The sequence below is a fragment of the Monodon monoceros genome, unplaced genomic scaffold, assembly GCF_005190385.1.
Source record: "Monodon monoceros isolate NGI ecotype Baffin Bay Population unplaced genomic scaffold, NGI_Narwhal_1 Super_Scaffold_6, whole genome shotgun sequence".
In the NCBI taxonomy this organism is placed as follows: Eukaryota; Metazoa; Chordata; class Mammalia; order Artiodactyla; family Monodontidae; genus Monodon; species Monodon monoceros.
This window is the reverse complement of record NW_021703783.1, coordinates 75,996,571-76,118,466: the sequence shown is the minus strand read 5'-3', so window position 1 is coordinate 76,118,466 and position 121,896 is coordinate 75,996,571. Positions and strand designations below refer to the sequence as shown.

At 45.1% G+C, this 121,896-nt stretch overlaps 1 protein-coding gene across 2 annotated transcripts; it reads right to left on the bottom strand.

Moving 5' to 3' along the window:
• Positions 1-229: 229 nt before the first annotated feature.
• On the bottom strand, positions 230-68,356 carry ELK3 (ETS transcription factor ELK3). Of its 2 annotated transcripts, XM_029205166.1 has the most exons (5): positions 68,061-68,356; positions 38,372-38,580; positions 17,495-18,277; positions 8,036-8,158; positions 230-2,342 (listed from the first exon to the last, which is right to left on the bottom strand). In XM_029205166.1, exons 2-5 carry the CDS (start codon positions 38,576-38,578, stop codon positions 2,244-2,246), a joined length of 1,212 nt encoding a protein of 403 aa, XP_029060999.1. In that variant the 5' UTR covers positions 38,579-38,580; positions 68,061-68,356; the 3' UTR covers positions 230-2,243. The 2 variants fall into 2 exon arrangements, with proteins under 2 accessions (XP_029060999.1, XP_029061000.1); XM_029205167.1 differs by lacking the exons at positions 230-2,342; positions 8,036-8,158 and having other exon boundaries at positions 16,802-18,277; positions 68,061-68,126.
• Positions 68,357-121,896: the final 53,540 nt, after the last annotated feature.

Sequence of the window (121,896 nt, the reverse complement as noted above, 5' to 3'; positions counted from 1 at the left end):
CCTCCATTTCTCTATTTGTGTTATAGTGAGTTTTTTGATCCATCAAAAATTATTGTATTTTTCCATTTCTAATAAGTGGAGCTAGAGTGTATGTTAATCATAGTATTTGGAGGAAGGGAGTACAAGAATCAGATTTACATTCAACATTTACATTTAAAATAATATTTTTGGTTGAGGTTTTTGCACATTGACTTAGTTTCTCTGTAAGAATCTTGAATTTGAGGTGTGCTCTTATCTGACAAAACAGGGTTTTTTTTTTTTTAATGCTCTTTTTTTGTTTTTTTCTACCTAGCATACAGTTTTGGACCAGTAGTTACCTATAGCCAGGCATGGGGAACTAGAACTGGGCTGAGCAGCAATCATTGTTCTACCTTTAATGAACTCTGTAGCCTTAGGCAACGCCCACTTCTCCTGTGCAGTTGTCCTTAACTGGAAATGGTGGTTGGATGCATTCTCAAAGGCCTCTTCTAACATTTTATGTTTGGTGAATACCAGTCCCCTGGACCAGCTCTTTTATTTTAAATGTACAGAATTATCCTTAGCCTATAAGGGAGTGACAGTAGTGTCTATTTGGAGATTTTTGGAACCAGGCCCATTATTTTATATTCAAAGATGCATATTGGAGTGTTTGGATTTTTTCCCCCAGATAAGGGCATATACATCCCCAAACACAGAGATGCTCAATTCCAATTGAAAATCTCACTTTGTAAGTGTCAAAACAAAATTTTAGACTTCCTGAAAATTCAAGAAATATTTGTTTTGGCAACCTTTATTTTTTACCCTTTCTCATAATCCCTGCCATTTAATGCCTCATTTGGGTCAATGAATTATTTAGCCACATTTCAAATTGGTTTCTGTTATAGTTAAGGATGATAATTAACTTAATCTTGAATTGGAAGCACTGGGCACTTTCCAGTTCTTTTATCTTACATTAGAACTTTACTACTTCATATACAGAGTGGCACTGTAGACTAGTGCCTGGTGATTTTTTGAAGGAACAGAAAATATGTTTCTATTATCACTGCTCTAAACTACACTGCACAGAAGAATTTACTGCTGAATATTCCAAATTGTTAAATAATCAGTTCAGTTCCACAATGATGAGGCTCCTGAAGAATTTTATATTTATCAGTTTTCCTTCATTCTCACCATAAACAGTAATACATAAAGCAGTGTATCCTACACCTCTCAATTTCCACAAGCAAGGCTATACCTATACACATGAAGACACCTGGTGTTACAAAATTGTTTCTTTGTTATTTGTATTTATAACCAGTCTGTGAACCTCTTCCAAAGCATAGGATTTTTAAATGTTAATTATAGTTTCTGGGGTTTAGAGAAACCCTAACATAATGATACAGTAAATGCATCAGAGAGGTATGATTCTCTATGGAAAACTGGGAGAACCAGGTTAATTTTTTTAAACAAGACTGTGCTAAACTAGGAAATATTCCAGGGGCATGTATAGAGTGAACTTTATAGCTTTCCATCTCAGGTTTTTGTTTGGAAGGAGTCTAAAAGATTGTAAACAGGAAGCTAGCCTTTCAACGTTCATTTCTCAAAAAATGCACTTTAGAATATTTTCTTTTATGAAAGTTTATTGTCTAAATATGGCTTTTTTCTTATAAAAACATTACTTGGACATTATATTCACTGAATTTCAGTTCAAAAGAGGTTCTAAGGCAATTCTCATACAGTTGAAAGCAAAAAAGAATATGAATCTGCTTTCATATTGCCTACTTGTGAAAAATAATGAAATTCCACTAGAGAGCTGTTTGATACTAATTTTTGTCTTTCAAACAATTTCTCTTAATACTAAAAAATATATAAATCATTTACATTAAACTAAATGCAAAGGAAGGCACAGCTGGTTATAGTGTATATAAGCACAGTTCAGCATATGCAGAATTAAAGAGGAAAAAAGCTTCACATCCTTATTAGTTACATTGAAAACCATTAAGAAAAGTTCTTCACTGTCAACAGTGTTCAACACTTAAGAGCTAAGAAGATATAAAAAACAAAAACATTAAAATTCACTTAATGCAAAACAGATTTTCATATATACTTGAATATAAAAAAGTTTTTAAAATGGTAACATAAATCTAGACCATCCATGTTATGAAAAGTGCAAACCAAATTAACAGACGGGTTTCACAACGTCCTTCTCACGACACAGGTAAACTAGCCCATGGGGACAAATTTGTTTCATCAGTTAATGAGTCTTTAATCGTGGCCAGATGTCATCAGGATTTCTGAGAGTTCGAAGAAAGCAGTACTGGAGAAGCAGCTCTGTCCAGACTGGGGATTGGCACTGGCATGTGGCCATTAAGCAGTGTAGGGAACTGTAGTGGACAAAAGATTTTTTAAAATAGTTATTGCAAATCCATCGGGACGACCTGCGTTCTTTACATTCCTACACAGACCACAGTGGATCAGTTCTCTCATCACCCCTGTGATTGATAGAGGTCAGTTGCCAATTATTTTACAGAATGTGTGATTGGAAGATGACAATGAAATCAAGGTTACATACAGCAAACAGAGGCTAAGGCTTAGAAAATGTCCCTAATTATTTTATGTGCCTAAGCTACTAGAAAAAAATATGTACTTTATATGTTGCTAAAGTATGTTCTAATACTATTTCTAAAAGATTCCAATCTATTCAGAATGATAATTTGCTTTAAATATTAAGAAAAATTAATTTTGAAAACCAGGAAACTGCCTCTTTGCATGTAAATCAGTAACTTCTCATACTGTATTTTGAAATTGGCTGTCAGTTTTCCAGAGTACTACAATGATGCTTCTCGGTAACTGTTAAAAATGAGGAAGGTTCTTATCTTTAAAGATATTATTTTCTAAATCTTTTAAGTACTATTTCTAATTAAAATGATAAACAATATCAAACTGAGTAGAGAGATCACCCATAAGTGCCAAAACTTAAGGACTAAAGTTAATTTCTGTCTTGTTGGTAACTAGGATGATAAATAGGACAAAGGTATATGATTTGATACTTTTCAGGTCTAAAATACAGCAGCTATACTCCCATTTAATTTTAACAAAATAATTAAAGACCTTTTAAAACTGTTGGAAACTAGGTTTTCATTGTCCAGGATGATATGTGTCACAATGCTCCTCTCCTGGGCTGTCTTCTAGTTTAATTCCTATTTAGTCTAGATAAGCTGAATGTTAAACTTCACTTCATCAGTAAGTATCAAACTACAGAGCCAGGCATGTGTTAGAAGTACAATATTTGTAGAACAAGTAAATATATTTTTGCAATTTTCAGGCTGTTTCAGTAATTGTTGTGTGTCTAGTCCCTTACAGTTTATCAGTGGTTGTCATTTCATTTGATATCTAGAGCCTATAAAAGTTCAGTTATCCCCATTTTATGGATAAAAAAACGGATTTTAGTTAAGTTCTGATTGGCTGAAGGTCATAGCTTAGAAGCAGTAAAGCCAAGTTTAAACTCTGACTGAAGGATACTGTGCTTTCTGTACCAAACTGCCCAACTTATTTTTGTCAGGGGTTGGGGGATGGTGCTCTTTAATTACTATTCCAGTTTCTTTAATGGTTATATTCAAGGTTTTTGTATCTTTCCTGACACTTGGAATTTTAATGTTACATAGAATTTTCTCCGTTTCAGCTGGGTTATCAAGTCTATTTGCATTTAGCTTATACTCTTTTTATTTAAGGCGTGCTCCTAACCACTATTCCCATTGATTAAGAGTGAACATTGGAAGAACAGATTTTGAATTTTCATTCTTTGAGTTTATTTACATCTTCTCTCAGTTTTTGTCCATCTTATTGGTATTTTCAAAAGTATCAGCTTTTGGTTTTGTTACTGATTTCTGTCCTGTGCTCTTTATTTCTATACACTCAGTTGTCATAGTTTCTTCTTGGTTAGCCTGGCTTTTCTGACATATTTCATAGTCCCCTTTATTGCCCCACCCCGCCAAATCATCCACACACAGTCCCTTTTCTTAAATTACAGCATTCCCCAACTTTTGTCCTCAGCCTTCCTTTCTCCTATACTGGACTCAACAAACATTTCCTGATGTCAGTTAGATATCCCCACCAATGCCTCTTCCCCACTCACTCTTACGTCAAGAAGAGTGGTGGTAAGGAGCTCAACCCTAAACATGAATCAGGGCTCTGCCACTTATTAACATGTGATCTTGGGTAAGTTGAGCAACATCTCTGGGCCTTAGTTATCTTTTCTTTTTCTCGTGAAATTGGTTATATTTTCAAATAGAACTACTGGGACTATTAAATTAAAAGCCATGAAAAATGTCTGGTATACAGCAGCCCTCAAAAAAATGGTAACTGTTGTTATCAGTAGCATTCCCAGTCTTCTAATCACTGAGTAATCCTTGCCTCTTCCTAATTTTCACTACCTACTTCTTACACTCAACTAAGTCATCCTCTCAATTTTACCTCTGGAATGTCTTCTAAATATACTACTGTTTTCAACTGTTCTTATCTAAAAGATGATTCTTCCCTCAGAATTTGGAATAGTATAAATTTCCTCATGTTTTCCTGCCCCTTACGCTTTCTCTTCTGTCCTTTCTCCACACTGTGATATCAGCGCTATCTTTCTAAAATAGAGATGTTATGCTATTTCCAGCTTAAAAAGCCTTCCATGGTTATCACTTAACAACTCCTTGGTAATACTATTCAAATCCCACAGCTGCTTTTCCAACCAGTCTCCTATCACCCAGTTCCTTCCAGAACAGACTATGTACTTTCATATCCAAATGATACAGATCTATTCATTTAGAATATACTTTGCCAAAATCCTGTCCCTTCTTCCTAGCTCAGGTGACACTTCTGCCTTGGAGCTTCTGTCCAGTCCCCAGCTGGAAAGAGCTACTCCTATTGGGTTCCTGTAGCACTTTGTTTACACATCTATTATTCACATATTGTATATCCCCACAGTCCCTGCCTCAGAGCATTGCAAATATTTGCTGGGTTAGATTTGTTGAATTAAAAATTACAGAAAACATTCTCAATTGAAAATTACCTTGTTTCAAGATATAGCTGTACCGACTAGGTGTATTCCAAATCTGATCAAAACCTGTTTCAGAAGTGGAACAGACATCCTAAAGACAAGCTTAAAATGCCAAACAGTCCAGTTGTAACCCATCTCTATTTATAAATCAAGGTTGTATATTTAGATTTAGCACAATGTCTTTGGCGTCTCTCTCTTCACTAAAACGTGTCTAGATTCCAAAGCATACCTCTTCTAGAAAGGGTAATATATCTTCACTCTCCTTCCCTTAAAATTTTCAGTATCTGCTCTCAATTACTATAGTAATATCAGGGGACCTTCTGTGCCAAAACCCCTCAGCTCTGTTAACTGTTACCCTAAGGATTCTGATCTTTTCTAATCATCATAGCAGGAAATCTGCCAGCCTCATTTAAAACTTACTATAGGCCAAGTCTAATTTGTTTCCTCCTCTAACACATTCACATAGCATATGTGATAGAGGCTTGCTATTTTTAAAGAAACTTATTTTCATTAGTTTAAAAAGGGGTACTGTTGATAGTAATCTGAATTCTGAAACCCATCATTTGAAATGTCTAATTATTAAAAATCAAATTATTCTTCTTCTTACCATGTTGTTTACCATTTTCAAAACTGCTAATTTCAGCTTTCACCAGCTCAATGCTCTTATCATAGGAAGAGTAATAATACTTTAAAAGGTACAAAATTGCTTTTCCTTAGTCTCATGGATCCCAATCCCAAAAAGAGGGCCCAAGGCCATGTGACCTGTCAGCCATCCAAACCTGGTTGCACTTTCCTTTTCAGGAATTGTTTTGCATGGTTCCAGGAGAAGAGGACAGGTCCAGTTTGTGAAATCAAAATTCTGAGCAGGTAGCCTTTAAATGCAGCATTTCTTCTGCAGAATTCTAAATGTCAATTAGGAACCACTGGTCCTCAGTGGTTCTCAAAGTGTGGTTCCTGGAGCAGCAGCATCACTAGGAACTTGAAAGAATGTTTTTATCAGGCCCCATCCTAGGCCTTCTGAATCAGAAACGGGGGGTGGGGCTCAGCAAACTGCATTTTAACACAGCTGATTCTGTTGCACGTTAACTTTGAGAACCACTGGTCTACAGTAGTGACTGAAGAGGAGGGATATGCCTCTCTCTCAATTCCCAGAGCTCCTGATACCTTACTAATGTGTAGAATCACTATGGACACGAACCACTGTTCCTGTTGGGAGTAACGGGCTGGAAAAGGTTTAGTGTCTAAGGCAAGAGATCTCAAAGAACTCCCAACCAGTAGTTCTCCATGGCTTCCTTCGGAGGTCACCAAGCCCTGCACCAGTCAGGTGGCAGAATTCCCAGTAAGGAGGGAAGTAAGAGTCCGTTCATTATTCACAAGTATCTAGGGAAGCCTAGAGAGGCCCTGTGTTAGGTTCTAGGATTAGAGTAGTATTACAGTCCCTACCGCCATGGAGCTGGCTGTAGGTATGCACCATACAACTACTTTCTGCTCTACTCGGGAGCTCTCTGCTGCTCCCATCTGGAGACTTCCAGGAAATAAGGTGTTAGTTCCCCCACCAAAAGGTTCCTAATCTAAAACTTGCCTAATACTGCACTTGCTCACTGGTTTTTGCTCACTATTTCTAGTTTTTGTTTCCTTGCCTGAGTTAAAATGGCTAAGAATCACCACATTGGCTGTGCATGACCATATCCTCAATTTCTTGTGATGAGAAGAAGGGCCAGGAAGAGAAACCTGATTACTCCAGGGATACAGTCACATCATGACACCCTACCTCAACCCTATTAGGAAACCAGAGAAGCAAGACAGTAATCAAAACCTCTTTAGCTCCACCCTTCTCCCAATGAGACCCTAAATACCAGCATGTACAGCACATGGCACAGAAGTAGACACTAAACTTGACAAGCAAAATGAACAGCTCAGAAAAGCACTGGAGGCCTGATCTTTTTAACACTTAACTTTCTTAGACATCTCTTGATGAATTCTGAGGCATCCATTCTTTAGTCAGCCAGTGACACTTACTGTGTGCCAAGAAATGTGCTAGATGCCAGGCGCACACCACAGCAAACAAGATGGCCTCTTGAGGGCCCACAGTTTAGTGGGGAGATTGCGAGATGAATACAAAGTGGCAAGCGCTAGATGCAACGAGAGCAAAAGAACCACAACTAACTTGGGGTAAGCCGTGTTGGGGGGCGGGGGCAGACGTGGGATGCAGGGTGAATGAGACAGACCAGGCTAGAATCAGGTCAAGAGGGGGTTTGTACTTTATCCAGTTTCGCTTCATCCTGTCCCTAGGATCCCTCCTATACTACATTCACATATTCAAACAGTGACATCTTGGTCAGTGAGTAATCTTTGGGTCTCCAAGAGGAAATACTGATTTCCACACAATAGCAAGTGATGCTACTGCAGGATTCTAGTGTGGGAATGACTAACGAATGTGCTTACCTAGTACAGGGAGTTTTACAAGATAAAACAGCGGAGGCTTAATGCATTTTTAACCAAATGACCTGGAAGCTTTTTTTTTTTTTTTTTTTTTTGGAACAAGAACTTGATTCTGATACATAGAATTATGCAGGTAACTTTTCTATTACAGTTTGGAGAAGCTGTTCACTATTTTTCAATTTATTTTGTGATGTCACTATGTTGACTAATAGATTAGTATTTATTTGTATATTTTTATTTGTATTTATTAGTATTAGTCTTTTATGAGATTTTATAAAATACAATTAAAAATTTTTTTTCCTTAATAAGTTTCCAGTTTTCATAGTCAGTGAAAATATCCAAAACACTTCAAGAACTAACTGTTCTATTTATGGGTATCTGACATGAGAACTCCACCTCAGTGAAAATACAGTGGAGTTCAGTGCCTCTGAAGACAGCCTTTTGCAGCCACGTGAACGTGAATTCCTTTTGGAAACTTAAACAGTGAGCTCTGCCCTACATTTAGTGAAAATATTACCTTGCAGGATTTACTGGGGAAACACATCCCTTAGAAATTCCACATTTAAAAGTTTGTTTCCAAATGCTCACCTGGAACAGCGTGTTTGGCCCTTGCAGCCGGGCAGGACTCAGTGGAGCAACTGGACTAAGGCTGCTCCAGAAATGTATGCTGGACAGCAGTGGGCTCGGGGTCAGAAGCAATCCATTTGGTGTCTGGGAAAGAAGCACACACACAGTTTTTGATACAGGTATCACCTGACTCCAGCTGTGGTCAGTAGTGTGGCCAGGGGCATTAGCCACAAACCAAGAAACAAGCTTCACCATTTTAGGAAAATCTGACAACTTTGTTATTTCTGCAGGGCTGTGCAGCTTAATTTATTTCAATGCTAACTGTATGAGCAATTTTATAAAGGAAGAAAGTATGGAAACGTTACCTTCCTTAAGCATTCTAGTAGAAAACTCAGTTCCTAGCAACTTTTGTCCAGGTGCTCTTCAATCTGCTCCTCCTCACGCATTAAACAAGATTTATTGTACAAGTAAATGGGATCCCATGAAAGGGCTTTATTTTTTCTTATCTATATTTTCTTATTTTTCTACAGTGGACATCCATTCCTTTGGCTACACACACACACACACATTTTTTAAAGGGCCTCCCAAGCTTCACTTTCCCTATCAACAGCCCTTTAATACTTCAGGATCTGCTGCTAAAATATCCTGTAGCAGCTTCATCAAAAGCTCTGAACTGGGTTTTCCAGATTTCACTCCGGATATGGGGTTCATGAGAATTCATCTCCCTGGCAATGGTTTGGAGGGGGGAAAAAAAAAATCCTTTCTTGTCAGATTGGGTATAAAGCCAGAACTCTGGGTTTCCTGGGAGAGTGCCAAGGATTGCATTTGCTTGCATACACGCAGCAGGAGTCCTGGCCTGCAAGCCAGCCAGAGTGCAGAAGAAACAACACCTACCGCCCCAGCTGGCAAGTCTGCATAGCTTTTATTCTCAGCGGAGCCAAGCGCCCTGGCTAGGGTGGTTTTGTACCTTTGCTGACTAGGAGGGGCCCCTCGGTGGTTTTGTGATGTCAGTAAGGTGCTCTGTGTAGGAAGAACGACAGCAAGGGCGCCAGCATTTCAGATTGCATCATGCTAGATGCTGAAGTGTTCTTTTTTCCTAGAATTGGCCTTAACAGCTTCGTTTATTATCCAGAACATTTAGCTTAAACCTAAGTTGAAAGGTCTGCTCTGTTCAGTGGAAAGGAGACAAACATCCAAAGGTTCTCAAACAAGCTGCTGAAAAGACTCAAATTATTTGAGTCTTTGGTTCTACAGCATTTCCTACATATTGAATGACCTATGAGGTTACTAGGATAAATACTTGTTTTGGATAAGTTTCCCATTTGTTCTAATTCAAGGCAATTTCACAAACCTGCCAGGCCATCTGGCCTAACGGTTCAGGCTTAGTGGCTCCGCATGGGCTCTGCCAGGGTTCCAATCTCAGAACCACTACTTACTAGCCAGGTAACCTTTCTATGCCTCAGTTTCCTAATCTGCAAGACAGGGAGAAAAATGCCTGCTTTTTTTACATTACAGGATTGTTAGGAAGAATAAATGATCTATGTAAAGCTCTTAATATGTGCCTGGAGCAAATGCTCAGTAAGTGTTCAGGACTGTTATCATTAGTAATTAATTAAAAGTGTACTTGATGAACTGTATTTCACCTATTCATGGGAGAAATCCTCAACTGTATATGGAAAAGTACTTAATGTTCTGAAACAGACAAACCAACCTAGTCAGCTGGTGCTTTAAGGTTCCTCTCAGTCATGTTAGGGTCAAGTCCACAGCTCAGGTGATCTGAGAACTAGTATTTGCATGTTACTCTGAAGCCAGGTCCCAACCACAGTAAGCCACATTAACATTTACTAAAACCAATGTGTTCAGGGCCTCCTAGTTTACCTACCAATGAAGTCTCACAGCTCTAAAGAGACAGTGAATCTGCTAAACTACAAAACATAGCTAGCTCCCTTTCTCTCATCCATGGCCATAAATATATATCCATTTCTTTTTAATCCTCTGAGCAACATATGAGGTGTAGAATATATTTTCATAGTCTAAGATTCATACCCATGTCTGAATTTGAGATGTTTTGCATATTTGTTTCTAAGGGATACAGGATATACTCAGAATACAGTAGCCTTCTGTTTCTCATGTTAAATACATTCGAAATGTCTTCCATAATACATGCAAATAAATACTGTAAAATGACTTCATTTACTCCTCTCCCTCCCATTGCTGTTCTGCCTGAAGATCCTGTGGCCGTAGAGAAAAAAACTGGTTGGTTGCTCTTTTAGGGAAAATTCCTATAAAGCCTGGCCTGGGTTATCTCTGGTATCATGTGAGCTTTCACAGCCTCTCTCCACAAGCACCTTGAGTCATGGAGAGTAAGCTGAGCCCGAGGTAGAGGCTAAAGAAAGAAGCCACCAGCAAAACGCACGCTTCCTCTTCCTTCACTGAAGAATGTCTTAGCAAATGAGCTCTTCTGAATGGCAGATAGGGACTTATTGATCCTGGCACCTGCCAGGGAAGGGGATGCCCTAGGGCCTAAAGGCAATGGGTGTTCATTTTCAAGGGGAAAGACTCCTCTCAGGACCTCGTTTCATCCTCCCCACTCAGTTCTTCTTACACATAATACTGAGTCTTCTAGAAAGCCCTCATATTTGAGCTAAACCTGGTGAGCGAACATTGTCCAGACACACCCCTCCTGAGTGCCCTCCTCCTGGATCATGCCCTCTGACCATCAAAATGCCCCCCACCTCCTCAAAGGAGATTCCTGATTTCCCCTCAACCAGACGGCACAAACTCACCACCTTCTTTGCAAATCCAGCGTTTATGACACATCCATTTCTATCAACAGGAGCACCATTTACCCACTCGACAAATACTGACCGATACACAGTATGTATCAGGCGCCAGAGGAACAATGGTAAAACAAGACACTATCCCTGTACTCACAGCCCTGTCTACGACCCCGCATCCAGTCACTGAGGCGCAAAATGCCTTCCCCTCACCCCCTGCCACACCCTCTGGGCATGGCCTGTAGACACTTCCTGGAACTGACTCTCCTGTTTACCCCCTCATTTCCAGTCTTGCTGCATCCAAGCCCCTATCAACTTAGGTGGCACTCATCAACTGCCACCTAAAGCAGCCCAGCTGCCTCTGATCTCTCCCTTCCAATCTGTTCTGAGCACTGCCACTGAATCAATCCCCGTAAGACAGTGTGTTTAGTTTCAGGGAAAAAAAGAGTACAACCTCCTTGGCCATAATTCTAGGTACCCCCATAGCCTAGTTTCATGTGAAAGCCCCCCCCGCCGCCCCCCGCGCATGCCCCCACCCCCAGCTTTGGTTGAAGTGTCCTGAGCACCACACAATTCCAACCTACTCGTTCTTCAGCACTCATTCCAGAACTGTCCTGACCACTCAGCCCATGGTCCCCTGGGCTAGAGCCGTTCCACAAGTGATCGCACCTGCTTCTGCAGTTATTAACCATCCCTTGACCATCCCCAGACTCTCTCCTTAGCCCTAACTGCAGCTGGGTGTTTCCTCCTGAATGTCCTTCAGGCTCCTCAAACTCAACACAGCCCAAACCTGACCTGTAACCTTTCCCCATGAGCTTCTTTCCTTCCGTGAAACTCATACTCAACTTCTGGCTCTCCCCTAGCACCTCCACACCCATCACCAAGTCCTGTTGGTGGCAGTCCCTGTGTCCCCCAGAACCATCGCTTTTCGCCTCATGCCACTGTCACAGCCTTAGGTCCTCATTGTCTTTCACCTGGAATTTTACAGTCATATCCTAACTGCTTCCAGCCTCTCCCCTCCCTAATCCACGTCATCAGGATGGTTTCTAAAACACAATTCTCAACTATGTCACTCAGGCTCCATCTTCCACCACTTCCTATACCTTTGGAATGTATCCTCCCCTCTTACTGAACTACTGTTCTGCCCTAATGCACAAGGCTATTTGCACATCTTTATGCTTTGGCTCAAGGTGTTCCTCTGCCTACAGTGCCCCGTTCACCCCATGTGCCAGATAAATTGCTGCTGATCCTTCAACACCCTGCCCAAGTGTGATCACCCCTTCCACGAACACCTTTTCAACACCCTTCCCCATCCCCAAGAAAGTTAATACCTTCTTCCTTAGTATTCCTTTTATACCTAAGAATTCCATTTGTACTGTGTCTGGGATACTATATTAACCAACTTAAGTTACGAGCTCCCTCCCAACTAACAGGGACTATCTAATTCACGTTTGCACCCCCCGGCTCCAAGCAAAGCCTGTGACACATGATAGGTGCTCAGTCTGGGTTTGTTGAACTACATGTTCTTTCCCCCTTCTGTTCCTAAGGTACTTCTCTGCACTGTGTATCTGGCTCTTGCCGCGTGCCATCTTGTGCGTGTGTATGCCTTGTCATGTCTAGGTCCTAAGGTCATAAAAATAGGCACTTGTACTTTTGGTGTCCTTCCTGTGATTTGCAAATAATGCTAAATAATTACTTGTTGATAGATTCTAACAGGAATTTTTGTTTCCCTTGACTTGCATCTTCAGCAGCTATTAATTTCCCATCAAAACAAGTCTAAATTCCTCAGTGAGTTCCCAGGGCCCTCTATAATTTCACACCATCCCACATTATATATTGCCCTTATTCTTTACCTACTGGACAGCGAGCTTGTAAGCTCATGAGAACAGGAACTGTGTCTGTCTTGCTCACCTCTGTATCTCCAGGTGCCTAGCCGATGGTTGGGCAGGTTGTAGCAACAAACATCTCTAATCTTAATCTCCCATGGATGCCAACAGAATCCATGACAGTGCCATTTTGTGGTTAAAAAAAATCCTCAAAAGGTGACAGTGAACCTCTGGAAACTCCTAGAGTTGTCTGAATTCAAATAAAAACATGGTTTTAAGAACTTCCAAAAAGAAGTAGAGTCACACACAAGTTTGTGTAGCACTGAATGTGCTGATCTGAAGGAAAAGAGGACAAAGAGGAGAATTCCCTATTGGTCCAGGGGAGCTACGGTAAGAGTTAGGGGGAAAAATAGAATAAGGGTAGAACTGGGGAGAAGTCGGCAGATCCACAAAGGATCTACAGAAAAGACGGGCCCCAGGGTGGAAAGAGGGAGGGCGACGATCACACTTTGTTCATCTTAGGCAATCTAGAGCTGGGAGAAGCAAGAACCTTCAGCTGGAGTGTCAAGTCACCCAAAAGTCTACCAATGACATCCTCCAGTGAACAGAGCCCCTAAAAGGACATCCTTCTTCTGTAGGGCCAGTATGGAGAAAGCTGCAGGCTGAGCTAGGGCAGTGTTACGGAGTGGGATGAAGGGAAAAAAAAAACAAACTTACTTCCTTTTGTGATCGTGGCGAAAGAGACAATAAGATGGAAACCACTCCGGAGCTGAGCCAGGGGGCAGTCTACCCACATGCTCCTCACCACACGTATCCATTTTACTCCCAATTCCCACCTTATGATCTGGGCTCAAGGTTGTCACATCCATCAGTAAATGCAGGAAGGTGGTTTTAGCATTTCAGTCCTCAGCAAGCTGTCTCTACTCAGTTAGTGTTAACCCAAAGCCGCTACTAATAAAACGGCCCGGGGCATGCATGCTCAGACTCTGATGTGAGTTCACACCCTGGTGCCCGCACGTATCTGAGTTCAACATCTTAGACATCACGTGTGAGATGAACAGAGGCCTTGGCATAAATGGAGGGACGTGCAATGAGCCAACCTCCGATTCTGAACTAACTTTACATTGGTAAGACAGGAGGAGGGAGAGACCTAACAGAAGAGGCAAATGGAAGGAAGAGGGACAGGTGACACCCAGATGCAGAAGATACAGAGAATCAGAAGTTCCAGCTGGCACCATCTGGGCTTCCATGGTGCCTGGCTGGAAACCAGGAGGGTTTCACATCCTGGCTCCTCCCCCCACCCCCATCTCAATTTCTGTAGCTCATGCCATCAGAGATAACATTCTTGTTTTTCTAGCAACAGCCCAATATGACCTCGGTGGCTGAGCTCCAACTACCTCACTCCTTGGTGCCAGCTGGCTTTTGTATTCTCATTTTCTCAGTTTCTCACAGTCCACGCTGGGGCTGCCTCGTGGTGATCATCGTGTCTGTCTACATTTGTAATCGTTTCTCAAAGACTCATGAGACTAATCTCAACTGCATTTTGTATGGGTGCCAGCAGATGTGCCACAAGTATTCTTGATGGGAGTGGTGGTTTTGATGTTGGGGGAGTGGCAGGATGCCGATGCTTTTTCATGCCCGTCATGCTGTAGCTTGAAATTTCAAATCTGAATTTGGGCCTACACGAGGTATGTGGTTTAATGAGGTCCTTCCTTGGAGGGCACTGTAACCACATGACCCTAAGCAGGCTGAGACATGCTTAATCCTACCCTTCCTCCTGCCATGCTTCTAGCTGAAACTAACTGGGAATTATTCTTGGAATAAATCAATAAAATATAAATCATTCTTGGAATAAATACAAGTTCTTGGGAACTTCATTTTCAGGGTATCAAATTATTACAGCACACGTTTATCTCTTTTAAAGCTAGCCACAAAGGAAATTGATAGGCGGTCCCCACAGGTAACCAAATGTTTCTGCGTACACGCTGCACACCTCTGTTTCTGCGACAGAAAGTGCTAAGGGAGGAGAGAAGCCAGTGAGCCGCGGAGTGAAGCGCCACTGCTGCCTGTGAGAGAAACGCCCCACGCTCCCTTGGGTAGAGGAACCCCCCAGAGTTGACCTGGGGGCCAACAGGAGTCCTTCGCTCCCGTCCCTGGGGGCGATTTCAGGGAGATGGGCTCACCCCTCAGTTTGAGGCCCAGTGGACTTCAGGAGAACTGCTGTGGGAGCTGATGCTATTTCTGACTGTGCACTGGAGGGAGAACCAGGGGCTGGTGGGTTAGTTTCTGGGGCACCTGAAACAGCTCCTGTTCTCTGAGAATCCAAATCCTACACTGACTCGAGGCCTCCCCGAAATCCTAAAAGACTCAAGGCTTGTCAAGTCGAGATAAAACCACTTGACTCTCCTGTCTGCTCTCAGAGAACCCACCTGGGGGAACACCCCATCCCTGAGTCCTGCCCTTCCTCTGCTCTCTCTGGTTTCTCCCTCCTGGCCTCACCTCTCCCTCCCTGTCAGCCACAGGCGCTCCAGGTGCAGAGCTGAGCCCACTAGAAGGTGAGGGGATCTCAAGTCCTGAGATTCCGCCATCTTCCCAAGGGCAGCCGTTGACTCCTTTAGCTCTGAATGGCTTCAGACACTACCTAGCCCCCAACGCCACCCCCTCACACCTGATCCAAGGCCCAGGCTGACACTTCCCCTCTCCTGTCCTAGTCCAGACCCTGCCCTGTGCCTCTCTCTCCCCTCGGGAAGCGCCCTCCCACATCTTGGACGTCATGGTGCTCGTTCACAGGTCGAGGCCCTGCCCTCACAGCCTGGGAGGACCAGCCAGTGCATCTCCCTAAGGCACAGGTCCTCTGTTAAACATCTGGCTTTCCCGTGCTTCCCCCTCCCTGCTGGCAGGCCATTCTCGTAGACGCTGTTTCCCAGTCCTGAGCTTTGCATCCATTCCTCCACATCCACCCTCTGTCCCTAACTCGTGTCACTGTCCCCCCCTCCCCTCGGCCCAGCCACACATCCTCAGTCCTGCTGCCCGGAGCCTCCCTAAATTCACTATGTCCAGGCCCATAACCACAGGGCTAGCCCGAGCCGCTTTCCTCCGACGCAACTACAGGACTGGCACGTGTTCAGAGACGGTGATACACAGAGAAAGCAGGGACCGAAATCAGAGTTGGCCTTGGCCTGGCTCTAGGCCTCTCTACACCTCACAGCTGGAAACACAGAGGAGGCCGGGGAGGAGATCCTCAGATTGCACCCCTTGACCCGCTTCTCTAGTTACTTCTCTGAGCGACATCGGAAGCCGCTGTGCCTGAGCCATTTACTCAGTGGTCCTTAGTCACTGGACAGTTTTGCTTGGTCAGGAAATGCCCCACGTAAGAGCACACACGCGAGCCCTTAGCCCTCCCCTCCGTGGCAGCCTGCCGTCACCACCAGCTCACAAGCTGAGCCGACACGAAATCCCTGGGCTACAATCATCTGGGAGAAGCCATGGAGAGGAAAATGCCCAAGAGCTGCTTTCAGTTGTCTGCAGACTCCACGGACGTCTCATGATCAGGGACAAGTGGGCATTTTCCCAGTGCACGTGCCGAGAGCATTTTACTTAAAGAGCATGGCTTCTGGAGCGGACTAACCGGGTTCAAGTTCACCTCTGTGGCCTATTAGCTGTGTGACCTTGGATGAGTTACTTTACCTCCGTGCCTCATTTACCTCTGTTGGGAAAATGGGACAATAATAGTATCTCCGTCACGGGCCTGTGATGAAAAATAACTGAGACGGTGTTTAGAACAGTACCTGGCACACATGAGCAGCTCAATTATGCTGCCACTAATGATGGTGACAGCAAGGACACCTACAGCGATGGGTACAGAGGCAGGGGACAGAGAGCTCCTACCCACCTCAAGCATGACCCCACCCTGGTGCCACAAAGTCACACGATACTAAAACCTGCCGGTTGTAGCCAGCTCTCTTCCCACGGCCATTATCCCCTTTAATCCTCATGACAATCCATTGCACAGATGTGGAAACTGGCTCAGAGAGCAAGTACCCGCAGTCACGTTTCAACCCAGCAGTGCAGCCAGGGACTGAATCCAGGTCTGTGAACCTCTGCCACTGAAACGCATCCAGTTTTCCATAGGAAGCAGAAGTAGGTTGACCAGTACCTGCTCTGCGTTTGCCCTGCAGCTGCCTGCTGGACAAGGGTGAGCATCTGGATACCGTATTTAGAGGAGAAGGCCGCCTTCACGTTGGAGTTAGTAGCACCGAAGACTTTTCCTGCTCCACGAGTTTGCTTTCCTCTCCCCTATGCTGTGGACCTGGGCTTTCTCAGACTAGCACTGTTTTTTACTGAAGCTTCTCTTTCTCACCGTTTGATGTGGCCCCTGCATTTCTTATTAGAGACTACAGGACAACCCAGCTCCCCACTGACGACTGCAATGGCCGTATTGGTTAGCATCTATTTTCTTATTAACAGAAAACAAACGGCTACTTATCAAGGGCCCCCCAGAGAAGATTCTCCCATAACATTTTCATAAAGCCCTTCTGAAACGTCACTGGCCTGCTCAGCTTTCCCTAGGAAATCACTGTTTGGATCTGCTTTGACGGCCAGTGTGCGTATTCCATCTTACGATCGCTTTAGGCCCCTAAAAGCTAGAAACCAATCAAGCATCCCACTGTAGCCAATACCCTAAGCCTTTCCTCTTGTGTATGCTCCCACCTGGGCATGGAAAAGTAATTTCCCTGCACAGTGACACGGTGACTTTGCCACAGGGACCCTCGGATTATCCTTTGAGGGGCAGAAGGAAGTTGCTTCGGTTGCTCTTTCCTCCCTTCCGCTAAGCCACTGAGTCTGGGGGCGGCCAGGATGACGGAGACGGCTCTTACCTGGGCGGTGAAGAAGGCTGGGGTGAGGGATCCCGAGGGAAGGGCCGGGCTGTTGAGGGCGATGGAGCCGATATCGGTGCCGGAGAGCACCAGCGGGGGCGCGGAGATTTCCAAGCCTTTGGGTTTTTTGGCCTTTGGGGGAAGAGATGGAGACCTGGTCTTGGAGCCCGATGACAGGTTCAAGGGCTCTAGGGAATCCGAGTCATGGCAGGCGGCCTCCAGGAAGAGGCTTCTGTGTTCGGAGGGGAGGGGCGAGTTCGGGGACAGGGACGGGGACCGAGAGGAGGAGGGTGAGGCAGACGAGATGCTGGCGGCGGCGTTTGGCAACATTAACGAGGAGATCTTGGCGGAAACGGACGAGGCCAGGAAGGCCTCCGACGTGGAGGGCAGGGACACCACGGGCCTGCTGATGTGCTTGTCGGTTTTGTTGGTCACAAACCTGATGACAGTCCTGACTTCTTCCACGGGAGGGCTGTCTTCCGGAGGCTCCTCCAGTTTCTCCGTCTTGATGGCCTTGAGGGACTCGGGTGGGTTCTGCAGGGAGTTGATGGTGAAGGACGAGTACAGGCCCGAGTGGATGTACTCGTTGCGGCTGGCGCTCTTGAGGGCGGACAGGCTGTGTCTGTGGGCCTCGCGGCTCTCGGGGGGCGCCTTGCACTCGCTGTCCTGCAGCAAAAGGCTCTCCCGGCTGATCTCCACCGCGTGAGGGTCCATTTTCAGTATCTCCGGGAAAGAGACGAATTTATACACAAACTTCTGCCCAATCACCTTCTTGATGATGTTCTGTGAACACAAAAGCAGACGTGGAAAAGATGAGTGCATCAGAGAAACTGGTAAGAGGCTCATTCTTGTGGGGGACCTTGCTGGCAGAAGCACTGAAAGTCCTGATGGCACATCTCAGCTAAGGTGTAATGGAAAGAGGACTAAAGCTGAGGGCAGAAGAATCTGATTTGCATTCCAGTTCTGCTAATTACAAATGGTGTGATCTTCGGCAAATGGGTGGTCACTTTTAGTTTCCTCATCTGTGAAGTGAGGATTATTATACCTAAGAACGTAGTAACAGTTGCCAATTATTAAGCACTTACTCTGTCGCTGGTATTGTTTATGCATTAGCTCATATAATCTGTACAGCGATCCTAAAAGAAAGGGATGATTCAACTCCCATTTTAGACCTTAGGAAAATAAGCTTAGAGCGTTTAAATAACCCACAGAGCCACATGGTAGGTAAGTGGTAGAGGCAGCATTTCCTTTACCATAATATAGTATTGTCTTACCTACCTCTGGGACTTGTGAGAATTCAATGAAATAATAATGGGAAAGCATTCTGTAAGCTGGAAAGCGTTATAGAAATGTAAGTTATTATCACCAAAACACCACAGTGTTTTCTTAAATCATGCAGCCATTTTTTTTCCTTTTTAATTCTCTGCCAAGAAAGCCGCTGGAGGAAAAAACAAAGCGTCTACTTGGATGTTCACGACATTCATACAGTATTTTCAGTTGCTGGTATCTACATCTGGCTCTTCAGTTTATGGCTCCCATCCTCAAACATTAGGATGTAAATGAAAACCAATAATCACTGCAAAAGTTTCCACCCCCCATTGGGAGAACGGACTTCATTTTAAAGGCTGTACTGTTCTTGAGATTTATTAAATCCGAACATTAGCAAAGTCTATCAAATGTTTGCCGGGCCCGAGGTACTCAAGGCAGACAAAGATGGTCTCCCTCAAGCACAGAGAGGTAGTGGCACCATCCTGTGGGAAGAGGACTTCCTTACAAACTGTTCCTTTTAAAACCTGGATATGGGGGCTTTCCTGGTGGCGCAGTGGTTGAGAGTCCGCCTGCCGATGCAGGGGACACGGGTTCGTGCCCCGGTCCGGGAAGATCCCACATGCCGCGGAGTGGCTTGGCCCGTGAGCCATGGCCACTGAGCTTGCGCATCTGGAGCCTATGCTCCGCAACGGGAGAGGCCACAACAGTGGGAGGCCCGCGTATCGCAAAAAAACCCCAAAAAACCTGGGTATGAATGAGGGTTAAAAAAAAAAAATCATTTGGGGGAGAAGAGCTTGAAAAGTAGCTGCTGTTGAGCATCTACTCTGTCCTGGGTGTTATGCACACGTGATCCCATTTGATCTCACATGAACCCACTTGTAGGCTGGAAGGTATCATCCTTATGACATAAGCTCAGAGATGGGAAGTGATGTGCCCAAGGGCCACAAGATCTACTAATTCTAAAGCCTAAGGTTTTTCCCATTTCCACACAAAGTTGGAGGGAGAGAATCAAAGAGCCCCCTTAGTAGAGACGACATTTTAAAATTAGTTCATCTCAAATTTTTAAAAATTGAGATACAATTGACATATAACATTAGTTTCAGGTGTACAGCATAATGATTGACATTTGTGTATACTGCAAAATGACCACCACAATAAGTCTGGTTCACATCCATCAACATACAGACACAAATTTTTTTTTCCCTTGTTATGAGAACTTTTAAGATCTACCCTCTTAGCAACTTTCAAATATATTAGAGGAAATTGAATTAAATTTTGATGTTCATCTTGTGATCATTTTGGTGTATAAATATATTATGCTTTTGCCTCCCCTCTTGTTACATTACAGCCTCTGCTAACTTGCCTTTGTCCTCCTTAAATGCATCCTCAAATCCCAGAAGTGAATTTATCCAGCAGTCGGGAGGGATGGGCATAATTACCAAGCCACTGAGATTTTCAAGGAAGAATTCTTCAGGGCAGGCATCTAAGGGAGGGACACACAAGGTCCCCAGGCAGCACCAGAAAACCCAATAACGCAAATCCTGGCGAAACTTTGCTCAGCACCAGCACACAGGAGGTTCAAACCTGAGTACGTGAGATTCAAAGCTGAACAGTTCCAGTGCATGGCATCCTGGCCTGCAATTTAAGCCACCAAATCCCATTTACTCCATCTGACCTCATTTTCACACTCGACACTAGCAAAACTGAAAACCACTTAAGAGAAACTTCAGAGAGATCTAGTAAACTTAAGAGTTCCACCTGGGCCTAACTGGCATCATCTCTGCACACCGGGCCTGGGTAGACAACGTGCCTGGGAGAAATCAGCTCCCAAAAGGAAAGGGTTAAATAAGGGTGTTACTGGTGCCACCTGACCCATAAAAAGAAAGCCTGCTTGCCTGGTGTGTTCCTCTGCTAAAATTCTAAGGTATTTTTGTTTCCCACTCATAATATTCTTCTCCCTGGAGGAAAACTTCATTTTATTCTCAGCCAGTTTGAACACTCATCTAAACCGGGTGAATCATTAAAGCCTAAATAATTACACAGAAGAAAAGAGAAACTGTATGGGCTGAATCCTTTCTTCTGCCAGGTCTTGGAAATTTTTTTTTTTTTTTTAACAGAACCAACCTTTAATTTTATTATGGGTATTCAGAACATAATGTCTGAGCAGGGATTACGTTCACAAGCAAACCAAGAAGTCATTTGGGACTGTGATAAAAATGATAAAAGTGGTTGGAAATTGAAAGGCAATCTCAAATAGAGAGCTGGGCCTCAATGTGTTAAAAAGAACATAAGGAACAACCCACACGACTATCAACTGAGAAATAAACAAAATAGGGGACAGTCATACGATAGAATGTCATCCAGCCATAGAAGGGAATGAAGGCGCTGGCACAGCTACAGCATGGACACACCTTGAATGTGCTCTGCTAAGTGAAAGGAACCAGACACAAAAGGCCACGTATTGTGTGATGGACTCTATTGATATACAATATCCAGAAGAGACAAATCTATAGAGACAGAAAGTGGATGAGTCGTCTCCTAGGGGATGACTAGGTGGGATGGGGGAATTGAGGGGTGACAGCTGAAAGGTAAGACCTTTGGGGGGGTGGTAGTGAAAATGCTCTAAAATTGATTGTGATGATGGAGGTACAACTCTATAAAGACACTCGAAGCACACTGACTTGTATGCCTTAAATGGGTGAATTAGCTGGTATGTGAATTATACTTCAGTAAAGCTTTTATTTAGACAGAGAACGCGAGGAATCCTTTTTCTCGGCTTTACTGAGATATAACTGACAGATAACATTGTGTAAGTTTGAGGTGTACAGTGTGATCTGATGCACGTATAGATCACAAAATAATTTAGTTACCACGATAAGGTTAGTTACCACATCCTTCACCCACGTAATTACTATTTTGTTGTTGTTGTGAGAAGATTTAAGGTCTACTCTCTCTGCAACTTTCATGTATATATTACAGTATTATTAACTCTAGCCACCACGCTGTACATTAGAGCCCCCAAATTTACTCATCTCACTGCTAGAAATTGGTACCCTATGACCAACATCTCCCTGGTTCCCCACCTCAGCCCCTGGTAACCATCAATCTACTCTGTGAGTTTCTGTGAGTTCAGCCTTTGTGGATTCCACATGAGTGAGATCATACAGTATTTGTCTTTCTCTGGCTGACTTATTTCACTTAGCATAATGCCCTCAAGGTCCATCCAGAACATAAGGAATTTTAAGAATTTTGGCAGGCTTAAAGGGAAGATGGTGGGAACTTCTGATGGCTGGATGGCAACTGACATAACATGCTAACCCCCACTCTGAACAGAAAACAGAAGACACTGCACAGGGCCCTGAACTCCGCTGACGCAGTAAGGGCCCTTCAGCAGCCTGAGGAGAGCTGCCTGGACACCAAGATAGTTTTTTTTTTAGGGAAAGGCTACACGGTGACAGGGATGGAGACAACTGAAGGAGAAACAAACAGCTTTTGGAAAGAGCCAGGGAGGATCTTGCTTCTCTAGAAACCAACAGGAAAGATGGATTAGATGTGGCTACCTGGACAATTTGAAACCTCTGCAAAGATGGAAGGCTGGGAAGGGCTGGGAGGAGCGGGGAGGGTGGGGTGCAGGAAGGAGGTCAGAGTGTGCAGGCCAGCGGTTTGGGAGCCCAACTCCACACCGGGAATATCTGCTCACATGAGGGGAGCCAGTGAGGAAAGCCCCCCACCAGGATGCCCAAGGCCAGAGATCTAGGTGGGTAGGTGGACCCAGAGGAGGTGTGTACCTGGCAGCTGAACTGACAGCCCCTTCGTACCCGACTTCCAGGGCAGACCCCAGGAGCGTATTGGGGGCATGTGTGTTTGAAGATCTCTCTGTAGCCTCCAAAGGGAGGTTTCCCTGCAAGAGTTTGGCCTATGAGGGGCTTGCTGAGAAAACGCACAATACAGGGGAATAACATCAGGTAGTATTTGCGGACTATTATCTATCAGGCTGTGTACTAAGAACTTGACCACCTTCAAGTCATTTAATCCTCTGAAAGATTGGAACTGTTATTATCCCCATTTTAGAGATGGGCAAACTGAGGCTCAGAGAGTATAGATCACCCCCAATCACGAGTGTGTACTTGGGCAGTCTGACTCCAGAGCACTTGGCCACAACGGAAGGTGACACAAGACTCGGGCTGACACAGCCCAGGGCACGAGAGCACTTGGGGATGGGCTCTTATTATGAAAAGTGACAAGGATATTTAGAAGAAGCCTGGTTTTTCCACCCCTTCCTCCCAGACTCACACATATTTGTTATTTACGGTTGCCTGGTAACCTGACAAACGCTGTCTGTGTCCATTTGGGCCGAGTTGACTCTCAAGCACGGTTTCAGGGCAACAGTTGCACACATCTTCCCTCCACATGTGGAGGACCAGCCTCTGTTCGTAATTTCCCATCAAATCCAGGGTGGACTTCTGACCCGGCATTCCGTGTGAGGTTACAGGCGGCAAGGACAGGACCAACTTCAGCGACGGGGGAAAGCAACATCCACCCAACGCACCCCAAGCGGCAGTTCCAGCAGAAGTGGAAGCTCGGGTCCCCAAACCACTCCCTCCATTACCACTGCCCAGTGGGTGTTTTAAGACTGCTGGAGCCTACAGGGCAAGCAGTCCATCTGGGGTAGGACTGTGGCCGCCTTGTGCAAAGGAACCCTTCCTGACGCACCAGCTACCTCTGGTCCCATAAGAGTCTCCCTAGGTTATTTCACCCTAACAAGACAGTGCCGAGAGAGTGGGTCCTGTTTCCACTTCCCTCAGTGTCGCCTGCTGCCCTGATGGGTTCCAGGCTTACACATAGGTGTGTCCATGGGTGTGTTTAAATATGTATACATTACACCTAACTCTGCCTTCTCCTCCCACAGAAGAAGAAGGAGCTTGTGTAAATAATCCCATACAGTGGAGAACTCAGACATATGTCTATTAAGTATTATGGTTTAAAAAAAATTACAGTGCAGGGTAATGAAGAGATGCTTGTGGAATTGAATTTACCATCTTAATTTTGATGTTATGAAGGATACCATTAAGTTCGCTCCATGTTTATTGAATGAATGACTCTCATTGTGGAGAGAACTGACTGAGGCAGGAAGCCAGAGGCTTCACCCCATGACAGACAATTTTCCACGGCTAATTCCCAGGCTGGTTAAAGCTCCATGTGATGCATCCAATACGTATACTTTCGCATCTGCTTTCTTGCTGGCATTTTTAAGTGGAAAACTCCCAGACAGACACTGGGGGCTAATGCAAACCTCCACAGGCTCACACCTTCTGTGAGAGCTTAATAAACTGTAATTCCACGTATCCCGGCAGATATCTGTTGCCTCTGTTGGCTCTGGCCTGGCACCCCAATTTTTTTTTTTTTTTTTTTTGCGGTACGCGGGCCTCTCACTGTTGTGGCCTCTCCCGTTGCGAAGCACAGGCTCCGGACGCGCAGGCTCAGCGGCCATGGCTCAAGGGCCCAGCCGCTCTGCGGCATGTGGGATCTTCCCGGACCGGGGCACGAACCCGTGTCCCCTGCATCGGCAGGCGGACTCTCAACCACTGCGCCACCAGGGAAGCCCGCACCCCAATTTTGATGTAAGGTCATGCTTGGGGCTTTCCTGTGCTCGGACTTCTTTCCCCAGCTCTCATTCCTTCCCGGTGCTGCCCTTCCCTCGGGGGCTGTTCCTGACCCCAGGAGGAGCCGGACCAGCTGTGGGTTCCCCATCAGTAGGGCTGCGGCTCCCTTCATCCTCCACCATTTCAGGGCTCCCAGAAACTGCAGGACCCCTGCCCCCACCACCCCCGATTTCACAACTTTCCTATCTTGTTCTCGAAACTGAGAGATGTCTGCGGCTCATGACAGACAGCCCATCCTTTTCTGAACCCAACACTGGCAGCAGGGCTGGGTACAGAGGACAGAGTGGTGGATCTTTCCATAAATTCCCACTTGACCTGGCCACCAGGGCTGCCACTGGGATGACAAGGAGCGGTTCCAGAGTCACGGCCTGAGGTCAAATGCCACCCCTGTCTCTTATCAGTCGTCTCCTCATCTATAAAATAAGGGGACCGACCTCCCACCCACCTTGCGGGATTGACTGTGTAATCCACGTAACGCTTAGCAGAATGCCTGCGACAGCCACACGTGACAGGCCCACAGTATACATCAGCTCTTAGCATTATTATTTTTACACTCCCATTGAAGCAAAACCGAAACAAAACGTAAGAACCACCCTCTATCAGCTGTAATGACAACTGAAGAGTCCGACTCGCATTAAGCCTCTTAGAAGGCTGTACTTATTCCCACGGGTCTGGGTGACCAGTTGGGTCGTCCGGCAGACAGAAACACACCTGGTTTACATATCTCGACCAAGGAGGGGAAACATGATGTTCTATTTAGTTGGGTTAAGACAAGAAGTAGACGCGAGGCTTCAGTCCGTCATGCCTCGTGTGGCCAGCACTTAACATCCACTGTGAAGAAAACCTCACACACGCCAATTGATTCAGGACTGGGGGGAAGAGAGGCCCTCCCGCAGAGAGCAGGAGACGCGAGCAACTGGGGAATCCAAGCGTCCCGCTCAGAATGCCCCAGCAGCTTCAGCCGAGATGCCGCACGTCCAGTCTGACAACTGGTGCAAACACTAACCAGACACCCCAGCCAGTCTCGTTGTTCTCTGATGCCTCTCAGAACAGGAAACGCACTGCCCAGGCTGGAGGGAGCAGCCCACATCCATGGCGTCTGCTGTGGCTGCGGCCCTCGGGGAGGGTGATGCAGGCAGCTGGCCCTGAGCGCCTGTCACCGAGATCCTGGGGCGGGGAAGTGGGAAGCATTTACTTGGGGGACTTTCGTCTGGCCGGGGTAGATAGCCTACATGAAAGGAACCCGTGGCCAGAAAGGGCAAGAGAAAGAAGCAAGCATTTGCGAGGGTCTGTCACATGGTGTACGTGCACTGCCTTGCAAGATGGGCACTGTGATCCCTTTTTTTTTTTTTTTTTAATTTTTTGGCTGCGTTGGGTGTTTGTTGCTGTGTACGGGTGGGGGCTACTCTTTGTTGCAGTGTGTGGGCTTCTCATTGTGGTGGCTTCTCTTTGTTGCAGAGCACAGGCTCTAGGCACAGGGGCTGCAGTAGTTGTGGCACGCGGGCTCTAGAGCACAGGCTCAGTCGGTAGTCGTGGCACACGGGCTTAGCTGCTCTGCAGCATGTGGGATCTTCCTGGACCAGGGCTCGAACCCACGTCCCCTGCATTGGCAGGCGGATTCTTAACCACTGCGCCACCAGGGAAGTCCCTGTGATCCCGTTTTTAAGATGAAAAAGTCGAGGCTCTTGGTTGGAAGTGGGGTTATACCCAATTTCCCAGCCCACAGGGGTGGGTTCAATATTGGGTGAGCCTTACGACAGAATTCCACAGAGGTCTTTTAGAGGACAATACATCATTAACATTTCCCCATGTCTTTAAATTAAAATTAGGGGGAAAAGCAGCATGCCTGGGATGCTTCCATTATTTTAATGAAATCATTTTTACATGTATCAAATAAAAGGAGAAAAATTAACCTTGAAAGGTGTATAATAAAATTTGACAGAGGTAGGATTACCACTGATTTGCAAATTTGTTTTTGCTTATCTGCATTTTCACAGTAAAAAAATTATGTCTCATATGTTCTGCTTGTCAAATTAAGAGAAGGAAAGCAGGCTCTAAAAAGCTTAGGCACCCAAGATCACGTAGCTTGTAGCTGGAGGAGCTGAAGTTGGAACCCAATTCTACCCGGAGCCAAGACCAAAGCCTTCTGTGTTCCACCACCACACCCTCTCCCAGAAGGCAGCTGAGTTGGCTGAGAGGCTGCTGCTTAAGCCAGGCTGCCAGGACCACGGGCTCTGCATTCCAGAGGAATCTCGGGGTAACTGCGGCGAGCCTGGGAAAACCAGCTCCACGCTCAGGAAGCTAGGGCACTTCTAGCTCCTCCTGAGGAAGGCCGGCCTTCCTGAGCTGTTCTTTAACCCCACTAGAGCTGCCTCTGCCCACCTGCAGGGCAGAGGAGGTGTCTGCTTTGATGGGACACCCTACTTGAGGCACCGGGGACCCAGCGGTCCCACCACAGCAGGATGGACATCAGAAGCCCACCTCTAAGTGGGTGACACCCAAGGGTGACAGGAAAATAACGGGAAGCTGATGTCCACATACAGGGCCTGGTTACGGCCCCCGCCGAGCAGCAGAAGGGCTTGGAGGGAGCATGGAGGGTGATGGGCAACCCCTCCCAGTATCCACAGGCCTGAGCAGAGCTGCTCACACAAAGAGACAGGCCCAGGGCCTTGACGGGCCAGAGGCGAAGTGCGACCAGCACTGGGATGAACGGACCCGGGTTTGAATCCCAGCTTCATTACTTCCTATGACCTTGAAAAGGTATTGAACTTCTGCAGGCTTCGGCTTGCTCACCTCAATTCAATGAGTTGGAAACACATTTAATATGAAATGTTGATATTCTCAAAGCAACATTTTTACATGAATTTAGGAAAATGAATTTTAAACAATCTTCAAAACACGATAAAGGATGGTGGTATCTTTGAAAAACATACAAACGAAGTTAAGAAGGGACAGGAGATGTATTAGTTGCTTTCCCCAAATTAGATATTTAGTTTATTCCTAAAAGGGAAATAAAAATATCTCCTAGGGCAGTTTTTTCTAAAACGCCAGCGTATGTCAGTGCCTCACTCAGAGAAGTCCTCAAAACACGAGCTCTCACCCAGTGGAATTTCACCTACAAGCAATGTTCTAATTGAATAGCATCCTCATTATATCACACTGTCTTCTCGTTTTATTCTGCCTTCAAGGAATCAAAATTCCTTATATGGGTACTTTGGTTTACAGTTACAGAAGGCTTATGCAGCATCTCATGTAAGCCTCACAACACTCTGAAACCCATTTCACAGATAAGGGATCCGGGGCTCCAAGCTGGGTTCACAACCTAGTAAGTAGCAAAGCTGAGCCTCCAGGCCCCCGGCTTCGCAGCCAACACCCTGTGTTCAGCTCCTTGTTTTGGGTTCCCGTCCAGACCATGATCTGACTCATTCTTTCCTGACACAGAACCTAACTGTCCTCTCTCCAAAGTCAGAACAAGGACTCACTGTAGGAGTCACGCTCCGAGTTCCTCCTCCATAACACGCAAACATTCTTTCAACAAACACTGAAGATGCGTTTGTGTGGAAAGCTCCTTGCTGGGCTCTGAGGAACAGCAAGGGAAGGGAATCTGGCCTCTGGCCTCATCCTCTAAGTGTCTGATGGCTGCCTGCATGGCAGTGGCAGGCCCTGCCTCTTCCCGTCCCTGCCTCTTCTCGTCCCTGCCACCTGAACCCGAGGGGACGCAGAGGTTGGCTGGCTGTACTGGGCTCTGCTAGGAATCTGCTGTGGGCAGGCTCGCCTCCCAACGGGGGGCCGTAGAGCAGCTATGAAAGGGCTCCTGCGACCCACCCATGAGTCTGAGCTCCCTCCCCCGGGGCAGTCCTTCTCCTCAGTCCTGAGTTGAATGGCACTCCCTCCACCCAAAATCCACACCCACCCTCAAATGAGACCTTATCTGGAAATAGGGTCTTTGCACATGTAATCGGCTAAGGATGTCAGGATGGAATCACCCTGGAGTTGGGGTGGGCACTAAATTAAATGACTGATGTCCCTACAAGAAAAGGAAAAATCCAGAGAGACACACGGGACGAAGGCCATGGGAAGACTGGGGCAGAGATTGGCAGGTGCAGCTATAGGTCAAGGAACCAAGGATTTCCGGGAGCCACCAGAAGATGGAAAAGGCAATGAAGGATGTTCCCCTAGAGCCTTCAGAGGGAGCACGGCCCTGCTGAAACCTCGATTTCAGACTTCTGGCCTTCAGATCTTTTAGAGAATAAATGTCTATTGTTTTGAGCCACCAACGTGCGTGCTAATTTGTTACGGCAGCCCTAGGAAACTCCTTCCTCTTTCTCAACGTCTCTGTCCATCGGGGCAGGGAGGCCTGGCCTTTCCTTTCCAGAGCTTGGCCCGCCTTCACGCCGCCACATTGCTGAGGGCACTGGGTCCAGCGCAGCCTGGGCCGTCCTGGGTCTAAAGCTGAAGCTTGGAGTGCGCACATTCGCACACACGCGCGGTCACACCCAGCCCCACTTCCAACTTCTAAGAATAACGTGCTGCCAATAAAGGGCTCCAACTCTGTCTCGGAATTGGCCGACTCCCGGGGGAGGTTTCCTTGTGGTTTGGGTTGAGATCTCTATTCTCTGGCACTGTAAAGCTGCAGGGCCAACTGTCCTTCCAAATTCTCTCCTAGCCTGGAGTGAAGGGCTCCTCTCCCTGCTGCCCAGGGGGCGCCCACCCCACCCGAGAGGCCCAGACTGCATGATGTTAAGGGCATTTTCCCACCCGCTCTGGGCCCGCGGCTGCTTCTCACTGGATGGAGAGTCTTGTCTCCCCCTGGCTCCCTTTCAACACTCAAGGGTATTTTTATTAAAGGCCTCTGGAATGTTAATAAAAATGTAAAACTGCTCCCCTACTTCCCCTGCGGGTGGGGCAGTTGCAGGGGGAGCAGTCGGGATGGGGCCAGATGGTGAAGGGATTTTGGAGCCTTTCCTGGAGGCTGCAGGGAGCTGGGCAGGTGCACAGGCGGAGGGGTGCCGTGCTCCAATCTGGCTCTCTTTAGGAAGTGTCATCTGGATGCAAAGGAAGTACAGGGTGTTCTGGGGCATCCAGAACTACCACCTCACGTTTTCAGTAGTTTTTCCCATTATCATCTCCAACAACAAACACTGGAAGCTGGACCCCTCTGCCTGCCTGCCCTGGGGCAGTAATCCGCAATATGAGGAATATGGGATTCAAGCCTGAGTTCCTGGCTCTGCAACTGTGTGACCCTCCAGCTTCGCAGTCCTGAGCGTGGGCCTTGGGGTCAAGACTCCGAGGCAGAAGCTCTGCTGCTCACCGGCCGCTTCATCTTGAACCTGTTAGTTAACCTCTCTGAGACTCAGTATCCCCACCTCTAAAATGGGCCCACTGCCAACAGAGACGACAGGCAGTTCACGTGTTAGGGAACGAGTCTCTAAATGTAAAAATATCTACCACAGGGCCTGGCTCAAGACAGATGCTCCGTACATGTGAGCTTCCCCTCCTTCTGTCACAAATTTGGGGTAGGAACTGAGATAAACTGTTGCTGGAGCCCAGGCAGGAGATGGAGAGGAGGCCACTCAGAGGAGCAGCTGGGCCTGGTGGGTGGATGGTGGGTGGCGGGCAGTATGCTGTGAACGTCAGGGATTTTGTCAGTTTGTCTACACAGCCACTAAATTTTCCTGCAGCTAGAAGCCCAGAAGCGGGAAGGTTCATGCTGGCAAACTGGTGTGGGCTTGGGTAACGGCCTGACGTAGGGGATTCAGCCGGGCTGCCAAGCACAGCAGCTTCATCAACACAGCGCTGAAGTTATTCCCAAGACTCTGGGTGTTTCTTAGCAACGGCCCTATTTGGGGGAACACTGAGTGCCACAAGGAAGCTGGCTTGGAAGCTTGTGCAAGACAGGCGACACCCCCAATCAACACGCAGGGTCCCCCCTGCAGCCTGGCTCCCTCATGCCAGCTGCTCTCTCCCGGGGCAATGTGGCCGGGCTGGAATCCCTCCACGAGGCCAGCAGCTACCCCACAGGTCTCCAGGCTGCATCCAGGACCAAAAGCTTGCAGAGAGGCCCTGATTAACCCCTCGGCCCCCAGGCAAAGCCCAGTTGCCATCTGTTGTACTCCAAACCATCCAAGCGGCTGACGGGACGTAAAAGAAAAAAAGACACCCAACCAAACACGCCAGGCCCTCGACACTCAGACCCAGGGCTGAGCACAGAGGGCGCCTCTGAGATATAAAAGACCCCCGAATGGAGTCCAGGATAGATGGGTCTCCTGTGGCATTTTGCAGCCAACCAAGGTGTTCTAGAAAGTTCCAGGATATAAATGCTCGCTGGACTTTTGTTCTTTCTCCACTCTGACAGACGATACATCATATTATCTTCACAAAATTTATTTGGGGGAATTAAAGAATTCTGCCAGGGCCAGTTGAGCTCAGATACGTATCATTAACACGAACATTTTCCTGTCGTGATTGCACACCCGATTTAAAATGAATTATCCAATTAAGTTAAGAAGGTGATGCGTTCCGCTTCCAGGAGTATGTTGCCAATGACTCTGTCCTGACTGTTCTCCCCTAAAACCCTTCCAATTAAGTAAAGACCTCTCGGCACATCGTGAGGATAAGCCGGGAGGTTGCTGTGGTGACAGGAGGATTTTTCATCGTATCACCATTTCAATCTCCTGATGAGAAGGGAGCTGGCAAAGCTTTCAGCCTCCCCCCTGGGATGAATGTTCACCGCCAACAACAACAAGGACAAAAGCTCTGTTGGACAGAAAAGGATGAAGGATTGTGTAAGCTTCCAGGTCTCCTTCGGCAGCAACACAGAGAGCCATGGCTTGGGCTCCCTTGAGCAGAAGTCAGTTGGCCGGTGTTCGCAAGAGGCAGACGCCACCATTTCCCTTCTCTCCCCCTCCCTCTCGGGCAGTTCTAGAGCGGGGCATGCAGGCCTGATGCTGAAGGTGTGACAGCACCAGCTCAGCCCGCAGAGAGCAATCGATTTCTGCTAACCAGCCAGAAAGATCAGGGCTGTGGGGTCGGACTGTGGTACCATCAATGTCATGAAGAGTAAGAGGAGACAAAGATCTGTATTTCTAAAATGCAAACCTGACCACGGCACTCTCGTGCCGCCTGTAGCGGCTTCTCCATTGCCCTTGACATCAAGTTCCAACTCTTTAGCACGATACTCTCCACCCTCATCCCCCGCTCACTCTTCCAACCTCATCCCTCCCTCATTCCCTAAATAAACACTCAAACTCTTTCACACCTCCTGGCCTTTGCACATGCTGTTCCCTTTCTCAGTAAATCCGTTCCCAACTTTTGGCAGCCTGGTAAATGCATTCTTATTCCTCAAGACCCGGGTCAGATGTCTTGACCTCTGGTAACTTTGTCTCTGCCTTTACTTCTTTCCCCGTCTCTCCTGGAAGATAGATGCTGGAATCATGGCCAAGCCAGCGCTTTACAAGATGTCGCTATTATAATTGGTTTGCACGGTTGTCTCCCCAGCCAGCTGCTAAGCCACTCACGGGGAGGTGGTATGTTTTCAAAGGAATGACTGAACCACAGAAGAATAGGCAGAGGTGAGAGAAAGGGGCCATGTCACCTGGAGATGGATGTACAGGAGTATCTCGGAGATACTGCAGGTTCGGTTCCAGATCACTGCAATAAAGCAACTACTGCAGTAAAGTGTGACACAAAGTTTTTGGTTCCACAGTACATATAAACGTTATGTTTACACTGTACTGTAGTCTATTGAGTGTGCAAGAGCATTAGATCTAAAAAAAGAGTACATATGTTAATTAAAAAACATTTTATTGATAAAAAAATGCTAACCACCATGTGAGCCTTCAGCAAGTCAACCTTTTTGAAATAGTAACATCGAAGATCACTGATCACAGTAACAGACAAAATACTAATGAAAAACTTTGAAATACTGTGAGAATTACAACTTGCTCCACACACAGTTGCCACAAACTTTCAATTTGTAAAAAATGCAGTATCTGCAAAGCGCAATAAAACAAGGTATGCCTGCATAATTAAAAACCACCCGGAAGTTGTTCAAGAAGAGTAAGTGCTGTGAATCCCAGCCGTTCCCCCATGCTCGTCACACTTGGGCCAATGGGTGTGGGCAGGCGTCAGCGCCAGTGATGGCTGTGCGCTGGGTACAGAGCCCTTTCTTCCCCACCCCAGGACAAGAGATTTAAAACCCGAGTCTGCCTGAGGTTATTAAGAGTTGTTAAGGTTTTTAATAAATAAAATCTCTGCAAGAGATCCTTATTATTACATCAGGCTGTAAAAGTACCTTCTGGAAGACTCAGTTTAAAACTAAGAAGAGAAGAAAGCTCTACCCCACGTGAGCCGCCAGAACTACTGTGAACCAATGCATCTCTGAAGGCTTACAGCAGGACTGAGGGAAACAAGCTGGCAGGGGGTGACGGTGAAATACCCAGGCACGAACTAAATGTTCCCTTTAGGTCTCTGTCAGCTCTGGTTTCTGCCCTTCATGGGCTCAGACACAGGTGTCCTCCCATTACCTGCATGTTTCCAAGCTGAACAGGGGCCTCCAGTCCATGTCTAAAGAATAAAATATGCTGCGTCCTGGTCTGGGCATCACTCCTTTCTTGGAGTTCAAGTTGGTTCTGCCCAGCCGCCTCTTCAAAGCTCTGAGAGGGGCAGCAGGTCGTTGGCAGTGCCTGGCTGCAAAACCCGACCTCCCCAGCCTTCCCTCACTCATGGGAAATTGGCAATCCACAGAAACGCAGGTGGGGTAAGGAGCCTCAGGGACCAACACCAGACCTTAGCCATTGCTAATCCAGGGTTGGAGCCATCGGAGTCGGTCGGCTTTTCTCCCGGTCTATGTCATGTATTTAAATTAATTTGCTGAGCAGGGAACCGCTGAATTTCTAGGCTCTGAAGCCCTCTAAGGCAGGACTCACCTGCTTTACTTTTGCGTCCACCCCAGGGCACCCAGCACAGCGCCTGTGGCCCACAGTGGGTACGCTGTGACGTGCCTGTCATAGAGTCTAATTTCACACCTGCGGTGAATCTAGCTGCTGTCCAGGTCACGGGGAGCAGTGTTCCTTTAGGATTCGTTGAATCCAAAGTCTCCCTTGGTGTGTAATTTTGAAAATCTAAATGTAAGTCCAGGAGTGTCAGAAATATATATACATTTTATGGGTTGAAGTGTGTTCCCCTAAAAGGTAGGGTGAAACCCTAGTCCCAGTACCTGTGAATGTGACCTCGCAGATGTAAGAGTTAAGATGAGGTCATGAGCGTGGACTGCTATTCAATAGACCTAGCGTCCTTTTAAGAGGGAAATTTGGACACAAAGACACACAGGGACCACCATGGGATGGCAGAGGCAGAGATCAGAGCTACAAGCCAACGAACACCAAGGATGGACGACGACCACCAAAGCTGGGAAGAGGCAAGGAAGGATTCCACCCAGAGTCTCAGAAGGAATGTGGCCCTGCGGACACCTTGGTTTCAACTTCCAGCCTCCAGAACTGTGAGGGAATAAACTTCTGTTGTTTTAAGCCTCCCACTTTGTGGTAATTTGTTACAGCAGCCCTAGATAATTAATACAGTACAATAACCCAGAGGCAGTAAGTTTTTGTTGTTTAACACCTATTTAGCGTCAGTTTTCATGATAGAAGTGATTTGAATTTGGGTGGCGGCCACTTCATTATGTTATCCGTTTGCTCATTCATTTGCTTCCAGTATTTACTGAGCCCCTAACGTGTTCCAGACCCTGTGCACAGTACCAGAGTGACGAAAGTGGCTAAGCCAGGAGCCCATGGTGAAGACGGCTTTGTAAGGATGACGGCCATAGACACGACGGTACCGCCAGGCAGGTAAGTCTTGCAAACGCGGATATCAGGATCGACCGGCATTTGCTACGTGTCCTTACCAGGTGCTGAGCGCCTCACGCACATGGTCACACGTGCTCCTCACACAATCCCACGGAGGAAGGTGCTATTCAGTGCCCACCCCCCATCGGGGATCTGAGACTCAGGGCAGGAGGCACAGCAGGACTTTACCCTGGACAGCACTGACTGCAAAGGGAGGTGTTTGATTCAGAGGGGCAGGAAGTGTCATTTAAACATGAAAGCATCTTTGAAAGTTGAATTTTCAAAACAGCCAAAATAGATATCATTAAAAAGCACCAAAAAGCACTCCCGAGTGCTCACAAGTGAGAAGAGCCATAACACCCAAGATCTGATGCCCCCTCCCTGTGTGTAGGATGCTGGCACAAAGGTCCTAACTTTCTTCTTGGTACCTGCCTGAATTTTTCAAATTAGCGATAAGGAAACTATCCTCTGTTATTACTCCGGCTAACACTTGCAGCACTTAACGTGTTTGGGCACTGTTCTCAGCCCTGACCACGTGTTAACTCAGCTAATCCCCATCGTAACCCTCTGACGTAGACTCTACTCTTATACCCGTTTTATAGAAAAGGAAGCTGAGACTAGGAGAGATTAGGCAAAGCACTCACAGTCATGGAGCTGGATTCAAATCCAGACTGTGCAGCCCAGAGTTCCTGCTGTTGTCATAGTACTCACTGTGATAATCTGCCCCTCGGAGGAGAAGGAGGGATGTTTTAAGGAACAGTGATTAAAGCACCTCAGCCCCAACCTGATACCATTAGCCCATACATTGTTCTCTGACGCCTTCTGCAAAGTTTTGCACACACTTTCCACTTTTTTTTCTCTGCCCATTTCTAAATATTCTGGAATGAGCTAAAAATATGACATATAACATACAAAAATAATGATATCCTCATGCCTACCTACTCTGGCAGGAAACGTCCCTATTAGGACAGACCAAGGGATGTGCAATTTCAGCCAACAGTGAAGAGGTGATAGCAAGCCGAAAAAAGGAAACACAACAGGGACAAAGACGCAGCTGTCAAGGTAGGGAGTCACTGAATTTATGCCACGCACGCGCAGAGCAGGCTCTGGCTAAGTGTCAAAGGGAGGGGGAGGGGCGGAAGGGGGAAAGAGGGGTGGGGGACGGGAGAGAAGGGGACTGAAGATGACACTGAAAGGCAGACAGGGTCACAGGAGGGCTGGGTGACCGTGAGAAGCACGTGCAGTGCAGGATGGGGCACAGCAAGGGGTGCCCTTGTGGCCAGGGGCTCCACATTCACAAAGACCCTCCTCGAATCTGTCTCTCCAGTGACAGACCAAACCATTTAAGACTGGCGTTTTTGTGAGTCAAAAACGATCAGATAGGGCTTCCCTGGTGGCACAGTGGTTGAGAATCTGCCTGCCAATGCAGGGGACACAGGCTCGAGCCCTGGTCTGGGAAGATCCCACATGCCGCGGAGCAACTAGGCCCGTGAGCCACAACTACTGAGCCTGCACGTCTGGAGCCTGTGCTCCGCAACAAGAGAGGCTGCGATAGTGAGAGGCCCGCACACCGCGATGAAGAGTGGCCCCCGCTTGCCGCAACTAGAGAAAGCCCTCGCACAGAAACGAAGACCCAACACAGCCATAAATAAATAAATAAATAATTTTAAAACAAACAAAAAAACGATCAGATATTGGCAATTTCACACTATTCAACTTACATACACAGTCCCTGAGCAACGCTGGCAAAACTGAAAAAAGTAAGTGTCCATCACAGAATGTAACATACAATTTTTTAACCTTCCTTCACCATTTCTCCTCCTCTCTTTCTCCCCGCTTTCTGTCCGTCCTCTCCCCTCGCTCTCGCCTGACTCCTCTCTTCTCCTTCATCCTCCTCCCTCCTCTTCTTTTCATGTACAACTATATTCGGTGTCTAACGACCACTCCCACTCATCACTTGACAAGGTTTCATGAGAAAGGTTCAAATGGCCGTGTGTACGTGCATGCGTACGGTGTACACGTTTCCAAGGAAGGACAAAGGGCATCTTCTCCTGGTGGCCAAGCCTGCACGACACCCTGGATAAGAGCCACTCCTGCCCTCACTGTCAGGGCCAGCTGGCTGCACGAGGTCACGTGGCCGGACCTTAGCTCAGCCTCAGCAGAAGAGGAAAGGGACACCTGGGGCGAGCGGGCCACACTGGCCACTTGGACCTCGGGCTTCACAGTAAATACAAGTTTCTAAGGTTGCGATACCCTTTGTGCTGCCTGACTGCCTACCTGGAACTCAGGTATTCAGAGGCAAAGGAGATGAACAGCACAGAAGACAGTGCGCAGGTCTCTGGCCAGGAATGTGGGCATCCTGGCTCTACCACTTCCTGGCTGCAGGAGCTTGGGCAAGGTTTCCATCAAACGCCCCTACGTTCTTATCTGTAAAAGGACGAGATGCCAGCAGGACTGTCTCAGCGGGGCTGTGATAGTTTAAAGGAGACCAGGGGTAGGGAGTGCTCGGCACACAGTCCCTTAGACACAGAAAGTACCAAAACATGGTGGGTGATTGAAGGCTCTGAAACTGCTTTCCCTCGAGATTTTCAACACCTGCCCAAGGGAGATCAGATGTAGTCTGAACAGCACAGCTTTGCCTGTCTTTTGGGGAGTCACCTTCAGCCCACGATCCCCCTTTGTGCTGAAGATATACAATCCTCAGCCCCAATGCCTGGGCCACGTGAAAAGGTGAAACCGAGTCACAGACACCAAATTCCTTTTCTGTGACACCCTGATTTAAAACAATAAAATTCCTTTTTTTTTTTTTTCGGTCAGTCTCAAAGCCATGCTCTTAGGCACCTTGCCAGCCAGCAAGATGACTGTTTTCCTTCAGAGGGCCCCAATTCCCATTGCGTAAACTTAGAACCTGGGGGGAAAAAATGCAGAGCAATAAACCATCTGCGAGGCTTTCAGACAGTACAATTTGTGAGAAGTGCTTTTACATCTTGGTAAGACGCTGCATTAAGCCAGAATTAATTAATTGCTACATTAAAGAGAAGCACCTTTAACATTTCAATGACAATCATGCGTAGTTACGATCGTACAAAGGAACACTTTATAATTAATGATGCTCCCACTTCCTGCAATGTGCAATCCTCTGTCCTGAATTCCAAAGAGGTTGGCAGGAGGAAGGCACCAAACATAGATCAGGAACTAATATTTAAATCCGTTTTTAATTCACCTTTCAACAAGAAGAGTAAAACCAGAACAAATGCTTATACTTATTAGGACTCCAAATCTTTATGTCTAGGAGGCTAAATATTCAGCAACAACAGATCAACACAGAAATGGTCAACATTTACAGGCCTGAAATGATTACCCCTAAAGAGCAATAATTTTGCCCTACCAGGCACATCAACTGCTTTTCCAGAAATGCACAACTACTCACCCCAACAGTCCTGGCTTTGGAAACTATGCTGTGTTATCATTAACAAAGCACTCTGACTTATCTCTGTGACTTAAAAATGAGAATGGTTTTTCTTTTAATTAGGGAAGTTTCCCACGAAGTCGCGATCCCCAGGTACCAAGCATTGTTCTAAGTGCTTAATGTGTGTTGGCTTGTTTAGTTCTTCTCGGCAATCCTGAACCCACGCTATTATGAGCCCCATTTTATACGTGAGGATAGCGGGTGCCCAAATGTTAAATAAACTGTCCCAGGTGCCATCCCCCCGACTCCTGCAAAGTCTGTTTGAGTGAATCACAAACTGGACAGACTTTCTAGATTGTCACATTCATTCTGTCACTCAAGCAACTACCCACGAGGGAGGCCCCAGAACCTTCCCGCATCTAATTTCTGTTGTTATTAGCAAAATCCTGCAGCAACACAGAAGAAAGTGCAGAGGGAACAAAATTTGACCCACGATAACACCTTAAGGGCTTCCAGAAAAAAAAAAAAAAAAATCCCTATGGCATAGTTTTTCTTATAAAACAACAGCAACAAAACCCACATAAATTGCCTCTATTTGCCAATAGCGTTACGGTACCCTACTTTCCACTTCCATGGATGGATTGTGAAGGTGGCTCCCGCCCCGTGACAGCCTCCCGTAAGGGCAAGGGCTTACCTTGTCATAATAGTATCGCAGGGCTCTGCTCAGCTTGTCGTAGTTCATGTTTGTTTTGTTTTTCCGGAGTCCCCACAGCTTGGCCACTTCTTCTGCTTTGAGGAGCTTGAATTCACCATCGTTGGAGGTCCAGCAGATCAGGTGCTCATGTTTCTGGTCCAGCAGCAACTGCAACAGGAACTGCCACAGCGTGATTGCACTCTCCATACCTGAGGAGGGAGGGGCCGCGTCAGTGCAGGTGCCAGGTCTGGGGGGATCGGGGGCTCAGGGTGGGCACCTCAGCACCTCCCTCTGCCCCCAGTGAACCTAATCGAAAGTTGCTTTCATTTCCATCCCAACAGGCCACTCTGAATCAGGTGCCTTCTGGCTGCATTTTTGTAAATAGCCACAATTCAGAAATACAGGGAAGCCCTGTGACCTTCGTATTCGCCACACACATCCCGGCAGGTAACAGGGTTGTGTTGAGAATAATGTGAAAAAATGATTAATGAACTGCCCATTCCTAGAATCAGTCCTCATACAAACTATCCCCCACGTTAATCATTGTTAATGCCCACGAGGATTAACATGTTCCCGCCCATCCTATCAACTCCTCTGCTGCTCGGCCTCTAGGCCATTATTTGTGTGAAACGCTGGACCCCGTGATAAGTGCATTTACGTGGGGCCTGGGGTACTTCCATCAGCGTGACCACACGGGGAGCTTCGTGAGGAAGGGACTTTGTTGGATTACTCTTTGTATTCCCAGCACTCTGATAACCCAGCCCGATGCCCGAGTGCAGCGTGCGCCTGACTAATACATGTTTATAGACCTGAGGAATGGGTCACTGCCACTTGAAGAGTCGTTCTCTTTCCCAGGCACTTGTCATGTGGCAGATAAAAGCCCCATCTGTCACAAGCACAGACATGGGAAAAGCATTTTTTTCTCCACTGTGAGAGGAAAGCCTATAAAATCTTATCTTTTACACCTTGACTCTGGTGTGCACTTTGTAGGTGCTGTTCCTTCTGCCTAAAATGCTGTTCCCTAGCTTTGGAGCCTGGTGAACTCCTACTACTCATCCATCACGACCCAGTTTATACGGGACCTTCTTGAGGAAATTTTTCCCCACTCTCCCAGGCAGTTACCAACTTCAGACATCTGAGGACTTTCATGGCAATGGGTACTGATTCTAAAAATAATAACAACAACAGTAATAACAACCGTTTGTCTTATCAACATTCGTACATAAGGAAAGAAGAGGCAGTTGGGCTGGCCTCAAAAGCTTCACCGCAGATCGACTGTCATGACTGGACACGTGAAGTGCCCTGGGTTTTGATCTGGGAAAAATGGGGGTAAGATCCTAGTGCTGGGCTGAGGGAGCCAGGGATGACCAGAGGGTGGAAAATTGCCTTCTGGCACAGATGGAAGATTCAAAGGCCAGTTGTGAGGTGGGGACAAAGCCAGAGAGAACTTGGGATCATCCCCTATTACGCAAGGAGGAAACTCTGAAGCCCCAGGAGGTAACCAGGGGGACAGGAACAAGGGAGCAGTGAGAAAGATGCACGACTCTGGGAGACCCGGAAGCCAGAATAACAGCCTTAGGGAGTCTTATTTGTACCAATATTTTTGTCAACTCCACACCTCTCCTGCATTTCTCTTAAAGAGGCAGCTTTCAGACTGACAAGTCATTTTTCTTCCTTTCCATATGGGGATGGATGTGAAAATACCTAGCCCTCCAATAAGTATGCATTTCCTTATTTCCTTTCACATGTTTCGCCAAAAGAACACATTTTACTGTTTCCCTGAGCAATGTGGGTTCCTCAGTTAAAGGGAAGCCGATTAGGAATGTTCTTCAAACACCCACAGGGTACTTTACTTATGGCTCTTTAAAGGAGATACTCTCTACAGAAATCAATCTTCACCACAATGGCCACTCAGTCTGTAAGACAGTAAGTCATTTCATTGTTAGATCAAAACCGCCTTTGCATCTCATGAGTCTTGTAAGCGCGACGGCGCTGGTGCATACGCAGCAGCCTGCCAGCTCCAACTCCTAATATGAGCTTCCTATTATTTGAGGACGAGCCACAACTTTCTTCTCATCATTGGCACTAAGAATTGTTAACAGTTGTCTCAAACTCTTTGGTGTGTTCTCGGCCAAACACTTCCGACAGTAAGCTTTCAAATATCTTTAAAATTTTAAAGGGCAGAAGGCTGCCAGTGGGTTTAGAGGTCTGGACAGAAAGGATTTCTGGGTCTGTGGCTCAGATGCCAGGTAGGCTAGTGGTCAGCCACCTGCACTTCCCCCACCTTTAATTGACACGAGCCATCCTGTTCCAGATGGAACAGGAGGACAACGTAAACACCTCCATCTGTTTTACACTTAGTGCTTCTACCAACCAGGACTCCTCAGAGCTTCTTGTGCTTCCTGGAATCCCTTTCCTTGGCGTTCCAAGCCCGTGTATCAGAGCCATGTGCCTCGGGCATAAATGATGAGGACTGTACGGTAGACTGGATAAATGTTCTCCATTCTTCACCCCTTCTCCCTTTCAAGTGACCATGAAGCAGTGCCCCAGAGCGGGTGAAGTACTTTCTTCCCATCCCACTGAAATTTGGGCTTGGCCACGTGATTTGATTTAGCCAATAGAATGATGAGTAGAAATGACAATGTGCCAATTCTCAGCTGAGGTCTAAGAGGCTTCCCATGTTTGCACTTCTCCTCTTGTGCTCCTGTTACTGCCGTGAAGCTGCTGCCCAAAAATGAAAGGCGTGCGGAGCCAACCTGAGCTCAACCCAAAGCCTGGAGCCAAGTCCCACAACACACAGTCTGAAGCAGCATCCCTGAGGTTAACCAATGAGGAAAATAAATACTGCTGTTTGCCAGTGACTCCCGGGGCTGTTTGTTACGCGGCACCATTGTAGCAAGAGTTGACAATTACAGTGCCCGACATCTTGGTCTAAAATAATTCTCTCTTTGCTGGAGTGCAATATCTTTACACTGTAAACTTACATTCACAATCATGAAGTGTGTCTAGACACGAGAAAGCATGCTATGTAGGGGGATTGCCTGATCACATCTTTACTCAGAGGGTTATGAGTGGGCCACAAAAATGACCATGGATGCTATGGCCACGGCCTACGGCAAAGGCAGAAGGAGGAAAGAGGGAAAGAAAAGGGAGACATAAAAGAGTAGAAAGTGAAAAGGCAGAGGAGCAAATGGTGGGGATGTGGACCCCCTCATTAGGGCCCTCCCAGATTTCTGGAATAAATGAACTGGGCTGAGGGGAGGCACGAGCTGAGAATTAGCAGTCACAGAGTTGCCCCGACAAACTCAGAGCTTTGGTGAGGCTGGGTGGGCTGAGGAACAACCCCTCTGCCCCCTTACTCTCCCACACCAAGGTGATGTGAGAGAGCCAGGCTACGGCTGCTGCGGATGGGAGGATCCGTCAGAGGGTGGATGTGAGTAACAGGGCTGACTAAGGCATCAAGCCACCTCTGCCTAAAGCACGTCAAGCCCGGTGCTGAGGGCCTCATTCTCCTTTTCCAGCTCTTCAGCCACTCCTCCACCCTGGTAGGTCCACGAGTTTCAATGGGTGTGCAGTCACACCAATCTTTACTGTTAGAAATCCGGCCACACATTACTCAGAGATGAGTCTCAAAAATATTTCCCTGTGAGCGTACTGCATCTACAAACATCTGTCATCCCCTTCTACACTCAGCAGAAGTCATTCTGGGAGACAGTGGGCCCCCAGGGTGGCTCCGGATGCCCCCATCCTCTCTGGCCAGAGCCAGTGGTGTGACGGAAATGGGCAAGTGTACGTGGGGGAGTGGGGACATGGGGAGGGAGGGAAACAGGAGGGCGGAGGGGCGATGGGTCACCAGCTGACATCACCACTGTGGTTCCTGCCATCACTGTTTCTTTGATTTTAGTTCCCACCTTAACTTATTTTAACTATGATTAAGTTTCATCATTTACACAGCTGTCTTCACATACAATCATGCTTCACGTTCTGTGACACATCTCTGCCAGCTACAAACTTTGCCCCCTCCCGGACGTTGGCAAAGAAAAAGAGTCTGACATCGTGACTCGGGAATACAGTCTCCCCCGTAACCACCAACACATATTAGCAAATTCATCCAAATGAAGATTTCTCTCACCAGAAAGAAAAATTAAGTGTTTTTTTAAAAATAATTAATTCCTTGATGCCTAGAATCCTTAATAAAGTCCTATATCTTAACATGTGGGTACAATCAAGTCCAAGTTATCTGGCTGCCATTATAAGGAATGTGTGTAATTCAGACAACATCCTGTGGCTCTTATTAAATAAAAAGTTCAAGAAAGTGTTGATACTTGAGATTTATGTTTGATATGTTATTATACAAACTGGGGTCTGTTTTAAGTTAAAATATTTCATCAGCCTAGCCTCACTGAGCCGATTTCCCACAAATCTCCACTTAAAATACATAGAATACATAAAAGAAATGCTATTAATCCAAAAAAATTTCCCAAATCAAATTTTTGGCTACCTAGAAAATGCTGCTTTTTTTTTCCCCAGACCTTACTTTGAATGGATGAAATTTTATCAGGTATTGTAATGCCATTCTTTTTTTTTTTAGAGTTGATAAAATTTAATTTTCAATATGAACACATGATCCTTTGAAATCTTAAAATCTCATGAAATGATATGATAGCTGCAATACCATCAACTGATATTTTTAAATTATTTTTAATTTCATAGAAAGCACATGATTCTATTCTATTTTTTTCATTTTTAATTTTTTTTATTGACTGATTCTTTAAATTCTATAGTGCTTGTAATGCCATTCTTAGTGCAAAATCAAACTCTGCACTTTTACATTTAGGAGGATCCACTTCTAAAGCATCACTGCTCTTACAGGAAGAGGTATCCTTCCGCATTAGATACTTTCTGTACCCCGCTGACTGCACCCTCAATCCCGCCGCCTGCTGTGGATGGTCTCTCTCTCACCACTTCTGTTGGAACTAACCCAAGACCGCAGTCACAGCAGCTGGCAAGACCTCATCCAGGCCTCTCCAGAGAACAAAGCTACCTGCTATTTGCCCCAACTGTTCCTTTTCTTTTGTAATTTATAGCCTAGATCTTGCCGCTGTGGAGCACAGTTAGATCGTTTCAAACAGTTTGTCAAATCTGAATAATACACACACCTCCTTTTTTTTTTTTTTTTTTTTTTTTTTTTTTTTTTTGCGGTACGCAGGCCTCTCACTGTTGTGGCCTCTCCCGTTGCGGAGCGCAGGCTCCGTACGCGCAGGCTCAGCGGCCATGGCTCACGGGCCCAGCCGCTCTGCGGCATGTGGGATCTTCCCGGACCGGGGCACGAACCCGTGTCCCCTGCATCAGCAGGCGGACTCTCAACCACTGCGCCACCAGGGAAGCCCCACACACCTCCTTTTAAAGGAGCAAGAGGTATGTGTATTATGTTCCCATGTTGACAAATCATTTTCACTAATTTTTTTTATTATAGTCTCCCTTCAATATAAAGAAGAAAAATGGATATACAGAGCTCAAGGTTTATAGTTCTTATACAGCCAGATAAAATTCACAAATAAAATAAGACTGCTCCCACCCTATTCAAATTAACAATTAATTTTGTATATGACACGATGTTTTGTTGAAAGGCAACCAACAAAAAGGTTATGGCAATGTAAGTTATTTTGAGTAAGATGTGTTTATATGATTATACCCTACAAAGAGGAGAGAGACCCAATTCTCTCTCCACTTTTTTCAATTTTTTTTTTGAGTGTCCATTTCATGCCGAGACACCCTCTGGGTATTTGGGACACATCAGAGAACAAAGGAGATGAAGACCTCTGTCCTCATGGAGCTTACATTCCAAAGGGAGAAGACAGGCCATAAACAACAAACATATGACTATTAAAATACATAGTATGAAAAAAAAATACATAGTACGTTGGAAGAATAGTGTTATGGGGAAACGCAACCAGAGCAGGATAAGGGGGTGGGGAGCCTGGGGTGTATGAGCAGAAGGTCATGAAAAGCCTCACTGAGAAACTAAGAGTTGAGAAATAACTGTTAAAAAATAATTTTCAAAATGGGTGAAATCATGGCTCTCCTACAGATATAAAATGAAGACATGTTAAAGATTTTATTTCACTCATTAGTCAAGCAGGAGCTTGGCAGATATTCTAACGAGTTCAAAAAAGAATCTGAATAATAAAGGCATTTATAAATTAGGAATATTGAAATGAATGCACAAATAGGGGTGAGAGAGGAATCAACTGAACACTATAAGATAGAATAGAATTTGCATATCTATAGACAATAATTATTTTGCTATCAGTTATCTATAATTAACAGGATTGTAAAATAGCTTCCATAAAACCAGAATCACATCATCCAAAGGGGTTTTTCTCTAGAGACTAGATAATGCAGTTTTTCATGGAAGCACAATTATTTTCTACAGCTTGCAGCAGGCGAGAGGGTGAACCACTTCTGTCTACTTGGAAGGTTACATAATGGGTAAAGCAGATTCAGAGCCAGACTCTCTGGGTTCAAGTGCAAGTACCAGTCCTGTCTGCCTGTGGGACTTTCGGTAAGTTACTTAACCCTTCTGTGCCTCAATATCCCCATAAGGAAAATGGGGATGATGATAATAAAAGTATTTCCTTTACAGGGTGGTTACAAGGATTACGTGAGTTACTAAGAATGCACTTGAACTACACCTGGTACATAATAAGTGTTATTCAAATATTTACTATTATTTTTTAAGCAACAGGGAAACCTCTGCATAGAACACGTTGTGAGGACATTTGGCCTTCACCTAGCTCAAAGGCATCATTTAGCTACTGTATCCACCTTGGTTCCTTGTTCATTAGGCAGCGACTCCAATACAGGCACTGAAATCCAAGGGAGAATGTTCAGCTATTTGGTGACTATTCTTTATAAGGTGACCTGGAATACGTTTAGGTGAGTTTTTTTTTTAAAGACTATCATCAAAAAATGAAAGAACATTACCAGATATACACTACTATATATAAAATAGATAAATAACAAAGACCTACTGTATAGCACAGGGAACTATATTCAATGCCTTGTAATATGTAAATTGATACAGCCACTATGGAGAACAGTATGGAGGTTCCTTAAAAAACTAAAAATAGAACTACCGTACGACCCAGCAATCCCACTACTGGGCGTATACCCCGAGAAAACCATAATTCAAAAAGAGTCATGTACCACAATGTTCATTGCAGCTCTATTTACAATAGCCAGGACATGGAAGCAACCTAAGTGTCCATCGACAGATGAATGGATAAAGAAGATGTGGCACATATATACAATGGAATATTCCTCAGCCATAAAAAGAAATGAAACTGAGTTATTTGTAGTGAGGTGGATGGACCTAGAGTCTGTCATACACAGTGAAGTAAGTCAGAAAGAGGAAAACAAATACCGTATGCTAACACATATGTATGGAATCTAAAAAAAAGGTTCTGAAGAACCTAGGGGCAGGACAGGAATAAAGACGCAGACGTAGAGAAAGGACTTGAGGACACGGGGAGGGGGAAGGGTAAGCTGGGACGAAGTGAGAGAGTGGCAGTGACATATATACACTGCCAAATGTGAAACAGATAGCTAGTGGGAAGCAGCCACATAGCACAGGGAGATCAGCTCAGTGCTTTGTGACCACCTAGAGGGGTGGGATAGGGAGGGTGGGAGGGAGATGCAAGAGGGAGGAGATATGGGGATATATGTATATGTATAGCTGATTCACTTTGTTGTACAGCAGAAACACACCACTGTAAGCAATTATACTCCAATAAAGATGTTAAAAAATATATCTTGTAATAACCTACAATGGGAAAGAATCTGAAAAAAATACATATATATAACTGAATCACTTTGCTGTACACCTGAAACTAACACAACATTGTTAATCAACTACACTTCAATTTTTTTAAAAATGAAAGAACAGATTTAAAAATAAATTCTGGCAGAAAACTCAGATCCCTGATTACATATTTGCTGCCTTCAGCTTAAGAAACACTGGTTTAAAATACTTAGCCTGAGGCCTCCAAGTTGTTGTGACTCCAGCAAAGATGGCCCTTGAGTGCTCACACTTCCCTTGGAGCTAGTTCTGTCCCCATCTATCTTGTGCCCCTGGAGCGGGGAAGGGAGTCAAGTAGATGAGAACTGTTGGGTCAGAAAGAAGAAAGAGAAGTGTTCTAAAACGACAGCCTAAGGGATAGCCATGACAACATTGCTTATGAAGATGGAGCCCACCTGGGTCCGTTCCCTGGGCTGGTCATGGTGGAGGTGGTCCAAGTGTAGAGCTTGTCCACTGGCACAGAGCTGGAGGGACACTTAGGCAGACTCTGAGCGGTTACTTTCCACCCTCGTTCTGTGTTTTCAACTCCTTGTTTTTAAAGAATACAAATAGTATCATTGATTCATCCTTTAATTTCTGGATGGAGGTTCAAAGAAAAGGATGCTATAGACTGTATATACTGATGACTCTCATCATCGCTGGTGCACCTCTTGGCCCATATGAGAGCCGTCAGGCCACGTGGCCCTATCACAGCCTTGGCATCTCCCTCGGGTCAAGGGTACCAGCCACCAATGCTCTGGGCACTCTAACTAGCTAAAGCCAGGCAGACTTCCACTGAGGGTGGTGGTGGGGAGCTGAACACCCTCCACTCCTCAGGAGCAGAAACAGGGCCAACGCTCGTGAAACAGGGTGGGAACAGTAAAATGCAGTCACCATCCTCGTGCTAAGTCAGGTGCCTCAAACAGTGAGTACAAAGTGCAGGACAGACAAGATTAAAAGGTCCTCCCAAATGGACATAATTGACACTCACACATTCATGTGAACACACTCATCCCAGGGGTCCTTACAGCACTTTATCATAGTCTGTCCTCCAGTGTTATCATTCATGCATTAATCTGTCTTTTCCGATTATAAGAGCCTTCTCTTGGTTCTCTCTGTACATGTTGGGTATTACCTATTAAGCCTTTACCATATCCCAAGCACTTCGCATTATCTCACTGAATTCCCACAACAGCCCTCTGAGTTAAATAAAATTACTGTTCCCTCCTTGTAGTTGAGGAAATTGAGGCCCAATTGTGGAAGAGCACAGTCTACTCTCTGTGTGCCAACATCAGTGCAAACTGTTGGTCACCAGTCCACGATGAGTTAAGTATAGGAATTGAGAGTAAATATTTAGAGACTTCACTGCCATTTGTCATTGTCACCACATCCAAGTATGTGATCGTAGGCTTGTCTGGTCAGCACAAACTATGGAATAGTCAGAAACATGAAGAAGGACCATGTGTGATGTTCAAGGTTAGTTTTTCAACTGTAACCCCAAAGTGTATACAAATCTAGAATTCACGGGTTTCATTAAAAGATGATTTAACTGTAACTGTATTATGTTACAGGATAAACTGCTGGAACTGGCAACTAATGAAGGAATGAAGATTAAAATTCAGCAAACTTGCTGCATTTTAGCTGAAAGTTAAAAAACAAATATCCTGAGTTTGCCGAAATGTGTTTGAAAATCTCTTCTTTCTGTCTGGTCAACATACCTCTGTGAGACGGGCTTCTCTCAGGCGTAATTAAAACAAAACACAGAAACAGCTTATATACCTCGTCTCCTGAAAGTAGCACTGTTGTATCCAACCTAGATTAATTAGTCAACCTAAACACTTTCCTACATGAAAAGCGAAGTATTCGTAAATATGGTGTTTGTTTAAAGTGTGCTTATAGGCATTTAATACAGGGAATCTCTATTTCACTTATGATTTTTTCCTTTGGCTAAAATTACAGAACGACAAAAGTTATCAGTATGAATAGTGATCTTCTATATAACTGCCTTTATATGCATTTTCATTGAATATGTAGCTTTTATTTATTTATTTATTTTTGCAGTACGCGGGCCTCTCACTGTTGTGGCCTCTCCCGTTGCGGAGCACAGGCTCCAGACACGCAAGCTCAGCGGCCATGGCTCATGGGCCCAGCCGCTCCACGGCATGTGGGATCTTCCCGGACCAGGGCACGAACCCATGTCCCCCCAATCGGCAGGCTGCGCCACCAGGGAAGCCCCGAATATGTAGCTTTTTGTAATTATTTCCCCAATTATGTTTATTCTTATTTATTGAAATATAATCTTATGTCTGCCTAATCTATAATAAAAACTAGGGGCTTGTATTTTGGTATCTTTGTTTTTAATTTTATTTTCCTAGTAATTTATTTTTATGGTATCCAAAATTATCAGTCCACAATGTACTGGAAATTAAAAACACCGGTCCTTCTCCACAGATGGTTTGAAAAGCACTGCTCTTGAATGTTGACTCCACGAGTCCCAAACTTTGTTTTGCTTGCTGACGCAGCCCTAACTCTTAGATCACTGCCGGGTCATAGTAGGTGCTCAAGAAACATCTGTCAAATAAATGAATGAATAAAACTGAGGTTAGTATAGGCCACAGCCCATGCCCTTAGCCACTCTGTTATACCGCCTCCTACCAAGGGTATAGAGGTCACATCAGGATCAGGATTAGGGTCAGACTAGCTGGAGAAGGCTTTCTAGAAGAGTCAGCTTGAGCACAGCCTTAAACAAAAGATGAGGAAAATTTGAAAAGGGTGAGAGGATTTGATCAAACCCTCTCTTTCAAAAGCTGAAAGCTAGAGTTACGGAACTGCTGCTCTCCAGAGAGCAAGCCCAGAATTTCTCCCCTTTCCTTGCTAACATTTAGCTTCTGTTGGGTCCTAAAAACCAGGTTCTGGTACAGATTTACAATTCACGGAGTTGTGTCCTCAGGAGTGAGTCTTGGGTAGGAGAGCATTTGAGGTTCTGCAGGCCAGAAGGCAAGAGAAGAATATTCTCCCACCTTAAAAAAGAAAAGGGTGAGAGGACAGAGGCAGATGTTCCCCACAGTGGGCAGGGCAGGGGTGGGGGGCAGCAATGGCAAAGGCAAAAGCAAGGCTCAGTGTAGCGGCCTGGATGAAACGGCTCTGCGATCTACCCAGAGACAACCTCCAGCTTGTGCCTGAAAAACAAAGGCCACCCTAGATGCACAGAGAACAAACTCGTAGCTACCAGAAGGGAGGGGGAAGCGGGGAAGGACAAGATACGGGTACAAACTACTGTGCATAAAATAAATAAGCGTGGGGCAGACACAAGATGGCAAAGTAGAAGGACGTGAGCACACCCCCTCTCACGAAAACACCAAAATCACAACTAACTGCTGAACAACCATCGACAGAATAAATAAGCTACAAGGAACAGCACAGGGAATATAGCCAATGTTTTATAATAACTATAAATGGAGTTTATAATATAATAGCCAATGTTTTATAATAACTATAAATGGAGTTTATAATATAATAGCCAATGTTTTATAATAACTATAAATGGGGTTTAATCTATAAAATTTGGAATCACTCTGTTGTACACTGGAAACTAATATTGTAAATCAACTCTGCCTCAATTAAAACAACAACGACGACTAAGTCCAGAGGTTACTGTGCTCCTTCAAAATCCACCAAGCCTCCAGCAGCGGCCAGGCTGCCAGGAGAGTTAGCCCTGCCCCATGACCGCCAGCATCATCACCTTGTCACCCTGCAGCCAGGAGGGCTCCCAGTGAAGCTGATGGTAGATCCTAATGCTCCAGGGACCACCACCTTGCACAAGTCTACGGGCTCCAGGGTTTTTGTATTTATAACTTGGTGGGGGCCTGTACAAAGAGGATTTCCCCAAATTGTTTAAGCTTCGGCCCCACCCCGTGACACCTAGACCTGCCCCGGCCCCTTCTCGGGCCGCCTCCTCCCTCATAGAAGTTGCTTTCCTCTCCTTGGAGGCAGGCATTCTATCTGCCACAAGGTGGCACCAGACATCATAACGTGAGACGGGACTGCACAGAGCATGTACGCAAAGCGTGAGGTTTTTGCTTCCATTCTTAGAAGCTGAAAAGCCCACTTATTTGCTCTTCTTTATATCCGTGGCAACCTAACACTTCTCTTTGCATGTTTCTGGTTTCATTTTTTAAGTTACACTGAGGTGGGCCCTGAGGGGGGTCAGATTATCTTTATAAATCCTACATATTGTGGGAACTAGAGAAACTAGCCAACTTAAAAACACCAATTAGTCAGAAACGAGAGAGCCCAAGGAAAGGAGAAAAACTCCTGTGTAAGAAAGAAACAAAGTAGGTGCTCCAAGTTCATGTCTTTTTACTTGTTAAAAACTGCACGGTTACAGAAGTGAATATGGATTTGAACACTTAGTACTGAAAATTCTCTGAAGTCCAATTCCTCTGTCCAGAGCAACATCTATTGAGAGTTTCTGTATTGTTATGTTATCAGCGTCCAAGAGAAACGTCAGGAACCATCGCACTCCCGATGCAGGGGGCCCAGGTTCGATCCCTGGTCAGGGAACTAGATGCCCCATGCCTCAACGAAGATGCCGCGTGCCACAACTAAGACCTGAAGCAGCCAAATAAAGATTTTTTAAAAAACAAACAAAAACAAACACCTGTACTTAAGGCAAGGAATTGGAAAACAACAATTTGTACTATTTGTGGTCTGCAATAACTCAGCACAGAATAATTTTAGGGTACCAGGTCAATAAGGATTAATATTTGGTAACTAAGCAGCACAAACTGAAGTCTTTTTTGTTATTTTTGAGAAGGTGAAACTAAGATTATTAACATTTTCAGAAGACATCTTAATTACTGTCAAACACTGCATGTAAAAAAAAATGCTAATCGGTGAGGCCAAGTTCATGTCCCTCAAAGCTCTCTTATCTATTAAAAAATGTTTATATTCTCATTCATTCTGTGAATATTTACAGATTGTCCATGCTTTGAAGAGCAGAGTGAACAGGAAAAGAGGGAAAGCAGCCATCGCTCAGCCTACTTTTTTACCCTTTAGAGTTCACAATGTTTTTCAAATCCGGTTTTTCAAATAACTCCTCTATCTGAGGACAGAGAAAGATTTTTCCGGAGAAATCACTGATAGCCACTGTAATAACAACATCTGCCCTTTACTGTGTGATCCACCCCTCCTTCCTTCTGAAACTCTGTTGTCTGTGGGTAAATGAGAAGCAGTTCAACTGGTTTGCTGGAGACTTTTACATGGGTGAATTTCCTTTGGAAAAGTAACTGGATGGCTACATTAACGCCAGCTGGGAAAGTGCGTTCCAGCCATTCTACTTCCTCCCACATCTGTATATGCAGGCCATTCCCCCCCACCCCATGATTGCACATCCAGCCCTATCTTATCCCACATTTTCAGGCTAGGCCCACATGCAGATGGGAAAGGGCCTCTTCTCATTCTTGGCTGCCTCACATGGATACCCCTTGGGTCCCTAATTTGGCAATATCCCAAAACTTCCTAATGTTCCTGGTACTGAGTTTGCTCTTCCTGGGCCAGAAGAGGTGGTGATCGGTCCACGGGGTTAAAAAAAATAATAAATGCTTGTCCCAGAAGCACCCACCTATTTCTCTGCACCTGAAAGAAACAAGTCGATTTGAAAGAGATAGTGTATGGGAGCAGCTGGGCACAGTGCCCTGTACATTGTGAGCCTTCAACAAGGCTTAGATGCTGCCTGCATCTGCGCCTTCTATGAAGCTTTCAACAAGGCTCCCACAGATGGAGCTATTTCTTGTTAGCCATCATTCCATCAGCGTCACCCAGCAATTCCAACACAGCACCTGGCAAACCACAGGCATTCAATAAAAAAGTGTGCCATGAATCTCAAGCTCTTGGGATCTCGATTTCTTTACCTTTAACATAGGGACTGTAACATCTGACTTCAGAGACTCTTCTATCACATGCTAAAGAGCCCAGACACAGTAGAATTTTATTCTTCTCTTTTTTTCCTTGGGAGAAAGATGGACTTGTCCACTTCTCCATCATCTCCCCACATGGCTCACAATCAGGTAGCCACACAAATAGTGTACGATCTGTAGTCCTCCACATATGTACACATCTCCATTTAATCTCTTCCTTGAAAGCATCAGACATAATTTTATTAAGCAGTTAAAGGAACACAAGCCTGCTAGATCAAAGCGGCCAACTGGTCACCCAGCTTTCCCAAAGTGGGGCTGTAGTTCATTACAGCCAGTCAGTTACTCGCATCCACCTCCCCTGTATGTCAACATGCCCGGGAAACAGACTCAGAAGCCCTGGGCACTGCAGGGAAAATCTTTCCAGGTAACCAATGGTATTAAAAAAGCAGACGTCTTGAAAGATGATTAGGACTGTAAAAAATCAGAGGTTCCTACAGCCTGAGACAGACCCCAGGTGCCCCCATGGAGTCTCACAGAGAAGTACAAGCTCTGCTGACAATGCTTTTTCTTTAAACAGATGGGCTGCTCCTTCCCAGACATTTTTGGACTAAACCCGAACCTTCACTTTCTTTGCAATTGTTTTTGTTGTCTGTGTTGTTTGTGAGGATCTTAATTCTGGCTTGAAGCACGTCCCCTTTCAGCTCTCATACTGGGTAACATTTGGCTTCCTCTTCTTCTGCAGGTTGTAGGCAGGAAACTGGAAAATGGGCCACAGGAAACCTGGCCTCCTACATCTGTCCCACTTTGTAATTGCAGCTCTGGTTTCATTTTGCCTTGTGTGTCAGCTCTGTTTTAACCCTCAACACGACGGCCAAACTCTGCTTTCTGTAAGAACACTGCTACTCTTATTGCCCAAGGAAACTCACTGAGACTTTTTTTTCTTCCCCAGAGTAATTAACCATATGAATTCAACGTGGAAAAAATACTGAACGAATTCTCCTAACAGTAGTCATTTGGATCAAAAGAGTATGGAGGGCTTCCCTGGTGGCGCAGTGCTTGAGAGTCCGCCTGCCGATGCAGGGGACACGGGTTCATGCCCCGGTCTGGGAAGATCCCACATGCTGCGGAGTGGCTGCGCCCGTGAGCCATGGCCGCTGAGCCTGCGCGTCCGGAGCCTGTGCTCCGCAACGGGAGAGGCCACAGCAGTGAGAGGCCCGCGTACCAAAAAAAAAAAAAAAAAAAAAAACAGAGTATGGAGCTAGAAAACGGATACATTCAAAGAGATAAAACTACTAATAAGTCCCCAGTGAAAATTCAAGACTACTTCATAATACTGCACACAGCAGAAGTTATATCAGTATGATTATTAGTGGTCCAAGGCTGCCTGACAAATTTTGACTTTTGAGGCTTTGATAAATAACATATGAAAATAAAATATAATCATTCTTCATTATAATCTCTCTCATTATGATGCTATTTCAAATTATGTTTCTTAACCATATCACCAACTATTAGGTTCAACCGTATGAAATTTTTTTTATGGGTCAAAAACAGTCAAAGACCAGCAGTCTCATACAGTCAACCTAAAGCATATAATTACACCCAGAGAACACACACACACACACTCATCCCCAGGGCAGTATCTTCTTCCTGTGTTTGGTCCATGGACCCTTTCTGAGACTCTAACATTCTCTAGTAGAGAAAAAAAGATATATTTAAATCCTAAAGGTAATTTATAAATCTCAAAGAGTCCCATTCTAAAGGAAATGTTAGCTATATCGTCCCCCACCAGCCAATACTGAGTGTCCATGGAATTCTCAAGAATAGGGCTCCTACAAAAAAAAATCCATTACTTATTTAAATAGGAGCTTTTCTTTTTTAACGCTAACATTTGATGAGCATTTACTATGTACCACGCATTGTGCTGAGCACTTGATACACGTTATCTGAATTTGATACTGCATGACTTAACAAGGTAGAATAAGACGCTCCGGCCACAGGAGTATTTTGGGAAAACAGAGACTTGTATACAGGGCACGTGGCTCCAAAGTCCAGCTTCTTAATCACCACACGTAGTTTCCCCAGCAGAGGCTTCATTTCTTATATGCACATCTCACTGCTACTAAGAGAAAAGTCCCATTTTAACACAGAGGGCGATACAACATTCCTATGAGAAATCAAATCAGGAAGTTTTCTTGTTCATTTCTGGCTTGCCTCATCTGTGACTCCAGTTGTTCCAACTGGTTCTGTTTTTAAGAAAATTTGAACCCATCCCACCATTACTTTTTTTAAAAACCCGGTTCCCCTTTAAAAAGATCTGCTATTGGTTTAAATACATAGCTGTGTCATCCAATGCTAAATAATCGAGGTTGCCTCTTGATGAAGACAGGAGGTGAGAAGCTGTGCCTTCTGTAACCTAGCTCCTTCTCAACAGGAAAGACTCATCCTCTTGTTCGGTGTGTGCACACTGTATGGTGGAACAAGAGGAAGAAAGTGGAAAATGAAAGGTAGGTGATGTTGCCGGGCCCAGAGTGGGGCCCCAAACCTGCGTGCATTTCACGTAACAATGACACGTACCACGAGAAACACTGCACTGCGAACGGGGACAGGATGGGGATCCCACTGAAACGACAAGACTGATGGGACTTGGTGAGCACCCAGCAGGGGCTAAAAATTTTTCCTTTGAAAACAAACACCTCTGGGGAAGCCCTCTTTCAGGTTCTAAGAAAGCCATATTTGGGATTTCATGGCATCCCATGACACACACATAAAATTTAAAAAGGTGTTTTGCATTCAGTAAAACTTACTTAAGATCTTGCTAACTGTTCTTGAATTTGAGCTTCAATTTAATGAGCTCCCTAATTTCCAGTGGGTATTTCCCCAAACACACTAACCTCTGATTCTTATATTTCATAGGCCTTTGAATGGAAAATCTTTTACCTAAATTTTTGTACTGTTAATGTTAATAAAATTCGATCCTGTGTGCAAGGGGAACATATAAATTCTCATCGTAGCCATGACCTTAAAGAGTTGCATGGGGCTTCCCTGGTGGCGCAGTGGTTGAGAGTCCGCCTGCCGATGCAGGGGACGGGGGTTCGTGCCCCGGTCCGGGAAGATCCCACATGCCGCGGAACGGCTGGGCCCGTGAGCCATGGCCGCTGAGCCTGCGCATCCGGAGCCCGCAACGGGAGAGGCCACAACAGTGAGAGGCCCGCTTACCGCGGAAAAAAAAAGAAAAAAAAAAAAAAAAAAGAGTTGCATGACCTCAGGCAGGGATGTTAACTTCTGTTTCAACTTCTTAAGCAAGGCCAACCCTATCCCCCCTCCATACATGAAGGTCAGCAAACTAAAAGACTTTTTACAATTAAGAGGATTTCAAAAGTAAAAATCTAAGATATCCTTTTGATCAATACATCGTGTAAGTGATCTTCAAAATAAAAATGGAATAATGCCTCCAGCTTCAAATAAAGCCTTCACAGAGAGATGTTTTAAATCTGTGGTTGCCTTCACATCAGAAAATGTTTATTTGCTCACTTTGTTTAGTTTTACAAAAATCGAAAAGAAAGGAAATCTTCCATGCCACTTCTACTAGAATGAAACCATAACCTTTCAGATAAACTTGAAACCTTTTCTGTGCTAAATAATAAGCTGGAGAAGGCCACAAGTATATACCCAGTGCGGTAAGAACACTTCTGCATGACACAAAATGATGGTAGTTTTTCCACATCCAGAAACTGAAGCATTTCCTGCCAGAGCATCCTCCAAACTCTTCTATTGTGTTGAAACTGTAAAATCTTTCTAAATCAGGACTTCCTCCTATTATGCTTTGGAGGCGTCTTTCTGGGAAGGGTAGATCCAAGGCAAAAGGTAGGAATTCCTGCAGCACCACCCAGTGGAAACATTAGAAAAAAAAAAAAAAGCAAGATAAAACACGTTTAATAAAAGAAAATTCATGTCCTAAGCTCTGCTAATTAAAAATCTGGACAGTGCGCGTTTTCCTACAATGGCAGCCAGCAATAGGTTTTGCTTAACAATAGTGCCCTTTTTCCTCGGTGCCGTTCCTTAAATGCCAACCACACAAATGATCGTCAACATCACATCTGCCTTGTCTCGCTCACATGTGTGCACACACACTGGGCCAGGGAGGAAGGAGTTCCGGGTGGGGTCAGGTGTGGCCCGAGACACCATCCCTTCCTCTCAGAAGGATGCCCCAGGGACCGTGGGGACCGGGAAATCTGCACAGCTGTGCTCAGCGTCCCAGTCCAGCTGCAGCGTCGGGCATTTCCTGGCAGAAAGGTAAGATCTGCGCATCTTTCCCTTTCCCTGGTCTGAATACACCTGGTCTGAGCCACCTCCAACATCTGCAGGCACTTTTACCTACCTCCCTCAGTCCCCCCCAGAGGGAAAGTCTCAGAGCCTTTCCTCCCCCTGTGGCCCTTATCTCTGGTCCCCCCGCAGCTCTCTCCACGGTGACCATCGCTTCTGCTCCCCTGTCCGACCAAAGCCTCCCACAGGTCGTTTCAGTCTCTGTCTACTTCACTTATGCCCTCATCAGAACACGTCTCTTCACCAGCGGCTGCCTCTCACACACGCATGACACATCAGGCTACTGACCTTGGGAACGGGATCGGAGCAATAGGAACCCCGACCACCTCCCTCCCGCTTTCCTTCCCAGAGAGCCCTGGCAGCAGCCAGGAGAGGGAGAGAGCCGTCGTCGTCTTCCCGGAGAAACTGAGAACTCTCTCGTCTTCTCTACAGAGTTTAAGATAATAAAGTATCATTTCTTCAATCACGTCTGGATGCTTAAGTCACTAAAGAAAATGGTCCCTAACACTGGTTAGGCACTCCTGGGAAAGTTATCTTCCCCTCTTCCTGGAATAAGTCCACCGAAACCATTTTACATGTCTTTTAAAAATAGAAAATGATACTAGTTAGTGGATCTTGATATTGTTTAGAAATATATGACCTGTGTTAAAATGTTACAATATAGCATATTTGAACTGGTAGTTTGCAAATGGCTAATAGTATTATAAACCCTTTTTTCCCCCTTTTCTGAAGTGTAACAGTTCACAAAATGTGCTGGTTTCTGGAAATGTCAAGATTTGGAAAATATTGACATTAGCTAGTCTTCGGGCCCCACTATATATAGTACTGTTGCAAAAATGTTACGAGTTACTGGTATTTGTGTGACACCTTCTTTAGGGATTTTGGAGAAGCACTAAGGCTGCCTTCCAGGGGTGGTTACCTAAGCAAAGAACTGCACTCTTCCAGATCCTGTGGTCACTTTAGCATCACCGTTTTTCTTCAGCGCTCTTCTCGGCAAAACTCTTGCATGGTTTAGAAAATGCAAATTCTAGGCCTCAACATTTATACATAAATCTGGTATGATAATATATTCACGTTGGAAGGGATCTATAAAAAACAGTGACTCTGCAGCCTTCAAAATATCATCACCTGCTCATGTGGTGGACATCTGTGGGGGATTTTAGCTGCATCCGAAGTCATGAAGGTAGACCCTCCCTTTTGTAGCTTTACTGTTTCCATATACATATTTCTCTCCCACATTTTTGTACAGGCATCAAGTTTAGCTACATATAACAAGTACAGTGCCAAAATGCAGTTTCTTCTAAATTTAAATAACTGCTAATAAAGTTCTTTTTAACATGAAGCAAAACTACAATGGGGTTAAAACAGCAAGCAAAAGGCATCTTGTTTTTCACAGAACGTCCATTTAAAATCTAGCCTGCCTTGTAGACAAACTACAGTAAGTGGAACACATTTAAAATATCTTGCTGTTTCTGTTGAGTACAATTATTTGTAAAAAAAAAAAAAAAAAAAAAACTTTTGCAAAAATAGACAGTGAGTGATTTCAAAACTAAATAATCTCCTCCAATACATTACACTTAAAACTTGTTGATTAACCCCCAAACTGCAATGAATACGTGAACAAAATAACATTGAAACTGTCATCAAGTGGAAGACCGAGAGTCCATCCTTTTGTGTCAGGTTGATGTTGTGCACACACATTTCCTTCAAGAAGTCAACAAAAGCATCCCACAGAAAAGAATGGCTGTTGGTGGCATCAGCATCCAGCATCAGGTATGTACCTAAAGCCCCCTCACAGCCCGTAATTGCCATTCGGGAATCTGCCCTCCACTGAGTCGGCTTTAGCCCTTTTTTTAAATGTCACATACAACTTGTTCCTCTGCTTACTCTTCCAGTAATTGTCCCACGTGAAAATATTAACTGTACAAATGCCAGCTTCCGCTTTAGATGATCTTTCCCCTTTGCTCCAGAAAATCACCCTTTCTGTATTTTAATCATCCGGTACATGTACGATCTTCTACATCAAGGTCTTAAAGTTTCTACTTTCCTAAAGACAAATTGGTAGGTCTTAATATTTAGGTTCAAAAACAAAACAAAACAAAACAAAAACAAAGGATGTGGCAAAGCCTAGAGGAAGATGCCGTTCTTGTGGTTCAGCTCTGATTTAAATCAAAGCAGGGCAATGCTCTTGAGAGTGAGACACAGAGCTTTTGAGAGCCCAAGTACTCTTGGGTCATTTTGTTTGATTCAAGACATCTTTTAACATCATATACTTTGGTGATCAAAGTAATTCACTTTAAGAAGTTGTTGGGGACTTCCCTGGTGGTCCAGTGGTTAAGACTCCACGCTCCCAGTGTAGCGGGGCATGGGTTCAATCCCTGGTCGGGGAACTAAGATCCCACATGCTGCACGGTGTGGTCAAAAAATAAATAAATAAAATAAACAGTAAAACAGGAGAAGAGATTTTTTTTAAAAGTACATTGAAAAATTGTTAACTCTCTTCAGAAGTACTCAATGTCATAAACGCAGAATTGAGAATTAGGGCTAAAGAGCCTAAAGAAGTGAACAAAGCAAAGTTAGGAATGCTGAGCGGCTGGCTGAGCGATGCTTCTGGTTTTGCTTCGACTATCAGAGGTGAAGTGGGCCCACCAACAGGCATTCTTCCCTCCTCTATAGGCTCAGCACGGATGTGACAGCATCTCTTTCTCTGCCTGGGGTTTAATCAGTTCCAACCCTGTCTCAGAATGTCACTTGGAGAATGTGGAGATGTTTGTTCTAAAATGTTTTTAAAAAGAAAAAAACAAAACAAAAAAAAAACCCCAGCCATGCTCTACTACCCAACACCCTCTGGTCTAAATGGTCAGTAACTGGAGCTTGAAAAACAGGCAGGAACATTAGCGAAAATAACTTCCCCACAACACTCATGAATTCTAGATTCCAGAGGATTTCAAAACGCAAGACCATACAAGAAGATGAAGGAGCCGCCTCCACATACAGTCTTCAAATAATACTAAACGTTTTGGTCCCTTCCTATATGTTCTGTATGGGGCTTGCTGAAATGATGAGGCATCTGAGCTTTCTCCTCTCCTGAAAACTATAACAAAAATCCAAGTTCTGTCTTGAGTTCTCACAATGAAATAATGATTCTTTGGGATGGAGAGCTTTAGCAAACATTCCTTTATGCTCTAATCCTCTGTACAGAAGTGGGGCTTGAATCCTACATGAGAGGGCTGACTCTACAGAGAAGGAACAAAAACTGAGATCACATACTGTCCCATTCTCTTAGACTCATGCATTCCTCTTGTAGCTACATCTATGGAGGCACACCCAAATACACAGACACACACACTCCACATCTGCCAATGCTTATCTCCAACAACCAATGGCTTGTATTTTAGCCTCTAAATGCAAACCTTCCGAACTCCAGTAAGGGGATGGGGGGAAGTTACATTTCCAGTTCACTGAGTATTAACCAGAGATGTATTCTTCTTAACTACTAGTGCTAGGAAATTGTTCTCACATCTACAGCCCCTTCCCCTTGCCTAATAGAGCTAACAGAGCATTCTGATCATTCTGGGCCCCAGGATCACCATTCTGAAAATGATGAGAACTTACAGGTGGAGACAACGCAGGAATCCCTGCAGTTAATTCCTACGGACAGACCCTACAGTTACCCAGGAGCACATCCTGGAATAAATTCTGGGGCTTATACTGTTGTGGTGGTGGTGGTTGTCTTAATCTCTCTTCTGACAATTAAGTGCAGGGAGAAAAAAAATCTGCTTAATTACACATTATGGTTAATCAAGGTTTGACTATCAACAAACCACTCCTTGGCAAAACCCAGCTGAAATTAACAGCAGATCTAGCCCTGGACCAAAAACAATTTAGGTATTTCATCATTCATCCTTTCATCATCACACAGGCAGTGTCATTATTTTAAAACTCGATCAGAAATGTCATTTATTAATTATAAAAGGTTATGGACAAAAGCTACACACACAGGTTTTAGTATAAGTGAGGAAGCAGTTTCAACAGTGAATATTATTATGGAACTCAGTCCAAGGGATCTATGAAAATGTGGTCAACTGAAGTCTTGATAAAGGACTATGATCCTTGCTGTAGAACGATTAATTTTAACATGGAAAGAACTGTACATTGAGGTTCTTTCAGGCTGGACTATCCTATAAATTACCTAACTGCTAACCAACCATTCTGAGTATAACGCTGATATCAACAATAGGGCTACAGTTTGTCCTCTCAGATGTTAACACACCTGATCTCTGTACATTCACTTTTCCTACAAATCTGGACAAAAATTCTGGAAAATGATATATCCTCTATACAGGATCTTCTTGGCTGTCTCTTTGGTTTAACCAAGAAATATGCTTCTTATTAATTCAAATAATTGACTGTCTAGGAAAGAGTTGGATTTAGGCATAGCAATAAAGTGCTTTATCAATTCACTGGCAAAATGCAAGGAGAGGAGCTATGGTGACAAAGTTTTCCCCCTTCAGATTGCTTTTAACTCAACGAATGCCAGGTATTGTACAAAGGGCTGGGATAAACACAAGGATGAGAATAGCAGATGAAGTCCAGAGGGAGCTTACAGACTGATGGGCAAGACAGATGGGAAACACATCTTGATACATACACGCACAGATATCCCTCAGTTTCCGAATCTAATGAATTCCAGGGTTTGGACAGTGACTCCAGATAGCAAAGGGTAGCCTGCTATCAAATCTACTTGGTTCCTGAGTTCTGGATAAGGAATATTAATGAATAATGAGAAACACCAGCCCTATCTCCAGATATATATATCTGAAACTGGCACCTGTGCTTGGATAGTAAGAATCTGCAGAGGGAGAATTCAGGTAACATGGAAACCTGTAAATAAAGCCTGTGGCAAGGACTCCGAAGGCCAGGGATGGATGACTGGGGAGATCTAACCTGGAGGACCAGCAAAGGCTTCCCCAGGGAAGAGATGGTTGAGCTGAGACCTGACAGATGACTACACACTGGCTCGAAAGTGGAGTGAGAGAAATCGATGGGAGTGGAGGACCTGGAGGCAATTCCCAGAAGCGAGAACAGCACTTAGAAGGGCCCAGTGGCCAGGGGGCACATTACACATTTGAGGAATTGAGGAAAGGCCAGCGTAGTTGGCCTAAATCACAGCATGCTGCTTACATTAAAGACTTTTGGTCTCTATCCCAGCTGAAGCCACTGGGAGATTGTAAGCAGAGGAGCGAAAAGGTCAGATCTGTGTTGGAAGGACTGCTCTAGCTTGTGGGTGGAGAAGGGACCAGAGGGAGGGGGTGAGGGGAAATGTGGACCCCTCAGATCCAGCGGTGGAAGATGGACAGCATTTTCAAAGACTATCAGGAGGAAAGAGTAGGGACCTGACCTGGTGATCGAAATCTTGGGGCCTGCTCAGCAGCCAACCTGGAGACAGTCACTGTCTCTGCCCAGTCACTGCCCTAGAACGAGGCAGTCGTCTTTAGAAATGAGTGGTGCCTGTCACAAACCTCAAAAAGAGGAGGAAAGGAAGCACTGCAGCTAATACTGACCTTCCCTCAGGTGTTCCTTATTCAATAAGGGGCCGACATGGGATTGAAGGGGAAACTTAAGGGGAATCCCTTTTTCCATCCCAAAACAGTTTTTAAAAATTGCTGTATATATCTCAAAGTCAGCTTTTGGGGGATGACAGCAAACATTCACTCTACACTTTCACAACTCCTAGAAGAATCCAAGTTCTTCATTCTAAAACAGAGCATAGACAAATAGGACTTTGGGATGCAAGGGATCGTCCCTACCTCTCTACTCCAGCCACTTTGCCCTCCAGCCAGGGAAACTGAGGTCCAGGGACATTAAGTGATATCCTCTAAACACAATTGGTTTTAAGGGAATCTACGTTTTCCCCACAGCATACATATTACTTTTGGTTAGTGTAAGTGATATTAAATAGTGTAGAAAGGATTTTTCCTCTTATTGGATGATAAGGAAATCCACACTTTCTGATGATTTATTTTTAACCAAGTAGATTAAATAAAAATACTGCAGTATCTTATCCAGGTGCTCTGGGGTATAATAACATGGTAGAGTCATGAAATTGCCATAATACAATTAAAAATAGCCAGGGAATGTTTTGGGGTGATGGAAGTATTCTCTACTTAGAGGTAGGGGGTGGGGATTACATAGGTGTATACAATAACATTTAAGATCTGTGCAGTTTCATGTACATAAGTTATACAACAGTGAAAGAAAGTAAAAGACACCAAGAGTCTCAGATTCATTCTATTGTTTGGAGTAAATGACCCCTAACCTCACCAAACAGTGTAAGAGAAGGTATCAGATACATGTGTTTTATACCTACTCCATCACTCCCATATTTATACCTGGAACATTAGGAATTGTTCTTAGATATGGTAGCTTTAAAAACACTTAGGATACTGTGTGCTTTAAAACTTCTTTTTAAAGCATGTATGTGAGTAAATTCATTTTAGTCCAATTCAGATCAGAATATATTAGTATAACCATCATCTTAATTTCTTTAAAAATATGCAAATAACTCTCACAGCCAATTATAAAATAACCCCATTTAATTCCTAATTTAATAATTACTTTCCAGCAACTGTAAATTAAAACACATAAAATGGTCAATGAGTAATTCCTAGTGGCAAATCAACCAAGTTACAACTTACTGAAATGATCAATTCAAAGTTTATTTTTAAACTGCTGACATATATGTAAGTTTCCAGTAATGGATGAAAGGTCATTTTCATTTCAGTTGTGGGTAGGGATAATGGGGAGTCAAATTTCTACTTAAAAGACTGAAGGCCCTTAGGATTTGTTAACAGTGCACCCCAGACATAGAAAACAAACTTATGGTTACCAAAGGGGAAAGGGGGGTGGGAAGGGATAAATTAGAAGGTTGGGATTAACATATTACATGCTACTATATATAAATAGATAACCAACAAGGACCTACTGTATAGCACAGGGAACTACAGTCAACATTTTGTAATAACCTATAAGGGAAAAGAATCTGAAAAAGAATTTATATAGGTATATATACGTGTAACTGAATCACTGATCTGTATACCTAAAATTAGCATGATATTGTAAATCAACTATACCTTAATAAAAAATAAAACAAAAACAGTGTGCGCGCACGCACACGCACACTCTGATAATTCAATTTACTGGGGCTGTACTGTAAGTGGCAAAACTGGAGTTTTCATGTTCTCACTGCCACGGTTTCAAACAAAAAGCTACATGATCTCAGTTCAAACTGGCCATGGGCAATAATACTCTTGAATTGAAAATCTACTTAAAAGTTTGGAAACTTTACTGATATAAAGTGAAACAGTAATAATTAAGAGTCACCAAGTGTGCAAGAGGCACCTTCCTCCCGCCTTTATAGTTAGAGAAGTTCAAGGTGTATTTTTGGTCTAACCTAGTTTCTCTGTTTTCATCACCCTGGACTTCCTTTTACTACATCTTGATATTCTACTGCAAATCATGACTCATCCTTAAATCATAGAGAAACTCATCAAAATCCCAAACTGCACAGCACATATGAATTCAGTCTTTCAAGAGGGCAGCATTCTTAGAACATTACTTGGAGCCACAGAGACAAAAACACTGAACAAGTTCATGTAGAAATTATGTCAATCCACTGTTGAGTCAACACATTTATTAGATCAATAACTACGAGCTCTATGTGTGGTAATTTTGGTCTTAGTACCAGTTACTAAACTGTGTTACATGATACGTTAACTGAAAATAAGCTACAAAACAGAAAGTATAGTGTGACTCCAATTAAAAATTTTATGTGTGCATGTGCAGCTGTGTGTATATGTATTTTAAAAGACCAGAAAAATATACACCAAAATGTTAACAGAGGGATTATGGGAGATGTTTTTTTTTTCTTTGTGGTTTTCTGCATCTTCCTAAGATAATTCATATTAATATTTTTTATAACAGAAAAAAACAACTAACCTTTAGAAAATATTGCTATACTAATGTAATCTCAAATATGTCATCAATCTACAAAGGCAAAGGGGAATTACGGATAAATAATAAAACATAAAATACTCTTGCCTTAAACATACAGAAAAATTTGCCATGAGTGGAGTCCTTCATATAAGTGACCAGGACCGCTCATCTATATGTGCAGGTACTGGCCCTTAGGGGCAGAAGCCAGCTGCCTACAGCCACGTCACAGCCAGGATAAAAGAAATGGGTTCTCTGCCCAAAGTTTAATGAGGAACCCCAGGTCTAGGAAACATGAAAATGGCTGAATCATTCCCTGGGACTGGAAGGGAGTAAAGCCGTTAATTAGTAAGCAGTAATTCACCATCAGCGAAAAAAGACTTTACTCCAGGAAGTCACATCCTTAGATAATATTTTTAAAGTGTTTTGGGTTTGTTTTGTCTTAGGTAATGTTTTGCAACCATATTGGTTTTTTGAATCCTATAGATACATAATTGGATAGCACAGGGCGCACAAAATCCGATACGTGACAGCTAAGAAAGGAATATTTTAATTTATACGCACTTCCTGGAAGCCCTTTAAAACTGATTTCAGGAAAAGTTCTAAAAAGTTATTACAAATATAAATTTCAATATATGATCTCAGGGTTACTGTTATTGTACATTACCAGGTTTGAATTAGTAAATTTTTTTTAAATAAGAAAAAGAGGAGGGCTTTAATAAATGTTTAGCAAACTTCAAAATTCAAATGGGGCTGTTCTCCCCAATGTGGGCTATTGCCATTCTGGTCTAAAAAGCATTAGTACCAAGTGAGTGAGGTTCAGAGATGGTCTCATTCAGCTCACAAAGGTACACCATCACACTGTCATTATTTACATGTCATTCCACACATATTACTGACCGAAATGGGAGAAAATTCATGCACACTGTGTTATTCACATGGCAGAAAAGTGCCAGTGATGACTTTTAAATGTTCTGTTCCTTGAATATGCATATCAAAGTTGCCATCACCATTAATGTAAACAAGAGTTTCTCAATCTGGGTACTCCTGACATTTTGGGCTAGAAAATTCAGCCCAGTAGAACCCCCTCTGATTATAACAACCAAAATGTCCCCAGATACTGCCAAAAGTCCCTTGGGGAGCAAAATTACTCCCAGTTGAGAACTATTGATATAAATGAACATCACTCATTCCAAATAATAACTTATCGGAATGAAGAACACTAATTATCCCCTTTTTATTTTGAACGAAATGTAGTCTTGAAAGGAGAATACTTAACAACCTTCATCCTTAAGGAATAGTCATGCAAAGTGATGTTGGCTTTGGAAAGCTTTTTTCCTTATCTATTTAATGTAAGTTCTGTTATCCTACTCACAGCTTTCAATGCAACAATTTATTGAGCATCTACTCTGCACCAGATGCGGTGTTAGGGACATCCTGTACTCACGTCCACTGACTCACACCCTGCTCAGGCTGTTTGGGTTGTTTTTAGGACATGCTTTGCCACCAGAAAAGAAACACGGACACCTTAAAAAACACTCAAGAGAGCAGAGTGTCCTTGTCAATAAAGGAGCCCCACAGTTCCAATCAGTTTCCTTAAAATTCTTTACCCTTTTTAGTAATTCTACACATTTCCAACATTTAAAGGTTTAAAAAAAAAGGCCAGAAGGCCTTTGCTATATTTGGCATAGAATGACCATCAGGGGTCTTTGCAGGCAGGATCATTACTGGAAACTCCAAAAACAATTAGGGACAGTCTTCTTAACTGTCTGACCCACGTGCCCTCCTAACACAATTTGTAATTTTATAATCCCCATAAATTGAAACTCATAACTGACCTTTCCCAAATAAGTGTGTGTCACAGAGAGAAGAAAAGGGAGAGAGATCGGAGGGTATTTTTTTGGCAGTAGGGCTCAGAAATCAATTTGAGCTCATTAATAGATGCCCGGAACATGCTTGGTTTCTCGTCACCTCCGCCCTCCCCCGCCAGGAGTGAAGCACAGACGCAAGAGGATGGGTGTGTTTGAGGTGCGTGAGCAATAGAAAACACACACACACACACACACACCTGGGAGAGAAAAACCTGTAAGTTCGAAATCCAAAATGGCCAAAATGACTTGAAAGTTTTCAAGATGCTGCCCTGAAAAGGTTCGTTGGGCGGCTGCCCCTCTAAGTAAATAAAGCCATAACTTGTCTCCCTCTCCAGCGCAGGGTTCCCCCGGCTGACAGTGGCTGCACAAAACCCCTCCTGTGCCGAGCAGCGGAAACTCCTAATGAGATTAGTTGGTGTGTGTGCAGACATTACTTAGCAATGACTACAGGGGCTCTCTCTTCCTGCAGCAGCCAGTGGAAAATTCAGGGAACTTTCTCCCCCGCAGCAGCAGAATCCCTTTAACCCTCTTCCCCAGCCAACTCCAAAAACAACTTAGCCTCCCCCAGCGTCCCCCCTCCTGGCCGGAGTGCTGGGGGGAGTTAAAGACCCGCCAGGGACTTCCAAAAGCGGGAGGGTGGGAGGGGGCCGGCGGGGAAGGGGCGGGTGACCCCTCGAACACTACAAAGGAAACTGTAAAAGGCACAAATACATAAACCTGAGAAGGAGCAAACCACAGTTTCTTTGTGAGCTCCTCTAGTGAGTCATTTTCAAGATGCTGTCTGCTGCCAGTTTCAAAGCGGAAGCGCATGGCAATTAGTCTTGCCGTTTCCAGACAAGCCAGAAACTCTCCCGACACTCGTTTTTTTTTTTTTTTTTTCCTTCTAAAAAGCCCCTTTTGCAGTTTCTGAAATAACATTTCTTTCTCCCACCTCCATCCGCCGCCTAACTGCAGCTTGTCCTCAGGACAATTCGGTTCAGAAAACGTAACAAAACCGAGACCTCTAATTTTTTTTTTTTTAAGCCCTCCAAAATTGTAATTCCTCCCCCCAAAAGTTACGGAAGCATTACAGGCCAACATTCAGATGCAAGCTGAAGAGCCTCATCCCAAAGTGCTGAGGGCTCCAAGACCACCTCCTGCCCGGTCCTCCTCCAAAACCATGTCCAGTAATGACTCCACCGGCTTTTAAAGGTCCGGCAGGGCGTGCGCCTGGGGCGGGGACCCGGGCGGGGGTCACCTGCCGAGCGAGAGGGGACGCGGCCCCCAGCCCCGCGGCTCGGCTCCCCACGCCCTCCGCTTCCCTCTCCACCCCTGTCCTCTCCCTGAATTCGACCGTCGGTGCCCACTGCCACCCCGAGGAGAGCCACAGCCCCGGCTAGGTCAGCGGTGGTCCAGCCTCCAGGCACGCAGCCCGCTCCAGTCACCGTTCCTCCCAGAGGGACCCCAAGTCTCACCGCCGCCCGCTCCCCCGCGCGCCCCCTCCTCCCGGCTCACAGCGCAGCCCAGGGCGGGGTGTGCCATCGCCGAGTGGCCGCAGCCCCCGGGCCGGCGCGCGGACCCGGCGCAGGAGCATCCCAGCTGCGCCCACTCCCCGCGGCCGCCCCCAGCCCCGGGCCTGCAGCCTCCGACGCGGTGCCCACCCGCCCCACCCCCACCAAGCCAGAGAGAAGAAAGAAAGAAAAAACCAAGCCCCACGAAACTTTGCAACTGTCCGAGCAACAGGCACGGACCCTACTACATACCCAGATGCGGGGGAGTTTTCAAGATCCTTCTTCGGGGGGAATTTCTAGGAGGAACCGGGCGAAAGTCCCCGACTTTCCATGCTGACAGGCGTCTGCAGACGGTCTGTTGCTCTTGTAATGAGATCCTGATTTTTTCCCCTTTTTTTTCTTTCTCTCGCTCCTCTTTTTTTTTTTTTTTTTTTCCTCTGGTGTGTGTGAGAGCAGGAAGTTGGAGCAGTCAGGCCGAGCCGGCTCACTTCCTTTACTGCATTATTCCCCAGGCGGTGTGCAGTCTGTGTAAACAGGCTTTTCCGCCCCGCGCCGCGCGCCCCGGCCGCGGCTGTGCGCCGGGGCTGGCCGCCGAGGCCCGCGCATACTCCGCCGCCTGGGGCCCCGCACCGTGCCCCCACCCGCCGCGCTCCACGCTTCCTGTTCGGCCACCCCCGGGGAGGAGCCTCCGGACCCCGGGCGACTCCGCGTGGCCGCAGCCCCTCCCCACGGGGGGGCGGGCAGCTCGGCCAGAAACGCAGAGAAGCGGCCCCCGGCGCGCCGAGGGCCTGAGCTTGGGTTGTGGCGAGACGGGGGATCCCTCTTCTTCCCCCGGGGGTCCCTGTGCTGGGGACCGCGCTGGGCCCAGCAGTAGGGTCTTGCCCTGCTCGGTCGGTCTGGGCGGGGAGGCCCGAAGTGGGGAGGCCGCTGGACTCGCTGTTTTCTGTCAGCTGGGATGGAAGAGTTGTAGGGCCAGGGGGCATCGGGAGTGGGGCCCGGGTGCTCTGGGCCAAGGGCTGCTTTGCTTGTGGGTGGGGGTGTGATTGCTTAGGCTGAGAAGATGTAGCATGTGCAGAAAAGGAGGCACGGGTTTTGTCAGGGGATGGACACAGTTCCTGTCTGGGATTTAAAAAAAAAAAAAAAAAAGCCAGTGCTCAGAGTAGGGGGCCCACTTTGGGGAAAAGGATGAGAAGCCGTAAACTGGAAGCCAGGATTCTCCAGGAAGAGCCCTTTCTGGCCGTTCGCTATGGCCCCGCCACAGGCCCAACCTTTCCTGACTGCTAAGGGACTCCGGAGCGAAATGAGCAGCGGCCACAGAGCCGAGTGACTGAGGCTTCCGAGGGAGGCTCCGTGGTCTCAAAACTGGACTCCACAACACACTATCGCTCAAGGACCGCCCACCCCGAAGGGCTCAGGCCAGGCTCTGACGGGAGAGCTTGTCCACTGCCCTGAGGCTTAGAGGAGGGAGGAGGGTGCCGGTGGAAGAGTCCCTCAGCCCAGCCCTGTGCGCCAGCCCCAACTGCTCCCCTTTTGGACCCCTCCATTCCCATACCTCCGCCCCTTAGCAGCGCAGACCGGCGGCTCCCAAACTTGAGCGTGCGCCAGCATCACGTGGGGGGCTTGTTAAAACACAGGTTTTAACCTCACCGCCAGCGTTCCTAATTCAATACGTCGGGGGTGGTTCTTAGCCCTGGCTAAAGTTAGAATCACCTGGGGAGTGTTTTGAAAACTATTGATCTCTATACACAACCCAAACCAATTAAGTCAGCTTCCCCGGGAGCCGGGAGGCGTGAGTGCTTTCCAAAGGATGGCATTCTAAGAGCTCCTCCACTTTTGTTTCTTATTTCTGCAACCTTTCTGATTATTTGTTTACGAATCTCTCACTAATTACTAACTGTCGGCCTCTAAGGGCAGGGTTGTATTTTACTCTAGTTAGTACCAGGTCAGGGCACCTGACTCATAGGACAGTCCAGTTGGCAGCATTTGCTTTGAGGCTGGCATGGATAGTTCAGTGAGAAGTGGGACAAGGCCCACCAGACCTCTGAGAAGGGTGGGAAAACATGAGGTGTGGGGGGCCGGGGGAAAGGTAGGGGAGTAGAGAAGAAGGAGAAGATACGGGAGAGAGGGCTGTTTATCAACCCCTGATTTTCCACAGCTAATTTCACACTTCAGGGATTATTGTTTTAATCCCTAGTGGGCTTCTCCTGTCACTCAGCAGAGCTCACTCTGTGTCCCTGTATGATCCAGCTGTGGACTGGGAGAATGTAAACTTATTTTATTTTCCTTCTCAGGGAGAAAATATCTCACACATACAATTAAGAACGCTGTGTTGCTTTATCTAAAAAGTGTATACCAAAGCCAAGCATATCTTAAACCAGTGACTTTCATGATTTTTATTGTACATCTTCACAACAAATCTTTGTTGAATCCTAATATGTGAGAGAAAAGGTGTACATGTTTTCATCAGGCTTTAATTGTTCTGAAGAAATGGCTTTGTCTAAGGCACCCCTGAAACACTCATGGGCAGCCTTGGCGTTTCCCAGACCAAATGAAGACCTCCTTAAGTTTTCCTGGTGTTTTAGGTTGTCCATACCACTATGCCAAGCTCTTTGTTAGAATGAATAACTCAGAGCTGACACTGCTCTTCCCCAAGGCACGGGGAACAAATTTTACTTGTAGGTGTCTGCAGCTTCTGTACCTTGCATAAGACAGCTTCTGCTGTCTTTGCTCAGGCTGCTATAATAAATGCCTTAGACTGGGTGGCTTAAACAACAGACATTTATTTCTCACAGTCTGGAGGCTGGGAAGTCTAAGATAAAGGTGCCAGCAGATTTGGTTCTTGGTGAGGGCCCTCTTCCTGGCTTGTAAAGGGCCACCTCTTGCTGTGTCCCCACATGGTCTTTCCTCCATACACACATGTGGAAGGAGAAAGAGAGAGGAAGAAAACTTTTTGGTGTCTCTTTCCATAAAGGGCACTAATCCCATCATGGGAGCTCCACCCTCAGCACCTCAACTAAACCTAATTATCTTCCAAAGGCCCAGCTTCTTAATACCATCATATTGGGGGTTAGGGTTTTAACATGAATTTAGTGGAGACGTTAACATTCAGTTCATAATATCTGCTATTGGTTTTTTGTGGTTTCCTTCTCACTATCAAAAAGTAGCCAAGAGATGTGGCATTTAGTATTGTGTGATCCACACTATTTTTATGCTTCTGTTATAAAACAGATAGGAGTTAGGATTATATGGGTTATGAGTAAAATTTCTTCAGGAATCCTTTATAGCAGGTGACAGGATCATTCATTTCTGCTAGCCAAGAGAGAATGAGGCTCTCTCAGCTTTGATAAGAACAGCAGACATCTTACCAGAGATTGGAGTTAGTCAGTGTGATGTGTTGGAGGGTGCTTGGGGCAGGATGGAGGAGGATCAGCTCAAATAAACCCTACAGATGAAGAGTGGAGGTGGGGGCTGAGTCTCCTGAAGAAAATCAAAACCCTGGTTCCAAAAGAAGGGGTGTATTGGTCAGCTTTTGCTAGTATAATACTGTGTAACAAACAACCCCAACACTCACTGGCTTGCTTAAACAACAAATGGGTCTTGGTTGGCTGGGTTCATGTTTGCTTCACGTTTTTCTCATTCTGGGACCCAAGCTGAAGGAACGGGCTCAATATGGGACACGTGGATTTCTGGAAGGGCAGGAGCTCCAGAGAAGTGAGTGGAGACACATGGAGCCTCTCAAAACCTCTGCTTGGGACTAGCACACCCCCATGTCAACTCACAACCCAGTGGGGAAAGCAAGTCATATGGCCAAGACTAAAGTCAATGGGACAGGGAGAAGAAAAAGGAGGGAAAAAGGGAGAATTCTGAACAAATAATATAATCTACCACAAGAGAAAATGGATGTTGGGTATACAAAAACAACAAATCTCTTTGTTCCCTCATAATTTAACATTCCATAATGTATAACAGAATGGGATGCTGTGGATGGTTTAAAAAAATACAGATGGATGAGGAAGTATAATTAGATAGGACAGGAAAAAAATGAGTTTTAGAATATATCAAACTAAAATATTTTAGAACACAGCAGAACAAATAATATATGAAACGTATGAATTGATGGTATTAAACTTATGAATTGATGAATTTTGGTAGAAACTCAAAAGCGGTTTGCCTCAGTACTTTGGAGACTGCCTCAATGTTGAGGGGGATGCGGGTAGGAGTTGGGAATAGACAGCCAAAGCCTGATGGGAAGGCAGCCCACTCAGGTGGCAAGTATACATTTGGAGTCAGGAATTTTGGGATCCAGTCCCATACTGACTTCTTCTAGCTCTGTGACCTTGACTAAGTCACTCACCCTCTCTGAGCCTGCATGAACATCAGTTTTTACTGATTTTTACAGTGAATGCCAATTTTACATTAAAACAACATGTGTTATGGACCAGGATTCAAAAAATTTCATGAACCTCATTTGAAAGAGTATTTAAAATAATTTTATAGACTTGCAGGAAGACCCCACTGGGAGTCTGCATTCTCCCTTTTGCATTGTTAGAGATCTTTCAGTGGGGACATTTGGGAAGCATTGATTTGGACCATCTTTTTCGCCCTCAGACTGGTCATCGATAGGCCAGAGGTTGGCAAACTGCAGGCCCACCGCCCGTTTCTATGACTTTCAAGGTAAGAATTAACTATTTTCTTTTTAAAAAAATGTTTAACTGTGGTAAAAATCATAACATAAAATCTACTATCTTAATTGTTTTTAAGTGTTCAGTACAGTAGGGTGTTAAGTATATTCACATTGTGGTGCTACTGATCTGTAGAATCAAAAGTTTCAAAACTGAAACTCTCCACCCATTAAACACAATGCTCCCTCCTCTCTTACCCCAGCCCCTGGCAACCACCATTCTACTTTCTGTTTCTATGAATTTGACTACTTTAGGTACCTCATATAAGTGGGATTATATACAGTATTTATCTTTTTTGTGACTGGTTTATTTCACTTAGCATAATGTCAAAAGTTCATCCATGGTGCATCATGTGACAGGAGTTCCTTCCTTTTCAAGGCTGAATAATATTCCATTGTGTTTATATACCACTTTTTTTTTTTTAACCATTGATGGACATTTGGGTTGTTTCTACCTCCTGGCTCTAGTGAACAATAAGAATTTACATGTTTAAGCAGTTGAAAACAAATCAAAGGAAGAATAATATTTCATAATATGTAAAAATTATATGAAATTCAAATTTCAGTGTCCATAAATAAAGCTTTGCTGGAACAGAGCCACGCTCACTCACTTACGCATTACCCAACACTGCTTTTGCACTACAGTGGCAGAACTGAATAGTTGTGACAAAGACTGTTATGGTCTATAAAGCTGAAAATATTTACTTTCTGATTCTTTACAGAAAAAGTTTGTCATCCCCTGGCATAGGCCATTTGAGACAAATGAGATTCTGCCCCGTTTTTTGGTTTGGTTTTAACTGCATTTTCTTTCCGATTCTGAAGAAGGCCTTTCCTTGCCATATGGGGTAAAAATCTTGGTGTCTTTAACAAACTTCACATCCAGGAACTTCATCTTCAGAGGAAACCAAGTTGTTGTGCTTCATTTAATTCCTCTTATTCGATCTTCTTCTGAGGTGGAGAATAGCTGGCTTGGACTCTCCTAGCCCCGGAGACAGCCTTTCAGACTTTTCTCTGGTCTCTGAGTAAACCTGAGTTCCCAGCCCTGGTTACACGTCAGAACCATACGTACCAGGGCCTCACCCCTGAGATTCTGAGTTTGGGTCCGAGAATCTCTATATCTCCAATGCTCCACCCAGATGACCGCTCTCCTTGTGAAACCCTTGTAAATGTCTTACTCACCCTTTAGACTAAGCTCAAACCCCACCTCATCCAAGAAGTCTTCCAAGATCCACCAGATGAAGTCTGTGGCCCATTTCTCCTGCATCCCCACCACACAGGGTTTGAACTTTACCACTTAGCATTATCCCACATGCCTGCAAAAAAAGTGCTAACTAATTTTTTTTAATCAATCAATTCATCAGTAATATTGGGTTGGCCAAAAAGTTCGTTTGGTTTTTTCTGTAAGATGGCTCTAGTAGCACTTAGTTGCCTCTAACTTAATTGGAAAATTTTATTAGATTGTATTGTGACAGCTGTCATATCAGTGTGCATTTTTAAAAAAACATCAAAATTGGTGAATTTTTGTGTAGCCGTTTTAAGATGGAAGAAAATAAAGCAACATTTTTGGCATATTATGCTTTATTATTTCAAGAAAGGTAAAAGCACAACTGAAACGCAAAGAAAGATACGTTAAGTGTATGCAGAAGGTGTTATGACTGATCAAACGCGTCAAAAGTGGTCTGTGAAGTTTCGTGCTGGAGATTTCTCACTGGACGATGCTCCACAGTCAAGTAGACCAGTTGAAGTTGATAGCGATTAAATCAAGACATTAACTGAGAACAGTCAACGTTATACCACGCGGGAGATAGCCAACATACTCAAAATATTCAAATCAAGCGCTGAAAATCATTTGCACCAGCTTGGTTACATGAATCGCTTTGATGTTTGGGTTCCACATAAGTTAAGCAAAAACAAACTTCTTGAACATATTTCCCCATGCAATTCTCTGCTTAAAAGTAATGAAAACGTTCCATTTTTAAAACAAATTGTGACAGGCAATGAAAAGTGGATACTGTACAATAATGTGGAATGGAAGAGATCACGGGGCAAGCGAAATGAACTGCCACCAACCACACCAAACGCCGGTCTTCATCCAAAGAAGGTGATGTTGTGTATATGGTGGGATTGGAAGGGAATCCTCTATTATGAGCTCCTTCCGGAAAACCAAACGATTAATTCCAACAAGTACTGCTCCTGATTAGACCAACTGAAAGAAGCACTCGACGAAAAGCGTCCAGAATTAGTCAATAGAAAACACATAATCTTCCATCAGGGTAACGCAAGACCACATGTTTCTTTGATGACCAGGCAAAAGCTGTTACAGCTTGGCTGGGAAGTTCTGATTCATCCGCCGTGTTCACCAGGCATTGCACCTTCGGATTTCCATTTATTTTGGTCTTTACAAAATTCTCTTAATGGAAAAAATTTCAATTCCCTGGAAGACTATAAAAGGCACCTGGAACATTTCTGTGCTCAAAAAGATCAAAAGTTTTGGGAAGATGGAATTATGAAGTTCCTCACAAATGGCAGAAGGTAGTGGAACAAAAGGGTGACTACGTTGTTCAATAACGTTCTTGGTGAAAATGAAAAATGTGTCTTTTATTTTTACTTAAAAACCGAAGGAACTTTTTGGCCAACCTAAAAGGAGTGATAATGCCATGAAGTTTTGTAAATGATATTGTACGGTACTGAGGCATGTGAACAATCACTAGGAGGGAGAATAACTGATGACATTTGGAAGGAATTAACACTGATTCCAAGCTTTAGATTTTTTAAATTCACAATTGATTGAAATTTATTAATACTTTGTATTCTCACACTTTGTATCCCCAAATCCACATTGTAGCATTACAAAGGAAAGGAGATTAAAACACAGTGATCGGGTGTCACAACTCAAAAAACTGTGAGTCGCTGCTGTCATTTCCAGGATGCATACAACTGAGAAACTGTTGACCAGCTACTGGTCAAAATCATTTCCTACGTAATAGAAATCTGACTTGTCCGGAAAGGTACAAATGGTCTTGGGCCTTTTTTCTTTCAGTGATGCCCAGAGTGCCTGTGCAAACAGCTGCTTTGGATTTTAAATGTGTAGATCAAGAAAACAGGGCACTTCCTCTCTTGTTTTGATCCTAGAAGGTGTTGGGCAAGACTCTGAAGGAAACTGCAGTCTTTCTTTTCCCACAGCATCGCAGTCACAGAAACCCAGGCAATGCCCCATGGGCAGGAGGTCGTGCTGTGCTTTAATGGCACAGATGGGCAAGGGGTGGTTTGGGGAGTTTCAAGACCAACTCCTTGATGGTGGAAAAATCTAATGAATTGGAGGCTGATTATCACCTTTGAAAAATCCTGAAACTCAAATGACAATAGTGCTTTGAGAGCAGCAAAGGAAGGCTTGGGGCCATGACCAGGCTTGCCAGAGATGATGGTAGCACAGGGGTCTTCAGAGGGAGTAGAAGCTCCCAGGCACAAGCATAATAATTTAATTCCTTCCCAAGGGTCTATTTGCATGGGGCGACAGGCCTTGTTTGGGGAGGCTGGAGCGAAGGCGGGGATTTTGATGCAAAATCAAAACAGATGAAGTTGTTTCCTGCGAAATTTAGGGGTATTCTGAACCCAGGCACTCCTTCTGCCTGGGGTCCAGCACCAAGATGAGAGGGCATGCAACCTGACATTCCCTGTAGCCATGAGGAAGCCCCTGAACAAGGAAGCCAGAGAACAAAGAACAGGAGGGGATAAGCCTTCATGTTTCTGTCTGGAAGGATCTCCAGTAGGAAAGGGAGAGGGAAGTTCTCTGACGGGCAAGTTTAGGAATAGAAACTGCAACACTTGGCTCAGCTCCCACCTGCCCTCTCTTTTGGAACCCGCTTGTCCCAAGAACACACGGTCTCTGCTCTCCGTGCTGCGGGTGCCTGCAGTTTTCCAGCTCGGCCCAGGTAGGTAAGTTTAATCTGGGGCCGAAATGCCAGCCAGCCCACTGTGCCTGTAGATGGGAGGATCATCCTCCAATCTAGCTGTTATCGGTAGTAAGACGATTATTTTCATCTCCACCAGCCTGGCACCTGCTTTCTCTCTCAGCTGTTTCTGAAACTGGACAGGAAAGAGAGGAGTAATTTGGAGGGCTGGGGGTTTACCTAGCCAGCTCGTGTAAGACATCGCAATTGGAATTCTGAGAAATAACCAGAGAAGACTGGGTTTAGGGGCAGTGGAGGTGCAGTACTGAGTACCCCATGAGCATGTAGAAGTTCAACAATGTCATTAGTGGGGTGTCCATGGTCGTAGGGCCTCACGTGTACCCACAGGCTGATGTGACTACAGATGTAACCCAGGATGGAGGAGAAGGGAAACGCCACCTACAGGCTGCTGTCAGGAACCAGGCACCGTGGTTTGGAGGTAAAGGAAGCTGGGGCAATGGCGTGTTATTGAACTAGCTTTAAATTAACTAGGATTTCTGTAGACTCCTGTGAGGGCTCTGAGGACAGAAGCAGACGCTGGGGTGAAATGAATGGGAGAAGCATCTTCTCCCCAGAAAGTGTCAGTGGATACTCTTAAGAGGGGTTGAGACTTGGTAATATTACAGTCATTCCCCCCTTCATCTCCACAGCAATACACATTTCTTGAATAAATATCATAGATACTCAAGGAGAAAAAATAATTATTAGAAAATACGTATAATGCCTCACAGTGTAAAAAGTGTCACTAAATAGATGAATTCAATTGCTCTCTAATAGTATGAATGCTGTTTTACATTTGATACTACTGAGGAGTAGGAATGTTAATTTGTGTGTTCAAGATCACACAGTAAATGATGGGGTTGGGACTAAAGCCCAGGTTTTCTGACCAAAACCCAAATCCTTTCTGGTATTCTTTGCTGAGTTATAATAGAGGACCACACAAAGTAAAGAGAAGAAACCCAGGATGGAGAGGCAGGGAAACTGGGGGGAGTGCAAGTGCTACCACTGATTTGTCCTATGGCTTTTCTTAGACTCAGCGTCTTCCCTCGTCAAACTGTAAACTGAGGGCGTTGGACCAGAGCATGTCTGAGACCCTGACATGCTATGAATGTCCTGGCTGGTTCTCAGCATTAACTCACCTTCCACGGTACTTATTCACAGCAGTTCTGCCTAAGAAGCCCCCGGTCACAGAATCTGCTCAGCGGAAGGCCGGGGTGCTTTAATCTGCCCCCTAGAGCAGTGGATTGAAAACTTTAACTCCTACCCACAGGAGGAAATGCAGTTTACATCTAAGCCCTATACACACATGTAAAGAATTGAAACAGCCTTCACAAAACAATAGTTGTTTTTAATGTTTACTATGTGTGATGTATTTTGATATCTTCTATCCTGTTTTATTTGCTTAGAAAATGTCGGCTGCAGCCCACCAATCTGACTTCATGATCCATGAATGGTTTGAGAGGCACAGATTGCTGAAAACTGACGGGTAGTGGTGGGGCAGACCATATGACAGCGGGATCACAGAAGCCAGATGAGGTCGAGTAGGAGAAGTGGCTTCATATAAAAGGGAGAGCATTTGCCTGTGTATGTATGAGTCAGTGCCCTTCTAAACATCCCCCTACACTTTCGCATTGTCTGTCATCCCACCAAGCACATTCCCACCTCTGTCACGAAGCTATCTTCCCCAAATGCAATATTTAAAAGATACTTCTGAATGTCTTAGCTTTGTTTTTCACTGTCTTGATTTATCAGCCCACCAGCCAACGTATTTCTTGAGGAACCTGCACTGTGTCTGTAGCCAGCTGCTGTACAGTTGGCCCTCAGTGTCTGTGGGTTCTGCATCTGCAGATTCAACCAAACACAGATTGAAAATATTTGGGGGAAAAAATTCCAGAAAGTTCAAAAAAGCAAAACTTGAATTTGCTGTGCACCCAGCAACTATTTACATAGTATTTACAACTACTTACATAGCATTTACATTGTAGTAGTATTATAAGTAATCTAGAGATGATTTAAAATATATGGGAGATACAATGGAATATCATCAGTCAGCCATAAAAAAGAATGAAATGATGCCATTTGCAGTGACATGGATGGATCTAGAGATGATCCTACTAAGTGAAGTAAGTCAGACAGAAAAGACAAATATCATATGGTATCGCTTATATGTGGAATCTAAAAAATGATACAAATGAACTTACAAAACAGAAACAGACTCACAGACATAGAAAACAAACTTATGGTTACCAAAGGGGAAAGGGAGTGAGGGATAAATTAGGAGTTTAGGATTAATAGATAGACACTACTATATATAAAACAGAAAAACAACAAGGCCCTACTGTATAGCACAGGGAACTATATTCAATATCTGGTAATAATCTATAATGGAAAAGAATCTGTAAAAGAATATATATATATATATATCTGAATCATTTTACTGTACACCTGAAACTAATACCACATTGTAAATCAACTATACTTCAATTAATAAATAAGTAAATCAATCAATCGATCAATAGGTAAATTTCAGAAACTGATTTAAAAATACATATGGGAGGATGTGCATAGGTTATATGTAAGTACTACACAAATACCAATGGACAACTGTACTTACCATGGTGGGACGTGTGATATGTTAAGGGGGTGGGGGCACAGGACAAGATCCAGATGTCACCACGGGAAGGCTGGTTTGGCTGGTGGTCCATGGATAGCATCACCTTGGTGATGGTCTTAGCCTGAGCTGACAGGTTCAGAAAGTGGACCTACACCTCTGAGCACGGCCTCACCACACAAGGCCTCATATTTAGCTCTGACATTGTCGCCAAATGATCTTATTCTTACAGGTACAGAGACAGCCTGATAAAGTTGAAAGTAGAAGGCGTTCATCACATATCCTTAACCATACATCCCATCCTCCAACCACTGCTTAAAGTGCACTAAGAATTAATATTTTTGTAGGTCCTTAATTATATTGTCACTAGCACAATAATATCGCATTGTTTTGTATGTTAACAATTAAAATGTAAAATGTTACTATATACCACAAGTTTTATACCCTTCTTTTAGCATTTGTTCAGTTTTTTGTTTTTTTTTTGCGGTACGCGGGCCTCTCACTGCTGTGGCCTCTCCCGTTGCGGAGCACAGGCTCCAGACGCGCAGGCTCAGCGGCCATGGCTCACGGGCCCAGCCGCTCCGCGGCATGTGGGATCTTCCCGGACCGGGGCACGAACCCGTGTCCCCTGCATCGGCAGGCGGACTCTCAACCACTGCGCCACCAGGGAAGCCCTTGTTCAGTTTTTAATATACCCAGAACCTCAACAGACAGCAGCGGTCTACGCCTTTCCCGACTTTGAGAGGCCCCACCCCCAGGGAAGACCAGATTCTTGGCAACACAGTTTTCTTGAAACATCTACAAGTGAATTTGCTTATAACGGAGAACATTCCTTTCTCAAAGTGACTGAAATGCTTGCCTCTACTGCCCAGAGGACCGCCCCCCACCCCCACCCCACTGTACGTAACCAGGAAGCCAAATCAACATTTGAGAATTTGTTGCTCGGTGGTCAACAATGAAAGCACATGAGGTGAATTTCTTATCATGGAGGGTCATCTCCGGAAATAACAAAGCACCCACTCCTCACATACATTTCCCCACGCTACATTCTGCTGGACAGGAAAGCCAAAGGTGGCCTTTCTCCTTGTGCTCCATTCCCATTTACACCCTATTCTGTCCACACATCCTTTCTTTGGACAGTAAAGTCCAGCAAAGTAACTGTTCCAGGGGACCTGAAGACGTCTGGTGTTTTCCCCATCACATGTGGATTTAACCTTTTTGGTTTAATTTTCTGAGAGAAAACTCACTTCCAAGCCCCGGAGTGAACCTCTCTGCAGGCTCCACACACTCCCAATGTGCATGGTACAAAGTAGACACTGTGCCTGACCTTGAGGATTTACCAAACTAAAATGGTAGGTTAAGCCAAGAAACCTGTCCAAAACAGATAAATTGGAAGCAGCATGGTTTGGTGGAGAGAACCATGATTTAACAGCATAGACTCTCATTCCAACCCTGTCGTGTGATTTTGGGAAAGACACTTACATTCCTGTATTGAAAATGATAGGCCTGAGGTGGGAGGTGGTTCAGAAAACCTCTCATGACCGAAACCCACTCATTCATTGATTCATTCATTCATTCATCATATAGGAATTAGCACCTCCTGTGTATCAGAGAATGAGTCACAACCAAATGGCAAGATAAGTAACACATGATTCCTGCCTTCAAGGAACTTTCAATCTATAACTTACAGCTCTAAAATCTCGCTCTTCAAAATACAATGATAATCAGAAAACTTATTAGCACAGGGTGGTCAACCATCTTAATAAGGCCACATGCTACATGGGAAGGTCTCCCACAGTGCAGTCAGATGGTCCTAGGTTCAAGTTTAATTCCATGACCTTGGGCAAGTTCCCTTATCCCTTCCAGTCTCCATTTCCTTGTCCCTAGAATGGGCATAATAAGATCTGCTTTGAAGTGTTGGGAGGATTAGAGATAAAATATACAAAGTATCCCACACATAGTTAGCATTTAATAAACCACCCTCCCACTTCCACTCTTAACCCTCAACATCCATTCTCCAAGAAGCTAGATTGTTCTCTTAAAAATGTAAATCACGTCATATCATTTAGTAGCTTTCCATGTGCCCCCTCAAATTCATAGATTCCTGACTCTGTATTGTGGCCTACGGGCCATGATCTGGCCTCTGCCTTCTCCCTGCTCTGTCTCCTTCCTATCCCCTCACTGCCCCCTCCAAGAGACCACCTACCTCCTCTCTGTTTTCTCAAATAAGATAAGTTTGTCCCCACCTTGGGGCCTTTGCTCTCTGCATTTTCTGAAGAGTTATTAGTTTCTCACCAATCAGGTATCAGCTCAAATGCCACATTGTCAAAGAGGCGCTTCCTGGCCATACATCTCCCAGTTCAGTCCCTCTGTCACATTTTCTAGTTTACTTTTATACCACCAGCCTCTAATTTTCTTGTTTATTTCCTTGTGTATTGTCTGCCCTACCTCCCTCAAGAATGTAAATTCCCCAGAGGTAGATTCCTTGTGTCTCTTATTCACTATATCCCCAAAATGGAGGCAGTGCCTGGCATATAACAGGTGCTTGAAAAACATGCTTTGAATTTATGTTGTAAAAATTACCATTATCATCTCGTGGTTGGAATTTATCTTCCACAGATAATGTCTGAATCTTGAGCCAAAAGAGGGAACTAGTTTCATGTCTGAAACACAAAGCTGAGAAGAATGTGTGGAAAACTCAGGAATCAGGAGGAAGGAGGGTATGAGCTCTGAGAGGCCTTTCAATGCAATATATATAAAGAGTTCTGGATTTGGAGTAAGAAGTCTGAATTCTAGGCCTACTTTTACCAGGAGCTACCTCTATTCCTTAACTTCTCAGGCCTTCATTTCTTCATATGTGTAAGAAAGAAAAGGTTGAACTAACTAGGCCTTTCCATGCCTTTAGGACAGGGCCACTTTGGGAAGCCCAGAAGCATACGCGTGAGATGCTAAAGGAAAGCAGCTGAGAAGGGAGTGATGGGTGAGCCCCTCTCCATGCAGAACCACTCAGATCCTGTGACTGATCCACTCCGTGGCCAGACTGTCCCTCACCACACTGCTTCCCAGGCAGGGCCTGGTGGACAGCTGCTGCTCACAAGGTATTGGCTGAATGAAGGAATGTCCTCTGGAACCACAGGGAGGAGGAAGTGACAACTCAGTGACTCAGAAGAAAGGACCACTGAGTCACCAAGCCACTTCCTGTCTTGCTCAGTGTCCTTCCATGGTGGGAAGGTGGCAAAGAGCTTAAGCTCTAGTGGGTCCAGATGCAATGACATTGCAAAGCGAAGGCCTTCAGGGTCAGAGGTTGGGGGAGGAGGGGAGGAAATGAAACAGTCACTTAACCTTTGAGTGCTCTGCAGCCAACCCTAACATACAACTAAATGATCATACAGCCGATTCCTGATACAGGGGCTGGTCATACAGCTGATACAGGGGCTGTATCAGCTATCTGGTCCTGTGTAACAAACCACCACTTGGTTGGTTAAAGCAACAACCATTATATTTGCTCACAGCTCTGTTGGTCAGCAGTTTTGGCTGGGCTCAGCGCAGTGGTTCCTCTGCTGGTCTTGTCTGGGGTGGGTCATGTGACTGTTCCTCTGGCAGCTCAGCTGGGGTTGGATGGTCCAAGATGGCCTCTTTTACATTGTCTGCTGGTTGGTGCCGGCTGCTGGCTGATCCTCTCTGTTCACGTGAGCTTTCCTCCTCAAAGAGGCTGGCCTAGGCTTGCTCACATGGCCACAGCATCATTCCAAGAGAGTGACAGTGGAAGCTGCAAGACCTCTTAATGCTTAGACTCAAACAGAATGTCACTTGTACTGCTTTCTATTAATGCAAGTCAAAGGGCTAGCCCACTTTCAAGGGGAGAGGAAATAGATTCTACCTCTTTTTTTTAAAATAAATTTATTTATTTTTTTGTCTGTGTTGGGTCTTCGCTGCTGTGCGTGGGCTTTCTCTAGTTGCGGCAAGCGGACGCTACTCTTCGTCGCGGTGTGCAGGCTTCTCATTGCGGTGGCCTCTCTTGTTGCGGAGCACGGGCTCCAGGCACGCGGGCTTCAGCAGATGTGGCGCGCGGGCTTCAGTGGTTGTGGCGCACGGGCTTAGTTACTCCGCGGCATGTGGGATCTTCCCGGACCAGGGCTCGAACCCGTGTCCCCTGCATTGGCAGGCAGGTTCTTAACCACTGCACCACCAGGGAAGCCCTAGATTCTACCTCTTGATAGGAGGAAAAGCAAAGTCATGTTGTGAAGGACGTGAACAGGCAGGGATGGGAGAAATTGTGGCCATCCTTGAAAACAATCTACTGCAAAGACCTAGGGGCTCATATAGGCCTCTCATTACACAAATGAGAAGACTCCAACACACACAGGCTAAGTGACTTGGTCAAGTTCAGAGAGTCAGTGGCACATCCAGAATGGGAACCCAGGTCTCCTGCGACTCAGTTCAATGTTTTCATACTTCAAAGACCTCTTCCACCTAAAGTGTCTATCTTCTTTATCCAAACCTAGTGACAGAGCCAGTCACTTTGGAGCTACCCCACTTCTCAGGCTTCCTCCTCTGGATTAGCTGACCGGTACAATCACAGATTTAGGAACAGAGCACCAAAGGCTGGCTGCAGCTGCCTTTGTTCTGTGAGTCTCCTTAATAGGAAAGGAGACTCCACTCCATCTTCTGGCCTCTTGAGAGCTTGCCAGGCTCCCAGGCCATATAGCTAGATTTGACAGCAAAATCTCACTTCACTGGGTTCTGTTACAGCCATTTAATAAGACAGTGCTTTGTAGCTGTGGTAGTTTTTAAAGCAATATGTCTCTAGTATGTCTTGCAAGGGTAGTAAACCAATCTGTTAGACACAATACAATTATCAAGAATTAGTTCATCAGAATAGCTTCTGAAAGTGAAGACTAGAGGGAATAACAATAATCATCTAATATTTATTGAGCTTTAACTACATCCAGGCACTGGGCTCAGCACCTGCACGTACTAGCTCATTTATTTCTCATAACTACCACGTGACATAGGTCTTATCACTAACCCCATTCCTAAAACTGGTCTCTCAAATGTCACCTTAGTGTCCAATTGTCAAATCCAAGGTCTTATTTGCAACCTTTAACCTTTTCAACTCTGCATAATTTGAAAATACTCATTTATTCATTCATCCCTACATTCATTCTATTAGGTGAGAAGACCTGGTCCAGGTGTAGGCGATAGAGCAATAAACAAGTCAGAAACATTTCTTGCCCTGACAGACCTTCCTGTATAGTGGGATGGACAGGCATTGAGTAAGTAGCAGCCCGCAGGATGGGTGTTATGAAGAGAGATCTGGGGAAGGACTCTGAAAGGTGAGTCTCTCTCCCCTTGGTTTCTGGGAGTTGCATCTCTCCAGATTCTAGTTCCTATTCCTCTGACCACCCCTGTGCTGATTCCCAGGGTTTGGAGCTTGTCTCCTCCCCTTCTGGTTTCCCATGCTTATAAGAAGCTTATAATGCTGCGGGTGCTTATAAGATGACTCCTATAGACACCAGTTTCAGGAGAGCTGGGAGCTCTCCTAAAAACTCGTGGCTTCAACACCTGCTGAGCATTCCCAGACTAGCTCTCCAGTCACATCAGCATTCCAGCTCCCTATGGATGTTGTAATCGACATATCCAGAATCGTGCCTCGGCCATCCATAACCCCTTGCTGTTATTTTTAGTTATGCCTTCACCCACCCCAGCCTTTTCAGCCAGCTATAATCCCATTCACCTTCAGGGCACAGCTCACAGCCATTCTCCAGACAGTCTACCCCACACTCTCCAGGTGGAGCCAGTCACTTTTTTCTCTGAACTCCCGCATTTCCCCCTGGCTACTCCCATACTTATCACCTTATAGAATAATTAGCTTTGTCTGTGCCTGTCTCCTCTGCTAGACTGTGTGTTCCCTGAAGGCAGGGTCCGGGACTCGTTCATCTACATGCCCCTATGTTTTGCAGAGCAGTAAAAGCCCAAACACTTTATTGAACTGTTGAACTCAATTTGGATCTAGGAAACTCTTCCAATTTCCCAGTCGAAGGCAGCGCTTTTTAATGTGACCACAACACTTCTGTTAGCGATTCTGTTAGGGTTAGCTGAGTGTGCCTGGCTCAATCACGAGATTGCTGGCAATCTCTTTGCACATTTTATTTGTCTTTTGTCCACCAACAGCCTCCAGTACCAGTCATATAATGAAAATGTTTGTGGTCCAGAATCATTCCACTGCCTTGGTCCATCCTTGGTCAAAGTTCATTCATTAATTTACCCATGTGTTCATGTACTTATTTAACAAGCACTAACTGAGGGCCTTATTTGAGCCAGGCATTACTCAAGGCAAACCCTGCCCTCAATAAATTTACATTTTAGTGGAGGACATGGACAATAAACAAGCAAATACATAAGTAAACAAGGAAATATCAGATTGATAAGTACTAGGAAAGGAATAAACAGGGAGATAAGATAGCAGAAGGGGTGGCATTTTGGGTAGAAGGCACAAAGAAGTCCAGAAGAGACTTGACGAGGAGAACAGGGAGGGCAACAGTCCTGACACAGGCAGAAAAAAGGGGGCATATTGAGAAGTTGAAAGGAGCACAGGTGCCTTGGGTGGAATGCACACACGGGGCATGATACAGGTAAGCAGGGGCCAGGGCGCCAGGAGTCCTGCAGGCACGGAAGGACTTTTGATTTTATTAAAAGCAAAATGGGGAACCATTAAGGGATTTTATGCAGAGGAGAGACACAATATGATTTATTTTGTAAAAACAGTTCTCTAAAAAAAATGTAGGCAGGGGCTTCCCTGGTGGCACAGTGGTTGAGAGTCCGCCTGCCGATGCAGGGGACACGGGTTCGTGCCCCGGTCCGGGAAGATCCCACATGCCGCGGAGCGGCTGGGCCCGTGAGCCATGGCCGCTGAGCCTGCGCGTCCGGAGCCTGTGCTCCGCAACGGGAGGGGCCGCAGCAGTGAGAGGCCCGCGTGCCGCAAAAAAAAAAAAAAAAAAATGTAGGCAGGATAGAGTGAGAGCAGAAAGACCAGTTACAAGATTGTTACAAGGGTGCAGATTAGGTTTACTGCTGGTTGGAGCAGACGCTGGCCTCACAGAGGGAGAGAAGATGACTCCTATAGACACCAGGCTTCAGTTTGTCTGCTCTTGCTACTTCTGGGAACCATCTACCCAGCCAGGAGAGCTCTTAGCGATGCCACTGCGTGCCGGGGGCCCAGGAAAAATCCACATGGGGTGGGCGAGAGGTACCCAGAGCTGGCCGGGAGCCCACGTCCTCTGGTCTCTGTCTCCTTGGCCCCGTTTTTTTCTGGCTCAGCCCCATAAGGAGGAGAGCCCTGTTTCTGTGCCAGCCCTTCAGAGGTCTGGAGAGATTGGAAGGGCACAGGAATGCCTGAAAGCCGACACTGCTGCGGGATTTGGCAGGTGTGGGCAGCAGTGGTGGTCGTCTGGGCGCCTACCAGCCGCCTTAGCTGTAGATCCCTACTCCATTTTCCTAGGCTGCTGTCCTATCTTGACTTACTCTCAGACTCTCTCTAAGGGCTTCACTGTTGCCCTGACTGCTAAAACACAGTTCGTTAATGTTTTTTCCCCACAAAACCAAGGAGTGTTTTTAAATCAATTAAACAGAGTTGAAGTGCACCTGCCAACTGTTAGGAGCTGCTAAAAGGTGCCCAGTGCCACTGGCCTCACCCCTTCACCTACTCCCACTCGCCTCACCCTCCCTGCTCCTCCAGGGACCAGCCTCCTTCCTCCTGGGGACCTGGTGCTCTCCCCTGGTGCCTTACCTAACTCCTCCCTTAAATCTCAGCTCTTATATCACTTCCTTCTCAAGCCCTCCCTGAGGGCTGCCTGCCAGTCTCTGTGCCCTGACTAAATGCACTCTAAACCCTAGGGACTTTTCATAGGACTCATGGTTATTATAATTACATACTTACCCAGCAGGGTGGAAATATACACACTGCAGTTCAGGTTTTCTTCTCCTTTTTTTTTCTTAAAGGTCGCTTAAATTTTTAATTTTTATAACCAATCTCCCATTCCTGCTGATGGTGGGGAGGAAAAAAACCCTTCAACTTGCCAATAGAAGGTAATAGCCTCTTCTAGTTTAAAACCATCTGTTTCCCTCCAATAATCAGTTACTTCAAGGTTGACGCTATCAGGGATTCTCCCTTCCCTCCCACATGCTTTGCCCGCTGGTCCTGCTTCCCAAGATGGGGCCTGGCTGCAGGGAGGGGTGGGTCAGGGGGCCTCAGGACGCTGGGCAGGGCCCAGGTGGGCTGCCCTAGGCTGAGGAGGGTCCCTCCCCACCTGGCTGTCAGCCCCCGACAGCCACACCCCAGGACACACCCAGCCTTGCACACACCCAGCTCCGGGAGACCCCAGGGATCCCCTCCTGCCCACCACACACCCGGCTCAGCTCTTGTTGGCCCCCGGTCCCCCCAGGACACCTTAGACACCATGTACACCCCCAGTGCCTCCACGCCTGTGATTTGGGGGGTCAGCTCCACCCTCCAGCCCTCGACTGCCAGGCCACATCTTAGTTTGCTTGAGAGCTCACATTCTTGGCCCGCTCTTGGGGAACTTCTATTTCCCCTGCATGCCACACACAGGCCAAGAGGAAGTGGGGGGCAATCTAGGGCCCCTTTCCGCAGAAACCCCACCACCACCATTTTGACTCTGCTGTGATGAGGAACCTGGAGAGGGCTTCCTCTAAGTTCGAGCAGAAAGCAGAGCCCAGTCTCCTCTGATCTGACTCCCTCTCTGTGCCACCTGGACTTTTCTCATCCCTGCCCGGATGTTTGTTCAGGATGAAGGGACCCAAGTCTTTTTCTCCCTCCATCCTCCTCCTCCAGGTGGAATAGAGCTTTTCCCTTCTCTTCCAGTCTTGCTGGATCCTGCGACCCTGTGATATGGTCTCCGTAGACTCACAGTGTGAGTCCCTGAAGCCCATGATCCAGGTTTGCCTCTCCATGTGTAAAGGCAAGCTTTGGAAATTAACCTGCACCTTCCACCCCCTCACATACACACACCTGCACCCCAACTTACACTTTTTCTTTCTCCCACAAAGCCTGCCTTTTAGGATTATTGTCTTGTGGATCTAAAACTCGAGCATGACCCTCAAGGCTGGGCAGTGATTTCTTTCTCCTAGCTGGCATCCACCCTCTCTGAATTCATCCATTCATGGACAGGGGCTACATAGTTTTCAGGAAACAAAAAGCACCTCAGCTTCATGTTTTGAAAAATAACTTCCTATTCTAGTAGTTTGTGTGATTCTTTGCTGCAGGTCTATCTCTACATCTCTTTGCTCAGCCCCGTTTTCTTTGTGACTAATGCATGTCCATGTGACTAACGTATTTTGTCACGTGGTTTAAGTGAATGGTTTAACTTTATAATAATCATAAAATGTCAAAATGGCCACGTACCATACAGATCATTTAGTCCAATGCCTTTATTTTAGGAGAAGGAACTTAAGGCCAGGGTGATTCAATTTACTGTTCAAAGTCACACAAATAATGCCAGGTGTGGACCTGGAATCTCTAATTCTTCTATCCTCAATTTATTCCTTCTCCAATTCGCCCAACTGTCTTTGCATCAGATTTCACTTGCCTCTGTCTCCTAAGCCAAATTTATATAATTTCATAGAGAACTAGTTGTCTCAGTCGACTAGTTTATGGAGATAAACCCTCTTCCCCCTTCTCGTTTTCTTCATCGGGCAGATAGATACATAGATATGTCATTTTCAGAATGGAAATAGTTTAAAGTTTCATGATTACAAAAATCAAACATTCTTATTATAATACAAAACTGTAAGGAAATCTTTACACTGTGTTCCAAGCATTTAACGTAGTGCCAGTAAACACTGAATTCTTGTTGAATGAATATTAATGAAAAAAATAAAAACCACGTGTAATTGTGCTACCCAGAAATAATGATTTATTCAGTGTATATGATTCAGTGCACATGCTTTCTATTTGCACACATATACACATCATAAAAAATAGAATTAGATATTTATTTTTCTCTTTTCAGATTCTTCAAACACACCAAGACATATTTTAAAAAGTAATGGCCCATTCAAGGAGGTCACCTTGGGAGACTATGGTCTTATTTTAAAGATGTTATTGTTGCTAATACGCTTATGGAATTGCCTTCCAAGATTGTTGCTAATTATTTTATTCCCAGTATGAACAAATATTCATCCTTTAATGGATTTTACTTTGGAACAGAGATATTATTTGAATAACAGTGAAAAAAGTGGGTGTTACTGTTTTGGGTCAAAAACAAAATGTGAATATAAAATAATGAGATTGACTTTTACTGTGTGACTCATAAATTGCTTTGAAGATTAGCCCCCATAGGGAATCCCAAAATATTTCTAGCAGGGGCATCATGGGAAAAGGGGCCTATCTTCCAAGGGGATCACTCAGCAGGTTTGCACCTGAATGTAAAAATTCCAGTAGATGAGTTTTAAAAGACAACCATATTGGTTTAGAGTAGTATTTTGTATAATATTGGGCTTTTATAGAAAATTATTTGTAGTTGCAGGGAATTTAGCTTAATAATCGGGTTGTTTTGTTTTTAAGTAGAAATTTGAGGTCTTATATGATTTGGACAACCAGTAGTTGCTTTAAATTTGCCCATGATTGTTTCATTTCTCTCTTCACTGTTATCTTTTAATTTTTTGGTACTTAGTAACAATTCGCAAGAGACGTAAGCTCCGCACATATATCTGCATCCTAATATATGTGTTATCAGAGCAAAAGTACATCCTATTTTTAGGAAGAGTCTAGTTGACGGGCCAGGCAGGTCACATAAATGAGTGAAAAGGGCTGAAGAGGGCTGTCTGTAAGAAAACAAACAGTGTCAGCCTGATGACAAATGGCAAATGAGGGTCAGCCTCAGTGTTGGAAGGCAATAGGGAGTGGTGGGGACTGGGGAAAGTCAAAGAACACATCCTTATGGAAAGGGGGCTGATTTTTGCCGTGGGGGAATATAAGCTCAGGGTTATTAGAACTTCTGATTTTTAATTCTGACAAGCTGGGAATCTGGGTTTTTATCTTATCTCTCTTGATTTTTAAATGTCAGCAAATAATTCAAGCATACCAGAGAGGCCGAGGAGCATACCGATCAAGAACTCTTATTCTGGAGCCAGACAGCTTGGGTTCAAATTCCCCCTCTGCCATTTATTAATTAACTGTGCCACTTTAGGCAAGTTACTCCACCTCTCTGTGCCTTGGTTTTCTCATCTGTAAAACGGGGCTGGTCAAAATAGTTTTGATGTGACGATTAAGTGAGTTAGTACATGTAAATTGTATACTTGCCTGGTGTGTAGTTAGCGCTACAGAAATGTTAGCTTTTGCTATTTAAAATGAGAAATCACTGTATGGGCTTAATAAAACACATCTGCAGGCACCCATAGACTTCCAGTTTGGGTGCTCAGGTCTAGAATCAGGAAAGAAAGCTTCTGTAACCAGTTTGCATAAAATTATGCTCACCATCTCAGCATACTCCAAAGCACACTGAGTCTTTGAAATGGACTGTGAAGGTCAATCGACCCTTAGTAACTCTCCAATTTGCTGGTGAGCACAGCTGTCCCAGTAGTCACTCAGCTGACCCACAGGAGTGGGAGACCTTTCCATTTTACCTGGGCAGGCTCTACAGGTACGGCTGTTTAAGTTGTTAACATATTAAAACACTTTCATACTGGTCCATAAATGCTGTCCTAGCCAACTGCATCTATGACTTGGCTACCCTGGTGACCTCAGCCTCTCCCCCAGTGGCCCCTGTCCCTCAGACCCTGCTTCCGCTCCATGGACTGGCATCTGTTCTGATTGGTTAGTGTCCACACCATACCGCTTGTGAAATATTTTGTTTACCACCTCTGTGCTTAGGTGCAGCAAAGCCAAATAAGTTGCAGATTCAACTTTCATTCATTCAATTTTCATTTAATGAAAAGTTTTGTTCTGCTAAAACTTGTTATTTAACCTCTCTGAGCCTTAGTTTCCTTGTCTGTAAAATGGGGATAATATTAGTAACTACTTCTTGAGTTGTGATAAATGAGAGAATCCATGTAAAATGCTTAGCACGGGGCCTGAAACGTGGCAACCCACCCACACCATAAATGCTACTAGGCTATTAATTTAGGTACTCTAACAGAAGGCCATGCCTTGAATCCCTTTTACCTTTGGGAAGACTTCATCTGGCTTACTATTCAAGGCCTATGGATTTATAACTCTATATGTTAAATCACTAACCATTAGAGAAATGAAAATCAAAACTACAGTGAGGTATCACCTCACACTGGTCAGAATGGCCATCATCAAAAAGTCTAAAAACAAAAAATGCTGGAGAGGGTGTGGAGAAAAGGGAACCCTCTTGCACTGTTGGTGGGAATGTAAATTGATGCAGCCACTATGGAGAACAGTATGACGGCTCCTTAAAAAACTAAAAACAGAATTACCATATGATCCAGCAATCCCACTACTGGGCATATACCCTGAGAAAACCATAATTCAAAAAGAGACATGTACCAAAATGTTCATTGCAGCTCTATTTACAATAGCCAGGACATGGAAGCAACCTAAGTGTCCATCGACAGATGAATGGATAAAGAAGATGTGGCACATATATACAATGGAATATTCCTCAGCCATAAAAAGAAACGAAACTGAGTTATTTGTAGTGAGGTGGATGGACGTAGAGTCTGTCATACAGAGTGAAGTAAGTCAGAAAGAGAAAGACAAATACTGTATGCTAACACATATATATGGAATCTAAAAAAAAGAAAAAAAAGGTTCTGAAGAACCTAGGGGAAGGACAGGAATAAAGACGCAGACGTAGAGAATGGACTTGAGGACACGGGGAGGGGGAAGGGTAAGCTGAGACGAAGTGAGAGAGTGGCATGGACATATATACACTACCAAATGTAAAATAGCTAGCTAGTGGGAAGCAGCCACATAGCACAGGGAGCTCAGCTCTGTGCTTTGTGACCACTTAACGGGGTGGGATAGGGAGGGTAGGATAGGGAGGGTGGGAGGGAGACACAAGAGGGAGGGGATATGGGGATATATGTATACGTAAAGCTGATTCACTTTGTTGTACAGAAGAAACTAACACAACATTGTAAAGCAATTATACTCCAATAAAGATGTTAAAATAATAAAAACTATGTTAAAAAAATCTTAACACAATTAAATATAAATAATATTAGTAAAATTCTATTTTATTTATTATTATAGATTACAGAAGCATATAAACACATTATAATTCATTTAGCCAATAAAGAGGATGGGAAAAAATCTAATATCTCACCAATCTAGAATATCAGCTTCTAAACAGCATATTTAAACATGATTAAGAAGAACTTTTCAAGTGATTCAAGTACAATTTCACACCTTTCTGACATTTGGCCAGACTGTTAGCCCCCTGAAGGCAGGGTCATGTCCATCTTGGTCACTGCTGTGTCCTCAGCACCTGTAGAGTGCCTGGCCATGATCAGCACTCAATAAATATTTATTGAATGATGCTTGAATGCTGAGTGAATGAATGAATGAAGACTGGGGAAAAAGCAGAACAAGAGAGCCCAGGGGAGACCCTGGCTGGGCACCTGCTCGTCTTGGAGTACGGTAGACCTGAGTCCACAGGTAGCTGCACCCCTGCTGGGCCAGGTGGGGAACAGAGCACGGGGCTGTCTCTCTGCTGGCTCATTGTCCTTAACATAACCTTGCTGCTTCCAGCCCCATTTCATATCCTGTCTCTGATTAGAAGGGCCCTTCCTCCCTCCCACTGCTTCCCTTCAGTGGGAATTAATACCCTCCTGGGACCTATGTGGGACTTTAGGCTCAGGTCAGTTGAGACTCAAAGACCCTTACACCATGTCTCTCTCTGAGTAGCTGCTAATTTAGAGCAGCAGGCCCTAGACTGTTGGTTTCTAGAGATGGGAGACTGTGCTTCGTACATCATCTCATTCAGGGCCGTTATCTGGCTTTCATGCAACGGCACAGCTGTAGTGGTTACTGAAATATTGAAATGCACTACAAAGCAACTAAAGGGTTAACACTTGGCCCAGGGGTGGGGGACCTCCAGCAGAATGTCCAGCAAGCTCTCCAAGAGCCAATGTCTTGCTGTGAAATGTACTGAAAACCACCCCTGATTGTCCTTAAAATGTAACCCAGTGCCTGGCACCTTATTCTAGAAATGAACAAATACATGAATGAATGAGTGAATGAATGCATGGAGGGATGTAGGTAAGGGTTGTCCCAGAAGTTTGTGCTGCATGAAGGAGTTCTCCATCAACTGTTTTCTGAAAATGCAGGTACTGCTTCCACGCCGCAGAGGATCCTGAGCACATCTTAACCAGCATTTTAAACTGCTTTCAGAAGTCAAGGTCACCCTCATACTTGTACCTGGGCTTTTACATAACACACGTCAATCACCTGTCTGGGGCAACTGCCAGAAAAGCTTTCTGTTGTAACACATCCCGAGCGCAAGCCATATTTTGCTTTACATACTTAAGTGAAGAATTGGCCCCTGGCTGAACGTAATGGGAATCATTTGTTCTGGAAAAAGCAATTCAGAAAAAGATATCACCTAAAAAGCTAGAGCAACCCACTCAGAACTCTCTCCTCTGATCGGCTGTGAAAGATCCTTGTGCTTAAGAGCTGTTGGGGGGTGGGGGAGATCAGGGGTGCTTCAATTTCCCATAATGGCATCTTCTAGGAAGTCTGTCTCTTCACTGTAACCATTTGCTTCCGTAATGTGTGACTGGCCCCATCTGAGAAGCAACAAATGTTCCTTTTAGCGTCTGGCAGCCCCCATTAGAGACAGTTTGTAAGTGGCTTCTACAATTCCTAGCCAAGTTGAAGACATTTCAATCAGTGGGAAAAGTAGAGAGAAACTCCTTACACATCAGACGTTGCCCTTGAGAACACCCTTTCCCTCAAGCCCCCAAGCAGGGAAGGGGTAACAGTTTTCCATCATTCTTTGTCACCCATCTCTGTAGCTTGAGGCGAAGGGGAGTCATTTTGGTTTCACACACAGGTACTAGGAATAGGGGGAGTGGACCCCCCCCAAAGCTGCTCTCTCTTTTTGTCTTGGCCCTTTTCTTTCACACTTAACCGTGGTATCACTGCTCCCTGTTTGAGCTGCGCTTTTCATAACTCAAGCCTAAAGCCAGGAGCCATGTGGCCTCAGGATGTGTTCAGAGATTCTTGTGGTAGCTTCTTCTGAGCCCTGGTAGGTTGAAGACAGCAGGGGGGTGGGGAGGGAAAATTCCAGCCCTTACTACCATGGCGATAGAGCTCTTCTCACATCAGTCAGGAGTGTGTTTCTTGTGGCACGTCTCTGGCCAAAACTGGGGACGCAAACCTAAGCCCTTGCCTTGTTGTGGGAAGCAGCGATTTGGTCACTTTCAACTTTCATCCAAAGCTTCCTAAAAGGGAGCCACCCTATCCCACACGGGACTTCAGGGAAGCTGTGCCCTCCCCAGAAATGACAAATGGAAAAGACAGAACAGACTCCAGCCAGGCCAGGATACAGTCTCTGGAAAGAGGTTGTTTTTGTCTCCAGTGCCACAGAAAACACATCCTCTTAACTTATTAAGTAGGGAAACAGCACAATCACACACGCTGGAGGTTACCAAGGTGAACAGAATCCGAGATTAAAATCTGCCAGCCCAGTGGCGCGTGGAAGCATGGAAGGCCCAGAGAGGAAATCTAGTTCACGATTGGTAAATTTTTTTGGATGCTGTTTATGTTTGAATTTTTCTCTGTTTTCCTGTAGAAACTTCCGTACCCTCTTCCTGTGTCCCTGCAAAAGGCCTGGACAATGCAGTCCCAGCACTGCTGTAGGACATGGGCGGGGTCCCACCTTCCTCCTTCCTGCAGGGATATCCTTTCCTATAGAAGAGGTAAGAATGTAAGGTTCATGTGAAAATGTGATTATATTCCTTATCTCAGTCATTTCGTGATTTGCTGTTTGGTGACAATAAGTCAGCCTGGCCACGTTCACAATAGAAGTGGCCCCAGTTCCTAGTTTTGGCTCCCGCTGTTTTCTCAGCTGAAGAGGGCAAACGGCTGTTAAAAACGCAGCTTGTTTTCCAGGATCTTATCAAGAGTTCATGTCTAAGGCCAGAAAGAGAAGGGAGGGCTCCATTTTTTTTTCCCCTCTCCTCATTGTTTCCAACTGAATTGGCAGGAAATGGGAGTCCTCTACCTGTCCCTCTTGGGAGCAAAACTGATTCGATTCCATTTTTCAGATGTATCCGCTACCACCAGAAGTTGGGGACATTTCCGCTTACCCCCAAACGAATGTGTCCTGCATTTACACAAATGACATCTTTCAAAATTGGAAATGAATCAAACCTCAATGGAGAGCTTTGGGCTTGGTGATTGCCATAAATTGCCTCCCAACATCTCAGATTTGTTTTATTTTCTCATTTACCCCTTGATAAAGTGCCTTTTGGGGCTGTAGACCTTGACTGACTCTAACAAGTGTGCAAGTGTGTGTGTGTGTGTGTGTGTGTGTGTGTGTGTGTGTGTGTGTGCATGTGTACCATTGATGGCATAGACAGAGAATTGAAATCCTTCATACCGGGTTTTGCATCGGTTAAAACGGTTCACGTTAATAGCTGCCTGAGAGCGTACATGACAGACGGGGCAACGTAGAATCCGGACAGAAGAGAAGTGAGTTTCTCAAGAATCATGGTGTGTTTGTAATTGACCCAGTATTTTCCATTTAACCCAGTTCAGCCAATTCAGTCAATTTGGATAAGATTCAAGGTTCATCTAGATGCTTCATTTCATATAAAATCAACCTCAGATGATTATATTTTAAGGGAATTGGTTGTTTTACTGCCTATAGATAAACTTTAAACATAGGAATTATATAAACCACAGTATTCCATAAACAGAAGAATCTTTCAATGTCAACCTTTCACCTTGGAGCGTAGACACAGAACCTGGACAGTTCCTAGATGGAATCATGAAGCAATCCATTTTTAACTACCCTCAAGAGCATAAGAACCGGAAAAAGCAATTTGAACCCACTCTAGTGGGGTCTTGGTTTTCCCAGGCCTCATCTTCCTCAGTCCAGGGCCCTGCTTCTGATCAAAGAGACTCTGCCCCCACCCAGTCTTGTTCTGGAACTTCCAGCTCCTTCTGCTATGTGAGGATATTGGCAGGTAGGGAGAAACTTTCCTGACTCTCTTCCTGTGGGTCCCAGGTGGCCCATAGGGCAGTGCTTATCCCGGGGTACCCAACTGATGTTTCAGATACAGAAGTCCAATTGATCTGCCAAGAGCTACCCCAGAGAGTTTTTCCATCCAAGTGAGGCAAGCAACTTTAGATCAGCCTCCAAGGGATTGGATTTGTGGGAGAAAAATACTTAACATCCTTGTATTGTATTAACTGATGCTTCCCCCCAATTCCCACATTTCCTTTCTCTCCTTGGTGCTTCCCTCATGTCCCTACTCCCTTTGAAGCAGTTGGGCTCTTCTGTGCTGACCGCCTCAGAGAAAGGATGTTACAGTGGAAAACAGAGCCGGGAAAAGATTCTTCCTGACTTTTGGAATTTCAAAAGCTTAGGTAGGCCATTAGGGAAATGAAAAAGACCCACAGAGAGGACAAAACATTTGGCAGAAATATCATGAGTGAGAACAAAATTCCTCACCAGCCCTACAAAATGAGCTCCAAGAATTGGGGAGAACCAGAGGGGAGAGAAAAACTGCTGAGGTCTGGAAACAAGAGCGCCCGATCTGAAGGGACTCCAGGGGCATGAGCAGAAACAGCCCCCACACACCACCCATTATCCACTCACACGACCCTGTGCATCACCCATGCCCAGGCGCTACACTAGTTACTTTGTCCTTTGGCATTCCGTGAAGGCTTCTCGCTGACTCTTTAGCAGGAATAATAACTGACTGTGCCCCCGAGCTTGGCTGTGTTGTTGTAGTTGGACTTAGGCCATGTGATCAACCCAACATATAATATCTCAGGGCACTTTTAAGCCCCCAAGGAGGAGGGGGTCCTGGGACACCTGGCAAGGTAGTGCTATGGGAGGAAAAGTCCCTTGTGTCTACAATTGAAGGCTGAATGAAACCAGCTCAAGATTTTCCCTGAACAAAAATGGTGGTTAAGCTCCCCAAGTCCTCTTGGTTATATGACATTCTAGTTCTTTGAAAGGGAACCACACTGCTCTTCTATGCTGAAGAACTTTGGACTGTTTCCCACAGAGCTGGTCCAGTGATCTATTTGGGTGATTCTACCCTGTCTCGCATTCCAAGCCTCTGAGCTAACCTTGAACTTGATCTTGATCTTGGATAACTGCCTGGTTCTCATGCCCCTCACCCTAGAACCCTGCCCTCCCCAGTTCCCAGGCCAGCGTTTGCACAGCTTTCATCTCTTCCACTTCCTGGGGTGTCAGTCCCAATGCCCCAGCCACCCTCCTTCTCATGGGCACATCAATCGCACACCTAGAGGTTCCCTAACTTCTGTGACCCTCAGCTCCACCACACCTCATCTTCCCTGAGATGGAGTGAGTTACAGACAAAACGGAGTCCTCAGGGCCACACCATAAGTACCAGAAAGTGGAGGTTGTACCTGGAATGAGCCAAGGTATTATACTAACAGAACCAGGTTGGGCCAGTGGCTGGCCTGGATCCCTTCTTATCAACATGGAGTTTCTCTCATGTGACTGGTGTGGTCAGACCACCCTAAGACCAAGCATACTGTCCTCTTCACTAGCGGGGAGGGTAGTAGGGTGGCTTCAGACCCTAAGGAAAGGCTTCTCCTGTAATCTAGAGGTAAGGTCCAGAGGGCCACAGGATGGGCCTGCGGGAAAGTGTCAATAGCTGAGGTTTTAAACTAGAGAAGAAAGGGTGCAGCCAAACCAGAAAATTCTTCGATGTGAGAGTTCTCTGATCATGTCTACACTAAGAAGATGGAACATAAAGTAGAAGGAACACTTCCGGCTTATGTCACATACTTAGCACATTGTTCATCTTTGCACGTTCCCCTGCACATCCCTGCTTCACAGAGACGAAGGCTTAATTAATGTTGATAAAGTGTTCTACAGGTCTCAGATGAACATTCTTATAAAACTGCAAGAATGAGCACCACTACTGACCCCAATTAGCCTGAAGTCAAGTGAGTATTAACTAGTTTTAAAGGTATAGGAATGTTGGTGCGTGTTTCAAAGGCTACCACTACCTGAGGGGAAGACATTAACCATGAAAGGAGATTTTTCATGGTGAAATTATAAAAGTATTCGGAGTAAAAAAAAAAAAAAAGGGAGCAAACATCAAGGGATTATGAGCGACCGTGAAAGCAGACGAGTTAGCAAAAACAAAGCAGGTCCTCCACCAAGGTGACAGTATGACTGATTTTTATGTAAGATTTTTCAGATCAAGTCTATTAAAAGATCTGTCGGCTCTGTGAACCTTCACTGTGGTGCCCTTTCTCTGCATTGATTGCTGGCTGAAATTAATGGGGGTGTGGGCTGTGGGTGAAAAGCTTTTATTAAAATGCAGAAATTTTTGTGGTAAATTATGGTAGCTAGGAGTTTGTGGTTGGGGGAGGGGAATGTTCTAGAACATTTCTTCTAGCAATTGCCCTAGCAATCACATCCATCTTTGGAGGCTCACTGCTTGTCTTCTAATCTTTAGTGACCTTGGGGCAAGTTATTTAACCATTTTGTGCCTCAGTTTCCTCATCTATAGGAAGGGAATAGTGAAAATGCCTACCTTATAATGTTGGTATGAGGAAAAATGAGTTAATACATGGAAAGCACTGGTACATGGAAAATAGTACTAAAGGGTTTACTATCATTATTATGATTAACCTTGTTATAATTGTACTCTGCCCTTGGACAGGGAATCTTTCGGAGACTGAATAGGCTCTAAATAGGGCCCAAAGAAGGTCTAGGACTCAGGGAAGAGACAATGGAGAAGGAAAGATGCCAGGTGGAAGGAGAGTGGATCTGCTGTGAAGATTTTCTTGGACAGGTTTTCACCTATTCCAAAAGATTTTTCATGCTATTCCACCTCATTTGAAGCCATTATCAAAATAGTATTTGGCCTATAGAACCAAACTGTTTGCCACCATATTCAAGCCCTGTTTGTAGCCCAATATTTTGAAGCAACGTGGGACACAACAGCATTATTTGGCCCTTCTCTCTCGGTTGTCATGGGATTTTCTGAAAAGGGTATTTTAGATAATGGAAAGGAGATGGATAGTAATAACATTTGTCAATTATTTCTAGCCCTCCTCCTGCTGGGCACATGATGGGGTTATACTTCTGGTCCCCTTTGGGGCATTGGACGGGGTCAAGTGGCTAGTTCTGGCCCACGAGTTGTGAAAAGCAGTGAGGTGTGTCTCTTCCAGGCTGAAGCATTCAATAGCCAATGCAAGACCTACCAATCCTCTCCTTCCCTCTTGCTTGGAAGCCAGCAGCTTTGGGAGGTGGTGACTGCTCATCAGCCTGCGTTCCTCCGTGACCGGTCATGCTGAGCAGAGCAACCTCATGCCCACCGCCTTCCAACCGATCCCCAATGAACATGAGAGAGAAATAGACTGTTATTGTTTAAAGCAGCTCTTTAGGGGAGTATTTGTTATTGCAGCATAACCCCATCTCCCGTGACTGATACAGATGTCTTTAGAGTAAAAAGCTACTTGTACACTGAAACAGTGAATTACAATAGTGAAAAGCCATCCCGACTACTGCCCCCAGGTAAATCTTTGTGAAATACGTCTTGTGTTATGAGATTCATCTTACAGCCTGGTATGAGATTCCAGCTCCTTGGCTTTGCCCCTCAGTCTCAAATTTGACTTTCTGTCTCACAACTTTAGTAAAGAAACATTCTCAGTTTAGACTGCACTCATTTTTTTTTTTTTTTTGCGGTATGTGGGCCTCTCCCTGTTGTGGCCTCTCCCGTTGCGGAGCACAAGCTCCGGACGCGCAGGCTCAGCGGCCATGGCTCACGGGCCCAGCCGCTCCGCGGCATGTGGGATCTTCCCAGACCGGGACACGAACCGTGTCCCCTGCATCGGCAGGCGGACTCTCAACCACTGCGCCACCAAGAAAGCCCGTGCACTCATTTTTAAAAAAAATTAATTAATTCATTCATTTATTTTTGGCTGTGTTGGGTCTTTGTTGCTGCGTGCGGGCCTTCTCTAGGTGTAGCGAGCGGGGGCTACTCTTCATTGCGGTGCACGGGCTTCTCTTCGCAGTGGCTTCTGTTGTTGCGGAGCACGGGCTCTAGGCACACGGGCTCCAGTAGTTGTGGCTCGCGGGCTGTAGAGCTCAGGCTCAGTAGTTGTGGCTCACGGGCACAGTTGCTCCGCGGCACGTGGGATCTTCCCAGACCAGGGCTCGAACCCGTTTCCCCTGCATTGGCAGGCAGATTCTCAACCACTGTGCCACCAGGGAAGCCCCGAAGAAAGTATTTTGATTCTCCTTATTCAATGGATGAGAAAACTGAAGGACAGAGAAGTGAAGCAATTCACCCAGAGTTAGTGAACGTCAGAGTCAGGATTTGAACCCAGGTAGTTTAGCTCCATGTTGTGTGCTCTTAATCACTGAACTACAATACAAACAAATAGTTTTTAAAAGCCTGTTCTCCCTTCAAGACACAGTTCAACTCTCACTTCAGTGATGCAACGTCTGACCACATCAGGCCATTCATTCATTCAACAAACATTTACTAAATACTTACTATGGTCAAAGGGTCTGTTTGGAATATTGAAAAGTATATAAGTCAAATAAACCACAATTCCTGCTGTTTAAGAGCAGGGGAAGATAAAGTGACCTCAGAAACTAGAACAGGAAATGCTAAGAGACAGAGACAAGATTCTGTAAGAGCTCAGACAAAAAGAGAAGACACTTCCAACTCTGGAAGCAGAGGCAAGCCTTGAAGGCAAGAAGGACATCAAGAAAAGTAAATCAGGGCTTCCCTGGTGGCGCAGTGGTTGAGAGTCCGCCTGCCGACGCAGGGGACACGGGTTCGTGCCCCGGTCCAGGAGGATCCCACGTGCCGTGGAGCGGCTGGGTCCGTGAGCCATGGCCGCTGAGCCTGCGCGTCCAGAGCCTGTGCTCCGCAACGGGAGAGGCCACAACAGTGAGAGGCCCAAAAAAAGAAAAGCAAATCATCCTCTTTGGAGTGAGGGGGAGTAATAGACAAAGCTGCAGAGATGGGGAGGGGAAGGACTCGACAGCCTGCTAATGGTCATGGCCTTGGTTTGGGAGGAAATAAGACCCCACGAGAAAATTTGGAATAGTGCAGTGATAGAATCAGAACAACTGAATGATAATAGCAAATATTTAAAAAGTGTCAGACAGGATGTTAAATACTTTCACAGAGAGTAACTCATTAAATCCTCAGAACAACCCTAAGAGGAAATTACTAATACTTTCCAATTTTTACAGGGAGGGAGCTGAAATGACTGGCTAGCTGGGATTTGAACCCCAGGAGTCCGGGTCCAATGTTTGCCCCTTTAACCACTTTATTTTACTACCTTTTGCACTAGTTGTGGCTCCAGAAATCTCTCTGGTGCCACTACTTGGGGTAGCTTCGGGGAGGAGAGAGCCTTAAGGCACAGGAAAGCTGGTTAGGAGGCTAGTACAACCCTCCAGGCCACCACCCCAAACTCGCATAACATTTTGTCCAAAGTATTTATTTAGTCCTTTATTCTACTGTCAGCTTTTCTTATGTGTATTAGTTTTCTCAAGTGGGTAAGAAACAATCCATTGCAGCACTATGTACAGTAGCCAGGACGTGGAAGCAACCTACATGTCCGTCGACAGATGGATGGGTAAAGAAGATAGGTACATATATACAATGGAATATTACTCAGCCATAAAAAGGAACGAAATTGGGTCATTTGTACAGAAGTGGATGGACCTAGAGAGTGTCCTACAGAGTGAAGTAAGTCATAAAGAGAAAAACAAATATCATATATTAACACATATATGTAGAATCTAGAAAAATGGTGCAGATGAACCTATTTGAAGGGCAGGAATAGAGACACAGACGTAGGGAATGGATGTGTGGACATGGGGGTGGGAAGGGGGGTGGAATGAATTTGGAGGTTAGGATTGACATATATACACTACCACGTGTAAAACAGATCGCTAGTGGGAACCTGCTGTAGAGTGCAGGGAGTTCAGCTCAGTGCTCTGAGGTGACCTAGATGGGTGGGATCGGGGTGGGGGGGTTGGGAGGGAGGTCCAAGAGGGAGGGGATACATGTATACGTAAAGCTGATTCACTTCGTTGTACAGCAGAAACTAACACAACATTGTAAAGCAATTATACCCCAATTTAAAAAAAAAAAGGAACGATCAAAAGCATATTGTTTCTATAACCCCTGAAACATTTAAACATACATGCACACATATGTCACGTAAAAGGGCTTGAATTTATAATTTCTAATATTCTGTCACTCTCTGATTCCATAGGGAGTAGATCTTGATAACAGTTAGAGTAGCAAACTCCAAAGCACGGCACTTTGCAGTTTTACACTTTCCTCCAGGGCACCATTCTAATTCTGATCTTTAGAATGAACTTCTGAGGCGGAAGAGCAAGCATTTCTTTTTACAGAAGAGAAAATCGATGAGGTGAGGTTAAGTGAACTGCCCAAAGTTGTAGAGCTTCCAAGCAATAGAATCTGGACTCAAACCCAGGTATTTGATTCCAAGTCCAGTGCTCTTTTGAAAGCTGAAGAAAATACCATGATTCCCTATGACAGAGCTCTCCTAAAAACACAACCTAATCTTCATATTAAAGCTTGCTTCTGAGAAGCCCAGTGTTTCAGAAATGGCATTCATCTTTTCAGCATCTAAAGGGGCGGGCAGGTAGAGCTAAACCTGCTTTTAAAGTGGACAAACCTCAGCACAACTTATGGGCGCATCAGAGCTGGAGTGACCAGGAGCTGGACTGTAGACCCCAGTGGGCTGCTGTCACCACCCACCACATTACTTAGGTTGCAGCTTCCCACACCTTCGATTTTAAGGTCACGCTAATTTTGCTGCCCTGGCATTCATCCATATACACTTTGATGTGGATAGACTTGGATATGAAGTCACCCTCTTTGACTCACTTCTACTTCAAAGAAACAAATTATAAATGAACCCACCCCAGGTATGTCAAAGCACTGGAAATCATGGGCCATTCCCTGCTAATTTTTGCAAGACACCCTCCTGGACATGATTACATGAAATACGGTTTGTGGAAGTGTCTAGCACAGTGCCAGGCATGTACTAGTCTTTGGATAGCCAATCATTTCTGAGCACCGCTTGGGCCAGGCTCTGTTCTAGGTGCTGGGAATAGAGGAGCAAACAAAACAGGTGAGGCTCCTGTCCTCAAGGAGCCCAGCTGGGGAAGACAGAGAATGAATGAGGAGATAAACAAGAAGGTGTATCAGGTTCCAGAAAGAGCTATGAAGAAAATGAAACAGGTGACATGGTGGGAAGTGACTGTGAAATGACTTTAGATATAGTAGCCAGGGGAGGTCTTGTGACAAGAAGTCTTTCATTTAAGGGCCAGTCGTCCAAATGGCTGCAGGAATGTCATGGGCTGAGCCTGTGAGGGATGAAAGAAGGTGACGTGGCTGGAACACAAACAAGGGAAAGAGGCTAAGACAGCATTCTAGAAAGGAGGGGGCAGCCAGATCATGGAAGGTCTTCATAGGCTGGAGAGAGGCGTGTGAGTTTGGAAGTGAATGGGGAGGTTAAGTCAGAACGGCTTGACCTGACCTATGTTGGGAAAAGCTGACTCTAGCTGTTGGGTGGAAAGTAGAGTGCAGGGAAACATGTCTTAGAAAACCTAGGCTGCTACAACAAAATGCCATAGATTGGGTGGCTTAAACAACAGATATTTGTTTCCCAGAGTTCCGGGAAGTCCAAGATCAAGGAGACAGCAGATTCGGTTCTTTGTGAGGACCGACTTCCGGGCTTAGAGATGGCCATCTTATTGCTGTGTCCTCACATGACAAAGAAAATAAGCTCTGGTCTCTCTTCCTCTTCTTCTAAGGGCATTAGTCCCATCATGGGGACTCCACTCTCATGACCTCACCTAAATCTAATTACCTCCCCAAGGCCCCACCTAATACTATCACATTGGGGGTTAGAGCTTCAACGTGTGGCTTTTGGGGAGACACAAACATTCAGTTCATAACAGGGCAGGTGGAAACAGTGAGAAGAGGCAGCTGCAGAGGTCCAGGTGAGAGATGGTGAGGCCTGGACCAGGGTGGATGTAACTGGATGGAGAGATGCAGACAGATTCCGGTTGTCCTTTGGCGTTGAAGCCCACAGGACAGACCCTGAATGCATGTTTCCACATGTGTTTACCTTTCTTCCTTTCCTCCCTTGCTATCTCCTTCATTTCATTTGTTGAGCTTTGGCAAAGGGTATTTCCACAGTAATTTACATCTTTTTCTTTAAATGCACAGATGATAATTACATCCAAAGCCAACTCAAATGGATTCAACAAAACTTTGCTGAGAAGAGAATATGTAGTGTGGGAAACACACAACCTTCTCACATCAGATGCTCTTTCTACTCATTTCAGTTCATTTCAGCAATGGGTTGTGATTGGCAGTTATGAGCCAGGCACTAGGATTGGTTCTGGCAGTTCAGATGACAAAGACACAGACCTAGCATTCAACGATCTCACAGCCCAAGGATGGAGACAGATGGGCAAGGAAACAAGGTACTATAGAGGGAGACAAGCAAAACACAGATATATGTAAGATATAGGACAGAAACAATGCAGGGGGAGAAAGGAACACTCAGAGAGAGAGGAAGAGGAGAAAGCTTCCCAGAGGAGGTGCCTGCTGGCCCAAGTGTCAGGCAAGGACAGTTTCCTGGTAGACAAGGAGTGGGTGCAGGGCAGGGGGAACAGTACAGGCAAATACACGGAGGAACAAAACAGCAGGGTTTATGTGAAGAAGCCTAGGCTGCTCGGAATTGGTAGAGCCAGTATAACAACAGAGGGAGACGAGGCTATCAACGTAAGCAGGACCCGGATCATACAGGGCCTCATTTACTATAATTAACGAGCTTGTACTCTATTCTGTAAGTGCCGGGGAGTCAGAGGAGTGTTTCACACAGGATGACACCTTCAGATTTCATTCAATTCTACACATTCGCCAAGTGCATACCTTTAAAATGCACACAGACTCATGCACATTATTTGAGAATATTTGCAAAGCTGTGTGAATGAGAGACTTTAAAAACATGTGGCTCCAAGGAAAGTATATAATTTGGAAAGGGCAGGGAAGGAAGAGAGGAAAAACTACAGCAGCTCAAGGAGAGATTCTCGGCCCCGTTCCAGCCCCCAGGAAAGGTCCGACGCAGGAAAAGCAGCCCGTCTGTTTTGTCTGCAAGCGTCTGAGGCGAGCCCAGCTCCTCCACAGAACAGAGCGATTCATGCAGAATGTCGAGACGAGAGGTGCCCATTTTCCAGGGGCTGCACTGCCAATTCCAGTTGCAGTAAGAAGGTGACAGGAGCCTGGAGGCCCGGCTGTGTCAAGGTACACATTTCCAGTGGGCACACTGTTAAGGCCATTAAGTAAAAACTCCTAATTGTGCTCAGAGGATTTTCATAGAGCTTGGCATCTTGGACCAGCTGTGGAATGTGCAGCTCCCAGGCCTGGCTGAGTGGAGCTTCCTAGCATCTTGGAGGGTCTCGAGAGGTGGCGTGAAAGTCGGCCCCGATGCATGAAAACGAAATTCATTTGAATTCCACTTGGATTTTATTTTTTCAGATGCCACATAAAACTTGGGAAAGGGGATGTCGTAAACCAGAGTCACAAGAGGATGGCATCACTCTGTGATGTTCCTGCTGTGAAGAGTGAACGGGGAAGGTCAAGGTTTCAACATGGAAACATCCCCCCGAGGCCTCCAAATGTTGTTGTTGGCATTCTGGGTTGCTTGTAGAAACTGTAGGGGGGCAGCCCTCATCTTTGTAGTGGGCAGAGAGGCAAAACCGGGCTCAGGGCATGGCCAGGAAAGGAAATGGAAATTGTTCTATTATTTGGACTGAAAATGCTCAAACATTCTCTATTGTCAGCTGCTACAAAAATCTTATGAATCTGCAATGTCCAGCAGGGTAGCAGCCAGCTGCATTGTTAATTGAACTTAAACTTGCGTTAGCCACATTTCAAGTGCTCTGTAGCCACAGGGGCCAATGGCTACTCCATTGGACAGTGCAGATGGAGACCATTTCCATCGTGGCAGAAAGTTCTACTGGACAGTGCTGTTTTAGACACTGGCTTCTCGGTGCTTTTTCCTCAGACCATCGACTCTGAGTGCTACTTCATATAATGTTGTGATAAGAGTAATAATTACATTAATAATAATGATGATGATGGGCGGGCTCTGCCAGGCACTGTGCTAAAGTCCTTCTGTATCTGGCAGGTTAATTCATTGAGAAGTTAATTCTTTTCATCATTGCCTTTTCCCTCTCCCCACCCCAAAATCCGAGAGAGAAGGGACCATCAGCTCCTGTGTAAGGAGAGGTTGGTGCTGCAGAGCCAAAAGTCAAAGTCAATTGAACATAACATTCTCCTTCTCTTTGGCCAAAAAGCTAAGCTTGTGGAGGAGATTGTGCTGCATCTCGTGGAAGGGGAGAGGAATGAGGGGAGAAACAAGCAGGAGAGAAGGAGGATGGAGCAAGTTACCTAGACTGAAAAGAGGGCAAAGGTCAGAAAGTCCTTTTGGCAGTGGAAACAAAACCCCACTCCCTGGAGAGGAATGGCTGCTGGTAAGACTCCCAGAGAGGAATAACTGTCTGTCCCTGGGAAGGCTGCACTCAGGCCCTTGGCTCCCAGCCCTTGCAAAAGCTTCTACACCCCAAGCATGACATAGAAGTCCTGGAATTACTGAGCTTTAAGGGATCACGAGCTGGGCCAACACTAGTCCATGTGGTGCCTTTGTGCTAATTAGAAAAAGGCAAACTTCTTCTGCATATAAAATATTTAAAGTCAGTATTTTACTGATATGGGCTGAATTGTGACACCCCCATTCATATGTTGAAGCCGTAACCCCCAGTACCTCAGAATGTGACTGTATTTGGAGACAGAGTCTTTAAAGAGGTGATTAAATTAAAATGAGGCCATAGGGTGGGACCTAATCCAATCTGACTGATGTCCTTATAGGAAGAGGAAATTTGGACACACAGAGAGACCACAGGAGCCCACATGCACAGAAAGACCATGGGAAGAAGCAGCAAGCCAAAGAGAGAGACCACAGAGGAAACCAGCCCTGCCAGCACTTTGATCTTGGACTTCCAGCCTCCAGAACTGTGAGAAAATAAATTCCTGTTGTTTAAGCCACCCAGCCTGGGATACTTTGTTATGGCCCCAGGAGACTAATACAATTATCGTGCAGTCTGACCAGCTCTCCCTGCTTAGTCTCTGCAGAGCCCGTCCTGACTGCGTGCTCACTCCTGTTCACATACACGCTGTACACCTGGACAGGTGCTGAGGTGAAGAGAGCCTGTCAGGTTTAGAGGGAGGGACACATAGGAATGGGGCCTCTGAAGGCTGTGGACGGGAAGAAGGAGCAACTGCTGGAAAGAGGTGTAGCACGGCACGGCCCCATGTGCCAGTGAGTGTGTGCGTCTGGGGTCTACTGAACATGTGCAGAGCTGAGCAGACTTTGCTGCTCCAGGACTCGGCAGCCAGAGGCCTGGGCTCCCCGTGCCCACTCTCACAGTCCCACAAACCTTAGTACAGGTCTCTGCTGTGAAGGGCACCCCTTTAGAGGAGACGCTGGCCAGCAGATGGGCTTGGATGATGAGGTAATCAGCAGCAGTGAGATGCTGGAGGCCAAGGAGCACAGTTCTTACTCTAGCGAGACCCTGGAGAAGTGAACTGCCACTGTGTTTCCTGCCAACCCAGTGGAATGGGAGATTGGAGGCAAATTTAATTTTATTCAATGAAAATAGATTAGGTGACCCTTCTTGCACATATAAGTTTGTGAAATAAGATTCATGCTTTATGTATGATTCAGAAGCAGAAGCTGTGGCCATTGTCTACCAGAAGCCCAGCAGGCAAGGAGCCTGGGGAATAAGTACCCCAACGCAATTTTTCCACCCTCTGACCTCTGCTGTGAGAATCCTTAGAGTCAAGCCCAACCAGAAGTGCAGAGCAGGGTGAGAAGGATAAAGAGTGACACTAGGCCAAACAGGGAAATCCAGCACACCTTTTAAACATGGACCAATTTATCTAGATCTCCAGAGATTCTCCAGTTAGGCCCAATTATTATCCCCATTTTATAAATACAGAATCTTAGGCTTGGGGAAGAGTTTAAATGATTGGTCTCATTAGATTCTAGAATGTAAACCCCATAAAGGCAGTGAAGTTGTTTGTCTTGTATCCCATTGTATCCCCAGGGCCTAAAAATGTGCCTGGAGTACAGTAGGTGCTCATTATGTGTTTGTTGAATGACTAAAAGAGTAAACTCCTCCAAGATTCCACAAGTACCATGTGGTAGTGCAGGATCTGAACCCAGACTGTCTGATGGCAAAGCTCACAGGTCTAAGGATCACGTCAGGGACTTCCCTGGTGGTGGCGCAGTGGTTAAGAATCCGCCTGCCAATGCAGGGGACACAGGTTCGAGCCCTGGTCCAGAAAGATCCCACATGCTGCAGAGCAACTAAGCCCGTGCGCCACAACTCCTGAGCCTGCGCTCTAGAGCCCGCGAGCCACCACTACTCAGCCCATGTACTGCAACTACTGAAGCCCTTGCACCTAGAACCTGTGCTCCACAACAAGAGAAGCCTCCACAATGAGAAGCCAAAGCACCACAACAAAGAGTAGCCCCCGCTCTCCATAACTAGAGAAAGCCCGTGCGTGGCAATGAAGACCCAACGCACCAAAAAAAAAAAAAAAAAAAAAAAAGGATCACATCAATGTTCCTAAACCAAGGTCTGTAGATCCTGTAGGTCTAAGAGTTTGCCATGACAATTGAAAACGTTTGTGATTTTGTGTACTCATTTCAAACATAGTCTTAAAATGTTAATATTAGCATATCCTGGATCACCTATCTCATAAACAGGGACAGTTTTCCCAAGTCTGTGCCTGCGTTCACTGTCATATTGGCACGAAGCAGTAGCACTGTGATCATCTTGGGCTAATGAGAAAGGAACATGGATAGACCTACTTCCTAAGTGATACCTATGAAAACCAAGCAACATCATGGAATACTGTACAAACAAGAAAAGCTGGGGGATGGGGTGGGGGGTGGCACATGCAAAAGAACTGGCACCAGGAGGTCAGAGCCATAGTCTCCTCATGGTCAGTCACTTACATTACTGCAAACACCATCTTTCATGCTAATGTTGTTATTCTGAATTATACTGATTGTGTAACGGTTTGGGCTTTTTAAATTCAGTTTGATTTTATAGTTGCATAGGAGTTTAAGCATAATTTTATGCTTATATAGTTTGGGACAAAATACAATTTAAGTCAACCTTTAAAGGTTTTTTCCTTTAAAATATGCCTGGGTATTAGTCAAGTATAGGAAATGCTTGTGCTATATGCTATAAACTGTGGTATGAATTGCTTGTAGCAGGAACTCAACGGAAGCAGCCCAGACCTAACTAAAGATGTCTGGGAAAAAAGAAAAATCTTGATGTTCCCTTCCCAAAGCTGGAAATAGTTATTATTTATTGAGCACCTATTAGTCCCTGTACTGAGTTCTTTACATGTGCTATGGACTGAATTGTGTCCCTCCAAAAATCCTGTGTTAAACCCTTAACCCACAATTCGATGGTATTTGGAGATGGGGCCTTTGGGAGGTAATTAGGTTTAGGTGACATCAGGAGGGTGGGGCCCTTATGATGGGATTATTAACCTTATAAGAAGAGACACCACAGAACTTGCTCCCATTCTTTCTCTCTTAGTCATGTGAGGACACAGCAAGAAGGTGGCTGTCCACAAGCCACGAAGAAGAACCTGATCAAGAATTGAATCTGCCAGTACCTTGATCTTGGACTTCCCAGCCTCCAGAACTGTGAGAAAAAGATGTCTGTTGTTTAAGCCACTCAGTCTACGGTATTTTGTTATAGCAGCCAGAACTGACTAATACAACATGTGTCATCTCAAACCCTCCTAACAACTTTGCAATGTAATTATTATTTCCCCATTTCACAGACAAGGAAGCTGAGGGTCAGGGAGGGTGTAATTTGTCCAAGCACACACTAGAAAAAGGAAAATAAGGATTAATTTATAAAAGTTTGTGAATAAAGATTTATAGATTTTAAAAAGATTCTCTACCTTCTAAGTCTTGATTAATAGGTGACAAGGATTATTCCTACCATTTATGGTGAATATCATACTGTTAATACTGATAGAAACACTTCCTAGTCCCACATGATACTTTCTAAAAATTTTTTCAACTTATACAGATCTGTGGACCATTTATTACTAACATGGATGCTAACTAGGGTAAAACTGACTGTTTAGCTCTAATTACTTTAAACTATGAGCATCTTTGAACCTAACTTCTCTTCCCACTGAAAGCATTCCTACGTGAGCAAGAAACTGTATCTTCTGTATGTCTTCTATACTCACATGGCTAAAGCTCAGCTTGGCATTACATAAAGCTGGGGCTGTTCTCGCTACTCTAACCCCTTGTAATGAGTCTCCAAATCACCAGCAACACCCAAGCTGATGGACAGCACTACGGGTCAACCTCAAAGACAGAAGCAACTAATGACACCATCCCTTGTAGCTGTGTAGTGCTTCAGAGTCCACAAGGAAAATATGTCAGAAAATATGTCACATAACTTCAAATCAGGGGTATTAGTCTCAACCTAAAGATGAGAAAATTGAGTATCAAAAAGGTTAAATGATGTGTTGAGGTGTTGAACCCGGATTTTTGGACTGACTCTAAATCTAGTGCTCATTTTTACTATTCTATTGGTTTCCCTAGTCTGAGGAGCATGGACCTCTCAGAGACCATTGCATGCTTGTAAAAGAATCTAATACCAGCACATGTTCAAATTACTAGGAATGTAAACTCCAGCATGGCAGGGGTTCTCAAAGCAGTTAAGAGCTGGGGATCTGGACCTGGACTGCTGGATTCAAATCCCATCTCCTCCATTAGCTAGCTGTGTGACTTGGGGCAAGTACCTTAACCTCTCTGTGCCCTCATCTTAAAATTTTTATATTAATATATAGTAATTTATAGTAACATTAAGAGCATCTACATTATTGTGTTTTAGGAATAAATTAATGAATACACATAACACCTTTAACGTAATGCTTAATACAATGAGTACATAGAAAGTACTCAGTATATACAAACTATAATTATTATTGTTTACCACTGAATTATTCAGCATCTAGATTAATGCCTGACACCTAGTGCATCCTTCAATTACTTGTTGGATGAATTAACTAAATAAGTATTTTAACAGAGGATTCCAAAGATAATATCGTGAAGAGGGAACCCTTAAAACATTTTTACTTTAAAAAGTAAAAACAAAATATCTCCCTGTGACAGTGACATCTAACCTTGAATTTACAACGTTTCTAGATGATTTCAAATACCCAGAAAAAGATTAATTTTGAATCACTTTGGCTTTTAAAAATAATTTCACATCAGCGGCTAGCACAATTGGATGGCATACAATAGGCAGTCACTACCTATTTGTTTTTGATGAGAAATACATTATTTTGTATCTGTTTGGGGCAGGAACAAAGGAGAGGACAGGATCACAGTTTCTGGAAAATAATTTCTGCAGAAACTTGGCAAAAAGAACTCAGACGGCTGGTCTCGACATGACTGATACTGTTTGAATGTTTCTTGTTGAGCGTCAGTCCTTGTATTAGTAGAGGTAAACTCTATCTTGAGAATGGAAATTCAAGAGACTTTTTTTTTCCTCCTTTCCTAGAGGCAGGACTTCTGCTCTTCTGCAGTAATTTGAAAATCAGGAGAGGGAAAGTCGAGGTGGGTTCCACCCAGGCGAGAGGTACAAGGCTGGGCACGCAGGATGTCTGCAAAGCACTGCATGTCGGTTAACCCAGAAAGCTCTTAAGCTGCAGTTTTCGTGATTCAGAAGACACGATAACTTGGGGCAGCCAGCGATCACGGGTGTAAACTGCCCACCAGCAGGCAGAGAAAATGCGAGCAACTTTTCTAATATCAAGACTTATTGCTGCTCAGGGAGTTTTTGTTCTGTGGAATGCTATTTCTCTCTTTGCACTTGACCCCACATCTCTTTTCTTATTAGACATTTTTGACTTTTATGAATTTACTTAGAAAATTATGTTCTCAGAGTAATCGGGAGTTCCTCTTTCTAGGATCGATTTGACCCTCCTGCCCTCCCCCACTGGGAATTTTCCCTGAGACAGGTTTGCAAAAAAGCACCCGGAATCTTTTCAACACACCATGACTGTTCACAAGGCACAATTGTTTGTCTTCAACTTGGAATTCATCTCCATTGAGCCAGGAACAAAATAAGGCGACAGAGGTTTTAAAATTCAGACAGGAAGTTCTGCCCTTTTGACCTGGGAAACCAAGAGGAAGGTGAGGAGGAAGACGATAAAGAAAAATACCGGCGGGGCGGGGGGGGGGGGGGGGGGGGGGGGAGGGGGAGTCCTGATATCTGTGCCTCTTATATACCTTCCATGTTTTGCCAACAAAAATTTTTAAGGTAGAAGTGGTCTTTTTAAAAGCTACTGATGAACACCAAGTGAGTCAGAAGACACCCCCAGCCCTGATCCAGGCAAGCTCCTTGTCATAAAATCCTTTTTTGCACAGATACAACTAAGGCAAGTAGCTGGAAGAGAGAGGTGGGGGGAAGCAACTTTGAGAAGAGTTGTGTCCTGAACCCTTCCAACAGAGATGTTCTTTCCACACTCACATCCTCCATTTCCCACCTTTTTGCTCCCCGCCAGCCATATGTTCACATCTTTCCCCTTCCTTCCTGTGTGGTCACTCCTGCCCCTTGTCTATTTCTGGCTCACTTCAACCTGCTCCCTCCTGCAATTCTTGTTGCTTCCTTCCTCCTCCCTCTTCCTCTGCTCTACCCTGGCCATCCCTCCCAAATCAATTTCTCTCTGTTTAAACCACATTTGTCCCACTTCTTTCATTTCTACCATTTGTTCTCAGTAGGATTTTCTAAAAAAAAAAGCACCTCTTCCCTGTGGGTAGTATCAGAGGTTACTTTACAAACTGTGGTTTAGCTGGCGCGGAGGTTACACTTCTAGGTAAATGTTCCACTGACATCTGAGACTGAAGTAGGCTAAAACTAAATTCATCACCTCCACCCCCAATTCCTCTCACTCCCACTATGACTTCTCTGGTCCTTCTTTTCCTCATCTGCCTGGATCTCCTCAAACTAGATCCCTCCCTCTCCTGCTTCCTCCAAGGCCTGTTGATATCTCTGCAAGGTCTTTTAAATGTTTTTCTTCCCCTCTGTTCCCATTGCCCTAGTTCAAGACTTCATCATCTCTCACCTGAACTGTTCTCATCCCTCCTAATCCTGCACCGGTACCTTCGTTCCATTTCCCATCAGACTGGACTCTAAAACCCAGACCTGATTGCATCACTTCCCTGACTTAAGATTTTTCAGTGGCTCCCTGTACCTAAGCGCTAATCCACATCCTACAGCAAGGCAGCAAGGCTCTTCACCAACTGGCTCCGACTTATTTTTCCAGCCCCGTCTCCCACCAACCACATGCAGGGTCCTACGTCACCAGGCATTGAATAAAAAATGCTTTGGATGTTTTCTTCCATGATCATAGCAGCTGTGGTTCATACTCAGGGCTCCAAGCTGAAAATATACTCTCTCCTGACCCAGGTAAATGCTGAGGCATGGCTGCCCTGAGGGGTCCATCTGGGTCCTAGCCAGGACCCTGAAACTAACTAGCTGTGTGACGTCTGGCTGGCCCTGGCTTCTTCAGGCCTAGGTATCCTCATTAACACCGCAAGGCCAAGATGACTTCAAAACTACCCGCAGTGTTAAAGATGATGGATAAGATGTGCAGACTCTCCAAGCCAGACTTCATGGGCTGTGGTACTTTGCTGAGTTATCCAGATACTAACCTGGATAACAAAGTATCAGTGCTGCCCATTTGAAGCCACCATCTCATTCAGGGATGAGATCAGATCCTGAGAGAACTGACTCATACTGCCCAGACTCAGACAAGTTGGATTTGTCCCAGAAAGCTCCTTTACGAATATGCAGTAGCAAGAAGACTTCCATCTGCTACCCGGAACACCTTTTCCCTACCTGAATTGTGTATGTGTATTAATAAACTATCTAGATTTTTTTCTTACTAAGTTAAATTATTTATCAAAGATTATTTGGGCTTATGGATTCAGAGCAAGAAGGGCTCATGATCCAGGGGCTAGTGTTTCCTGGCTGTAATAGGGTCTGATGAATTCCCTTTGTTTCATGTGTCTGTCAGAAGTGTTTGATTGCAAGCAGTAGAAACTGACCCTGGGTGCACACAGCAAGAAAGGAGGATTCTTGGGAGGATCGTGGGTAGCTCACGGAGGCTTTCCCTGACCATCCTGTCTGAAGTGGCCTATCCAGCAGGTCTCCAACACACCACCCCACCTCTCTCTTTCACAGGACTTTTCTAGTGTGCAGTGATCTTCTTTACTTGTTTGTCATCAGTCTTCCTTATTAGACTGCTCACTCCATGAGGGCAGGGACGTTGTCATTCTTGTTTGTACTCCAGAACCTAGGACAGTGCCCAGCATACACAGTTTGCTCACCAGTATTTGTGGGATGAATCAATGAGTAGAAAGGAGAAGATGAAAAATTAAGCCCTGGGAATGACAGGAAACAGGGATAACCAGTAGCAGGAACTTCTGAATCTTCTTTGTAGGCATTACCATGGGATGACTCAACTCCCACTGTATTTGTCCCTCTGTGTTTCTGCTCCAGGTTCACATGCCTAGAATGGAGAATTCAATCAGCTCAAATGAGAATCACATGCCCACTGTAGAGTCTTGGGGTTGGTTGCAGAGCCTCACGTGGAAGGTAGGAGGGCAGATCCTCAAAGAAATGGCTACCAGGCAGACGTCCACTGCTTAGTGATTACTTTTCTTAGAGACTTGTCAATTGGATATAGCAATTCTGCTCCCTAGAGATATCTTTAGAAAAGCTTGTTTGCCTACTGTCACTTTTCTTGCCTCCATGGGTTCCACCTAAATAGGTCTCATCCACTCAAAATTCTCACCTGCTCAAAAGAGGTAGATATACTCACTCTGCAGACAAGATCTATTTACTCTCTGCCTGGCATATCCCAGTACATCTTTTTGTACATTTGTTTCTTATTTTCTAGCTCATGAATAAAACATACAGCTACTTTACATTTGAAAAATGTGTGTGCTTTTGCTTAACTCAAATTCCTTATTTTCTGTAAACCCACATTTGGATTACTTTGTTGTGGCTAATACTGTTGTTTACCCAACAGCCACTTGGGGCTGAAATTCACTCAATCCCAGGGATGAATCACGATGGAAGCCTCTCACTTCTTTGCCTGTGATTGGACTAAAGATGACATATAACCCAAATCTGGGATATGAAAAATAATGCAAAGTCTGCTGGGAATTTCTGGAAAGATTTTCCTCCCTGAGGAGTCACATGAAGAGAAGGGTTTTCTGTACTTTTTCTTCCTTCTTCTTTCCTTCTTGGTGGGAATGCTGTCATATAGGGATATGATACTTGGAGCAATGGCAGCCATCTTGCAAATATGAGGTGATAAATGTAAGGGCATCATGCAGAAGATGGTTGGGTAGGAGAATGTATAGGCCTGGGTCCTTGATTGATTTCATTCTTGAAACACAGAAACCAACTCTGGATTTCTTAAGTAAATAATAGGTATCCATATAGCTTAAACTATTCTTTGTTGGGCTTTTCTGTAAATTGCAGTCAAAAGCATTCCTACCTGATAGATCTGTGACAAACAACTCCTTCTTGATCTTAACTCTTACTCCTTGGATTTACCACATTAGAGATGCTTCTATTTCCTAGTAATAGGGGTTCTACTGAGCATTAATGAGAGAGTACATCTGAGGAAAAGACTAAAAATTCACTGTGTTCTGTTATAAACACTCTTCACTATTTATATCTACTTCTTATAAAATGAGCATTGTGAATATTTGCTTAAACAAATACTGTGGCTATTCATACAGATATCTCATATATAAATGTGTATATATATATACATATATAATCTATTTTTTGTTCAATTTCACATTACAAATTAATAGTCTCTAATCCGGTATGATTTTAGAATTTCTATACAGAAGGGCCTTAAAACTGACAATTAGGGGCTTCCCTGGTGGTGCAGCGGTTGAGAGTCCGCCTGCCGATGCAGGAGACGCGGGTTCGTGCCCTGGTCCGGGAGGATCCCACATGCCGCGGAGCGGCTGGGCCCGTGAGCCATGGCCGCTGGGCCTGCGCGTCCGGAGCCTGTGCTCCGTAACGGGAGAGGCCGCAACGGGGAGAGGCCCGCGTACCGCTCAAAAAAAAAAAAACCTGACAATTAAATGGGAAGCAGGGGTGAGGCCTTGCAACTGCATTTGCACTGCACTTTTAAGATTGAACGCATGCAACGGCTCATATCGTGGAATGCGAGAGGCTAAGGCAGCCCCAAGCCCCCCATCTGTACCGTGTCCCTGCTATAGCTTCTACCCTTAAAACCGACTGCCTGGGCTTCCCTGGTGGCGCAGTGGTTGAGAGTCCGCCTGCCGATGCAGGGGACACGGGTTCGTGCCCCGGTCCGGGAAGATCCCACATGCCGCGGAGCGACTGGGCCCGTGAGCCATGGCCGCTGGGCCTGCGCGTCCGGAGCCTGTGCTCCGCAATGAGAGAGGCCACAGCAGTGAGAGGCCAACTGCCTAAGGATTCCAACTTTCCTCCTGGAAGTCAAGGTATGGGTTTTGACGGTTTTACAGCATGGGCCTCCAAGATAGAAAACTTGATGGAATAACATGACTTTACATCTGCATTGTCATGGAAGCTGTCTTAATCACTTTACCCTGCAACGCTGGGTGGATGATCACTAGCGTTTCACATGAGCAGAGATTCAGGCTCAGAGAGCTTAAGTGGCGGCTCAAAACACACAGTTAACAAGCAGAACCAGCTCTACGACCTTGATCTGATAAGTACTCTTCCCGCTGCACCTGGTTGTTCTCATGTTAGCGAAGGGGTCTCTAGGATCTAGAATAGTGTGGCTAAAAAGGAATGCTCCTGTCCATTAAGAGGAGCCTTTTGAAGAGCGTACCTTTTACTACCAGAGAAGAGAAACAGAGAACAAGAGGGTCTGGGGAAAGAAATGGGTCATCCAACCACTCAATGGATCTGGAAGGTGGTTGCCCATTAAACACCTGGCTGCACATTGTCGCCATGTATTTCTCCAGAGTATTAACTGCCTTCTGTCCCATATTTGCCGAAATGATACTGTCGGGTCTCAACTAGGACAAGCACACCAGGAGGAACTTCAGATCTATGAAGCAGAAAAGAGGACTGGGCATGCCCTACACCACTCCCTGTATAAGTGGTTTGGAGGAGCGTTTCCGATTCCTCTATAGGAATGTGATCTGAGAGCAGGGGTCTGTGTCCTTAAGAAAGGAAGAGGGTCTTCAGGAGCAGGCTGGTGGACCCAGGGGGCAGAGGGCTTAAGTCAAAGACAGCCTAGGTTTTCCAAGCCCAAAAGGCAATCGAGCTCCTGTAGAGACATGGAAAGTTAGAACAGAGCCAGAATGGAGCAAAGGGAAAAGAAAGCAAAAGGAAAACTCATGTTGACAGACGGACTGACTGAAAAGGGTTCATACATAAACGTGAAGAGAAGGAGCTTCTGACTTCTCAGCTCAGGACCAGGGTAATGACGTAATCAGCATAAGTGAGACACAGTGGCCCGGCCAATGTGCCAAGAATGTGGGCTGAAGGGGCCTGGGTTATTCCAGGTTGCCATGAGTTTTAGCCAAAAGTAACAGAGCTAGGCAGGGAAAGCAGGAGGCCTTGTGCCTCAAGGATGTCCACGCATACTCTGAGGTCCAGGACAAAGGAGTCTTGTTCATTTCCTTACTATATTGGCCAGTGAGTAGAGTTAGCAGTAGAGTGTAGCCCTTAAAGGTATAAAATATGGAATCAGACAGACTGGAGTTCAAATCCTGGCTCCACCATTTACTTGCTGTGTGGCTTTGGCAAAGTGACTTAACCTCTCTGTGCCTCACAGTCTTCATCTGCGGGCTAATCAGAGCGCCTTATTGATAAGGTGGTGTGAGAATTAAATACAACATGTTCTAAAAAGGTGCTTAGTCTAGTGGCTGATACGTAGTAAGAACTCGATCTTAACCTATTCTTTTTTATAATAAAGTATATATTGAGGTAAACAGTGAAGGGATAAAAGCAGGAGAGTGATAAACACAGATTCTACACACATAATAAAAATGCACAGGATGAATGAATGGGAAAGAAGTGAAGACTAAGATTAGGGTCTAGACCATCAGTAACCGAGAAGAAAGCAGCTGGAGACGTCTTGGATACGTTCACCAAGAGAACTTTTGGTTTGTATTAGGTTAGGATCAGGTGAGAAATTTTGAACCCCCCAAATTATCACCTGGAAAAAAAATACTGCGTGACACAGATTTTCAAATAAGTGCTCACATGGGGAGATAATTTCTTTCTTTATAAAAACAACAGTTGGGCTTCCCTGGTTGCGCAGTGGTTGAGAGTCCGCCTGCCGATGCAGGCGACACGGGTTCGTGCTCCGGTCTAGGAAGATCCCACATGCCGCGCAGCAGCTGGGCCCGTGAGCCATGGCCACTGGGCCTGCGCGTCCGGAGCCTGTGCTCCGCAACGGGAGAGGCCACAACAGTGAGAGGCCCGCGTACCGCAAAAAAAAAACAACAAAAAGAAACAGTTGTAACATTTTTTTTTTACATCTTTATTGGAGTATAATTGCTTTACAATGGTGTGAGTTGTAACATTTTTAATACCACTTCCTAACTGTATGACCAAAGGCAAGTTATTAAATTTCCTCACACCTTCTTTTCCTCCTCAATAATAAAATGGGGGATAATAATAGTACTGACTTCAGAAAGCGGTAGTGAGAATCAAATCCATTAATATGTGTAAAGCTTCTAAAAAGCGGTGGTAGACCCATTTATACTATACCACAAAAGCAATCCCTGTGGATTATGCAAACATTACCACCCACCTACCACCCTACTACCTAATAGCCACGTTTAATATTTTGTATATATTCTTCCAACCTTTCCTCATGCACATAGTCATCTAAATATGCATTTGTTTCTCACAAAAGGGATCATTCTGTAATGTTCTCTTAGGCTCTGCTTTTCCACTTAGCCACATATGGCGAAGATCTTTTCATTTGTCAGCCTCCACCCACCTTAGGGCTCACTGTCATCCTCTTTGGCAATTTACCCTGGGTCTCAGCAGGGTCAGTCCCGGTTTCAGCAGTTTCTTCTCATTTCCTGCTTCTTCTCACTCTCCCAGCTGTGCCTGGTACCTCTGCCCACTCACCTGCTGCCTTCCTGGTTCTCCAGGTCCACTGCCCACCCTCCACAATGGAATGTGGCTAAGCTACCCTAAAGGAGGGCAGGGAAGTTTTACTTCTTTTTATTGCTTACCTCTCAATTTTCCAAAACAGCACCAATCAAGGTTGTGTGTATTTAATCGAATTTTCCAAAGGATTAAAAGTAAGAAATAAAATGTCAAGAGAAAAACACTTAAAATTTAGTGTCAACTCTGTTTCTTGAGTCTTAGCGGGGGGAAAAAATTATACCCTTCATAGGAAATCCCTTCACTGGCACACCCCAGCCCCACTCCTGGCCCCCAACTTCCAGGCTGGGAAACAAGCTTTCTCCTGGCTCCTCTCTGCTGTGGCCACACTGTTACCAAGGCAAACTGGCAATCCTCGGGTGATATTCAATCACCAGAGATGGTCTGGCCAACGAGTTGCTTAAAATTTTCTTTCGAATGAGTTGTCATCATTTGAAAACCAGGAGATTTTATGTACAAACCTACATTTCTGGTTTCTCTTGAATGATGAAAAGCTTTGGCAACATGGAGCCCGCATTCCTGCATGGCAACAATTTGGGAGCTGAGTACTCTTCCTCCAAATAGATAGAACATGTGTCCGCCAGGTGGCCGTGGGTCCCACCGGTTCCTATCATTAGACACTGGGGCGCATCACTTGTTTATTTACCTGCCTGGCTCCTCTAGGAATTTGAGTCGAAGTGGAGAAAAACTATTGTATGCTATCAGCTCCCCGCATCCACTGAGAACCTGCCTTAGAATCTTCCCCTCCACCCAGAGGGTAGCTGTCGTCTGGGCGATTTCAGTGTCTAAAAGTCCTGTCCACACCCCACCTGAGGCCAAGGCCAGCTGGGTGAAAGGCATCTGCTCTGGGGTGGCGTCTAAGAAGGAGGGTCCCTGGGAACAGGGTACACTGAGGGGCTCCGAACACCAGGAGGGAAAGGTGGGGTCATTGTTAGGAGCAGTCATAGCCATTACTTAAAAGTGGAGTGAAAAGCATGCACGAAATCTGAGGAGAGAGGCAAAGGCAATGGCGAAGCTGGTGAAACTGATGGCAGAGAGGGTTAGTGCAGACAGGATGGGACAAGGCATGGCTCGGGGCGGTCAGGACTTAATCCTGGGACAGGGCTCGTGAGGTTTTCCCCGTTTTATGGGACGCCGGCAAGGTCATGGGAGCAGAAGGTCCACGCAGTTGTGTGGGGTGACCTCACCTCTACTGTCCTTGGGCAGCCGCTTGTGTTACCACATCCTGGGCCTCGTCATCACCCAGGGCTGTTCTCTGCCAGAAATCTTAAACTCTAATCTCGAGGCTTCAGACCTCCGACATCTCACCTTTCAGCTCTCTTGTTGAGGACGCCATCCAAGACTACTAACCCTCTTTGCTTCCCTTTCTTCCTGCCAGGCCTGGATTCCACCGGTTATCAGTTTGAACGTGTGTGCTCTGTTCCCTCACAACTTTCTCTTCCAGCGCCTGCCCTGCAAACCACCAGCCTTCACTCAACCAATAACCCCCTCTCCACCCTACGCTGGGTCACTGGGTGCTGCTGAGCCAACCGATGCCTCACCCCACGCCCAACTCCATGAAGCCTCTACCGCGCTAAGTCTAGGGCCTGAAAAGCTCCCTCTACCCCGCCTCCAACTTGTCCACATCTGCACCCATCTGATTTCTGTCCCTCCTACCTCAGAGAGTCCTTGCTCCTATCCTTGGGACCCATCTTCTCTTATCTCCTCTAGGACTCTGTGCTTTCAATAATCCTTTCTGTCCTCTGTCTTTAACTTCTCCCTCCCTCCGGAGTCCTGCTCAGCCCCATCTTTTTTTTTTTTTTTTTGCGGTACGCGGGCCTCTCCCTGCTGTGGCCTCTCCCGTTGCGGAGCACAGGCTCCGGACGCACAGGCTCAGCGGCCATGGTTCATGGGCCCAGCCCCTCCGCGGAACGTGGGATCTTCCCGGACCGGCGCACGAGCCCGTGTCCCCTGCATCGGCAGGCGGACTCTCAACCACTGTGCCACCAGGGAAGCCCCCAGCCCCATCTTTGAAGAAAAGTGCCCGGGAACTTCGGTGGAAATGACTACAGAATGATAACATTCAGGGTTCTAAGGAAGGAAGGAGAGAAATCAGCGAGATAAAGAAAACAGGCTGCAGGAAGGTGCATTTCTTCAAGCTCAGGGTTTTGGCAAGAAAAGCTAATGGGAACGAAATCTGAGGGACAAAGGGTTTGAGGGAACAGGATGCCCTTTTCACATCATATACTAAATTCGTCATAATGCCCTTCTTGTGTATATTATGTAGCTCACATGCAGCGTTTCATCCAATTTT

Excerpts from the sequence above, each read along its gene's own strand:
- ELK3 (XM_029205167.1), bottom strand. The coding sequence starts at position 38,578 with ATGGAGAGTGCAATCACGCTGTGGCAGTTCCTGTTGCAGTTGCTGCTG. Across the intron at positions 18,278-38,371 it reads TGCGATACTATTATGACAAG|AACATCATCAAGAAGGTGAT; the intron begins GTAAGCCCTTGC and ends TTGTGTTCACAG.